General features: G+C 39.1%; 1 protein-coding gene across 5 annotated transcripts; it reads right to left on the minus strand.

Annotated features, from left to right (window-relative positions):
- Nucleotides 1-1,047: 1,047 nt before the first annotated feature.
- Nucleotides 1,048-99,951, minus strand: ANKRD28 (ankyrin repeat domain 28). 5 transcript variants are annotated; one of them, XM_039321224.1, is made up of 24 exons: nt 99,624-99,951; nt 65,774-65,857; nt 62,428-62,506; nt 58,783-58,853; nt 57,436-57,636; nt 55,763-55,850; nt 52,918-53,060; nt 51,836-52,048; nt 50,633-50,711; nt 49,691-49,805; nt 48,815-48,897; nt 23,630-23,693; nt 23,158-23,226; nt 13,584-13,724; nt 12,324-12,435; nt 11,364-11,390; nt 10,748-10,822; nt 10,403-10,604; nt 9,024-9,111; nt 6,835-6,952; nt 5,021-5,240; nt 4,238-4,325; nt 4,062-4,145; nt 1,048-2,905 (listed from the first exon to the last, which is right to left on the minus strand). In XM_039321224.1, exons 1-24 carry the CDS (start codon nt 99,648-99,650, stop codon nt 2,725-2,727), a joined length of 2,652 nt encoding a protein of 883 aa, XP_039177158.1. In that variant the 5' UTR covers nt 99,651-99,951; the 3' UTR covers nt 1,048-2,724. The 5 variants fall into 5 exon arrangements, with proteins under 5 accessions (XP_039177158.1, XP_039177157.1, XP_039177156.1 ...); XM_039321223.1 differs by lacking the exon at nt 99,624-99,951 and adding an exon at nt 66,798-68,435 and having other exon boundaries at nt 52,918-53,030; XM_039321222.1 differs by lacking the exon at nt 99,624-99,951 and adding an exon at nt 66,798-68,233.
- Between the last annotated feature and the right edge of the window lie 44,228 nt (nt 99,952-144,179).

Raw genomic sequence — 144,179 nt, forward strand, 5'->3', positions numbered from 1 at the left:
AAATTAATATTAAGATATATTAAAAGTGCTATAGGGATGATAGTCAGGAAATATTGTGCACTGCGACCAGAAAGTAGGAACAGAAATAAGGTCTAAAAATTGCAACTATAGGTAGTTCTCGGTTCATTCTGTTGTTTGGTCAGCTACCATTCAAAATTATGAGACTTTAAAAGAGGAGATGGGATGGCCCCATCGGTTGTTAGCTCTGATGATGAGGATGAACTGGAACCAGGGTCATCAGATAGGACAGTGGTGGCGAACCTATAGCACGGGTGCCAGAGATGGCACTCAGAGCCCTCTCTGTGGGCACGCGTGCCGTTGCCCCAGTCCTAGGCCTTCAGCTGGGTTTTATAAAACCTTTTCCCTTTAGGCCTCCACTGCCATGTACAAAAAAAAAAAAAGTTCAATCAGTCAGTCAATTTCAACTTCTCGTGGAAAAAAAAAATCTTGCAAAGTTGGAATTGATTGATTGAACTTTTTAGTCCCACCCAGTCTGCTGTTACCACTGCAGCCACACCCACCCAATGGGCCACACCCACCCAATGGGCCACATCCACCCGGCACCCGACGATGCATAAGTGGGTTTTGGGTTGCAGTTCGAGCACTCGGTCTCTAAAAGGTTCGCCATCACTGAGATAGGGGTTACCATGGATTCCCAGGAGCACTCAGAGAACCCAGTGGCTAAGAATCTCAGATCGTCAAGCATCAGGGGAAGCGACCCACCAGATGAATAGCCACTCACAGAAGCAAAAGAAACAGAGACACAGCTGCTGCCAGTTAGTGCTCTAGAGTGGCAAAAGGCTGCCTCCAATGAAGAACAGCTGCTACACCTACCCAATCCACGGACATGAAGAGAGAAATAAAGGGAAGCACAGAGGCAGCTACTTGCGAGGAAGCAATCTCGTCCCTCCTAATGAGAAACACTGTATTTGGAATTATTTAACCAGGTGTGTGGGATGGCATTGGAGACAGCCATTCACTTTATCAGCATATAACATCTTCAGCTCTGCGATTCCAGTACCCAGCTCTCCTGGAGTTTGGATTTGTCTTGTCAGTTCTGCAGTTCTTGGGACTTCAACTTAAGACTGCTCACTGCTGGACTGTCTAGTGGAACTTGTTATAAGGTGTATGTATCTTTTGAAATTTGTAGAACAACCTATTGGCTTTGTTCCATTGCTCGTCTGAGTTTTACATCTGTTGTTTTGGGATTAACTTATTGAACTTCTTGCATTTGGAGACCATCTACTAGTTTGGGGTTTTGTAACTTGAGGTTTTTTGGGGAAATTACTTTAGCAAGGTAGTTGTTTAATAAACATACTCTGCTCGCACCTATTGCCATTTGCATGTCTTGGGTCAGAAGAGGAGACTTATGACTGGTCCTCAAAATTGTATTTGTTGCAATGTTCCCATATGATTACAATTTAGATGCTTGGTAACTGCTCATGATTATGATGGTCACAGCATCATATTGTCATATGATTGCTATTTGCAACCTTCAGTGCTGGCTTTCAACAAGCAAAGTCAATGGGGAAGCTGTCAAGAGGGCGCAAATGGCAATCACATGTCATCATATTCATAACTGGGTGGGATTCACTTAATGATTTACAACTGGAACTGCTATCATAAGTTGCCACTATCTTGTGATGTTGTATTTTACCCACAGAGTTCTTGGTCCCAATTACCACTGAAAACTGAGGACTACCTACAGTATATTTAGGTTTACTTCACTATACAGTGGTGCTTAAAAGTTTGTTTCAGTATTTCTGCACAATGGCCTAAAATGTGCTATGTTCTTGGTACAAGTCACAGATAAAGATAAACATCTCCCAAAATACTACACATTTTGCTCTTGATGTGATCTTAGTTGAATTCTTAGAGAATTCAATGTTGTTGAATTGCCTTCATTTGTACATGATCTGGATGATGATGAACTGGTCAAATCCAAAATCTTTGTAAACAATTTGGTCACGCTTTCCAGCAACTGTTTTTTAGAGATCCACTGAAATCTGTTTTGTTTCAGCCCTGGCACACCTCCATATTCCTGAGTTATGAAGATCAGATTTTGATAGTGAATATACCCAGAATTCTGTTCTTTAAATAAGGCAGGATCTCTCACACTCAAACTTATCATTTCATTATTTAAAAGAGTTTTAATTTCCCATTCAAATGATAATCATAGATTATTCCATAATTTTGCCACAGAAAATATGTAACTTTGGATTATTTTCCAACCTACATATTTGTGTGCTATATAACTTTGGGTCAAATTTATGCAGAGATACTGAATATTCAAAAGGATTTACAAACCTTTAAGTACAATTGTAAGAAAAGATTTGCTGATGGAAAGATCTATAACAGTTTCAAGTGGAGGCTGGGCAGCTACCTTCTGAGCAAAGTCTAACCAGTTTCTTTTAATTTCACAACTCTATGTAAGACTACTAGATCTGGCCAGCAACAATGACCATTAGATGGTAGCAAAGAATCAGAACTGCCTGTGTCTCTTTGCTGTCATCCACAGGTTGTCAGACTTTCGCTACACGGATTTGTTAATTCTACTTCAAGGAACAATATGCTTATACAAAGCTTTACATTTTTAGCTATAAATCCAATTCGATTATTAAAAAATAGAGAATATTGTTTGCTTGAATTTCTGGGCTGACCTAGGTACTTTTTATTTAAAATGTTTGATTCTAATGCTGTTTTTTTACAGTAATATATTATTGGCTAACAGTAATAATAAAAATTAGCTTTTGTCTTACCAACTGTATTTGTTTGCCCATTTTCTGCAGCCATCATTAAAGGTGTCTTCCCAGAAGAATCTACAGAGTTTACTTGTGCATTATGGCTAAGCAAAAGCTGTAAACACTCTACGTGATCTGTAAAGGCTGCTGCATGGAGAGGTGTTCTAAGAAGGAAAAGAAACATGATCTTAGAACCAAGAATCAATGTAACTCTAATACAGCCATGATTTTATATAGAAGGAGAACCTATATTAATAAATCTTTAAAAATATCTAAAAAGTTTAATTTGAATTTGGAAGAACATAAGGGAAGAACACAAAAAAAATATAAAATGTTGCAACTCATGATGCTGCTCACATCCAGAATAAATATTTATATTATAGCACTCACCAACTCTGGGTAGTTTACAAAATATAATACTAAATTATATATAAAGCCTAGGAACAAACCAAGATTTTAAGATTTTATTTTTTTTTTAATATCAGCAGAGAGGATGCCATTCATATCTCTTTGGGACTGTGACGGAAAAGGCTATGCTGCCTAGATTCCACAAGATGGGAGCAATTAATAAAAGGGACCTAGAATACATCCACTCTGCCTGAATATGGGGGGGGGGAATAAACAATGGGAGAAAGATGTTCCCTCAGGTAACCAGATCCTATGTTATGAAGGATTTTAAAGATAACAACCAGCACATTGAATTGCACCCAGCAGCCAATTAGCAGCTAATTTAGTTCATATAATAGTAATGACACAAGTGCCCATTACTGCTTGTATTGCTGCATTGTGAGCCAATTATAGATTCCAAATAGAGCATGCTGCAGTAGCGCAGTTGTGAGATGACCAAAATGTGAGCGACTATCTGCAGGCCAAAAAAAGAATGCAATCGGTGCATAAGATGTATCTGTACAAAGGCCTCCTAGCCACAATTGATACCTGCTCTTTGAACAGTAGCTATAGTTTCAGGAGGACCCCTAAATGTGCATCAGTCTTCAATGGAGAAGTACAACATCATCCAAGACCAACAATGGAGATATCTCTGTCAGAGGAGGGAGGTGGAGTCACTGTTATGTCAAGATTGAGCCATAGTCTGTTTCTCCCCATCTAGCCTCTAGTCACTAGATAAGTATCTTGACAGTCTCCCTTACTTAGGCTAGGGCAGGGGTAGGAAACCTTGGCTCTTTTATGACTCGTGGACTTCAACTTCAACTCCCAGAATTCCTGAGCCAGCACAGGAATAAAAGAGCCAAGGTTGCCTACCCCTGGACTAGGGTAATTAACATACTTAGTATTTTTCTTGTATAGTATTTCCAACTTTACCTTGCCTTTGCATCTGTAGAATTTACAATTCCTGATCCCAGTATATCAATTAGCATTTCAGCAGCACCCTCGTTATCATTTATCCTATCAAAGAATTTTAAAAGAAATTAATTCCACAACCAAAGTTTGATAAAAGATATAATGAAGTATTTTGGGGTCGTACAGAATTTGCTTACACTGCACAATGTAATGGACTGAAAGAATTTCCTTCCATTTTCTGAAAAACTTCCTGATCCAAAAGAAATTCCACACAATAGTCGTGACCTAAAAGTTTTAAATACCAGAGGGTAAGCACACAATACAATTCATTTTTTATTATTAAGGAATATATATACATATAACTCGCTGCAATATATAACTATCCTGGTATAAAAAACTCCTTTTTTATAACACTGTAATCCCTTAATTTGGGGTAGAGTCTGGGCAACTGAATGGAGCTGAGCACTTATGGCCGGATGCCCTTCCTAACGCCATACAGAGTTCACAACAGATGTTTATTTCTTGTTCCCTAAGAGAGAAGCATCTGCTGCTACCTTGGATTAAATTTGCAACCTTCCGTGTGGGAGGCAAGCAGCTTCATCACTAGGCCACCACACTGCTCATCCATTATTTGGATATGTGTGTGCATATGTATTTCAGATATTCAGCAGCAATAATTATAGGATAAAATCAAAAGTGAGGTTGTACATGTGTAGGTTTTTATATTCCTTTTTACTTCTAGATATTTAAAATCTGCCTAAGCTTCATAATTGGTTGCTTTTTTATAAATTTGCTGATTATATATTCTATGACTAATCACTTTACAATATTTTGAAGAGATTTCATATATACATATCAACATAACAAGCGCCTGGAAACATACAACTGCTTTTGGCAAGAATCTTTTCATTCCTGTAGCATTTTAGGAATTTAATTTATTTTCTTCCACTTTCCCTCCGAAACAATAGTTCTTTTCTTACCATTGTAACATGCCCAATGCAATGATGTATATCCCTGATTGTCTGTCAGAGCAGGTATCATATCCCCAGATGACAATGATTGTAAGAGTGCTCCTAATACCCCAATATGTCCACAAGCAGCAGATAAATGTATAGGTGTACGTCCTCTGCAGTCTCGTAGGGTGGCTTTTGCACCATGATGAAGCAGTGCTTCTACGCATTCCTCATGCCCAGTAACAGCCTGAGAAAAAATTTTAAAAATGTGCATTATGCATATAGGCACTTGTAGATATAAAAAAAATAAAAATGCTGTTCTATCCAACCAGCTTTCAGCTATTTTACTACAGCTACTTTATTAATATAAAAACTAATATGCAATATAGTTGTTTATTAGTTTTTATATCAATAAAGGAGCAAAGCTACCAATAGAAGAGAATATTTATAGCTCAGGGTAGAACTATGGAGTTCTTGGTGCTTTCTGAGCTTGGCTATTTTCATGCAGACCTTTAATTATCTAAGTAGGGTGATGTTACTGCATTAAAGATCTTCTAGTGCATTGAAAATATTACCTAGTTGGCTAACACACACACACACACACACACACACACACACACACACACACACACGCTCAGAGAGTACAACGGAGCAAAGGTAGACAGCTGTGGATATAAAAAGTCAGATGTGATCTTGTGATTAATCTATTTTGTTCCATAGTTTATCTGGCTGACCATGCCTTTAATCAAATACATTCATACACATCTGAGCTAAAACCTAAACAATTATATTCAGGCTGATGTCCTGGATTATACTAAAACATCTACACTAAATTGTAGATGATATATAATCAAATCAAAAGTATAGCTTTGACTTGATTCTCCAACTTTAGAAGTACTTTTGCTTTGGACAAATTTCCTGTCCTGCTATGGACAAAGGTTTAAGATCTTCAGTCCTGACATTCAAGGCATAGAATTGCTTCCTATCAATTGCCCTAGTAATGTACTCTTAAATATTAAGATTCTTGTCTAATTATTGTTTGCTAAGAGTATCATTTTAATAAATGTCCATTCTGTTTTCTGATAAATATATTTTCTTGTATTGCTTTAGTTCTTTTCCCCAGCCTAGGATACCACACAGAATTTAATATAAGAAAATAAAGAAGTTTTGGGCAATATCCTTATGTTATAAATTATCAGTTCCATAAATGGTGAGATTCTGAAATAAAAAATAAAACATATTTAGCAATTTATTCTATCTCACAGATGCAAGCAGTGTTAAGAACAATTTTCTGTATGTTTGTCAATGCCTACTATTGAATTCCAGCTCTTGGTAGTCTATTTTCCCTTCTTATCAGTAGCTCCCTAGAAACTAAGTTGCCCATTACAGCACTTTAATCCCTTATGGCTGATGGCAAAGAGAATCTGAAATAAGAGAAAATATATTCTGCCAGACTAATTGTGATGAAAATATGAAGTTGGATACAGATGGAATATTTCTAAAGAATAAAATAATACATTGAAGATACAGTAGAAAATTGTTTTGAAGAGACACTTCCATGGTAATGTAAATTATACTTTTTAAAGTATAGGAATGAAAAATATAAGATTTATACATTCACTATGAATAATATAGATTAATACAGAACTGGATTTAGACTAAGTTAGTTGCAATACATTTTAGCACAATTAATTGCATTTAGAAGTTATGATTTCAAAGACACCTGCTTAGTCTGGATCCAACATAATATTTCTGTTACCTTAGTTGGAACTGCAGCAATGCTACCTATTGAAGCAAAGAGCAGGGTGGGGGTAGGAGGACACACCTGTTGTCTCTCTTACCCCTCTGTGTAATGCTGTTCTTCCCCATTTATCTTTGGCATCTACATTTGCTCCTTTGTTGAGGAGGGAATAGACACAATCTGTATGCCCGTTAAGAACAGACAACATCAAAGGAGTCCTGAAAGACAAAGACAAAGATGATACAATGTACAGTAACAACGTTCTATTATCATGCTCATAACCTGCCTAAATAGGCAGTGAGAAGTATACAAGGAAACCTGATCCAAGAGTTGTTAAACCTGCAACAGCGAAGTCCTGTACATTTAAATGATACAAATCATTTCCTTCTCAAAAGAACCTTATGCCTTTTACTACTTGGGTGGGAGATCACTGCAGATTATCATGGTTGTTGACCAGGAAAACTCAAAACTATCCCAGAATATATAATATTTTTTTTCATTTTTATATAGTGTTACCAGAAAACTACATAAACATATCCATGAAATCACTAGGAATCAATCTTTTTTTTCCCTCCCTACCCCAAAAAGTAGTATGAAAAGAACTAGTGTACCAAGTCACTATACATTCTGTTCATTTTATTGTTTTACTAATATATGTACTCTCTTTTCATGACACAACCATTGGCCCCAATAGTTTTCAACATTTATGTCTAATTTCCAATCTTTCCTTTTTAGGATAGGCTGTTGAAAAGGTAAATAAACTGTAACCTCAGACGATCTGGAAGAGAGCATCTGGACCCTTTTCAATTGTGATTAAGGCTTGGATAGCATACAGAGAAACTAATGATTACACTTTTGACTTCCTGCAGGAAGCAGGATAGAAGTGCTGCAACTATCCAGTTTTTCTTGGCTCTTTTAATACAGTCAATTGTGTATACATCTGGAACTGACTGAAAGGTTTAAGAATGGGGGGCACAATGCTGCAATAGTTTTTATGCTTTGTACAGTCAGTTCCAATTGGTGTTTGCAGGGAAATAGAGGCTGAGCTTTGGATCTCTGATTTGTGGAATATCATAGGTGTTGATTATTTTGCAGCCTCTTGTTTAAGGTCTAGATGAGATCAACCATCAACAAAGGGTCTTATCATTATGCTGATAATATTCAGCTGTATATCTTGACCCTGGGTCTACTAAGTTATGCTGTTGAGATCGTATCTATCCCGGTGCCTGAAAACGTTTAGAATCTGAATGGGAAGGAACAGATTTAAAGTCATCTGTGACAAAACTCAGTGGCAGTATGTTCCCAATTCCTTTAGTATCATGGATTTGTCATCTTTAGTTCTAAATGGGGTTGCATACACTTTGACAGAACTGGTGTGTAATTTTGGGCTTTTCCTTAACTTGTAGCACCTACTCAATTAGCAGGTGATATCAACCAAATGAGGTAAACTAAACTAATACATCAATTCACAGGAAAGCTAAAACTGCTTTTATCGAGAGTCGCTATGATTACAGAATTTTGCAAATTTGATTATATTGTATAGTAGTTGGAACTTACAGTTTAGTGCAGGAGTGTCAAACTCAATTTCACTGAGGGCATCAGCATTGCGGTTGCCATTGGGGGGCCGGGTGGGTATATGGTGAGGGTGGGTGCGGCCTACTGGGCCGCATCCAGCCCCCGGGCCTTGTGTTTGACATATCTGGTTTAGCGAATTAGATAAGTGTCTTGGGTGACCTACTTCCAAACTTTATTTGGCTGTTGTGGACTTAAAATATATGCTACTCCTTACTGTCTTGGCAATGGAGCTGGTGTAATTCCATCAAGGAATTCTTCCTTACTTTGAATAAGGATAGCCATGACCAGAAAGGCCTTTATACAGAATCATCTCTTCCACTAATTGTGGCTTTTCTTGGACTGGAGTCCCTTATCACAGCTATTAGTGCATGAGTCATTTCTGTATCGACCATGGAACATTCTGATGACTTTAAGCCAAACATGCCTTCTCATAATTGTTATAATTTAGGGAGACTCTTACTGAAGCCACCTCAAACTCCCCCACAAAAAGGCAGTATATAATCAGAATAATAATGATATTCTGTAATTTATATTACATTATGTAATAATATATAATATATAACAATTGTTTTATGTATTTGATATAACAATTCATACTAATATATACATTAAAAAGGTTATGATACACTTTATAGTTATATTACATAGTTATCTGCAATGGATAATTCCACTATGCAATTTGCCTCACTTTAGATACAATTATTTGAAACTTACTGTCCATTTCCATCTTGAATGTCCACAGCATTCTGTGGTTCTGCATTTCCAATTAACAACCGCAAGCATTCTGAATGACCATTTGTAGCTGCAAAATACCATCAACAAATAGTAATCATAACCAGTGATTAAGAACAAGTCTGTTTTGAAGAGTTACTTCTACTTGTGTAATTTATCAATTTTATAATAAGTTGAATATCTAAAATATATAGCCATAAAAAACCTTGATTTATCTAAAAAATATTTAAGATGTGATAGCTATCACACTGATATATCAGTTGTTTTATGAAAATCCCGAATTTTCATGCTGAAATTAATGGATCGCCTCAAATCTGAATATATCTGTATCTAATCTACTATATGTAAATATTTTTTAAGTATGTAATTCTTTGAAATGTATTCCTTAATATAGAACTTCCTTATTTAATATGCTCTGGTTGCCAGTGTGCTTCTATGTGTGATTCAAAATATTAGTTACCATCTACAAAGCTAAAATGGTATAGAAATAAGTTATTTGAGCATCTGCTTATTTCCTATGATTTCTGCCAATAGAAATTGATCAAGCTGGTATGTGCCAGGTCCACTTGGTTAAAAAGTGCCATCTACTGGGAGCCAGGGATTATGCCTTCTACAATGATACTGGTGTTCTAGAATGAAGCCCCCTAAGATCCACATGACTCCTACCTTGATGGAGTTCCTGAAGACCTTAAAGATCTGATTGTTCTCCCAGACCCAGGGCTTGGATGAGGTATTTGTGAAAACTTTTGCTGGATGTATATTTTGTACATTTTTTTTGCCAAGCAGACAGATTATCATCTTTTTAATCTATTTTATATTGTGCTTTTATCTTGCTTTTGCTATATTGTAAGCTGCCCAGATTCAAATCAGTGAAATAAAATTAAATAAACCGATTTCTTTTAAATATAGAATTATGTGACTGTAGCATAAATTAGCAGGATTTCCTGTATACAAGAACAGTTTACTCTTATGCATTTTTGAGAGAAAAGTATATTAACAAATGTATTTTATTTTGCACTCAAGACAAAGACAAGAAAAATATTATCATTATTTTAAATATTTTAAAATGTTTAAAGCATTTTAAACTGAAATTCTTGTATAGTGTTGTAAATGTAAACAATACAGTAAGATTTTCTGCATATAGGCTTACAAATACACACGCACACACATACACACACACACATCTACATAAATAAAAAGAAGAAGAAGAAAAGGATGAAAATTATACTAAGACACAAATGCTTAAAACATTTCTATAATGGACCTGCTGGAATGAAAACAGTTTAGAGAAAGGAGGGGCCATAAACATGCTTCTATCTGCAAAATAATCTTCCACTATGATATAAAAACTATGTATTTACCAGCAGCATGTATTGGTGTTCTCTTTATAACATAGTCTTTTACCAAGATAGAGGCTCCCTGATTAATGAGTACATCCACACATTCAACATGTCCCTTAAAAGCTGCAAGATCCAAAGGTGTTCTTCCATTATTGTTCCGGACATCAAGATCCAACAAAGACTGCACTAATACTTCCAAAGCTTGATGATGTCCATGATAGGCCTAAACAAAAAAATAAATAAATAAAGACATATCTTAGATGTTAGCGAAGGAAAATAATTATTGAATTGTAAATATTAAATCAGACAGATACCAGGTAGCTTTACATAATCCTACATTGAATATTGGATAAATTGAGTACTTACAGCTAAATGCAATGGACTAATTGGTGCTCTGTTCTCTGAATCATTCAGCATGTCAGACCCTGATGTTTCCATTAACTAAATAAAAATACAGTTAATAATGCAATCAATTTAACATAAATACCTAATATTCCATCTTAATTAATAGATAAGTAATATCAAGGCTTACTCTGTAAAATACAACTGTCTTTGCTAAAAAAAAAAATCCAAACATTACATGACAAATGTAGATGACTAGATAGGCAAGTGGGTGGATGGAAGACTTGTTGCATGGTGTTTTTAGCTATCTGGGGAATAATAATCTTAGATGCTTTGGATTCTATTGTAAGAAGCTGCTAGTTGGATGTCAGAATACAAAACATAGCACCTTTCTACATCTCTTTATAGCAACAATGTATTTTCCCAGTATTGGAGAAGTACCTTTCCCAGCAACCAGAAAAATTGAAAGCTGTTTCGAAAGGCTGGAGACAATACATATGAATGAATGTGCAGTCTGAAAAACTTTTAATAGAATTATACTTTATATTGTTTAATGAAGTATTTTTGATTTCTCAATTTGATTTCAACACTTCAGAATATTTATAATAAAGATTTCCAGAGCTAAGATTCTTGTACTTACAACATCTAAAGGTGTTTCATTGGCAATCTGTAATGAAATCAATTTTAATACCAGTTAAGTCTAAATGTTAAAAGATAAGTTATTCTAACAATTTAAAATTAAGCAAGATAGTTCTTGCTTAATCAATCATTCACTGAGCAACCATCCAAAGTTACAATGACACTGAATAAATGGTAATTATGAACTGTCCTTGAAGTTAAGAGAAATTCTCAAACCATTTGCTAGAAAGCAAGTGGATCTGTACTGCTTGGATACAACTATAACTGTATTTTTCTTTTTTAAAAGCAAGCAGATTCTAATTTAAAATGTATATGAAAATAGCTATATATACAATATTTATTTATTAAATTTATTTGCTGCTTATCTCATTGTGGAGCTAGTCTAAGTGGCTTCCAACAGTAAAAACAGAAAAAAAGAAGTGTAAACATAACAGTAGCAAAATAATGAAATAATATAATAAACAATGAAAATTGAATAATGAGATTAAAAGGTGGGCAGGTGGAATCAGGGAATGTAGGGGGGAGGTGGGGTTTGCTATTAATCTAGTAGTCACCTCCAGTAGTATTTAGTATGATATTGTCTACTACAGTAATTTCATCAAATCTTTAATATTATGACTATCTTTAAAAAAAACATTCAAACATGATTAAAATTGAGCCTCATGCTATATAACATTCAAATTAAAGTATTACATGATACCATGGAAATAGCACAGAATGACCACAGGCTTGATACGGTATAATAATCTGGAATCCATTTGAACAGATATATAATAAAGATTTCCAAATTTGGCAACTTTCCAAAACTCAATACTAAACTTTTATTTTCTTTATTAATTTAATTATCCATTTTTTTTCTTCTGAATTTTAAAAATAATTTATCAAAATTTACTTCTAAAACGGAGTAATGTCCTTCAATGATTATTTATTTCTAAATATAATTTACATTTATTTCTCCTACCAATTCAAGGCATAAACGATGCCCATAAGCAGCAGCATAATGAACGGCATTGTAACCTTGCTTATCTCGAATCCCTGGGTTTGCATCATTTCGAAGTAAGTATTTCAGGCACCTAAACAAAATAAATAGAATTTTAATATAATTATTCAATGGGAAGGAACAGCCTAACATGAAATAGTCATTTTTGAATCTTCTCCCATGCCCAGATGATGGTATTATGAAATATGGCAAAGACTTATATTGCTGGGGATGCAGATCTAATCCGACCTAGAGTAGTATTTTCTTACAAGTTTTCTAGGTCTGTGAAGTGATTATATACTGAAGCTTATTTTCTTACGTATAATACTATGTCCCTGCATTCTAAAGGATCTAATCTACGTTTCAAGTTTGAAAAATACTTATCTAATCAATCACAATTATCAACAATATTGCAAATAATTTGTTCCTGTAAATGTAATATTCTTTTAATTTAAATAATATGCATGTATTTGTCATCAACAGGAACCAATGTTCTTTGCATATTCAGCAGTCACAATATGGAAATCTAAAAACAAGTAGCCCACAAAAGCTTTTGATGACTTAGTTAATCTACATTAAAAAAAAAAATATTGGAAACAGTAGAATTAAGAACAAACAAATGAGACTTTGCTTCTACCTTGTTTTCTTTACTGGAAAGTTTGAGCAGGATAATTGCATTGGTAAAAAAGCTATACTATATCATTATTATCTGATTATGTAACTATATAATTAATATTTGATTGCCAAACTATGCTGAGAATCATAGAAGCTATTGGTTAGCACAATTTGAGAGGAGAGAAGGTTGAGTAAGATCTGTGTTTCAATTACAATTTTGTATATTATATTTTACAATACAAATCTTAACAAAAAAAATAATCAACATGGAATTTTTTTTCTTAATGTGTCATATACTTTAATAATAGGAATTGGTTTTTCTTTGATAACATATAAATGCTTCATAATCACACAGTTTAAATATGCAGGAGAGTAACATTACTATTACAATAGGCTGCTCTCTTTAAAAGTATTTTTCTTTTAAATATAAAGTAATCTGTCAAAAAACCTGTTTGGAAGAGAAGTATTACTGTACTGCCTTATGCAAATATTAAACATGATGTTAAATATTTATAGCAAAACATATTTCTTTTTAGCCAAAAGAAAGTTCAGATGTGAATCAGGTTTATGTCCAAGTGAGAAGCTATAATAATAAAGTTGTGATTTCAAAAAGAATGTCATACTTACTTTCCATCAGTGTCTGATGCAGCTGCATAATGTATTGGTGTACAACCTCTTTCATCAAGGTCATTTACACTAGCTCCAGAACCCACAAGGGCAAACAGACACTTGTAATTACAATTGGCAGCGGCATAGTGGAGTGGAGTTCTGTAGTATATAGATATACATATATTTTAAAAAGCACAGACATGCGTATAGGGTCATATACTTAAAAAATTACCTCTGAGGCACAACTATCTAATAAACATTCTCTTCCAATTCTTATTTTCTGGATGTTTCTCACATAAAGAGTATTTTAATCAAATACATTTTTACATCATTTAGTCCTATTTAATTCCTACAATGGAATTCTTTATTGAGTGCATTGCAAGAGCCGTGATGTTACAGTGATTAGAATGCAATAGTGCAGGCTAACTCACTGCTCACTTCAGGAGTTCGATTCTGAGCAGCTCAAGGTTGATTCAGCCTTCTATCCTTCCGAGGTCGGTAAAATGGGGACTCAGATTGTTGGGGGATAATATGCTGATTCTGTAAACCACTTAGAGAAGGCTGTAAAGCACTGTGAAGTTGTATATAAGTCTAACTGCTATTACAACAATAAAAAGTTGGAAGGGACCTTGGAGGTCAACTAGTCCAACCTCCTGATCAGACAGGAAATTCTATACCATTTCAGAAAAATAACTATCCAAACTCTTCTTTAAAACTTCCAGTGTTCTGGAGGCAGGTTGTTCCACTGGTTAATTGTTTTAACTGTCAGGAAGTTTCTCCTTAGTTCTAGGTTGCTTCTATCTTTGATTAGATTCCATCCGTTGCTTCTTGTCCTGCCTTCAGGTGCTTTGGAGAATAGCATGATTCCCTCGTCTTTGTGGCAGCCCAAGCTATTGGAACACTGCTATCATGTCACCCTAGACATACACAATTCCAGCAACCGTTCCTTATATGTTTTAGCCTCCAGTCCCCTAATCATCTTTGTTGCTTTTCTCTGCACTCTATTTCTAGAGTCTCAACATGTTTTTTACATTATGGTGACCAAAACTGGATGCAGTACTCCAAGTGTGACCTTACCAAGGCATTGTAAAGAGGTATTAACACTTCATGTGATCTTGATTCTATCCCTCTGTTAATGCAGCCTAGCACTGTGTTAACTTTTTTTGGCAGTTGCAGCACACTGCTGGCTCATAGTTAAATGATTGTCCACTAGGATTCCAAAATCCCTTTTACAATATAAGTAACACCTCTACTATACCTGTGAATTTGGTTTTTCTTGCCTAAATGTAGAACCTTATTTTTTTCACCATTGAATTTCATTTTGTTAGAGGCTTCCTGTGGATCAAGCAGCTACGATGGCTGCTTTTCACAAAGCAGCCCGTTCCTGGGTTGTGTAAAAGCAGCAGGAGTTTTACAATCAGCTGTCCTGTGGCTTGAATCTCTTCCCTGGGAGAAAGGGAAGAGAAGAGCTGCTCAGGTAGAGGTAAGAGCTCCCCTGGATCCCCATAATTTCAGGGATCGGAGGGTAGAGCTCCCTCGGAGCCTGAGCCAACTCCGCATTCCAGGACGTCTTTGTCCCGAAGTTCTGGGATGAAGCAAGGCGTTGCTCCCACATCTGCTTTTTTTGGAGGCTTGTGAGTATTCAAATGCAGACGGAGCAGACCAGGAGAAAGTGGATTTAAGATTTATTGTGACTAGCATCTTCCCCCTCTTTTTTTGTTTACTTTCCCTTTTGAAGAAAGGGAAAGTGAAAGGCAAAATGGCGATTGTGTCTTTCTTGTTTGATCTGCATTTCAAAGTTAAAATCCGGATATAGACTAATGCTTCAAATATAGAAGTAAGAATTTGTCTTTTTATTTCTTGTTTTTTCTTTTTTCTCTGTAATCTTTTTTCTTTTTTAAGGAATATTTAAAAGAACTGTGATTTTTTCTTTTCCTTTTTTTATTTTTTTAAACAAGAATCTTTCTTCTTAGAACTTAATGAAAATGGCTTCAAAACGTTTGCCTCCTCCTCCTAAAGCTACTATCTCTTCCCCAATGACCCAGCCTGTCTCCCAGAAACCAAAATCACCTCCACCCTCTCCTCCTCCTGCAATTTCTCTTAAAGATTTACAAGAAGCTTTTAAAAAAGCATGCTTTGGATATTAAGGAGGAAGTAAAAGATCTTATAATTGCAGAGAGGGCAGTTACAGAAGAACTATTGGAGGCTAAAAATAAGCAAATAAGGGAGGACATACTTTTTGCCTTTCAGGGCCTTGCTCTGCACATAGAAAGGATTGACGACAGGATCGAGGAGATTAATGAAAATGCAATAAGAATGGAATCCAGGATGGAGGAGGTGGAGAATAAGATAGAAATCACACAGGATGAACAAATCATGTCACAATATAGAGAGATGGAGTATGCATTGCGTATCAGGGGGCTGAGAGAGAATCCTCAGGAGGACTTAAAGATGCTTATTGTGAAAGATATCGCTCTTAATCTGGGCTGGAGGCCTGAAATAATCGGGAATGAGATAGAAAAATTTTTTAGAGTCAACTCACGGGTTGCTAGACAGAGAAACTTACCAAGAGATGTGGTCATCTACTTTTCTAGAAGATTTACTCGTAATGAAATTATACAGGCTTTTTACAAACAAAAGTTTCAAATTGCAGACCAAGATGTGATAATTTTAAAAGAAATACCTCCCAAAATTTTAAGAGGCAGAAAAGACTTTGCTCTTCTGTCTGATGAGTTAAAGCATCGTCAAATCCAGTTTAGATGGGAGATTCCAAGAAGAATAATAGTGAATTATGAGGGGATACGTCATAGATTAACTACAGTTCTGAAGGCAAGAGATTTTTATCATTTTATTTTAAAGGCAAGATCGTCTTCACCCCCACAAACAAGGATAATGGAAGAGCCTGTTATGGCAGGAGCCTCATCAATGATGGTTATGGAACAAGCTGTACAGAATTTTGAGATAAAAGAACAAAGGATGACACGAGCTGCCCATAAACGTAAAGAAAAAGAGCAGCAGCAGAAGAGTGGAGATAAAGTTGAAGGCATGGTTATTACAGAGCCTGTGGGAGGGGCAAGACCCAAAAGATCTTCGACAGTGGATCTGCAGGCCATGCTCCAGAGGCTCCAGGCCAGTGGAGATGGCCAGGCTCCTGACCTGGAATGTTAATGGCTTAAATGTGCCACAGAAACAAAGAAAGGTTTTCCACTCCCTGGAGATTGAATGAGAATTTGTTTACTCGGGAAGAGTTTGTACAAAAATGTAAAGAGCATTTAAAGGACTTTTTTGCTATAAACATGAATAAGGGAACATCGATGTCCATGGTTTGGGATTCCAGTAAGGCATATATGAGGGGAATTTTGATTCAATTGAATAAGGTTTTTAGGGAAAAAGGATTAAAAAGACGTAGAGAAATAGAAGAAGAGATTAAATTAAAAGAACAAGAGTTTGTTCTTAATCCAACTGACAATAATTTAAAGGTATCTATAAAGATGCTTAAGGAACAATTTAATATGTTGATGGCAGATCAGGTGGCTACTAATTTGTCGTATATGAGACATAATACTTTCTGTAACGCGAATAAGCCTGGGAGATGGTTGGCTTATCAGTTACAAAAGAAACAGAAAGCTAGAATTATAGAGAAAGTAAAATATAAAGGTACTGAGGTTTTTCAGCAAAATTTGATCCAAAAGAGTTTTTTAGATTTTTATACAAAATTATATTCAAGTGATAACATAAAGGGTGTGGATATAGACAAATACTTACAATCTGTGCATTTTCCTAAACTCTCAGAGGAACAACAAAATGGGATGAATAGATTAATTACTGTGGAGGAAATTGGTTTAGCTATTAAGCAGTTAAAGGTTGGAAAATCTCCGGGAACAGATGGATTGACTTCGAGGTATTATAAGACTTTATCTGAAGAAATGATGGAGCCTCTAAAGGAACTTTTTAATAGTATTATGTTGGGTACACAAGTGCCTCCTTCTTGGAAAAGAGCTTTTATATCACTGATTCCAAAGGAAGATCAGGATCTTACAGAGCCTAAGAATTATAGGCCAATTTCATTATTAAATGTTGATTATAAGATTTTTACAAAAATTTTGGCAAACAGACTAATGCAGGTTATGAAGGACTTGATTCATAATGACCAAGCAGGATTTATAACAGGGCGATATATGAAATACAATGTTAGACAAATTATAAATTTAATTGAATACTTGGATAAGAATAATCAGATTCCTGTGGCTTTTATCTTTTTGGATGCTGAAAAAGCCTTTGATCAATTAGATTGGAAATTTCTATTTTCATTGGTAGAGAAAATGAATTTTGGGGATAATTTTTTACATGCACTTAAAGCTATATATCAGCAACAATCCGCACAAATCGTTGTAAATGGGGGATTGACTGAGAATTTTAATATTGAAAAAGGGACAAGACAAGGATGCCCATTATCCCCATTGTTATTTGTTTTAACGTTGGAAATTTTATTGATTCAGATTCGAGAATCAAAAGTAGTTAAGGGCGTAAAGATAAGGAAGAATGAGTATAAATTGCGGGCTTTTGCGGATGATTTGGTCTTAATTTTGGAACAATCGAATCAAGCGATTGATTGTTTATTAGAACTTATAACACAGTATGGGAATGTCTCTGGTTTTAAAGTCAATAATTATAAGACTAAGATATTATCTAAGAATATGTTAGTTAAGGATAGGGAAAGTTTGGTCAAAGCCACAGGTTTTCAGATGGTAAAAAAGGTTAAATATTTGGGAGTATATTTAACCGCTTCAAATGGAAAATTGTATAAGAATAATTATGAACCATTATGGGGAAAAGTACAAAAGGACTTAAAAGACTGGAAAAAACTGCAATTGTCATTGTTGGGGAGAATTTCAGCTGTAAAAATGAATGTTCTACCAAAGTTTCTTTTTTTGTTTCAGATGATACCTATTTAAAAAAAAGAGGCAAATTTGGATGAATGGCAAAGGGGTATCAACAATTTTATATGGGCCGGAAAGAAACCAAGGGTTAAGTTTAAGATTTTACAGGATGCTCAAGAAAGAGGAGGACTTAAGGCACCCAACTTGAAATTATATTATGATGCAGCCGCTTTAACTTGGTTAAGCGATTGGCTCAACTTCACAAATAAGGATATTCTGTTTTTGGAAGGTTGGGACTTAATATATGGTTGGCATGCATACCTGATTTTCAATAAGAAAATTGATCGAATTTTTAAATTACATATTTTGAGGAATGCCTTACTTCGTGTTTGGAAAAAGTATTATTTTAGATTGAATTATAAAATACCTATCTGGGGGATTCCCAGACATGCAATTGAGGGAATTTCTCCCCTTATGCTGCGTTCATGGGTTTGATAGGGATGAGAGATGGGCAAGTGTAGAGAGGAAGTAGGGTAGTGAGAGGAGAAGGGGAGGGGAAGAGAGTAGGATGGGAGGTGAGAAAGAGGAGGGAAGTAGGGAATGTTTTAAGAGAGGGTGGACGCGGCCTGGGAGGAGTGCGCAGGTCGTAATAATGTTTATTGTATACTTTTTTTTATAATGTTTATATGGAAAAAATAAAAAACTTTCATTAAAAAAAAAGAATTTCATTTTGTTAGATAGCGCCCAATGTTCAAGTCTGTCAAGATCCTTCTGTATCTTAAGCCTATCTTCTGGAGTGTTGGCTATTTCTGCCAGCTTGGTGTCGTCTGCAAATTTGATGAGTTCCCCATCTATTCCCTCATTCAAATCATTGATGAAGATGTTGAAGGGCACTAGGACCAGAACAGAGCCTTGGGGCACCTTACTACACACTTCCCTCCCTGTAGATGCAGTTCCATTGAGGACCACACGTTGAGTACAGCCAGTCAGCCAGCTACGAATCCATCTGGTGGTGATGCTGTCTAACCCACATTTTTCTATCTTATCAAGTAATAGGTTGTGGTCTGCTTTATCAAATACCTTACTGAAGTCCAAGTAAATTATATCCACAGCATTCCTCTGGCCAACTAATTTTGTCACCTAGTCAAAGAATGCAGTAAGATTTGTCTGGCATGATCTGTTTTTTGACAAACCCATGTTGGCATTTGGTAATGACTTTGTTTGCCTCTAGGTGTTCGCTGATTTGTTGCTTGATCATCTCTTCCAAGATCTTCCCACGTATTGAGGTTAGGATGATACGTCTGTAGTTTCCTGGATCCATTTTTTTCCCTTTTTTGAAGACGGGAACAAACCAGCTCTTTTCCAATCCATTGGTAGTTCCCCAGTACTCCAGGATCTTTGAAAGATATAACTCAGTGGTTCTGAGATCACATCTGCCAGTTCCTTCAGAACCTTGGGTATAATCCATCTGGTCCTTGTGATTTGAACTCATCTAATTTGGACAGGTGCTCCCTTACGATTTTCTTGCCTATTTTAACTTGTGTTTCTAATCTGTTTTTTATGGCACTGTTTTTCATAGGTTGGACTGTTTTTTCTCTTTGTGTAAATACGGATACAAAAAACAAGTCGAGTAGTTCTGCTTTCTCCCTGTTGCTTGTCACCTTCTTGGTACTTTCTCCTACTAATGGACAAATCATTTCCTTAACTTTTTTCTTGTTTTTTACATGTTGAAAGAAGCTTTTTTTGTTGTTGTTATTTTTGACTTTTGTTGCAAGCCTTAGTTCATTTTGAGCCTTAGTTTTCCTCACTTCATCTTTGCAGGCTCGGGCTATTTACTGATATTCTGCCTTAGATATATACTCCTCTTTCCACTTTTTATACTTGTCCTTTTTGTCTTTCAATTTATCACAGAGTTCTTTATGCAGCCATGTTGGTTTCTTTTGAGAGCTATTATTTTTCTTCTTTGTTGCTATTACATACATATCATTTATATACACAGCTTAAATACTGTGACAATGTACTTTTCATGGATCTATATAGAGGACATAGCCAGTACGGAGTACAAAGATTTCATTTACTTTCACAATGAGCTGAATTTTTGTGATCATTACTGATATACTTTACTTCGGAATCTAATGCCATAAAGTATAATTCAATTAGAAGAATTTTTAATGTAAAAAAGGATACCTCACCTGGGCTGCAGAGGGTGTAATCAAGTTTGATCAAACAAAAGTTTAAATTACATCCTCATCAGCAAGTATACATATCAATATTTTTTTCATAAATATTGTTCTCAACCTCTCCTCTAAGTCCTTTATTAACAGCCTCAGTGAATATAGACCAGTGGCACTCACCCCTATTATCATGAAGTGTTTTGAAAAACTGGTCTGCAGGTACATTGTGTCCTGCCTCCCATACACACTTGATGTCACCAGTTTGCATACAGAGCAAAAAGATCCACCGAGGATGCCATAGCTATCATTCTCCAAATTGGTCTGACTCATCTGGAGCAGCGGGGGACCTATGTAAGCATGTTCTTTGTAGATTTTAAATCTGTATTTAACATAATTCTTCCATACATACTGGTGTCTAAACTTGTCAATCTCAGACTTTCACATTCAATCTGCCTTTGGATTATGAGCTTCCTGTCTGGCTGCTCTCAGAGGGTTAGATTAGGCAACTATATCTCTTCAGCCCTTATTAATACGGATTCCCCATAGGGCTGTGTGTTGAGTCTCCAACTTTAAACCCCCTACACTTATGACTGCACCCCCACTCATCCCAGCAATATTATTGTTAAATCTGCAGATGATACAACAGTGGCGGGGCTTATCTTCAAGGGGGATGAATCTGCCTATCAGGATGAGGTGGAGCAGTTGCTCTTGTAGTGCAGAGACAATTTGGTTCTCAACACAACTAAGACCAAGGAGCTTATAGACAATTACAGGAGGAATAGATTAGATGTTCAGCCCCTGATCATCAGCGGAGACTGTGTGGAATGGGTGGCAAGCTTTAGGTTTCTGGGTGTTACCATAAAGGAGGACCTGACCTGGAGAGCTCATGTTATAGCATTGGTTAAGAAGGCCCAGCAGAGATTATATTTCTCAAGACTTCTGAGGAAACAACAAGTGAATGAAAAACTGCTGGTGATCTTCTACCATTGCTCCATAGAGAGCATTCTAACCTATTGCATTTGTGTGTTTGTTGCACAATAGAAGATAGGAAAGAACTCCAGAGGGTCATTACCATCGCCCAGAGGATTATTAGCTGCCCTTTACTCTCCCCCACCCCTGGACAAACTGTATAGTTTCCGTTGTCTTAGGAAAGCTCATAATATTCTTAAAGACTCATCTCATCCCATTCTTTTTTTGAACAATTACCATCTGGCAGATGGTATGAGCTAATAAAAACAAAGACAAATAGGCTGAAAAATAGTTTTTATCCCAGAGCCGTAACCATATTAAAAACCAATGCATAGTGCAACATTAAAGTGCAATATTAGGGGCAGTGCAATGATGAATAGAATGTGAAGGATGTGTGTATATAATGTATGTTCTTATTTGTGGCTTTTACTTGTCTATAGTGTGCACTGTGGACAGCACTTAATTTCGTTATGAGTTACACAAAGACAATAAAGATATTCTATTTTATTCTGTTCTATTCTATTCTATATAGTATCATTTGTTTGAACAATTATGACAATATGATATTATTCTAAATTTTCAAAATTACTAAGTTATTAAGCATCAATTAATATTGTTTTGGTGTTTCCCATTATATTTGGATATTTACACTGCTCTGGAAGTACACTAGCTGTCAGTTGGCTTCTGGTTATTATTCAAAATATTAGTTTTTGCTTTTAAGTCCTACAAACTTGGGTTCTAGTTATCTGTAAGATTGCTTTTTCCCATAGTTGTTTGCCTGTCCAACTGATCAAACAGAATAAACTCCCCTCAGGTCCCATTTATTTAAGAATGCCATTTGACAGAACTTAGAAAATGCTTTTTAAAAAAATTGCTATTCTGATGCTTTAGAGCAGGGGTGTCAAACTGCCAGCCCGTGAGCTGGATGCATCATAGCAAAATGTGCCCACCTCATTGCCGGCAATGGCAAAAAAGTCACAATATGTCACGTGACATTCTGAGTTTGACATCCCTTCTTTAGAGGGTTTTTTGTATGTAAATATGGTCAGCTCTTTTCTCTTGGATTTCAGGGAAACAGACCTGGCTTTTCTATTTAGCCAAGGAAAAAGCATGAATATTGGAATGCGCTGGCAGACATATATTTTCTGTATTCTTTATGGATCCTATTATGATAATTATGATTTTAATAGGTCTATTTTTGTTGAGATGTTCTAAAGTCAGAGCTGTTAGGAATGAAGAAATACAAATATAATTAGTTAGTTTGTTAGTTAGTAGTAAAGTGACACCATTTTTGGCTTGTGTTGCAACTACATTCCTGTTTGGACAATAATCTGATCACCTTCATAGCTTAAACCATATAGCCATGGACAGCTAGTAATGGGGACCCACAAGATTATAAACTTTTAATATTATTATGTGCATTTATATACATTAGACAATTCCTCTTCACTCAATGTAGCCTAGACAAACCAAAAGGTTGAACATGCCTGGTTTAAACATAAACAGCCTCCAATTTATACCACCATATGCAAATTTATATAGAGCTATCCTTGTAGCATTCTTTCTTACCTTCCAAATTTGTCTTTTTTATTAAAATCCGCACCTGTGTTGAGCAGCAGATTAAGGCACTCCAAATTTCTGAAAATTAAGAGAGTTAATATCTGATTATATTTTTTAAAAGAGGATATGACCTTTGACTCTCAGACTTTAATTACTGAAATCTTTTTTTTATAAAATAGCACTATAAATTCTCTAATATTTTAAATTTCTTATGCATAATTACTTCTCCATGTGTTTATGCCAATAATGTTAAGAAGGTTATTTTTTTTTCTTTTCACCCAATTATGTCCAATTCTCAGAAGCTATCTAAAGCATCCCTACAGTTTCCTTGGCAAGGTTTTTCAGAAGTGGCTTGCCATTGCCTCCTTCTTAGAAATGAGAGAAACTGACTAGCCCAAGATATATAAATCCTCTAGTAGAACGTAATGTTTTGAGGATACTTCCAAAATTTAAAACTTTCTTAAACTACAAAAATACAAACCCTCCAGCTGCAGCTGCATGAAGGCAAGTCCTGCCAAAGTCATCTGAAGTATCTATTTCAAAGCCTATGAAAGAAGGATTTTGTGAAACTACTGATAAAATTCATCAACTTTATCAATTCGAAACAACATGCCATTAATACATCTTTTTAATGCTGTAACTGATTATTTATAGAAATATAGTATATCAATAGGATGCTTATTTCATATGGTTTTCATCTTAGTTTTGAGAAATCAATAATTTTATCTTTTACAATAGAATACTACATTATGGTCTAAAGTAATGTAGAAGAGATTATGAACATACAGTTCTGACTTTCATCTTCTTAGCAAAAGCCAGAAGATATTTTTTTTGTTTTTAAACTGAAATAGAAACATGATAAAAGACAAACTTGGAGAAAATAAAATCAGTAGTATATATATTTTACTTACATTGGAAATAATTCCCTTTTATCTCTTTCATATACCACTGAACTAATCAAAAATAAAATAATTATCTTTCCAACCTATTCTATTCAAAGTCTTGTACTTTATGAAATCAGGAAAGGTTCACGTTAATTTTTAGTGCAAGTCTCAATATGAAATTTCATTAAAGAGATATAAGATTTAAAACTTTATAAGAATTCTGAAGAATAAATGCTTACATCATACATTCACTACAATTAAAGGTGTAAATAGTTCAAACATTAAATGAAGAAAGTGTATCTGAATCTAATTTTAGTTCTAGGAATGAAAATAAAAATAATGCACAATAATACAGAAGGCAGGAGAATAGCAAATACTTTTTACTGTCTAAAAATGATACTTCAAACTAGAGCATTTTTTTCCTATACCACTGTCAAAAACTTGGTAGAAAGCAAATGGGAGTCTTACCTAGGCCACTCTATTCATCTCCAATTAATTAAATTAATAATACCGTAAATAAACTTACAATATTTGTTAAGTATCTATTAACACTCTTATTCCCTCTTCCCAACAAAAAAATAAAAATAAAAAGCTAACAATATTTATTTTATCTATAGTAGTTTTACTATGAAATTAAAACTATAATTATTTCTCTTACCTAGAAAAAAATAATTAAATTTAGTATAAACACTATCCATCAGTTTAATTGTGGATGGCATGCATAGTCATGAAAAGTAAGTACAACCCACTGAAATTTTTGACTTTCTCAGTAAATTTCAAAAAATAGATATTTGATCTTCATTTCAACAATATTGATAGATGAAGATATTATTACAATATCATGCACCATTTATATTTTGTAATTAATATATATATATATATATATATATATATATATATATATATATATATCTATATATAGAATTAGAAAATCAAGGAGTATACGAAATCCCATGCACCACTTGTCCCACCACATACATCGGACAAACCAACAGAAGAATAAGTGCACGCATTGAAGAACATAAGAACTCAGTCAAAAAAGAGGAACCAACATCTTCCCTGGTCCAACACCTTAAAGCCACAGGACACGAAATTGACTTTAAAAATACCAGAACCATTGCCAAAAGTGAACATTTTAATAACAGAATAACCAGAGAAGCCATCGAGATAGAAAAACGCCCACACAGCATGAACAAGCGAGATGATACCTCCCGCCTACCAGCCATTTGGAAACCCGCCCTTATTGACAAACGACTCACTAACACAAAAAAGGATACCAGACCCACACTCACAAAAACCACACAGGATGTCACCACCACACATCCACGCAAAAAGCAAAACCAAAGCCACACCGATGATGAGGCACGACCACAAACCAGAAACCGGACCACAGCTACATCATTAGCCACTTTAAACCCCTCCAATCCATACATGAAGCAAACTGACACCCTCCATGAAGATGAGGCACGACCACGAACGCGAAGCCAAAAAATAAGCAAGGCAGCCAAATCTCAAACCCCTCTGCAACTCAAGACTAAACCTGAGCACAACCAAACAGAAACACTCCCAGCCAATCAGAGCACAGCCAAGCCCCTAACCAATCAGAACACACTCCACCCAATCAGAACACAGCCAAGCTCCCACCCAATCAGTTCATACCCCCACTGGCAGTTAAAAGGAAGAAACAGCTAAGACCACACATTGCTGCTCGAAGCATGAAGCTGAAAACACCAGTCTGAAGATGACGAATGGGACTTCGTCGAAACGTCGCCAGACACTTCCAATTTTACGCGGGAGAACACCCAAACCCAAAGCAACCTACATAACAAAATACCGCGAAAACCTCAGATATATATATAGATATAATATGTTTTCTGAGGTTTTTCGGGGTATTTGTATATAGAGTCTTGGTTGTTCGGGTTTTCTAACCCGCGCTAAAAATTGGAAGTGTCTGGCAACGTTCGACGAAGTCACATTCGTCATCTTGCAGGCTGGTGATTTTTAGCTTCTTGCTTTGAGCAAGCAATGTGTGGCTTTTAGCTGTTTCTCTTTTAACTGCCAGTGAGGGATGAAACTGATTGGATTGGAGCTGGCTGTGTTCTGATGGGCGAGGTGTGTTCGAATGGTTAGGGGCTTTGGCTGCTGCTCTGATGGCGGGAGTGTCTGTTTGGTTGCGCTCAGGTAGTCTGAGTTGCAGAGGGGTTTAAGATTTGGGTTAGGGAGTGTTGTCAATCAGGGCGGGTTTCCAAATGGCTGGTAGGCGGGAGGTATCATCTCGCTTGTTCATGCTGTGTGGGCGTTTTTCTATCTCGCTGGCTTCTCTGATTATTCTGTTATTAAAATGTTCACTTTTGGCAATGGTTCTGGTATTTTTAAAGTCAATTTCGTGTCCTGTGGCTTTAAGGTGTTGGACCAGGGGAGATGTTGGTTCCTCTTTTTTGACTGAGTTCTTATGTTCTTCAATGCGTGCACTTATTCTTCTGTTGGTTTGTCCGATGTATGTGGTGGGACAAGTGGTGCATGGGATTTCGTATACTCCTTGATTTTCTAATTCAATTTTATCTTTGGGGTTTCTAAGGATGGGGGATATTTTTCTGTTTGTGCAGAATGCTGTTTTGATGTTGTGTTTATGAAGGATCTTACTGATTCTGTCTGTGGTGCCTTTTATGTATGGGAGGAGGGCTTTGCCGTTTTCTTGTTTTTTGTCTTGGATTTTGGTGGGGGTTTCTTTTTGGATTAGGTTGTAATCTTATTTCTATGGAATCCATTGGATGTTAGTACATTGGTGAGAGTGTGTAGTTCGGGTTTTAGGTGTTGTTCGTCAGCTAAGCGTTTTGTTCTGGAGATGAGTGTCTTGGCTACAGAGTTGATCTGTGCTGGGTGGTGGTGTGAGAGAGCGTGCAGATAGCGGTTTGTGTGTGTTTTCTTCTGGTAGATGGTGTGTCCTAGGGAGCCATTGGATTTCTTGTAGACTAAGACATCCAGGAAGGGAAGTTGGTTGTTAGCTTCTGTTTCCATGGTGAACTGTATTTTGGGGTGTAGGCTGTTGAGGTGTGTGAGGAAGTTGTCCAGTTTTTCTTTCCCATGTGGCCAGATTATGAAGGTGTCATCTACGTATCTGAGCCAGAGTTTGGGTTTGTGATCCGATTTTTCTAGCGCTTGGGTTTCAAAGTGTTCCATATAGAGGTTTGCAATGACAGGTGAGAGGGGTGATCCCATGGGTGCTCCTTCTGTTGTTTGTATTTTTGTCCGTTATAGATGAAAGTATGTGTTGGAAGGCAGTGGCTGGTCAGATCTAAGATGTGTTTGGGGGGGTATATTTGTTTTGAATAGCTGTCAAGGCTCTTTGATAGGCACTTGGGTGAAGAGGGATATGACATCGAAGCTCACTAGTAGGTCGCTGGGCTGTAAGCTTTGTTTCTTTATGATCTCTATTAAACTGGATGAGTTATTTACGTGTGAGGTGATGGATTCGCATAGGGCTGTAGTTGTTTGGCGAGAAATTTGGCTAGGTTGTTGTAGAGGTGAGCCTATGGAGCTGACTATAGGTCTGAGTGGGGTTCCTTCTTTGTGTATCTTGGGGAGACCATAGAGTTTGGGGCATCTGGATGATTTCTCTCTAGGAATGATTCTTTGCTGGATCTCTTCGCTAATGGGGGAGGCTTTTATTTTGGATCTGGTGGTTTTTTCCAGGTAGGTGGTGGGATCTGTATTTAGGGGTTTGTATGTGGAGTCTTGGAGTAGGTTGGTTAATTTGGTTTGGTAGTCAGATGTGTTCATAACCACCGTGGCGTTGCCCTTGTCTGCTGGTAGGATTATTATGCTGGTGTCTTCTTTCAGGTTACGTAGTGCTGTCTGTTCCTCTTTGGGTAAGTTGCTTTTGGGTGGCTTGCTGGTGCAGAGGATGTTGGTGATTTTGAGTCTGATTTTGTTAGCGTCATCGGGGTTGATTTTGGTCAGGCTGGTTTCAACTTCACATATAATGGTTTCAGTGGGGATGTGTTTGGGAGCGACTGCAAAGTTGAATCCTTTGGAAAGGACATTGGTTTCGGCTTTGGTGAGGATCCTATCTGAGATGTTATGCACTGTTTGTTTCATGTGTGGCTGTGAGGGAGGAGGGGTTTGTTTCTGGCGTTCTTGTAGTCTTCGGAGTTTGTTGGTGTGTGTATCTGTCTTGAGGGTGGTCTGTGTTTCGGCTCTCCAGACGGCGAGTTGTTTGGATTTGTCCCAAAGTGCGGGGTGGATCTTGTTGCTGAGTTTGAGGTGGAGTGTGAGGAGATCTTTGTTAATTCGGTCTAGGAGGAATCTTTTTGTGTGAAGTTCATTTCTGATTAGGGCCAATTCTGTTCTTTTCAGGATCCGTTTGGTGGCTGCAGAGTTGGAGTGGAATTTCAGTTGGAAACATGTGGGGATTAGATTTTGATCTCGGCAGTTACGTAGGAATGCGAGGTCACATAAAATGGAAGCTCTTTGGACTTCAAGTTTTTCATAGGTCCTGGTCAGATGGTGGATTTCCTCCCCGTAGAGGTTCGATATTTGTTTTCTGAGGTTTTCGCGGGTATTTGTATATAGGTCTTTGGTTGTTCGGGTTTTCTCCCGCGTAAAATTGGAAGTGTCTTGGCAACGTTTCGACGAAGTCACATTCGTCATCTTCAGGCTGGTGTTTTTAGCTTCTTGCTTTGAGCAGCAATGTGTGGTTTTAGCTGTTTCTTCCTTTTAACTGCCAGTGAGGGTATGAACTGATTGGATGGGAGCTTGGCTGTGTTCTGATTGGGTGGAGGTGTGTTCTGAATGGTTAGGGGCTTGGCTGTGCTCTGATTGGCTGGGGGAGTGTTCTGTTTGGTTGTGCTCAGGTTAATCTGAGTTGCAGAGGGGTTTAAGATTTTGGGGTTAGGGAGTCGTTTGTCAATAAGGGCAGGTTTCCAAATGGCTGGTAGGCGGGAGGTATCATCTCGCTTGTTCATGCTGTGTGGGCGTTTTTCTATCTCGATGGCTTCTCTGATTATTCTGTTATTAAAATGTTCACTTTTGGCAATGGTTCTGGTATTTTTAAAGTCAATTTCGTGTCCTGTGGCTTTAAGGTGTTGGACCAGGGAAGATGTTGGTTCCTCTTTTTTGACTGAGTTCTTATGTTCTTCAATGCGTGCACTTATTCTTCTGTTGGTTTGTCCGATGTATGTGGTGGGACAAGTGGTGCATGGGATTTCGTATACTCCTTGATTTTCTAATTCAATTTTATCTTTGGGGTTTCTAAGGATGGTGGATATTTTTCTGTTTGTGCAGAATGCTGTTTTGATGTTGTGTTTATGGAGGATCTTACTGATTCTGTCTGTGGTGCCTTTTATGTATGGGAGGAGGGCTTTGCCGTTTTCTTGTTCTTCGATGTCATATCCCTCTTCACCCAAGTGCCTATCAAAGAAGCCTTGACAGCTATTCAAAACAAATATAACCCCCCCAAACACATCTTAGATCTGACCAACCACTGCCTATCCAACACATACTTCATCTATAACGGACAAAAAATACAAACAAACAGAAGGAGCACCCATGGGATCACCCCTCTCACCTGTCATTGCCAACCTCTACATGGAACACTTTGAAACCCAAGCTCTAGAAAAATCGGATCACAAACCCAAACTCTGGCTCAGATATGTAGACGACACCTTCATAATCTGGCCACATGGGAAAGAAAAACTGGACAACTTCCTCACACACCTCAACAGCCTACACCCCAAAATACAGTTCACCATGGAAACAGAAGCTAACAACCAACTTCCCTTCCTGGATGTCTTAGTCTACAAGAAATCCAATGGCTCCCTAGGACACACCATCTACCAGAAGAAAACACACACAAACCGCTATCTGCACGCTCTCTCACACCACCACCCAGCACAGATCAACTCTGTAGCCAAGACACTCATCTCCAGAACAAAACGCTTAGCTGACGAACAACACCTAAAACCCGAACTACACACTCTCACCAATGTACTAACATCCAATGGATTCCATAGAAATAAGATTACAAACCTAATCCAAAAAGAAACCCCCACTAAAATCCAAGACAAAGAACAAGAAAACGGCAAAGCCCTCCTCCCATACATAAAAGGCACCACAGACAGAATCAGTAAGATCCTCCATAAACACAACATCAAAACAGCATTCTGCACAAACAGAAAAATATCCACCATCCTTAGAAACCCCAAAGATAAAATTGAATTAGAAAATCAAGGAGTATACGAAATCCCATGCACCACTTGTCCCACCACATACATCGGACAAACCAACAGAAGAATAAGTGCACGCATTGAAGAACATAAGAACTCAGTCAAAAAAGAGGAACCAACATCTTCCCTGGTCCAACACCTTAAAGCCACAGGACACGAAATTGACTTTAAAAATACCAGAACCATTGCCAAAAGTGAACATTTTAATAACAGAATAATCAGAGAAGCCATCGAGATAGAAAAACGCCCACACAGCATGAACAAGCGAGATGATACCTCCCGCCTACCAGCCATTTGGAAACCTGCCCTTATTGACAAACGACTCCCTAACCCCAAAATCTTAAACCCCTCTGCAACTCAGACTAACCTGAGCACAACCAAACAGAACACTCCCCCAGCCAATCAGAGCACAGCCAAGCCCCTAACCATTCAGAACACACCTCCACCCAATCAGAACACAGCCAAGCTCCCATCCAATCAGTTCATACCCTCACTGGCAGTTAAAAGGAAGAAACAGCTAAAACCACACATTGCTGCTCAAAGCAAGAAGCTAAAATCACCAGCCTGAAGATGACGAATGTGACTTCGTCGAAACGTTGCCAAGACACTTCCAATTTTATGCGGGAGAAAACCCGAACAACCAAAGACCTATATACAAATACCCGCGAAAACCTCAGAAAACAAATATCGAACCTCTACGGGGAGGAAATCCACCATCTGACCAGGACCTATGAAAAACTTGAAGTCCAAAGAGCTTCCATTTTATGTGACCTCGCATTCCTACGTAACTGCCGAGATCAAAATCTAATCCCCACATGTTTCCAACTGAAATTCCACTCCAACTCTGCAGCCACCAAAGGATCCTGAAAAGAACAGAATTGGCCCTAATCAGAAATGAACTTCACACAAAAAGATTCCTCCTAGACCGAATTAACAAAGATCTCCTCACACTCCACCTCAAACTCAGCAACAAGATCCACCCCGCACTTTGGGACAAATCCAAACAACTCGCCGTCTGGAGAGCCGAAACACAGACCACCCTCAAGACAGATACACACACCAACAAACTCCGAAGACTACAAGAACGCCAGAAACAAACCCCTCCTCCCTCACAGCCACACATGAAACAAACAGTGCATAACATCTCAGATAGGATCCTCACCAAAGCCGAAACCAATGTCCTTTCCAAAGGATTCAACTTTGCAGTCGCTCCCAAACACATCCCCACTGAAACCATTATATGTGAAGTTGAAACCAGCCTGACCAAAATCAACCCCGATGACGCTAACAAAATCAGACTCAAAATCACCAACATCCTCTGCACCAGCAAGCCACCCAAAAGCAACTTACCCAAAGAGGAACAGACAGCACTACGTAACCTGAAAGAAGACACCAGCATAATAATCCTACCAGCAGACAAGGGCAACGCCACGGTGGTTATGAACACATCTGACTACCAAACCAAATTAACCAACCTACTCCAAGACTCCACATACAAACCCCTAAATACAGATCCCACCACCTACCTGGAAAAAACCACCAGAACCAAGATAAAAGCCTCCCCCATTAGCGAAGAGATCCAGCAAAGAATCATTCCCAGAGAGAAATCATCCAGATGCCCTAAACTCTATGGTCTCCCCAAGATACACAAAGAAGGAACCCCACTCAGACCTATAGTCAGCTCCATAGGCTCACCTCTACAAAACCTAGCCAAATTTCTCGCCAAACAACTACAGCCCTATGCAGAATCCATCACCTCACACGTAAAAAACTCATTCCAGTTTATAGAGATCATAAAGAAACAAAGCTTACAGCCCAGCGACCTACTAGTGAGCTTCGATGTCATATCCCTCTTCACCCAAGTGCCTATCAAAGAAGCCTTGACAGCTATTCAAAACAAATATAACCCCCCCAAACACATCTTAGATCTGACCAACCACTGCCTATCCAACACATACTTCATCTATAATGGACAAAAATACAAACAAACAGAAGGAGCACCCATGGGATCACCCCTCTCACCTGTCATTGCCAACCTCTACATGGAACACTTTGAAACCCAAGCTCTAGAAAAATCGGATCACAAACCCAAACTCTGGCTCAGATACGTAGACGACACCTTCATAATCTGGCCACATGGGAAAGAAAAACTGGACAACTTCCTCACACACCTCAACAGCCTACACCCCAAAATACAGTTCACCATGGAAACAGAAGCTAACAACCAACTTCCCTTCCTGGATGTCTTAGTCTACAAGAAATCCAATGGCTCCCTAGGACACACCATCTACCAGAAGAAAACACACACAAAACCGCTATCTGCACGCTCTCTCACACCACCACCCAGCACAGATCAACTCTGTAGCCAAGACACTCATCTCCAGAACAAAACGCTTAGCTGACGAACAACACCTAAAACCCGAATACACACTCTCACCAATGTACTAACATCCAATGGATTCCATAGAAATAAGATTACAAACCTAATCCAAAAAGAAACCCCCACTAAAATCCAAGACAAAGAACAAGAAAACGGCAAAGCCCTCCTCCCATACATAAAAGGCACCACAGACAGAATCAGTAAGATCCTCCATAAACACAACATCAAAACAGCATTCTGCACAAACAGAAAAATATCCACCATCCTTAGAAACCCCAAAGATAAAATTGAATTAGAAAATCAAGGAGTATACGAAATCCCATGCACCACTTGTCCCACCACATACATCGGACAAACCAACAGAAGAATAAGTGCACGCATTGAAGAACATAAGAACTCAGTCAAAAAAGAGGAACCAACATCTTCCCTGGTCCAACACCTTAAAGCCACAGGACACGAAATTGACTTTAAAAATACCAGAACCATTGCCAAAAGTGAACATTTTAATAACAGAATAATCAGAGAAGCCATCGAGATAGAAAAACGCCCACACAGCATGAACAAGCGAGATGATACCTCCCGCCTACCAGCCATTTGGAAACCTGCCCTTATTGACAAACGACTCCCTAACCCCAAAATCTTAAACCCCTCTGCAACTCAGACTAACCTGAGCACAACCAAACAGAACACTCCCCCAGCCAATCAGAGCACAGCCAAGCCCCTAACCATTCAGAACACACCTCCACCCAATCAGAACACAGCCAAGCTCCCATCCAATCAGTTCATACCCTCACTGGCAGTTAAAAGGAAGAAACAGCTAAGACCACACATTGCTGCTCAAAGCACGAAGCTGAAAACACCAGCCTGAAGATGACGAATGGGACTTCGTCGAAACGTCGCCAAGACACTTCCAATTTTACGCGGGAGAAAACCAGAACAACCAAAGACCTACATATATATATATATATATATATATATATATATATATATATATATATATATATATATATATATATATTTACCTTGAATGTGCACCCTGTCAGCTCAAATTGTTAGGCAGTTGTTATAACCTCTAAGCCCAACCCCCTGTGGCTTAGAGGTTATAACAACTGCCTAACATGCAGATAAGCCCAGGTTCGAATCTCAGAAGAGTAAGTCTGGCTGAAGAGAGTTAAAGGAACTCGAAATAGCTATACCAGTTCTCTTTATTCTTTGTTAGCAACCTAAATATATATATATATGAATATATGAATATATATATATATATGAATATACGAATATATATATATATATATATATATATATATATATATATATATATATATATGAATATATGAATATTAAAAACAAAACATATACATATGAATATATGAATATTAAAAACAAAACGGTGATTCCTGGGTAAACTCATGTTAAACAATAAAATATATGAACACCAGGAAGTTACAAACTATAAAAAGTTTTAATAGAATAAAACCAGAATAAAACCAAGCCTTTCGCTGGCTTCTGCCAGCATCATCAGGGTAGCGTCCAGTCAATGGGAGAAGCTATTTATAAATGTGGTGCTCTTTGCGCCCGGCTTCTTGACCTCGTCATGGGTCCCAGCCAATCCACCTGCGTTTTGATCGTAGTTTCTGTATTGCAAGCTGTAATTTCCTCACTTTCCCTGCTTGTGCCGATACCGCAGCTCTTCCTACCTTCTTTGTATGACTGTAAGTCAGGGGGACTCTTTAATTCTACGTAGTTAAATGTGCACTGTCTGTGTTTATGTTGTTTATTCTCCTCATCTTCCCTCTTAGTACTCCCTATTTCCATTCTCCTCCCCCTGTTTCTCTGTTTATGATCCTTCTTCACAACTACATCCTCATTGTTCGTCTCCGTAGCCCAGGATTTCATTGTGTTTGTATCATCCTGTTTCCCGATCCTTCATATCACTTGCACGCCGTGTTGCTGATAACTATTGCAAGCTAGCATTCCTGCATAATTGTATCAAGGAAAATCTCCCACCCAGGTCGTTGAGGAGGAAACTCGTTGTTGACTCTGCTGAGTGTCGTCAGGCACTCCAGCGGTTCCAACATCGAACCATGCGAGCACTCCTAAACTATCTACATAGATGTATTGATGGCTTGATGAGGAACATTCAGAATCATCAAGAATGTTGCCAGAGGATACTCGTGAGTCGGCATTTCTTCATGCTAGACCAACATATCCACTCTATGGCTAGGATTACAAGCCAACGAGCGACGGAGAAATTTCAATGGCTACAATCCCTCAGAAAGACTGGTGTATAATCTGTCCAATAAGACATTGACTCAGCCCCAACTTGCCCTCCTACAACGAGATGCGGGATATAATCTCAGGGATGCCCATCCCTTGGACTTCGTTGCGGCTCTAGAACTGGCCATACACTGCATTGGAGTAGGAGAGGAGACCAGAAACGCCATCAGATAACAGGTCACAGGTCTGGTTATGAATCATAGGGACCACCAAACCTTATCTAAGAAAGAAGTAGAGGCTTTAAATCAGCTCAAAAAGGATGACATCATCCTTATAATGCCAGCAGATAAGGGGAGGGCCACTGTCATTATGGACAAGGCGCAATACATTGGTAAAGCATTGTGCCTGCTCAACGATACTACAGCCTATAGAGTGGTAGACGGTGACCCCATGACGGCCCTTAAAAACCATGCTAATAAATTACTTAACAACCTCAAATGTAGCAAGAGGCTTGATGATGTCACTCTTAAAAAGCTGCGCCCTAGTGACACCACAATGGCCAGATTCTATGGCCTTCCTAAGGTCCACAAGGAGGGTGTCCCCCTTCACCCTATTGTGGCATTTAGGGACACTCCGACCTCAGCCCTTGCCAAATGGCTGAGTAATCGCATCAGTCATCTGGTTGAAGGTGGTTCTACTACCGTGAAATCTGCTGAGGAATTCCTTGACAGGATCAGGTCTTTGAGGATAGAGGATGATGAAGTGATGGTATCTTTTGATGTCGTCTCCCTCTTCACCTCTATCCCACAAGATCTGGCCATCAAGACAATAAAAGACCTTCCTGAGAAAAAGGGTTCAGGTCATCAGCAGGACCACCTTCAGCCTCAGGACCTTATAAATCTATTAGAAGTATGTCTAAAAACATACTTCACATTCCGGGGAACTACCTTTGAGCAGGTTAAGGGCACTCTCATGGGGTCACTGATCTCCAGCATCATAGCGGAGGCAGTGTTGCAGCAATTGGAGCACGTAGCAATGACCCAGTGTTATCCTAAATTCTAGGCTCGCTACGTGGATGATACATTTGTCATCATCAAGAGGAGCCAAAAAGCTGGCTTTGTGGGCATACTTAACTCTGTGTGCGTGGATTTGCAGTTTACGGAAGAAGAAGAGCACCAGGGTGAGTTGGCATTTCTTGATGTCCTGGTCCATTGCCAACCTAATGGAACCCTGAGGACCAGGGTCTACCGCAAGTCCACGCACACAGATAGAATTCTGCACTATGACAGCAACCATCCAGTGGCCCACAAGGCCAGCTGCATTAGAACACTTTTCAAGAGAGTAGGCTCCCACTGCAACACTGCTAAGGCTAGGATGGAAGAAAAGAAGCACCTTTTTAAGGTGTGCAGGCACAATGGTTACCCCATGAAGTTCATCAGGCGCCATGGACTACCATCCAGACCCCCCCTCCCCATCAGGTCTCAAATAGAAGAACATACATCACAGAGACTTCGCATTATTCTCCCTTACATTAGCAACGTCTGAGAAGCCACGGCTAGGCTACTGGCACCCTATGACGTGAGGGTGGCATATAACCCCAACCAGACGTTGCGATCTAAGGTGATGAGATTGAAAGACCCACTCCCCACCATAGAAAAGTCCAATGTCATTTACAGGATCAACTGTGAAAGTTGCTCTGCCAATTATGTGGGGGAGACCTCCAAACGTGTCAAAACTAGAATTCACGAGCATAAGTTGGCGGTAAGGAGAGGCGACCAATATTCCCAAATCGGAGCACATATGCTAGAATCTGGGCATAGGTTTGATTTTAATAACGTGCAGGTGATGGCCAGTGACAACACGAAGGGGGGCCGGCTCCTTAAAGAAGCGTGGCTCTCCAACGAAGAATCCATCAACCGACATGTGGACCTATGCCCAGCACATGTAACATTAAGAGCATGGGCAATGCGTGACCGTCCCTCCAGAGGAAAACAATGTAACATTACGTGCCTTCAGCAAAGAGGATTGACGGAGGAAATGAGCCTTGGAAATGCCCGGATAGGGAATAATCAGCAGCTGAGTAACTCTCCATCTGCTGAAACATATGCCCATCTCCCATGGGCACAGGAGTGTATTGACAACCAAAAGCCAACTGCCGATGAATCGAGGGTCTCCCCAGGAACAGCGAGGAGTTTGACAAAGAAGCGATCTTGTACAGACCCCGGACTATTAAACAATCATGATTGGAATGTCACGTGTAACTCCACCGGCGATCCTGCAACTAACTCCACTCATGACATTTCCCTATTGAGCTGCTCTCGCCTTGGGAATGCAGGAGAACTACGGGGAGATGGGGAGGCTGTTTGTTATAATCTTAGAGCCTCCACACACTCCCACAGACATTTGAGAGGAACGACCCCTCACAGGAATGAACAAGGAGATGCAAGTCATGATCGCAAGGGCCCCACCTCTCTCCCTTTAAGGAGGATTGCACACCCCCAAGTAATGAGTGAATGTATAAACAACAGTGAGGGGACAGCCCCCTCGGGAGAAGGGGTTAACAATCAACTTGTGGGTGCCACGAATTCCAGAGAGGATGTTAAAATCACCCCCGTTGAAGAGAAAATGGAAAGGGGAGTTAACAAAGTGATATGAAGGATCGGGAAATAGGATGATACAAACACAATGAAATCCTGGGCTACGGAGACGAACAATGAGGATATAGTTGTGAAGGAGGATCATAAAGAGAGAAACGGGGAGGAGAATGGAAATAGGGAGTATAAGAGGGAGGATGAGGAGAATAAACAACATAAACACAGGCAGTGCACATTTAACTGCGTAGAATTAAAGAGTCCCCCCGACTTACAGTCATACAAAGAAGGGAGGAAGAGCTGCGGTATCGGCACAAGCAAGGAAAGTGAGGAAATTACATCTTGCAATACAGAAACTATGATCAAAACGCAGGTGGATTGGCTGGGACCCATGATGAGGTCAAGAAGCCGGGCGCAAAGAGCACCACATTTATAAATAGCTTCTCCCGTCGACTGGATGCTACCCTGATGATGCTGGCAGAAGCCAGCGAAAGGCTTGGTTTTATTCTATTAAAACTTTTTATAGTTTTGTAACTTCCTGGTGTTCGTATATTTTATTGTTTATTGTATGTGTGTGTGTATGTGTGTGTGTGTGTGTATACACACACACACACACACACACACACACACACACACACACACATATATATATATATATGGAAAATATACAGGTAGTCCTCGACTTACAACTGAGTCCAAAATTTCCATTAAGTAAGGCAGTTTTTAAATGAATTTTGCCTTATATTATGACCTTTCTTGCCACAGTTAAATGAATAATATCAAGGTTATTAAGTGAATGTGACTTCTGCATTGACTTTGCTTGTTATAAGGCTGAAAAAGATGATCACATGATCCTGGGGCACTACCATCATCATAAATACATGCTAGTTACCAAGCATCCAAATTTTGATCTGTAACCATGGGGATGCTGCAATGGTTGTAAGTGTAAAAAACAGTTATGTCACTTTCAGAGCCATTGTAACTTCAAATGATTGTTAAGTCAAACAGTACATTTCTACATATATCATTATCAAATATTCTACATATATCATTATTCAAATATCTAAAATTAGAATCAGGCACACTAAATCAAGTTCAAATAATTAGAACATTGCCAGAGAGGATATGAGAGAAATGTGTTTTGTTTAAACTTCAAACATTTTCTTTTATTTGTTCTTTGTTGTTGAAGTTATCACCATATTTAGATTGAAATAGCTCTTTAAGAGCTTCAGAAAGAAGATTATAGATGCCCAGAAGTCTGAAAAGGAATTCTAAAATATTGACAAATCTTTTAATCATCATTCTACTACTTAGCTTATCCTAAAGGGAAAATTACAAATAATTGGCTATATGCCCAGGCCAGCCATCCCTGCAAGTGTAGCCCAAAGCAGAATGCAAGATGCTGAATAACATCACATGACTCACAGGTAGTTCTCATAAGTACTAATATCAAAGTACATGAGGCTATCATTAGAAGAAGCTACACAAGTTAGATACATGTCAGGTGTGTAAGAAAGGGAGCTCTTTGCTTTCTGGGGAAAAGAATTGAGCAAGACTAATATTTGTAATAGTAGTAAAGTTGGAAGGGACCTTGGAGGTCATCTAGTCCAACCCCCTGCTCAGGCAGGAAATCCTACACCATTTCGGACAAATGGCTGTCCAGTCTCCTCTTAAAAACTTCCAGTGTTGGAGCATTTACTGCTTCTGGAGGCAGGCTGTTCCACTGATTAATTGTTCTCACTGTCAGGAAGTTTCTCCTTAGTTCTAGGTTGCTTCTCTCTTTGATTAGTTTCCACCTGTTGCTTCTTGTCCTGCCTTCAGGTGCTTTGGAAAATAGCTTAATTCCCTCTTCTTTATGAGATATTGGAATACTGCTATCATGTCCCCCCTTGTCCTTCTCTTCCTTAAACTAGACATACCCAATTCTAGCAACCGTTCCTTATATGTTTTAGCCTCCAGTCCCCTAATCATCTTTGTTGCTCTTCTCTGTACTCTTTCTACATCGTGGTGACCAAAACTGGATGCAGTATTCCAAGTGTGGCCTTATCAAGACATTGAAGAGTGATATTAATACTTCCCGTGATCTTGATTCTATCCCTCTGTCAATGCAGCCTAGCACTGTGGCCTTTTTGGCAGCTGCAGCACACTGCTGGCTCATATTTAGGTGATTGTGTACTAGGACTCCGAGGTCCCTCTCACAGTTACTACTTTTGAGCATGGTGCCACCTATGCTGTACTTGTGCATTTGGTTTTTCTTGCCTAAATGTAGAACCTTGCTTTTTTCACCATTGAATTTCATTTTGTTAGTTAGTGCCCAGTGTTCAAGTCTGTCCAGATCCTTCTGTATCTGAAGCCTGTCTTCTGGAGTGTTGGCTATTCCTGCCAGCTTGGTGTCGTCTGCAAATTTGATGAGTTTCCCATCTATCCCTTCATCCAAATCGTTGATGAAGATGTTGAAGAGTACTGGGCCCATAACAGAGCCCTGGGGCACCCCACTACACACTTCCCTCCATATAGATGTAATTCCATTGAGGACCACTCGCTGAGTACGGCCGGTCAGCCAGCTACGGATCCATCTGGTGGTGATTCTGTCTACCCCACATTTTTCTATCTTATCAAGTAATAGGTTGTGATCAACTTTATCAAATGCCTTACTGAAGTCCAAGTAAATTATGTCCACAGCATTCTCTGATCCACTAATTTTGTCACTTGGTCAAAGAATGCAATAAGATTTGTCTGGCATGATCTATTTTTGACAAACCCATGTTGGCTTTTAGTAATGACTTTGTTTGCCTCTATGTGTTCGTTGATTCGTTGTTTGATTATCTTTTCCAGGATCTTCCCAGGTATTGAGGTCAGGCTGATAGGTCTGTAATTTCCTGGATCCATTTTTTTTTCCTTTTTTGAGGATGGGAACTACATCAGCTCTTTTCCAGTTCTCTGGTAGTTCCCCTGTGTTCCAGGATCTTTGAAAAATATAGTTCAGTGGTTCCGATATTACATCTGCCAGTTCCTTGAGAACTCTGGGGTGTAATCCATCTGGTCCTGGTGATTTGAACTCCTCTAGGCTTGACAGGTGCTCACTTACCATTTTCTTGCCTATCTTAACTTGTGTTTCTATTTTGTTTTTTATGGCACTATTTTTGATAGGTTGGTCTGTTTTTTCCCTTTGTGTAAAGACAGATGCAAAAAACGAGTTAAATAGTCCTGCTTTCTCCCTGTTGCTTGTCACCTTCTTACCACTTCCACCCACTAATGGACCAATCATTTCCTTCACTTTTTTCTTGTTTTTTACATGTTGAAAGAAGCTTTTTTTGTTATTTTTGACTTTGGTCGCAAGCCTTAGTTCATTTTGAGCCTTGGCTTTCTTCACTTCATTTTTGAAGGCTCGGGCTATTTGCTGATATTCTGACTTAGTTATGTTCCCCTCTTTCCATTTTCTATACTTGTCCTTTTTATCTTTCAATTTGTCAGAGAGTTCTTTATGCAGCTATGCTGGTTTCTTTCGAGAGCTGTTGTTTTTCCTCTTTGTTGGTATTGTGCTAAACTGTGCTTTTATTATCTCATTTTTCAAAATTTACCAAGCTTCTTGAGTTGTTTTCTCCTTGAGGATTCTCATCCATGGAATCTTTCCCAAGCCCTCTCTAAGTTTATTGAAATTTGCTCTCTTGAAGTCCAAGACTCTAGTTTGACTGTGTTCTATTGCTTGTGCTTCTATAATGTTGAATTCTAATATTGCATGATCACTTCCTCCCAGGGTTCCTATGGCTTCAACACCTTCTATCATTTCATCTCTGTTAGTGAGAATTAGATCCAACATGGCTAATCCCCTAGTTCCCTTCTCTACTTTTTGGGAGACAAAGTTGTCTGCTAGGTTTGCCAGGAACCTGTTTGATCTTCCACTTGGTGCGGAGTTTGTCTCCCAGTTGATGTTAGGGTAGTTAAAGTCCCCCATTACTATTGTGATGTGCTACCTACATACCTTAGTTAGCTGACTAGCAAAAAGTTCATCTATTTCCTCTGTTTGGTTGGGTGGTCTGTAGTATACACCTATGGCAATGTTATTTCCCCCCCCCCTTTTATATTGACCCAAATGCATTCAAGACAGTTTTTATCATTGTTGTGCTCTATTTCTGTACAGATGTAGTTATTTCTTATGGAGAGAGCAACTCCACCTCCTCTTTTATTTGGTCTGTTTCTTTTAAATAATTTAAATCCCTCTAGCTGTGTGTTCCATGTGTGGGTTTCATCCCACCATGTTTCCATAATGGCAACAATATTGTATCTGCCCTCATTAACCTGAATTTCTAGTTCACCCTGTTTGCTATTCATACTCTGTGCATTGGTGTATAAACATTTGAGTCTTTTGTGCGTGGCCCTGTGTTTCCTTTCTACATAACCTGTGTGGTGCCTGAGTTCCCCTATTGTCTTACCACCTATTTGGTTAGTGCAGTTTGTGTGGCACTCGCTATTAGAGGCTTCATTTTGCTTGATAGCAAGGTTGGTATTCTTGTCCACACACACATCTATGCTACATGCACTGATAGCCCTATAATTTTTAAATTGCCAGGGACAGGGTTGTTCCGTATCAATTAACTCCCTGTCCCCGCTGTTTAGTTTAAATTTCCCTCCAGAAAATCTGTGAATTTATAGCCGAGTAACTCAGTCCCTTTTTTTTGATGGATGCAAACCATCTCTTTTGTACATCTTTTGATTGGACCAGCTACTGACATTGTGACTAATATATCCAAAGCCTTCCCCTTTACACCACTCCTTTAGCCACATATTGAATTGTGCTATGCACTGGCCTTTTCCATTTTGCTCCTTATACACTGGTAAAACCTCTGAGAAAGTAAGCCTACAGCCTATTCTGCTAAGTTCCTTCCCCAAGCTCTGGAAATCGTTCTGCACAGAGAGTACATCTTTTTGGGACAGATCGTTGCTCATGAACATCTGAACATCATGGTCATTGCAGGATTTCATGAGCAATGCGCTCTGGACAGGCAAGATAATGATAAAAGCAGTGTTTGGAAAAGCAAATATGGTATTTCATCAGAAGAACCTGACACCAGCCTTAAAGTCTGGTGATGGAAATCTTATGATTTGGGGCTGCTTTCCTGCATTAGAGTGTGGGAGCTCACCATTACAGAATCCTCTATAAATTCCTTATTGTACCAGAAGCTGCTTGAGGATAATCAGGAGACTGAAGTTTAATCTAAAGTGGGCCTTGTTACATCACCATTATCTTAAATATTCCAGTAAATTCACCCGGAATTCCTTAAAAAAGAAATAAATGGTTCTGGAATGGCTAAGTCAAAGCCTGGATCTAAATCCCATTCAGATGCTATGGATGATTTGAAACACATTATGCTTTCAAGAAACTCCTCAAACATTGCCCAACCAAAAAACTTCTGCATGAAAGAGTGAGAAAAGAATCCTCCCAGTTAATCTCAGAATTTGGGAGACAGATATAAGAAATGCCTACTTAAGACTTTTTGATTGCAAAGCCATTTTTTTCATAGGTCTTTTTGTTCAATTACAGGTAGTCCTTGAGTTACAAACATAATGGAGCCTGCCCATTCCATTCATAACTCAAGGGCTGATAGGAGTGAATCTCATACATTGAATGCAATCACTCTCTGCTTTCGCCCACGCATTCACTAATCAAATGCATGGCTCATTAATTGCACATGAGGTATCTCACGGTAGGGAAGGCCATGGAGGCTTAGTGATAGAACAGGCCACCTGCTTCAGACTACTCAAGGTCCCCCCTGACCAATGAGATACTTCATGCTCCCCACAATTGCTTCCCCCCCATCCTGTCGCACTGGGTCACTTACCTTGCAAAGATCTAGGGAGCTGCTCCTCTTCAAGCTATCTCCTTTCTAGCCTCTTTGTCGCGGCGCTGAAAAGCTTCCACTTTCGGCGCCCAAGTGTTTGCAGACACTTTGAAGCAGTGAAATCTCTGCCTCAAAATGTCTGCTCAGCTTGCAAACACTTTGGGCGCCAAAACTGGAAGCTTCTCAGTGCTGTAATCTTGCATGACTTCAGCCATGAGATTACAGCGCTGAGAACCTTCCAGTCTCCAGTTTCCTCTTCCTTCAGAGCAGTGGTTCTCAACCTTTTTAATGCCGTGACCCCAATCGGTCGTAAGTCAAGGACTACCCAACTGGTCATAAGTTAAGGACTACCAAACCGGTCGTAAGTCAAGGACTTTCCCTGCCCAGGAGCGCCGCACATGTGTGGTGCTGCCCCCTGCACTAGCCAAGGCGTAGCTGGCAAGCAGCAGAGATGGCGCAGGCCGACCACCAGATGGCCAGATGAGCCACCAGCTGGCCCAGCCCAAGGGAGGTAAGGCACCCACCAGGCCCCATGTGCGCCAGCAACCCTCCCTGCACCCGCCGGCCTCCCACCCCTGGCCCTCTTTTACTTACATTTTTAGTAGTTGCTCAGCAGGGAGGGGTAGAAACTTCCAGACAGCTCGCCTTCGCTGCAGACAACTTGCAGCACCGTTTGCAGAATGGGACTTTTGGCGGGCTCAGCAGGGCAGAGATAGCCTGGACAATTCCTATTAGCTTTTGAAAGCCAATAGAATTAGACTCTATTCAAGAGAGTCTATTCTATTGGCTTTCAAAAGCCAATAGAATAAAAGTAAGTAGCACAGCTAAGGAAAAGGGGGAAAAATGGCAGACTGCGTTGTTTGGTGACCCCGTGAAATGGTTGTTCAACCCCAAATGGGGTCCTGACCCACAGGTTGAGAACCGCTGCTCCAGAGGAAAAGCCTTTGCTGCCAAAAACGGAGGTTCACATTGATGCATGCTTCACTCCGGGACTCCGTTTTCAACAGCAAAGGTTTTTCCCTCAAGCCCTTTGCCAATGAAAATAGAGCTCCTGGAGGGAGTGTGCATCATGGAGGCCAGGGGCAACACGTGCATCATTCTGGTGCTACCTTTTCGGCAGAAAAGGCTTTTCCTCAAGGCCTTTGCAGTCGAAAACATGTGATATGCACATCACTCCCAGTCTCCGTTTTCGCCAATGAAGACTTCCTGAAGGCCTCTGCCGCTGAGAACAGAGCCCTAGGTGGAAGTGCGTGTTGTCCCTGGTCTCCTTTTCACCAGCAGAGGCCTTTCCTGAAGGCTTTGCAAATGGAGCGAAGACTTCAATGTTTTAGGCCTTCCCTCCATTTGCAAAGCCTTTTGCCGCAGATCTCATCCAGGCCTCCCATTTGCAAAGAACAGTGGCCTAAAGTGCCATGAGATCACACAAGATCAGTAGCATGATATCTTACGCTAGTGATCTCACTTGATCTTGCGGTACTTTAGGCCTCCATTCCTTGTGAATGCACCGAAGGCTTGAAGCAGCAAAACAAACTAAGAAAGTGAAGGCTCTATAGATCTTCACAAGGTGAGTATCCACTGGCCTAGTGCCTATGGAGACCTGATGGGGAGGGGGGAAGAAATAGCCAGGCTTAATGTTGCAGTGCCTCTGTGGCCGTTTGTAAGGATGAACGACTGCTGTGGCACTGCAACATTCGTAATTTTGGGACTTGTTCATAACCACTAGAGGGCACTTATAATGTAACTTCGAACATTGACTAAGGGAACATTTGTAATTCGGGGATTACCTGTACATCATATATACTGTCTGTTGATAAAAATGCCTATGTATACATATGTTAAAAAAGGAAAAAACTGTACACAAGGTGTGCTTTCTCTGTCATGACTGTATGGTTTAAGGTAGTGTAAAGCTGCAAATTATTTGAGAATATCTCTTTCCTTCTTCTGATTGAAGGGTGAAGGGCTTTCCTTGAGGGGCTTTAATCAGGCTGTCTCCTGCCGTTGCCTCACCTTCCCAGCAGTCTTATCACAGCAAAAGCATAGCAAGACAGCTGACCTCTGCCTTCAGTTTGAGTATACATATACTATGTCTAACAAGAAACCTGACCTCTGAATTCCTGTCACTTCCAGAGGCAAAGTCAACTGAGCCACTTTCACATTCCGTTCCCAATTCTGAATTGGAATTTAAGTACATGCCTGTGAATTTCTGCTCAATGGCTGCACTGACTGTCTGGCAAGTAAAAAGGCAAACCAAACCTTTGACCTTTCCTATAGGTCAAGCTGCTGAACTGAAACCTTGTTTATGCACTACACAGAATGCTCCTCTAGGTTTAGGACACAGCAGGAATTCTCTAGTTCCTGCACTGCATTTTAGATATACAACAAAAGATTAGAGACATGTTTCTGTCTCTGGTAGAGTACAGTAGAAATCTGTACCAGCAAATATATGGCCAGCAAGACCAAGCAGATTTATCAGCTTTTATTTTAGACACTTTTTCCAAATATCAGGATTGCAAAACAGAAATGAACAATGTTTTGTAATCCAGATTGAAAGGCACTTTTGTTATTTTTTGAAATAAATGAAATTTTAACTTTGGGATTTGATTATTATAATTGTTTATTATTATAGAAGTACTGTGTATTATGGTAATTCTGGAAAAAAAGATTAATGTTTTTTTATATTTGTATCTGTACCAAATAAAATGCTTTCTAAATTTCCTACCCCCTTTATCAGACTTATCAGACGTACACTGATCAGGAGGCAACAGTGAGAATGTTCTTTGGCATGACAGATTGGTTCAGGATCAGTAAGGGAGCTAGACAGGGATGTATTTTATCACTATTTTTGTTCAATCTGTATGCTGAAGTGATCATGCAGAATTTAGACCTGGAAGATTGGAGGAAGAACCACAAATAATTTGAGGTATGCAGATGACACAATGCTATTGACTGAAAATAAAAAGATCTGGAAAAAATGAAGATCTGGAAAATCAAGGATGAAAGTGAAGAGGTAGGACTGGGTATTAACTTTAGGAAAACAAAGATAATGATGACAGCTGCAGCTGGATATGAGTTGCTTAAAATCAGCAGGGAGGAAGTTGAATTAGTTCAAAAATTTACTTTCCTTGGATCAAAAATTGTTCAAGATAACAGTTCTATAAGGAAACTATTTTAATGCTGAATTTAATAACAGCAGCAAGACTATTGGTGGGTCAGTATTGGAAAAAAGATTCTCTGCCTTCTTTGGAAGAATGGGTGTTCAAGGTTTCTAACTTAGCAGAAATGGCTAAAATTTCTGCTTACTTAAAGGACAATTCACAAAAGAGATATGTTTCTGTATGGAGAAAATGGATAGAATATATTCAGAAGAAGTATGGAACAACAAAGTTTCATTTATTTATGAATAATGAATTTTTATTAAATTATGAATTCAAGTTTGCAGAGAGTTAAGGGTTATTAGGATTCCGGTTATTGTATAAGTAGTAAATTTAAGTTGACTATGTTTAGTTTTCTTTTTTTTTCTTTTCTTCTTCTTTTTTTTGTAATCCTGTACTGAGCTCTGGGAAGTTGGGGGGAAAAGGGGGTGGGGGGAGGGGGGACGGGGGAGTATGGGTAGTATGTTCAATAGTTCTGATTTTGGTGATAGAGAATTGCTTGGGCATTTTCCCTCAGACCGCATCCGACTGAGAAGAAGAGGAGAGGGATAAGTAAGTAGAAAGATGGAGGAGAGAGGGAGGGGAGGAAGGAAGGGGGAAGTGAAGAGATGAGAGGGGGATGCAGTATGGGGGGAAATGGGTGAGCAATGTCGGAATTTGTGTGTGGTATTTTAACTTCTTATGTATCTGAATTTTTTTTCTTATGATTGTAATGAAAATAAAATAAAATTGGAAAAAAAAAGATAACAGTTCTACATCTGAAATTAAACACAGGATAACCTTAGGCCACACCGCAATGGTTGAAATGAATAAGATGGAAAAGCAGAGATATTGATATAAATATAAAAAGCAGGCTAGTTAGAGCAAGTCTTCCCTGTGATGAGGTATGGGTATGAGAGTTGGGCACTAAGAATGTCTGACCGAAGAATAATCGACACCTTTAAACTATGGTGCTGGTGTAAATTATTGATACCATGGACAGCCAGAACAACTAATAGAGAAATGCTGAATCATATAAAACCAGAAACATCACTAGAAGTTAAAATCACAAGACTGCTTCTAATTTATTTTGGCTACATCATGCATGCAAATTCATTTGAGAAGTCAGTAATGCTAGAATGGTTAGCAGATCAAACAATGATGTGGAATTAGAGTAATAATACAGAGCAGGTAACAAATTTTATAAATAAATGCATATGAAAGCTAACAACTATTTGATTAAAACAAAGGTTTATGAATAGAGAATTAAATTTTCTATAATCAAATCACTAAACCAGCTTAAAACCAAGCTATAAAAATTAAAGACATTTCTGGGTATAATCTATGTTACTAAATTAAAAAGTTATCTTTTTTTAGTTATAAATTTATATCCCATTTTTCATTGTTTATATTATAATAATTCAGAATATTCACATGATTAAAAAATAAAGAACACCAAAACATTAGTTTTGATCACTAATACAATGGGGATTTTTTAAAATATATTTTTATATCTGCTGTTTGCTTTATTATTGCATGCCATCAGAATTGCTTTTGGCGAGATGGGTGGTTATACAAATGTGATTAATAAATAAAACAAATAAACACTGACCAAAGATAGCATATCATGCTGTAGTGCAGACTACCTGCCCTTTAAATCAAAAGTCAAATTTGATCCTTAAGGGCCAATAAATGGGAAAAGAAAGGATTCTGGGAGTTTCTGATAGGAAGAGTTTTAGACGTATTTTCTGAGGGATTTAGTTGAAGTCCTGTATAAGACAGTTACAGGTTGGAAGTTATTTAGCCATAATTAGAATTGTGTTATTTTGTATTTAAACTGTGTGTGGTGTTAATGGAAACTTATTTTTAATGAAGCTGGGGTTGTTTTTTTTGTTTCAATCCTAGCAGTGACCTTTTTATTTGTCTCAGCTTGGCTAAGTTACTGACTCACTGATTTTTTTATTTTGTTTTCCTCTCTTCATTCATTCAGACCAAGAGTGCAGCAAAGTCTTAAGTCCTCTCCTGGTTCCCCAAAAGGCTGGTGTGGAAGGGAAAACCAGTTAGTTTATAGCGAAGTGATGGCAGCAAGGAGACTAATTTGCTAGTTACTGTTCACTCACAGGACAGGCAGGGTTGACCCTGAATTCCCTTCTTAGACACGCATTTATTTAACTGTTTTTTTTTAAAAAAAAGCACTATCTGAAAACTGTAATTTTTAAATCAAGTTATTGATTTTTCCGTGTGGATTAGAGATAAGGCCATAGCTTTCAATAATTATCAGTGCCTAGTTCTGCTATAGAAACCTTTTATAGTGCATTTGCTTTGATAATATCAAATTCTTTTCTTCAATATGCAAGCAGCTCAAAGGAGAAGAGTTAAAATTAATTTAAATAGCCTACCTGATGAAAGCAGCTTTCTGCAACAGTCTGAAAATCCACTTAATGCTGCCAAATGGAGAGGAAACATTCCATGTATTCCCTGCCTAAGATACACCACAATCAGACATCACAGTCTTATTACAATACATATAGTGCAGGATGTCATGCCAAATTCCATTTCATGGACATTAATTTCATAGAGTTAAAATGTCCTAATACATTGAGATTTGACTGTTGAATTAAATTATAAATTTTACTGCCAGAACTATAAATTTATAAATATTGTTTTGTAAATTTTGGAGGGATATATTAGATTGCATATCAACAGATGAATTTAAAGAATTATGAACTCTATTTGTCATAGAATATTTAAACCAGTAAATTCTCTGGAAAATGCCGTGTAAGCTGTCATTAATGTTTTCTATTGCAAAGAATCATATTTCAAAGATATCGGTTGGGTATTTTGTATTCTTTCAAGCACCACTTTACCCAGGTAATTTCCTAGCTTTTATGCAGGATACTATATTACATTTGAATGAGAGTCTTCTGCTCCAAAAAGCACTTTATAACCTTTGCTACTATATTATTACTGAGGCACTAAAATGCCTTAAGGAGTTATCACCTATTGCTCAAAACTTTCTGAATCAACATGCATTTTAGGTATCTGCAAAACTCATGTTCTGTTTCCTTTCTGGATTATGATGAACTATCCTAATCATGCCGATGAACTATCCTAATCATGCCGTTGAAACTGTCATGCTTCCCCAAGCTAAAATGATCTAGAAGAGATTCATTCTGATAAAATTCATGGAAAATTCCATTTCTGAATCCATGACTTTTGCATACCCACACATATACCACATTTATACATAATTAAAAAATTTAAATGCTCCTTACTTTGCTGTATCAGCACCGCTTGTAATCAGTGTGTTAATGAGCAGTTCATGGCCAGATCTGGCTGCTATGTGTAATGGTGTATTTCCATTTTTATCTTCACAGTCTATTTCTGCTCCTGGATATTAAATTAATATAAAGTGTAGTCATGTGAGTATATTAAATGGTTAAACAAATAAATTCATATTTAAAAACATCTTATTGGGGAATTTCAAATGGTGAAGCTGAGATTAAATTCTATGGAAAGTACAATTATATAACTAATACTATTTTTCCTGTACAAAGAAAAAAGAAAAAACAAAGAATATACACAATGACACCTACTGTTGATTTGTTATACAATTTGGATAACAAGACCCACATATATTTTGCAGCGTGATAATATTTTAATATTTTTTGTAAGTAAAAATAGTTTTATGATTTAAATAACACCAAAGTACACATGCATTTTATTCTTGTGATTATAGAGTGATGTTAGTTAATTTCGCAGTCCCAAATATTATTTTTTTGTGAAAATAACACTATCAGCAAATTTGTACCACAAATTAAAGACTGAAATGAGAAGACAAAAGTTTACACCACCCAGAGAAGTCTTCACTCTATATGGAATTTCTTCATTAAAAAATCACTATTTATAAAACTAAAAATAATAACATTACATTTTAGAGTTAGGAGTCAGGATGTAAATTTAAGCTAAGCTATAAACAATATCAAATAAAAACTATAATAGAATTTGGAACTGCTTAAGCACTGAAGGATAATGGAATTTCAGACATCTGAACAAGAGAAACAATATCCTACAGATTCTGTAGTCTGAAATCTGTATTTAAAATATTCAGATTCATATAATTACTAATTTAAGCATATAAGAAGATAAAAATTAATACATATGATTATTCCAAATAATAGTCAAACAATATAAGTAATACTGCTTTTTTATTTTACCATTGTGGATGATGGTTTGTGATCTTGAAAATCTTCCATGAATAGCTGTCATATGTAATGGTGTTTTTCCATCTTTACTCTAGGGGAAAAAGAAGTCAAACCCATGACTATCAAGACCATTTACAAGATTAAATATAGAATTTGCTGCTTGTTGTTCTTTCCTATTTATATTCCTTTTTATATAAAAACTCTACTGGTGATTACAAATAAAAAAAAGCTATAGATTTTTCAAGATGATCACTTTTTATTCTTAGTAATAACCAAATAACCATTACATCTGACAAATTTTTTTTAGTCCCTTGGTATCTAGCTAATGATAGTAGGTAAGTTAAATACAAAGCATACACAAAATTTTTACGTGAAAGTATATGAGTGTTTATGCTTATTCACCTGCACTTTTGGCTTTAATTATAAGACTGTAAATAGTGTAGTAAAGGGGCATCTAAAACTTTATCCAATTATTAAATACATAAAATAACACCTTATTCTTATAAAGATATTTTGGAAATGCCAATCTTAATATATAAGGATGTTTCTATTTTTTCAAAACTTTTATTATATAATCTTCAATCAAAATTAGCTAAGATAAATTTGAGGAAACATTTTCACTTGTCTATTGCTGATCTATCATTATAAATTGTATTTTTGTGTCTTTTTATAATATTTAATTTAGTAAACTGTAAACATCATAAATTATTATCATATAGTTAATAATGTTAATTATATTGATTCATATACATAGTTTCAGGATTGTGGACCAATTTTTTTTTCCTGTGTCTCTTTCTAATGAAAGAAAATTTAAGTTTGATGATTTTGCATCACATAAAATTTCACTTATTCAGATATTAATGAACACTTTTTAAAGTGTTCAAAGTTGCCTATTATTATTTATCAATATACTAAATATATATTCAAAATGAAATTTATATATATAGATTAAGGATAGGTTGTAAGTCACCTTTTTCAGAATCATAATTTTGAACCATTGCTAAATAAATGGTCATAAGTTAAAGCCTCCTGTAATTAATAGATGAATATAATCCTTAGATATTCCCTAAATATTCGCACAATAAAATATATTTCTTGGGTATTAAAAATGAATATTTTACTTTCTATGACTTTTAGGAATGATATCTACATTAATATATAAAGATATTCAAAATATTATTACAGCATTTAAAATTCACCTTTCAGTCATTTTACCTTCGCATTTACATCTGCACCATTACCAACCAAAACCTCTAAACATAATGCTCCATGAGTTGATGTAGCAGCAAAATGTAAAGGTGTAAATCCCTTCTTATTCATTTGATTTACATTAGCACCACGGTCTATTAGTTCATTTACTACAATATCTTGTCCATTGAAGCAAGCAATATGAAGAGGTGTATTGCCGTATGCATTTGCTTCATTGATCTGTTAAAGAATAATAACAATTACGTAAATTTCATTAAAGCTATCTGTCCATCCGTCCATCCATCTATATCAAATATTTTTATTCCATCACAGCAGATCTCATACTCAAAGAGTTTTAGGAACCACTGTGCGTCATTGAAAAAAAAAACAGAATTTGAATATAAATAGTCAAAATTACAGAAGACAATTTAATCCCTTCTAATAGATTCCCATAAATAACAAAGCCTACTTCCTGTCATTGTAGACTAGACTGGGGTAGGCTTATAATATCTCTGAATAAAATATATTTTCGGTATGTTCATTTGAAGAAATAAGGCAAGGTGCACAATAAGACATTCCTCCATATTGTGTTGAATCTCAGCAATATTTAAAATAGTAAGCAACTGAGAGTTCATATAAAAGCAGCAAAAGTCAGAAAAAACAATATTTTCAAAATTGATATATTTTTTAAATCTGTCTTTTGGCATTTTTTCCGTTGTCTTGTTTGTTTTAGATTTGTGAGATGATGAGCAAAGTTGGTTGTTTTTTTCAATATTTGAATGGTGTTTAATTGTGTCTGTTGTGTAAATTATCTTTATTACTTTTATACATTTGTCATGAAAATACTTATGGCTTATACTGAAGACTACAGTTTTAGAGAATAATGATTTTTACACACTTTCTGACAGAATTAGACTGTCACAATACTGCTTGAAATACAAGTTAATAAAACAAACTACAATCTATTAAGTGACATTTAAAAAAGAAAACTGAAATGTTAGCAAGTTTACTCTTATTTGAAGTATGAGTTATTTATAAAGATGTTATATTATGGCAATGTTCCTATTAAATTAAATGAAATAATGTGATTTAGAATTATTTCTACTTACATCAACGCCAAGATCAAGAAGGTACTTGACTACATTAATCATATCAGCAGATGCTGCAGCATGTAATGGTGTATATGATTTCTTGTCTTTACACGTCACTTCTGCTCCATGAGCTACAAGCAGTTTTACCACATCAATATAACCTCAACAAATAAAATAAAATAAAATTCATTCATTCAATGTGACTACCCATCTCAAATTTTTAACAAGAGTTCAAAACACCACAAAATATGTAACAACACAAACAAAGCATACATGTAATCAGCATCTGAGGTAAAAAGAAACCTATTGTCATAAATCAGTAGATTCATTATACAGGTTCTGTCAGCAAGCTCAATGACAAAACCATCTTTAATGCTTTATAAAAGGCCAGCTTGAGGGGGCAAATGATTTAAAGAATAGGTGCCCTGAAAGAAAAGGTTCTGTTCCTGGATTCCACCAGATGGCATTCCCTAATACTAGAACTCAGTTCATGCCTTTACTGCTGGACCTAATGGAATAAGTAAATGTAATTGGAGAGATGGTCCATCAAATAACTCAGTCCCATGTCATGAAAAGCTTTATAGGTTTACTACAGATAATCCTTGATTTAAGACTACAACTGAAAACTACTACAAATTTCTGTTGCTAAGTGAAACATTTGTTAAGCAAATTTTGTCTCATTTTATGACTTTTCTTGTCTCAGATGTTAACTGACTCACTGCAGTTGTTAAGTTAGGAACATGATTGTTAAGTGAATCTAGCTTTCCCTATTGGCAGAAGGTTACAAAGATGGTCACTTGACCCTGGGACTCTGCAACCATTATAAAGCAGTCAATTGCTAAGCATCTGAATTTTGATCATGTGACCATGGGGATGCTGCAATAGTCTTAAGTCTGAAAAACAGTCCTAACTCACTTTTTTCAGTGCCGTTGTAATTTCAAACGGTCATTGTAGGTTGAGGACTACCTGTACCATACTTTGAAATATGCCCATACTAATAGGCGATAAAGTTTGCAGAGTAAAAGATCATAGCCTGACCAAGGAGCATCCACATCTAAATATACTGCTGCATTCTATATCAGTTGCAGTTTCTGGATGTTCTAAAGCAGGGCTTTTCAACCAGTGATATGCATACCCCTAATGGTACATTGGCACCTGGCAGGTGGTACCTGGCTGGAGGGTTAAACAGCACTATACAAAAAAGTGTAAAAAAAGTGTAAAAGTGGATGAGGTGAAATGGCAGCAGCTCTGCATAGGCTTGTGGGAAAGTCAGCTGGAACTGCACATTGCCTGGATCCTACTGAGAGTCCAGGATCAAAGCACGCAGCTCCAGCTGATTGGCGGCGGCCTTAGGGGTAGCAGGCAACCTCACACAGTCTTCAGGTGGAGATTCAGCAATGTGCAATGCATTGCCTAGGTCCTGCTGAGAGCCAGGATCAGCGCATGCAGCTCCAGCTGATTGGGGGTGGCAGGTGGCCTCACCCAGTCTTCAGGCAAAGATTCAGCTGGAGCTGCATGAGGCGTTGCCTGCCTGGGTCCTGTGGAAAGCCCAGGATCAGCGCACACAGCTCCAGCTGATTGGGGATGGCAGGCAGCCTCATCCAGTCTTCAGGCAGAGATTCAGCTGGAGCTGCACGAAGCGTTGCCTGCCTGTGTCCTGCGAAGAGCCCAGGATCAACGCATGGAGCTCCAGCTGATTTGGGGGGGGGGCAGGCAGCCTCATGCAGTCTTCAGGCAAAGATTCAGCATTGCCTGGTCCTGCTGAGGGGGAGAGAAGAGAGGATATAAAGAGGGGTGAAAGAAGAGAGGATATTAAAGGGGGTGAGAGAAGAGAGGATATAAAGGGGGGTGGGGGAAGAGATGATATAAAAGAGGGTGAGAGAATAGAGGATATTAAAGGGTGAGAGAATAGAGGATATTAAAGGGGATGAGAAAAGAGATGATATTAAAGGGGGTGAGAGAAAAGATGATATTAAAGGGGGTGAGAGAAGAGAGGATATTAAAGGGATTAGGGTTAGGGTTTTTTCCGTTTTTTTTTTTTTGTTGTTGTTGTTCATCAAGTTTTTGACACTTTGCTAGGCGACTGGTGGTACTTGAATATTTCCATATTCTAAAAGTGGTACAATCGGTGAAAAGATTAAAAAGCTCTGTTCTAAAGGACAACCCCATGTAAAGGGGACTGGTGCAATCCTTTCAGGAGGTAACCAGGCATGTGTGGTCATGAGCTTAGCCCTCTGTCCAGGAATAGCTGTAAATGGTACATAATACAACATTGTGTAAAGGTTCCAATGGCTTCATCTGCCACCTGTTCCTTGAATAGGGTTGTGAGTCCAAGAGGATTCTAAACTGAATACTAGTTCTGCTTGGAGTAGTGCAATCCCATTAGTCCCCAGGAATATGGGGATCTGTTCAAGCTTTTGAAAAGATTCAATTTCTACACTAATTGATCAGTTTTAATACTTGGATATAGATATTTTTTTTAAGTTGCTACAGTTCTGATATTATAATTGCCAGAGAACATATAAAATGCCTTTTCTTTCTAGTACTTACAAGTTATTTTTAAATATTTAAGCAATTGTAACTCTGTCAGAGCAGATACTTAAAGTTTTTTAAATTCAGAGCGAGAACTCTTGCTTATAATAACATGTGATTGTCTGTTGGTAACAGAATATCATTATTTTAAATTAGGTCATCCTTACAATACTGGTAGAGCAATAAATTTTCATCTGTACCAAGAAGGAAATATACAGGAATATGCCCCCAAATATCCATTCAAACCTCATGCAAACTATGCAGGAAGAAAATAGCATGTAAATGCCTACTTTAAAGGAAGTCAAGGGGAAAAAAAAGTTAATTTACATACCCATATAGGCTGCCCAGTGGATAGCCCGTCTATCTTTCTTATCAAAGGCATTGATATTGGCACCTCTAGATAATAATAAATTGACCATCTAGAATGAAGATAGTTATATTTCTTAATATACAGAAGTATTTGTGTGAAGTCCAATCTTCAATGCTTGGGTAACATTTTTAAACAATAACATTTTATTTATAACAAATAAAAATGTTACCGCTGGTATAATATTTAATCTCATTTAAAATTTATATTTATAATGAGGGTATCAGTCTCCAAGGTAAGCCGGATTAGGGAACAGGATTTTGAATTATGTCTGCCCCATTTTATTCCAAACAAAATCAAGTCAATGTTATCCTAAATATCTTTCTCAACCCTTCTTCCTTAGTCCTTATCAGACTAATTTGGTGTATATTTAATCTTTTTTGCACTACCTCTTCAAGGTTATCTCCATATTTCTCTACAGAAGCCAAAGCTCTTGCTAAGCTTTAATAGACAGATAAACTCATTTTAGATTTTATTGACATATTAGTTTTACTAAGAGCAATACAGTTTATCTTTGAAATCCTGAAGAAAGTCATAAACCTTAGGGAACAAGCAAAAGTTTCCAATCTAATGCTACATCTTATATGAAGGATAGGCCCAAGAATCAAACCACAAGAAAAATGTAATTGTGTCCGTAGAGTTTGTTAACCAGTTTCAAGTATAGGTAGTCCTCATTTAAAAACACCACATGGATCTTCAAACTTAAATCATTAAACAACACTGTCTTAAGTTTAAAAAATGTGACTGTGGGGTTTAGCACCAGCAGCTGCAACAGTCCCAGTTGCCATTAACAAGCTCCACAGTTTGTTAAGTGAGGGTCTCATGACTGCAACTTCCAACTTCTTACAGGATTCTCCATTAACTTTGCTTGTGGGAGGCCAGCAGGGAAAGTCTCAAATCACAATTATGTTATCACAGGATATAATGATGGCTGCAAGTATGAGATCCATTTACAACCAGCACCTGCTCAGTATATCATATGTTTGAATGGTTGCTGAACAAGTGATCATTAAATTTAAACCACTATGATGGAATGCATAGTTCACCTTGAGGAAAAGAGAAAGATGTTACCTAGCAAACCATCAGACAAGAGAGGCAGAAGAAGCCTGCAACTGTTTAGTGGCCAAAGAAAGAAACTTAGAAAGGTCCCCCCTAATGGATCCATCACTTAAAAGGGCAGGGAGAACATCTATATTTTCAGATTTGAAGGATTCTGTTAATGTAGTCTTATAATAAAGTAAATTTAGCTCATCTAGTCATGTTTCCTGTCTGGTTTTTCCAGGAAGGCCAACATCACCTGTAGTAAGAAAACAATAAGGCCTGGGTGCCTATAAAGCAGGACACTATTGAATCTTTGCTTGTCTGGAACTGGGTAGTATCTTGCATGAAATTTGTTTGGTAATTCTATATTTAATTCCTTGTGTTTCACAATGCAATAACATCAACTGAGTAAAAATTATAAAATAATGGCTTGATTAGAGCACCATTTTAACATGCTAGCCCTATGATGATTTCCTATCATATTTGAAATTTCAAGTATGTTCTGTGGTTTCCTTTATATGTAGCAGTAAAATCAGATAAATTAACACCTGCTTGCAGTTAGGGGATTTGGGGAACTGAAAATAAGTCATTTGTACCTGAACTTGTCCACTCAAAGCTGCATAATGTAATGCTGTTCTACCAGCCCGATCTGATACATTTACATTACTGAGTAATGGCACCAAAGCTTCTGCACACTTGACAGCTTTCTTTGTAGCTGCTATGTGTAATGGTGTTTGCCAGTTTTTGTCACGAGCATTGACATCAGCTGAATGCTTCAACAACACCTGAACGGCATCCTAAAAAATAACACACCATTATATAATATAATTACTAATGATCATCCCACTCTTAACATTTCCTTAAACCAAAAACCAAGACATCATTGAAATCTACCCTGATTCAAGGGAGAGTTAAGCAGAAAAGGTCAATAAAAAATTTAAAAATAATTTGTGACTGATTTCTAATCCTGTTACCTTTGATAAATTTTATCTTTTAGAATAATGCTAGCAAAAACTGTAGTTTTGGTGGACCTTTAAGAAGAGAAGAAGAAAAATCCATATAAATGTAGTTGTAAAATAATTATGGTATTTAAGTACATGGATGAATGTTTTCACATAGGCAACTGTCAGATTTATTTGCTTATCACATCCTACATTTTGGCAAGCTCGCCCAGAACTACACATGCTCCCCCTCCACAACATGCTTTTGACAGTAGCTACTAGTTATTTTCACAGCAAAACAAATGCTTTAATTGTTACTATATTTTTTGGAAGCAGTCCTATCTGCCTTTTGGTTGTAGCAAATATTAGGTAAGTTAGAACATGTATTAATGTCAGCTAAAATGACACTCTAAGTCTTATCATGCTGTAGTGCTGATAAATACCATCTGTCTCCCCAATTCTTAGAGTTTCTATTCATGAATCATAGCAAAATGACTTTTTATTAGATAATAACGAAGAACAGAAGCCCTTTTGAAATTCATAATTCCTATTAAATTATATCCACTATTATACTTGTTATATCTATAATTAGTAATAGATAACCCCATAGGAAAGTGATATTCCAAATGTAATACACATATATATTTGAGGGGACTTAGTTGTCTACATTCTTTGTTAAATCCGATTAATATTTATTTTAAAAAAGCTATTTTGACAGATTAACGTAGCACTGGTATAGACTGTCTTCACTGCCTCATCCTTATCCTCATCTTCTTATTCCAATCATCCTTTAGAATCAATCATTCCTATGATGGTATAATATCAAATAAAAATTTTTACCAGCTTCATAACAGGAAGATGTTACATATCAGCTCTATATAGCTTGCAAATGTGCCAATGCATGAGTAATACCAATCCTTCTCCAAGTGCTATAAATTAAAGATTACAATAAAAAAATATTTTGAAATAAAATATATTTAAATGTTAAAAAACCTTGCATACCTCACTACGTGTTGCAACAGCTCTGTGTAAAGGAGATAACCATTTGCTATCTTTGGCATTAACTCTAGCTCCTGCAAATAGATGCACAGAAATTTTTAAAAAGCAATATTAATCTCATACAAACAATTTTTAAAAGAAATAATAAAAGTATTAAGTGCTGCTAATTAGTAATAGTATACTTTAATCAAGTTTTTTGCAAACTGCAGTTTATGTTTCTCCTTTAGAAAATTTAATTTAGTTTAATTTTCCAAATCATTCAATGAGAAAATGAATGGCACAAGGTTTACATATGATATGATTATTAACATATTAAGCTCCCTGACTAATATGTAGATTCTCTAACTCAGTGGTTCTCAACCTGTGGGTCGGGACCCCATTTGGGGTCGAACGACCATTTCACAGGGGTTGCCAAACAACGCAGTCCGCCATTTTTCCCCCTTTTCCTTGGCTGTGCTACTCCCTTTTATTCTATTGGCTTTTGAAAGCCAATAGAATAGACTCTCTTGAATAGAGTCTAATTCTATTGCTTTCAAAAGCCAATAGGAATTGTCCATCTGTCTCTGTCCTGCTGAGCCTGCCAAAAGTCCCATTCTGCAAACGGTGCTGCACCAGTTGAGTAGTCCTCGACTTACGACCGGTTGGGGGTCGCAGCATTAAAAAGGTTGAGAACCACTGCTCTAACTAATTAATAATTTTCAACTTTTGTAATATAATTATCTGTTTAAAATGATATAGTAGGTGCATCCTGCTAACTTACAGTATTATCTTTCAGGAAACCACAACTGAAGTTCCAAAACAAAAATAAGAATTAATACAGATTAGAATTCAAAATTGTAATCCTATGTATCTTATCTAGAAATAAGCTCCACTGAACACAGTGAAACTAGTTTCCAAGTAACATTTATAGGATTACACTGCAAGAAATGGAAGATGCGGAGCTTCCAATAAACTACATCCTTAGAATAAAAGAGAGCTTTTAGAAGAATAGTAAGTTATCCAAATTTATTTCTATCCCATTAAAATATTTTGTTAATAGGAATAGTAGCAAAAGAAATATTAATTCTCAGGTTTCTATTTAAAAATCATATTAATATGGTTATAGTTAATCTTATTTTAAAATGGCTGAGTATGGTATAAATTATATTTATTCACTATTATGATCCGGACGGTAGCTTGTTTGTTAAAGTACGAGATTATTGTACCTACCCTTATTCCATCCTAAATCCCCCATCCCCTTCCCTCCCCATACCTGTATTGTTCCTACTTTTTCCTCATTTATATAAACTTAATAAAATATTTAAAATAATAATAATAATCTTAAGAACTACAAAGGACTGTTAGTTAATTTTAGACATAAAATTCTCAAGGCATGTTTTGAAAAGCGTTAAAAAGACTACTTGGATTAAAATAAATAAAAAATAAAATGAATGCATGCATTACTATTAGGAAAACATTAAAACATGGGATAGGTGGATAAAATGGCATATTTTCAAATCAATCAATCAATCAATGTATCTTTAGAAAAAATAAGCAAACCTATTTCCTTATTAGACTCTGCTTCTTTTCAAAATTGCAATGCTACATAACATTTAATATATGCTTTGCTTATCATTTATTTAATCTCCTTATACAGATAATTCCTGAGTTACGAGGGTTCACTTAACGCTCTTTCAAAGTTACGTGAGCGCCTCCTAGTGCTTACAAGCAAGTCCCGAAGTTACGAATATTGCAGCATCACCCTTAGAAGCAACCGCAGTAGCTCTGCAATATTCACCCTGGTTATTCCCTCCCTTCCCACCCTGGGTCTCCCTAGGCACCAGACCTTTAATACTCACCCTGCGAAGATCGAGATCTTTCGCTTTCTTGGCTGTTCCAGGCCTTTGGTACGTTCACAGAGATTCAAGGCCTAAAGTAACGCAAGATCAGTGGGGTGAGATCTCAAGCTACTGATCTCATATGATCTCATGGTACTTTAGGCCTCTGTTCTCTACAACAAAGAATGGAACCGAAGCAGGGGGACACTTCCGTGTTCTTCTGGAGGCTGGATCGGGGTTCTGGAGGCCTTTTCCAGGCCTCTGCGGCCTGGATCTGAGGCTGGGGAGCGCTTCTGCGCCCACCCCCGTGGCCCAATCCAGGCTCCAGAGGTATTTTTCAGGCCCGATCGGGCTGCAGGGGGCTGAGGAAGCGTTCCCCAGCCTCAAATCCAGCAGCAGTGGCCTGGAAAAGACCTCCAGAGCCTGGATTGGGCCATGTGAGGGCACAGAAGCGTCCCCTGGCCTCAGATCTGGGCGGTAGCAGGAACCACGGCAGTGAGAAGAATATTCCCAGGTGAGTCTGGCATGGCAGAAAGGAAGGGGGAAGCATGCGGTATCTTAGTGGGTTGGGGAGGCCTTGGGGGCCTATTCCATTACTAGGCTCTTCCCCGCCCTGATACCTCATGTTTGCTGAATGAGCTGCGTGCGTTTTAACAAGCAAGGGAATGATCTTGTTCAAGGTACAAAATTCACTCTACAAGTTTTTGAGTTACAAGTGGAATGGCCAGGCTGCATTACACTCGTAACTCAAGGACTACATGTATTGATCTACTAGAACTAATGATACACAACATGACTCACTGAGCTATACAGATAGACCTTTACTTAGAGCCACAATTGAGCCCAGAATTTTGGTTGTAACTCATGGTCATTAAATGAGCTGGCTACTAATGGGGGAAGAGACCCTTGTGCTGCTGGGCTTAAGTGGCTGTGGCTTTCTGGCTGCGGTGGGGCTGGGAGAAAGCAAGATTTCCCAGGAATGGTGGGATAGGAGGCTCATGAAATGATGTGTCTAGCTAGCCAAGGGTTTCTGGCCTGTCACAGACATCCATGTACTTAATCAGCTTCCTGGCCTAAGGGGTTGAGGAGGAGTTGTGCTCCCATGATTATAAAGGTGGGTGCACAGTCAAGCACCCAAATTTTGATTAGAGGGCTATGGGGTCATGCAATGGTTGGAACCTCAGGCAGGGGTCATGGGTCCCTTCATTTAGCACCATCATAATTTTGATCACTGAATTGATTGTAAGTCAAGAACTTCTACTTCCTCTTTTGGCATGCTAATAATCACTGAAAACAACTGAACTTGCTAGATTTTCCATTCTAGAAAGTTTGGCATATTCTAACAATATCCCAAATTCCTCCAATCAAAAACAGTTTAGTAACCTTACATTTTCATATAACAAAGGGAAATATTGGAATTCCAATGTGACAATTAGCCATATAGATCTTCCTAACACTTATTTCTAACCATTGTTTTTAATGTTAATTCATAATATCTGATATTTTTTCCTCTGTAAAATTCATAGTAACTCTAATTTTTCTGAATGTTATTTTTTGTTGCTTGCTTTAAAATAAACTTTTTAATTAAAACTTGGATTCTCTGTGATTTTTTTTTTGAATCACAGAAATAATATAATAGCCAGAAATATAGTATCATAGTGGCAGTTACAACTCTTTAGAAATGGATGTCCACAAAGTTGACCTTTTGTTGATATTAAAATAGTTAATATATAAAGGAGATTACTTTCTTACTACATTTGCAAGGATTTGTAAAAAAGGTTTTCTGTATGAAGAATTTGCCCAAAATATCTATAAACAAAAAACTTCATACCAGATAAAATAAGCAGCTCAATAATTTCTGCATCTCCAAAATATGCAGCAGCATGTAAAGGGGTCCGCTTTTCATTATCCTTTATTAAGAGGAGAAAAATATTAATCATTAGCAACTAATTCATGAAATATTTACAATTTAAAATTCTGGCATAAAATATTTGCTTTCAGATTTTTTTTAATTTAAGCAATATATTAAAACTGAAAATATAAAATAAAGCAATAAAATCCATATAAGCCAAAATTATACAGGAGAAAATATATTTTAAAATTCATACAGATGTATATATAAATACATTTCTAATCTTTAAGACATAAAATTTCCTTTATTTAAATGGGATGTTTTAATCAGACTTAAAAGTTCTCGTTAAACAATTTGTTAAAAAAATGAGTATTATTTAAATAAATTATATTGTCAAATTTTACTTGCTATTAAGTAGATGAATCATAACTTTAAAAATCTAAATAAGTATCCTCACTCTAAAAATAAAATAAATAAAGCACTGATTGGATAAACAAGATTATTACTATAATTTAAAAGGTGGTAATGGCAGCAATAATTATATTAGTAATCTTCTAAATATCTTCAGTGATTAATTGAACTGAAACTTATTCTGATTCTAATTTAAAGTATTTATTTATTTTATTTTTATTTAAAATATTTTTATGGCTCCCTATCTTAAATAATTCTGCGTGGCTCATAATAGCAAAATATAATCATAAAACAACAAATAAAATAATCAACACAAACAAGGCATGATTCAGATGAGTACAACCTCTTCCAATGTCAAATATGACAAAAGGCACTCTGCCTTTCTAGGATTGAGTCAAAATCACTGACTCCCCATCCAGTATCTTGCAGCATCCAAGCATTTTGACAGAATCATCGGTCCAAACAGGGATAGAGCCATACAGCCGTGTATCATCAACAGATTGATGACATCGTACAGTTTGCCATCAGATAACCTAATCCAACGGTTTCATGTAATTTGAAGAGAGGAGAGGAGAGGAGAGGAGCACTACATGAGCCTTGGGTTCTATTCTCCTTACCCATCAGCATCAACTGTATCTGACTACAAAGAAAAAATAGAATCACCACAAAATGGTGTCTCCCACTCACAATTCCAGTCCAGAAGGAGACCAGGATTAATGATATTGAAACCCAGTAGAGACATAACAGTTGCACCATCCCTGGGCCCTCCAAAGATTATCAGCAGATGCAACCAATACAGCTTCAATGCCATTTTATTTTTATATATTTATTTGTACCCCTTTATTATTTTTTACAAATAACCCAAGGTAGCAAACATATCCAACACACCTTCCTCCTCCTATTTTTCCCACAACACTATGAGGTGGGTTGGACTGACAGAGGCACAGGCCCAAAATCAACCAGCTGTCAACCAGCTAAGGCGGGACTTGAACTCATGGTCTCCTGCTATATTCTAGTCTGAGCCCACGCTAAAAAGAGTCCAGACAATCCACTTCATCCAAGGCCCTCTCTAAAGCTGCATACCAATATAGGAAATTTAAATATTACATAAAAATTGTTTAACATGGCTAGGTACACTGACATCTTTTGAAAACAAGCACACCACTGCCTTCAAGGCAGGCAGTACCACCGCCTTCCACAAAGAGGCAGTAACTACTGCTTAGTCCCATCCCCATGCCACCCTCAGGCCTTAATCAACTAGGAAGGGCAAAGGTCCAGAATACATTTCGCAAAGCTCATAGCCATGAGGACCCTGCCCATTTACTCAGGTCAACTGATTTAAACTCCTCCCTGATAACAGGACTCAGACTTGTTTCAGTTACTTCCAAAGGGTCTGTCTAGCCAGAATTCAACTCTGACAAATCAAGTGACTATATCTGACAGATGCTAAGAATATCCCTTAAAGTGGCCCTGCAGGAGCTCCCTGGTCACCTGAAACAGGGCTTCTGTTCTCCACCCTTACCACAAGGTTATGTTCTCATATAGGCTCCTACCTATGCTCCTTTGACTTCATTCTTGATTTTCCTCCAGAGTGCTCCAGGTGCCTATTTTATTGCTTCATACCAACAAAATATTTAATGACATATACATCAACAAAACGAATGTTTCCTACGTTTATTCAGGAAATTCAATTTGCCAAATGATTTTTTTTTCTAGCAAGTGAACAGATTAGGAATAGACTATCATGAAAAAATTTATCTATGTGGTCACTAAGAGTTTATATGATGTTACATAATCAAGTATCACAAAGAAATCGTTAAACTGACATTACTATTTCTGATTAGTACATAAAATATATTTCTCATAGTGTGCCAGACTAATGAAGAGAATCTCAATTATGCTTTTTTACATCTCAATAAACTCAGAATTTACTTTTAATCAGAAATGTAAAGTTACAGATATTATATATCATTTCCAAACAGATATACAGAGAAAATGTAGCTGCATATATGTAAAAATGATATTGCTGTTCATACTAACTATAACACATCCTTCCAGACCCTATTTTTACATAGCCTATGGCATAAAGAGTGGCAAAAATCCAAAACAGTCTAATAAGTATATGCTCTAACTGTCTACAGGGACAGAGGATGGAAGAAGAAATGGAGTACGCTGGAAGAGGGTTAAGTTATATTATGTGAACAATGGGCACCGTTCCGAAGCCCAATAAACTCCCAAGTGCTACAAAAATATTTTAGGTTTCTCCAAAAAATTTTAGAAATGACAAAAAAACCTGCTAAATCAGTAATTTTAATTGAACAACTTTGTTATAAAAACATTTATTTATTTTGGGGTTTTGGGGCCCTATGTAATGTTTGATATTAATGGAATATTTATGATAAAACATTGAAAGAACTATGCTTCATTTTATTGGAATTTTTTCTTGTCCTAACCTTCAGGAAAACCAATAACTTACTCATACTAGTAATAAAGTGATTAGGAAGCTTTGGTATTCATGATATACCGAACAGTATTAAAAAGCTTCTTGCATTCATGAAAGAAAATTAACTCCAATTCTACTAAATTGCCAAATAATGTATTCAGAAATTATTTGACAGTGGAGTATCAACCTGGAGAATAAACACAAATAAATTCTATGACTAAATACAGTGTCAAAATGACATTTGTCATAGCAATTTTGTTTCTTGCAATTTGTCAGTGATAGTTGAATCTTTAAAAATACATTTTAAAACTATGAGAGTCTTGTTTAACATTACTAAAAAATAGCTAAAATCTATAAAGGAAAGTAGTAACAGCATTATCTTGACTTGCATGAATTGAATTTACTAAGATTACCGGTAAATCGTATTCTAAAAAGGAGAAAGCATTATAAAGAGAAAACAAATCTGCTTACCTGAAAGTTGACATCTTCTTTTTTAAATATTAGTGCACGAACTTCATCAGGATCTCCATTAAATATAGCTTGGACAAGTGGTGGCTGAAACAACAGCAATATATTTTAATTTTAAGGTGGGTAGTGTTCAAATATAATTATATATTAAACCATGAATAACAAAAACATTTAGAAAATTATAAAAAGCATCATTACAAAATGTTCTGCTTCAACAACTGTACTATTTTCGAAACAAAACAAAAATGTATTCTATTATGGAATATATTACATATTGTGACAGAAAGAAAGTTATACATCCTTACCACATTACTTTAAAAATGCAATAATACATTCACTTACAACAGAAAATACAGGAAAGTATATGTAGTTATTGTGATAAGCAAGGAAGTGCAGAATATCTAAATTATCTGATGATAATAATTTCATTTTTTAAAAAATATCTACTGCATGTTTTATCACTACAAAACTTGCCAATAGAAAAAAAAGTTTATGTAGTTATTGCGAAAAGCAAAGAAGTACAAAATATCTAAATTATCTGTTGACAATCATTACATGTTTCTAAGAATATCCACTGTACATGTTTTATCATCCTTAGAAAATTTAGGAAAACACTGCACATATGCCATAGTATAATGAATCAATCTAAATCTTAATAGAACATTAGCTTCTATTGCAAGATTAAATAGTTTAAAACCACACGATCTATGTATACATATTTAAGAACATAGCACACCATGAGTTCTTAAAAAAGAATTCTCAGCCAATTAGAATCCATTAAACTAGCAGATGCTAACCATTAACTATTTCCCCTTTTTATTTCTAAAGAAAATGGCCACAATCCTCCTTAGAATATGAGAAAATAGTTTTCCATAAAATAGTAATTAGTAAGTATATATTGAATTTTTATTAATTTCTATTTTGACAGATGAATTATCAATTATATTATATATGCAAAAGTATTTATATCAAGTCAAGTAATTTGAACCAAAATTATAATAAGGCACATACAAGAGAAGTCCCTTACCATGCCATACTCTGAAGCTGAAGGATGTAGAGATATGTTTTCCTGAGGCAGTTTGGAAATAAATGTGGGAGAATCATCTTCCACCTCCTCCAAAACAACAATACACACTCGACTCATTTGATCAATTAAAAAAACAGCAACTTAAATTTGCAATTGCCTTGTTGCAGTGATACACAGATAGAACATAAAGTTCTTTTCTTCTAACCTAAGTTACAAAAACTACTCCTGTATTTTCAAATTTTTAATTCATACAACCAATACGTTTACTAGTTGCCAATTCAGTTAACAATGTATTTTCTAACAAAGTTTTCAAGAAATATTTTATAAATAAAAAATCTGTTCCTACTGATCATTCAGAATTGATCTTAGTTCAAACAATATTAAAATATAAATTACAACAGTGCATATATTCTATATCTTATATCAAATACATTGCTTTTGTTTAATTTCTACATAGGTTTTTTCTTAACAGTATGCTCGTTGTTATAGACAACATAACACCATTCTGTACAGAAAAAGACAATTGCTCTGGCAGAGATAATCACAGCTCTCCCCAGTCCAACAAGGTCAATCTCCAGTTAATAGTAGTCAGATTTCTACCAGAAAAGGCACACATGACTAATCAAGTGCTTCCATTCATAATTCATTTTAATTAATAAAATGTTAGTCTTCATATCTAAAACTCACAAGTAAAAATTATTTTTCTGTAGTTATTCAAAACCAGATCTTTAAGGTTAATATTTCTTCATTTAAAAATTCCTGAAATGTACTTCTAGGTCGCAATGCCTTTACACGTAACAATTCAGACAATAAAGGACAATAAAATGCAATAATGATAATACTCTTTGTTCAACCCAGATTCCCTAATATACAGTAACAAAGAATGCTTCACTCTATCAGGCAGAAAGCAATGCAGTATATTTGTTGTCAACCATCAGCCCACTGCTCTAGCTGCTCCAAAAAGGCATAAAAACAGCAAGTACAAGCACTTTAGGAAAATACTAAAGCATAAGCACTTGAATTATTGCTTTAGACTTTTCACGCAGAAGTAGTTCATCACTCCAATGCTTCTTTTCATCATTGTATGAATAAAGTTCTTCTTATAGCGTCATTCAGAGCAAAGTAAGATGAAAAAAGAGTGGGGGCAGTAAGGGGAAAAAAATCAGATCCTACATATAATTAACTTCTTCATTCAAAGATCTATGTCGATGCCACCTTGGAGGTTGCTTCAGGTTACATGCTCAATCCAAAGACTACTATTAGTTTGTGATTTTTGATGCAGTAGATGTTATTGCAGATATAGTGCCTTAAAAACATAATTACAAAAGACACTAATAGAAGTAAAGTTGCACCCATAGCAGTATTCCAATCAAGCGATCATCTAAATAGCAGGCTGCAGAACCGCAGTATGAAATGCCTAGTAATGCTCACATGTTACACTTACCAAAGAACTGAGCTACTGCTCTGGATGCAACTTCCTGTGCAGAGAGAAGAAAGAGCTTTTGGGCAGTTCTCACAGAGTATCCATGCCAGTTGTGTATGACTAATTCAGTTCTAACATAAAAATGCTGTTGATACTTTTAACATTTTCCACTAAAAACCACAAAAAGCCTAGCGTACTGGCACAGCTAAGTAACAATATAGAGAAACAAACAATTCCAAACCCTTAACTACTTTCATCTGTTACTCTATTTTTAGAGCAGTCTCTGTTAACCCACTATGAGCATGAAATGTTTCTGACAGATACAGTTATAAAATCAACATTAAAAATTTTTCTAAAGAGGCAATCCATTCCTACTTACTAGACAAAAACTGTAGATAAGCCACAACTTTAGTATTCTTATAAACCCTAGCAAAAACTGTATTCATATAGAGAAAAATAATCCATTACACTGAATTTACATTTTTTTAGTTCTAATATGCTCAATGGCACCATTGATCTGTAAGAATATCATTCAGAACAGAATATACTGTATGCCCAAAGCACTAGAAACTTAATAATTATAAAACATATTGATGCTTATTAAGTAATTCTAGTAATAGATTTCTATCCTTAACTGAGAGACAACATAGAAGCCAACATTGGAAGTAATGATCTTGGTCACATTGCATTCCCTTTCCACTGAAACTAAAAAATTCCTATTACTTTCAAAATAGAGTTATCTGCTACAATCCTGACCAGTAATCTTGCTATAGCCTAGAATTTCAGATTTTAATCATTTAAAACTAATACCTTATACCCCAAAATATCCCTTAAAAATTGTTGGATAAAAAACATTTGAGATTGGGTTGAAATGTTCATAAATCAAAATAAAAGAAAGAAAACAGCAAAACAAAAAAGAAATTCCATGTATAATTGGAATTTCTTGAGCTATACAGGAAACATTCTGAGAGATGACATTTGGACTTAACTTTCTGCATATCCATAAAACTCAATAAGTGACTTCAACCCAATCACTATGTCTACATCTCAGAATTTTTGTGAGAATAAAATAGGGAAGAAACGTTTAAGCATGCTATTTTAAAATCTTCAATTGCACAAGAAAATTAATAAACAAAAAAAAGAAATGAATTATGAAAAATGGCTAAATAGAATTCTCAATACAATTCATCTTCAATTGTTCAATATAATTCAAGCTTACATGTCCCTCCTCAGCAAATGTCATGATCTGATTTACATGCTTTTAATCCCTGCATGCCACCTGGATTCACCTGTGTTAGATGAGTGGCCATGGCCACTCATCTAACACAGGTGAATCCAGGTGGCATGCAGGGATTAAAAGCATGTAAATCAGATCATGACATTTGCTGAGGAGGGACATGTAAGCTTGAATTATATTGAACAATTGAAGATGAATTGTATTGAGAATTCTATTTAGCCATTTTTCATAATTCATTTCTTTTTTTGTTTATTAATTTTCTTGTGCAATTGAAGATTTAAATAAATAAATATAAATAAATATAAATAAATAAATATATATATATATAAATAAATTTATATAAATAAATAAATATCACTGGTAAACAGGAACATTTCTCCCTTTTTTAAATATGTGGATGGCTTAGGCATTCTGGACATTAAACATATTTACAAACCACTAAGTGCTTACTTTAATCATTTTCAATTATGGTACAAGTTCTACTAAATACTGATTTAATATTTAAAGTACAAAATATTTCTAAAAAGATACACTACACACATGCACACATTGGGGTTTTAATTCTAAGATTTAGTTAAGGACTAGACTATTTTGGCAACAGAAAGTCATACATACTTTAACTAAAAATAAGTTATAAAATAAAAATAAATTTCAGCAGTTAATAAAACCTGAAACATAAAAGCATCTGCTAGAATTTGTATATTAATTCATTCTTATTTAATGAATTAATGTAACTATTATCTGCATTCTAATATCATTGTTTAAAAGGTTTGTAGAAGAATTAGTAAAGCATAATGTCTAAAAATTTAAGCAGGTATTCTAATTGCCTATTAATTGTATTTTATATACTTATGCCACATGAAAGATAGCACACAGTGTTTTATTTTAAGAAAGACTTCGTTCATTTATTCATTCATATAATTCAATTAAGCATAACAATCATTTATTTATTTATTTATGAGACTTATATACCGCTTTAAGTGCAAGCACTCTCTAAGCGGTGTACACCAGTAAGCAATGTATATATATATATATATATATATATATATATATATATATATATATATATATATGTATATATATATTTATTTACATTGCCCCCAACAATCTGGGTCCTCATTTTACCTACCCCGGAAGGATGGAAGGCTGAGTCAACCTTGAGCCGGTGAGATTTGAACCGCTGACCTGCTGAACACAGTCAGCTCTTATTTTACCTAAATCTGAGATTTCCCCCCCCCCTTGGATTCCTTTACCAGCATTCAAAATTATCTTGTTTTAGGTCTTATTTTCATATGCATTTTGAGAAAGATCTCCCCTAAATCCTTTGATATTTAGCAATTTATATATCTATTCATATACATATACAAGCCATATACATAGGCTTCATTATTTATGGCCGTATTATTTGTGTTATGTTTTCATGGTTGATAAATAAAGACCTGATATGCAGTAAAGGTTTTCAGAATAACAGAGTTGGAAGGGACCTTGGAGGTCTTCTAGTCCAACCCTGTTTATACATGAAACCCTGTACCATTTCAGACAAATAGTTGTCCAATCTTTTCTTAAAAACCTCCAGAGACAATTTCTGGAGACAAATCATTCTACTGATTAATTATCAGGAAATTGCTCCTTATTTCTAGGTTAGTTCTCTCCTTGATTAGTTTCTATCCCCTGCTTCTTATCCTGTCTTCAGTGCTTTTGCTCTTCCATACTGGAATTTGCAAATTCCATCTCCCCCAATTTGCCCTTGATTGCTGGGAGAGAAGGAAGCTGGAGGTTTGCAAGCTCCATCTGATTCACGCTGCTATACTGCCTGATCTCCATTGAGTAATTGAGTACCATATTTTCCGGCGTATAAGGTGACCCGGCGTATAAGACGACCCCCGACTTCGGTGCCGAGTCACATTTCTAGAAACTCGTCTTATACGTCAGAAGCTACCGTTATTTCCGGCGTATAAGACAACTCGGCATATAAGACGACCCCCGACTTCGGTGCTGATTTCAACGCTTTCGAAAGTCGTCTTATACGCCGGAAAGTACGATATATGCAGGGACCCAGTGGGATAGGTGAGCACTGAAGAACCATGTGCTCCATTATAAGAGCGAATGATTTCAGGAGTGTTGCAGCAGTTATAATTTTGACAGCAAAGTTTAAGTTTAATAATACTTATTTGAAAAAAAGTCTCTTAGTTTTCAATAGTATTTTATTTCTCAATATTACATTTAGAGAGTAAAGTTAATTACAAATTACTGATATACAATTGTTTGCTGATATACAATTGTTTGCTAATCTACTGCATTTTCTACTTTAATTTATTAACAAGAAGCTTTTTTACAGTTTGACCCTCAGTTTACAGTTCAGGAGACTAAAAATTTCCAGAATTTAATTTGTATTCATCAGTTCTTTCCTGTCTAGCTGAGGAAAAAATAAACCTCTAAAATGTCTCCAACTTAAATACATACATTTTTAGCAGATTACTCTAACTTGGTGGTAGGGAAAGAAAAACAGGGAAATTTCTTTATGGTTAAAATACGTTGCTAGGGTTGCAAAATGTTTTCCTACCAGCTACGGCCACTTGAAAAAAAATTTCCCACCCCCAAATCCCATCAATATAGCAGGAGGGCTACTTAGAAGTTATTACCATTACCTTACAGTATATTTCAGAAATACTCGCTACTTTCCACTGAAACTATTTGGAAAAAGTGGAAAATAATATTATTCTGAACTTTAGAAGGATGGAGAAAGCATAGTCATTACAACAATTTAAAATGTTCAATATATTAACACATTAATTTCAGCCTTTTTAAAAAGTAATATCATATATTAACAAATGAGCTAATAGTGTAAAACATTTATAGCTTAGAACACATCTATGTAACAAAATAGTATTAGCATACAATATGCTACTATATCACACTATAACCTGTGTGTGTTTACTTAAAATAAAGCCACTGTTTTCAGTAAGACTACTGTTAAGAATATAATAATCTTTCTTACATATACCTATCTGGGAATAACTTCGGAATAGTTACAGTTTAAATAATTTGATTGTGTATTGTGTTATGAAAATTATGGAAAATTTCCTCTTTCTTGACTAAAGAGGGAGGAAAGGCTATATTATTTGTACATTTTCTATTTCTTGCTGTTCTGCTGGAAACGCCTGATGAATATTCTTACTCAAGTTCCTGATAATTAATATCCTTTTTTTAACATAAGGAGCGTTGGCTTACTTGAACGCCTCTTCTCAGCATGATGATGAAGAATCCATCAATGGGTTATTTCAGTCCTCCTGCCCAATCAGACTAAGTTGTCAAGTTGTCACGCCCCTGGTTGACTGGAACCTCCCAGTTTCATCAACGGTGTAGCCAATGACAACATATCAATGTGATGACTCTCAAAGCAGATACAAGTAAAAACAACAAGCCCCTGACATAGATATAACTGACCTCTAGCAGGGAGGGCATGGATTCATCATCATCATGCTGAGAAGAGGTGTTCAGGTAAGCCAACGCTCCTTCTCCAGCATAATGACTGAAGAATCCACCAATGGGATGTGCCAAAGCTCCTGGAGTCTCTATGGGTGGGAGTCAGTTGGGGCCTGTGATCCTGATGTAGTCACTATCTGTTGTAAAATATGCCTACCAAAGGCAGCCTCAGCCGAGGCAAATTTGTCTAAACAGTAATGTCTAATGAAAGGGGAAGGCGAGGACCATGTCCCTGCCCTGCAAATATCCTCAATGGATGCTTGAGTTGCCCACGCCGCCGATGTGGCAGCACTGCAGGTAGAGTGAGCCGTCACATAACTAGGAACAGGCAGGGCAAGTGATACATACGCACTTGCAATGCAAGCCCTGATCCACCTACCTATGGTGGAGGCTGACACCTTTTGGCCCATGGAAGAAGGCTGAAAGCATACAAACAAGAGTTTCAGACTTACGGAAGGCCGCCATGCACTTGATATAACAGCGCAAGGCTCTCCGTACGTCCAGTGAGTGCCACTGCCATTCCAAGTCATGCGATAACCTGTGATCTATGGAACACTGTGTTTATTTTTGGAATAAATGAGGGATCTAACCTAAGAACCACCCTGTCCTTGTGAAACATGCACAGGTCCTTCCTGATCGATAAAGCGGCCAGTTCCGATATGCGTCTGGCAGAGGTAATGGCTATCAGGAAGGAGATCTTAAGAGACTGGTACCACAAAGAACATGTTCTAAGTGATTCAAAGGAAGATGAGGTTAGTGCTTGCAGAACCCGGGGTAAGTCCCAAGAGGGATATCGATGAACCACAGAGGGTCTACTATTGGTGACTCCCTTAAGAAAGGAACAGATCGTGGGGTGCTGGGACAAAGACTCTGAAGAGTCCCAGGAAAGCACTGTGGAAAGAGCCACTAGCTGTCTACAGATAGTGTTGGGCAACAACCCCTTGTTGACGCCCTCCAACAGGTAGTCTAATACCTTAGGAATGGTTACCTGTGACAGACTCACGTGATCCTTGTCACACCAGCGACAGAAGCTCCTCCACGTATGGTCGTAAATACGATTAGTCGTCGGTCTCCTGGCAGCCTGGATCATATCAATCACCCCTGATGAATATGACTCTCGAGTCAGGGTGTGGCGTTCAAGTGCCAGGTGGTCAACTGAAGCCATTGGGGGTCTGGATGCTGAAAATCCCCCTGCATCAGCCCTATGCGACTGTCTGGGATCCTCCACGGGGCTGAGACAGAGAGGCTCACCAGGTCTGCGAACCATGGTCTTCTGGAGCAATCAAGATTAATTCCGCCTGTTCCTCCAGGATCTTCCTGACAACTGCTGGAAGCAGAGGCAGTGAGGGGAAGGCGTACAAGAGGCCTCGCGGCCACTGGCTGCGTAGGTCATCCGCCCCCTCTGCTCCCCAAGAGGGGAACCGAGAAAGGAATCTGGGCAGCTGGGTGTTCTCTGGCGAGGCGAACAGGTCCACGATCAGATGACCAAACCTGTCCGAGATCTCCCTGAAGACATCCGGGTGTAACTTCCACTCCGAATGGTCCACTATTGACCTGCTGAGGAAGTCTGCCTGCCGATTCGCCTCTCCCGAGATGTGCTCGGCCCTGATGGAATACAGGTTGCTCTCTGCCCAGGAGCCCAATGCTCGAGCCTCGGTCATGAGTGACCTGGACCGGGTGCCCCCTTGTCGATTCACGTGAGCTTTTGCAGCCACGTTGTCTGTCAGGACCAGCATATGTTGCCCTTTGAGCACTGCGTGAAAATGCTTGAGAGCAAGGTGGATCGCTCTGAGCTCCAACCAATTTATGCTGTGCCTCAGGTCTGTCTGTGACCACTGACCCTGAGCCATCTGGGTTTGGAGGTGTGCTCCCCAACCGAAGAGACTTGCGTCCATGGTCACACTGATGCGACGGGGCTCTTTGAAGAGAGTCCCCTTGTAAATGGCCGAGGATGTCCACCAACCGAGAGACACACCTGACGAGGGATGCGTACCAACTGGTTGGAGGTACTAGTGTGTTGTCTCTGGTACAGGAGCAGAAACCACTGGAGGGTCCGAGAATGTAGTCGGGCCCATGGCACTATTGCTATGCAGGATATCAACTTGCCCAGGAGCTGAGAAAGGAGAGCCAATGACACAGCCCTGCTCCTACGTACTCTGAGTGCCAGGTCTCTGATACTCCTGTGCCGCTCCGACAGATACACGTGACAAGAGTCCGTGTTTATTACCGTGCCCAAGTGTAACAGGCGGATCAAGGGATTTGTCTGGCTCTTTTTGAAATTTATCAAGAATCCGTGGTTCTGTAGAGACCTGATCGTGAGGGCCAAATCTGACTGGGCGGTTGAGACTGATTGTGACTGGATCAATATGTTATCCAGGTAACACTGGACGCGCACAGGGACCAACCTTAAATAAGCTGCCAGCACCGCCAGGATCTTGGTGAAGACCCTGGAGGCGGAGGAGAGGCCGAATGGGAGAGCCCTGTACTGGAAGTGGCGGTTGAGATAACAAAACCGCCGATACCTGCGATGTTCCGGGAGGATAGGAATGTGCAGGTATGCCTCTTTTAGATCTATTGATGTCAAGAGATCTCCTCACCTGATACTGCTCAAAATGGAATGTCACGTTTGCATCTTGAACCTCCGGTATTGTAGGTGGAGGTTCAGCCCCTTGAGGTCAAGGATTGCTTTCCATCCCCCTGAAGATTTGGGGACTACGAATAGGATAGAGTAATACCCCAATCCCTCCTGGTTCAGGGGGACCTCCTCTATGGCCTTGGTGCTCAGTAGATGTCGAATGGTGTCCTCCATAAGCCCTCTTTTTACCGGTTTCTCATGGCAGGACAAGAGACAAAATGAACTCCAATGACAGGCCTTCTCTTATGGTGCGCAGAACCCAAGAGTCTGTGGTCGTGATTTCCCATTGGTGGATGAAAAGAGTAAGTCTGCTGCCAATGGGAGGAGTCCCCCGAGTCACTTGGCGCGACGGACGAGATGACCCTCTCTGCCACGAAAGGAAGGCTTGTTCTGGGTCTGGTACCGGGACCTGTCCCTATAGTTAGTTCTATCAAAGGAGCGTTCTGTCTTAGGAGCTGGGGGCCGGTAGGATTGTCCCGTCTCTACCATAGCTCCAGTCCAAAAGGACTGATGGTGACCTTAGGGGAGGAAGCGCCTGTTAGTTCTCCTAAACAAATGAGAAATAACTTTCTGTTTTTGCTTATTTTCAATGAGATATGGAGTTAATGCCTCCCCAAATAATCTGCCGCCTTTGAAGGGGGCTGTGGCCGCTCGCCACTTGTGTTTGCTCTCGACCCTCCAATTTTTATGCCAGGGTAGCCTCCGAGCGACTACACTGAAAGCCATTGCCCTGGTTGAGTGTTTGGCTGAGTATAGGGCAGTGGTTCTCAACCTTTTTAATGCCACGACCCCCAACCGGTCGTAAGTCGAGGACTACCCAACCAATCGTAAGTCGGGGACTACCCAACCGGTCGTAAGTCAAGGACTTTCCCTGCCCGGGAGCACCGCACATGCGTGGTGCTGCCTCCTGCGCCAGCCGAGGCGTAGCTGGCAAGCGGCAGACACGGTGCAGGCCGACCACCGGATGGGCCACCAGCTGGCCCAGCCCAACCCTCCCTGCGCCCGCCGGCCTCCCACCTCCCACCCCTGGCCCTCTTTTACTTACATTTTTAGTAGTTGCTCAGCAGGGAGGGGTGGAAACTTTCAGACAGCTCGCCTTTGCTGCAGACAACTTGCAGCACCGTTTGCAGACTGGGACTTTTGGTGCACTCAGCAGGGCAGAGACAGCCTGGACAATTCCTATTGGCTTTTGAAAGCCAATAGAATTAGACTCTATTCAAGAGAGTCTATTCTATTGGCTTTCAAAAGCCAATAGAATAAAAGGGAGTAGCACAGCTAAGGAAAAGGGGAAAAAAATGGCGGACTGCATTGTTTGGCGACCCCGTGAAATGGTCGTTCGACCCCAAATGGGGTCCCGACCCACAGGTTGAGAACCACTGGTATAGGGAGACATCAGCCATATACTCAGATGTCACTATGAGTTTGGTCAGATCCTGATGGATCCTGACCTCCTCCAGGGGAAATCTGTCCTGTAACTGCTGAAGCCAGGTAATGGAGATTCTGGTGAAGAATGAGGTGGAAATTGGCGCCTTCGCTGCCCATGTAGATGCCCCATTCGTCCATGGGGGGTCGGAGGCTTGTGCACATTCTGATAAGAGACGCGTGGATGAATCAATTAGTCATGCAGCAATCACAACAAATGTTATGATTGGTCGACCTGGACCCATTATGCGGTCCAGAAGTCGAGCGCAGGCGTTAACTGCAATTTTGTTAAAAATCCTTCCACTTCTTAGTCTTTTTTTCCTACAATGAGGGAAAAAAATTATTAACATTATAAATGTTTACTCCCATTGATTTATGTACGCCCTGATGATGTTGGCAGAAGCCAACGAAAGCTAGGTTTCACCCAGTTCTCCTCTGAATCATTCAGATGTTCATTGAAAACTTCAGACGGGCCTGTACATGTGTTTTCTTGAGCAGGAGGATCTTGCAGGCGCTGCTGGATTTCAGTCCTTCACAGCGTAGTGTATTACTGATTGTTTTCTTGGTGATTATAGTCCCAGCTGCCTTGAGATCATTGACAAGATCCTCCTGTGTAGTTTTGGCCTGATTCCTCATCATTCTCATGATCATTGAAACTCTACGAGGTGAGATCTTGCATGGAGCTCCAGCCCGAGGGAGATTGACAATTATTTTGTGTTTCTTCCATTTGCAAATAATTGCACCAACTGTTGTCACCTTCTCACCAAGCTGCTTGGCGATAGTCTTGTAGCCCATTCCAGCCTTGTGTAAGTCTACAATCTTGTCCTTGACATCCTTGGCAGCTCTTTCGTCTTGGCCATGGTGGAGAGTTTGGAATCTGATTGATTGCTTCTGTGGATAGGTGTTTTTTATACAGGTAACAAGCTGAGATTAAGAGCACTCTCTTTAAGACAATGCTCCTAATTTCAGCTCATAACCTGTATAAAAGACATCTGGGAGCCAGATATCTTTTTGATTGATAAGAAATCAAATACTTATTTCATTCATTAAAATGCATATCAATTTATAACTTTTTTGAAATGCATTTTTCTGGATTTCTTTGTCAATGGGGAAAGGTACAAAATCAGCAGGGGATCAATAATTTTTTTCCCTCACTGTAGGAAAAAAAGACTAAGAAGTGGAAGGATTTTTAACAAAATTGCAGTGATCATTTATGAATTTCAACTCTGAAACATTTTTGTATGTCTAATGCATTACATCAACAGTAAAACATTTACTAAAATTTGAAGTTTACATGTACTAGGTTATAAGGAAATAAATATATTATTAATCATACCTAGTATAGGTTATCCTACTACAGGTAGCCCTTGACTTACTACAGTTCATTTAGTGATCATTCGAAGTTACAACCACATTAAAAAAAGTGACTTATGACCATTTTTCACACTTATGACTGTTGCAGCATCCCCATGAACCTGTGATCAAAATTAAGACCTTTGGCAACTGACTCATATTTATGATAGTTGCAGTGTCTGGCTGGGGTCCTGTGATCTTCTTTTGCAACTTTCTGACAAGTAAAATCAATGGGGAAGCCAGATTCACTGAACAACCATGTTACTAACTTGATAACTCCAGTGACTCAGTTAACAATTGTGGCAAGAAAGGACATTAAATAGGACAAAATTCACTTAACAACTGCTTGCTTAGTAACAGAAATTTTGGGCTCAATTCTGGTTGTAAATAAAGGACTACCTGTACTAGAATACAAGTAGTCCTCAACTAACAACTATTCATTTAAATGACCATTCAACGTTACAATGGCACTGAAAAAAGTGACTTGTGACCATTTTTCACACTTAAGACCATCCCCATTCAGCATTCACATGGTCACGTGATCAAAGTTTGTACACTTGGTAACTGGTTCATATTTATTACATACCCAAGGGTCATGTGATCACCTTTTCTGCTCTTTTGACAGGAAAAGTCAATTGGAAGCCAAATTCACTTTACAACTATGTTAGTAACTTAATAATTGCAGTGATTCACTTAACAACTTACTTAACAACTGCAGAGGCAACTGCCAGATAGGTGAACTAGACATCCAGTTATGAGGCCACTTCCATACCACCCAATAAAAATATAGTTTCTATAGATAAACTTTTAAAAATTCCAACTTCTGCCTATTATTCATTATCACTACACCTGAACAATGTGACTTTATGGAACCACAAGGATTAAATTTAGTGATTATATATGAAGTAAAGGTATAGATATTAAAAGAAACTAGTTCTTATTACTAGTGCTTATTTTTATACTCAACTTTGCATGGACATAATGGAATCTAAAACAGGCTGCAACATGCCAGCAACCAGGCCACTCAAACAAACAAAGTCCCATCTGTGGGATGCAAGCAGCAGGCAAAACCACACCCCCTCCAGTCCAAGGAAAAAATTTTCTCCACGGAAACCAGTTCCTGGTATCCAAAAGGTTGGGGGCTACTGATTTAAAAGATTATTAAGAAACACCATGTTTCAAGAGCAGAGAAGAACGAAAAGAAAAAAAGGGGCGTTGTCTTACCTGAACGCCTTTTCTCAGTACAGAGATGGAGAATCATCCACCAATGGGTTTTCTCTGTCTGCCTGCTCTTGAGACCAAGTAGCCAAACTTGACACGCCCCCTCTTGCTAGAAGATCCAGTCTTAATGAAGGCGAAGTGACTGAAAGTGGACGAGGTGTTGGCTCTCAAACCCTTAAATGCAGCCTAACTGACCTAAAGGGGTGGGTGTGGATTCTCCATCTCCATACTGAGAAAAGGCATTCAGGTAAGACAACGCCCCTTCTCCAGTACAGGAGATAGAGAATCCACCAATGGGACATACCAAAGCCTCACTGTCCCAATGGGTGGGAAACAGATAAGGCCGCAATAGTGTCCCCAGAGACCACTTGCTGGAGGACCCTCCGACCAAAGGAGACATCCGCTGAAGCGAAGTGGTTGATCCTGTAATGGCATACAAATGGGGAGGGGGAGGACCATGTCGCAGCCCTGCAAATTTCCTTGATGGATGCCTGAGTGGCCCATGCCGCGGAGGTCGCAGCACTGCAAGTGGAATGGGCAGTAAGATGACTTGGAGCCGGCAGGGAAGAGGCCTGGTACGCCTCCACAATACAGGTCCTGATCCACCTGCCAATAGTACTAGCAGAAACCTTCTGTCCCAGAGAAGCCAGACGGAAAGAAACAAATAGGGCCACAGACCTACGAAAAGGCTCCGTACGTTTCATATAACGCCGCAGTGCCCTGCGGACGTCCAGTGTGTGCCACTGCTGCTCCAAGTCATGGGAAGGATTGGGGCAAAAATTTGGTAAGATGACTTCCTGTGCGCTATGGAAAAGCAAATTTACTTTAGGCACAAATGCAGAGTCCAGGCAAAGGACCACCCGATTGCTGTGAAAGATTCAAAGGTCATTCCTGACTGATAGAGCAGCTAGCTCAGAGATACATCTGGCTGACGTGATGGCGACTAAGAACACAACCTTAAGAGATAGATTCCGTAACGGAATAGTCATTATGGGCTCAAAGGGTGGTTTTGTTAGAGTATGAAGGACGCGAGGCAATTCCCAAGATGGGTACCTATGTACCACCGGAGGTCTGGTGTTGCATGCACCCTTGATAAAGGCGCGAATCCTGGGGTGGTGAGTTAAGGGAACTGAATCCACACAAGTGAGTAATGTTGACAGAGCTGCCACCTGTCTATGAATAGTCACAGGTGCCAGGCCTCTGTCCAGACCGTCTAGCAGATAATCTACGATCTGAGGGATGGTCAATTTGTAGATATCTAGTTGTCGCCTTCTACACCAATGGCAAAAATTTTTCCAAGTAGAATCATAAATGCGATTGGTTGCAGGGCGACAAGAGGCTTGAATCATGGTGATTGCATGGGGAAAAAACAATTCTTGTGTCATGATGCTGTGCTCAAGAGCCAGACGGTTAAGTGCAACCATTGAGGGTCCGGGTATTGGAGGTTCCCCTGGTGCAAGGATACGTGATGTGGAGGAATCTTCCACAGAGGAGACCGGGAAAGATTCACTAAGTCGGCAAACCACAGCCTCTGTGGCCAGTACGGGGCCACGAGGATCACTTCCGCCTGCTCCTGCAGTAGTTTGCGGATGGTTGCCGATATAAGTGGGAGTGGAGGGAATGCATAGAGGAGACCTCGTGGCCACGGGTTCCGCAAAGCGTCCGTCCCTTCCGCCCCTGGAAGGAAGTAGTGGTAGTAGTAGTACCTGAGGAGTTGGGCATTGGTTGACAACACAAACAGGTCGAGGATCAGCTGGCCGAACCTGTGGGAGATCTCGGAAAACAGATCCGGATGCAATCCCCACTCCGAGGGATCCACCGTAGCTCGACTCAAGAAGTTTGCCTGTTGGTTCTCGACCCCCAAGATGTGTTCGGCCCTGAGAGAGGCCAGGTTGGACTCTGCCCAGGAACCCAGGAGTCGTGCCTCGGACATGAGGGACCTGGTGCCCCCCGACGATTGACGTGTGCCTTGGATGTCATGTTGTCCGTAAGGATCAGAACATGATGACCCCTGATCCAGTGTCTGAATTGGCGAAGAGCTAGGTGTATGGCCCTGAGCTCCAGCCAATTGATGTTGTGTCTTAAGTCTGCGTGGGACCAACGGCCCTGCGCAAACTGAGACTATAGATCGGCTCCCCAACCGAACAGACTGGCGTCTGTCGTGATTGTGATGTGGTCCGGTTCCTTGAAGGGTGATCCTTTGGTCACTGCCTGTGAGAACCACCAGCGTAGCGACCTGCAAATGTGAACCGGAACCCTGACCTGATGGTTGGATGCGCTGGCATTCACCTGCTGAAATGGTAGGAGGAACCACTGGAGGTCCCGCAAGTGGAGTCTGGCCCAAGGAACTATAGCAGGAGACCATCTTCCCCAACAGTTGGGAGAGTAAGACCAATGGAACTGTGTGTTCCCTGTATGGCGAGCCAGGTCCCTGATGCTGACTACTCGCTCCTGAGAGAGATAGACCATGCAGTTTATGGTGTCTATGACGGCTCCCAGGTGCAGAAGCCTGGATGAGGGAACTGTCTGGCTTTTTTTAAAGATGACTGAGAAGCCATGTTGTTGAAGGACCTGAATGGTGTGTTTCAGGTCCGTCTGAGCTGAAAGAATGACGCTTGGATCAGGATGTCGTCCAAGTAACACTGGATGTGTATTGGTATTTTCCTCAACTGGGCGGCTAGCACAGCCAGGATCTTGGTGAACACCCTGGGTGCCAAAGAAAGGCCGAAAGGAAGGGCTTTGTACTGGAAATGCCTGCCCCTGTAACAGAACCTTAGGACCGCCGGTGAGCTGGATGGATAGGGATGTGGAGATACGCTTCCGGGAGGTCTACTAACACCAGGAAGTCTCCGTGTCTGATGCCCCCCAGGATGGACTGGAGTGATTGCATCTTGAACTTTTTGTAAGTGATGTAATGGTTTAGGTGTTTGAGGTCTAGAATCACTCTCAACCCCTTGAGGCTTTGGGGACCACAAAGAGGATGGAATAGAACCCCCCTCCCCTGTGGTCCGGTGGTACCGGTTCTATGGCCTGAATCTCTAGAAGATGTTGGATAGCCTCCTGCATAAGTCCCTGTTTGAGTGGATTCCTGGAAACGGAACAGACAATGAATCGGTCTGGGGGCTTGGCTAGAAACTCCAGGGACAGACCAAACTGGATGGTTTGTAAGACCCAGTTGTCTGTGGAAGTAAATTCCCACTGGTGGAAGAAGTGGGCTAGCCTTCCCCCGATGGGAAGGACCGTATAGGAGTCACTTGGACTTCCTGTATGGGCGTCTTGCCACTTAGACCAGCTCTGCTGTCTGGGCCGAAAACCTGGTCTGTCATAAGGGCAGTCATACGGTCTTTCCTATCTGGGAGTGTATGAGTGGGGGAGCTGGGTAACTGTTGTACCGGCTGCCAGCCGAAAGGACTGCCTACAAAAGTAAGGAGCAGGACGCTTTTCAGTCTTTTTGTTCAAGTGAGCCATGACCTTGTGCTTGTCCTTGTTTTCCATAAGGTGTGGAGCCAGGGCCTCCTCATATAAGTTATTGCCCAGATAAGGAGCAGTCGCTAGACGCCATTTGGCCTTGGCGTCAGCCTGCCAGTGTTTCAGCCATAGCATCCTCCTGGCTGTGATACTGGACCTAGTAGCAAAGTTGGCTGACTGAAGCGTTGCATCCGCCATGTACTCAGTGGCCGCCACCATTTTGCTTAGGTCTTGATGGGTCCGAATGTCCTCAGCAGGGACTCTGGCCTGAAGTTGTTGTAACCATAGAAGGGTAGTTTGGACAAAAAAGGACACACAAGTGGCCGTTTTAATTGCCCACGCTGCTGATTGATGGGTCTTCCGGAAAGTCTGTTCCCATTTTTTGTCGTCCGCTTTAAGTGCCTCCGACAAATCCCCAGCGACCGCAGTCTGGGATATCAGGATACCAAGCTTCGTTTATCTTGGAACCTCCAGTGCATCAGTGAGGTCTGTGGAGGTGCTAAAGATCTTTTTATCAGTCCCGCTTACAGAAGAGAATGAGGAAGGGGAGGCCCATTGTTTCTTGATCCCTTTAAGGAAAATAGAGGGACACGGAACGTGATGTTGGGTTGCCACCGTTTCAAAAAAAAATCGGAACCCGATGTTGCCTGTGGCTGAGGAACTGATCAGATCCTATGTTTGCAGTTGATGTGGCCTTGTGCAGCAGTGAAAGAAAAAGGGCCGGATTGAATAAGCCTCCCGAAGGGGAGGGCTCAGGGGGAAGTTCCTCCTCCTCTGACATATTAAAGTCCGGCTGTTCCTCACCTTGAGAGGAAGAGTAACCGCTCATGGAGGAATGCGTGAGAGACGTGGGCTCCTGAAGTATAGGGAGCTCCGTAGGAAGAACATAAGGTGGCATGGCCGATGTGGAAGCCCCCTGATCAGGAGTATGGAAGGAGCGCTGCGCTAGAGCTCGGCCCACGACCTTGGATAGCAAGGCCTCAAAGCGGGCGTCAGAGAAAATGTCTCCGATGTCTGATCCTCTGAGTCCTGCAGCCATGGGAGTAAATGTGGCCTCTGGGGCTGGGCCGGGAGCTGTTGTTGTGTGTTGAACCAATGTGGAGGGTGAACCTAGTGTGACCGGCGTCCCTGAGAGGGGCCACACGCCCTGAGCTGAAGTTGAGGGACCTAAGGGAAGGTCAAATTCAGACGCCCCCAATTGATCCACCTCTAATCTGGCCCGACTCTGCACTCTGGAGAACTCCTTCTCCAGAGCCTGGTGCCTATGGCTGGCTTGCTTTTCCGCCAACTTGGAAGACTTCTTGAGTGTGTTCTTAGCCTTAGATTTGGACTTACCTGCCGCCTCCTGGGTAGGGGATTTGTGGCAGCCGTAAATGGTGGATGGTGAGGCAGTGCTCCTGAGTTGAGCCATCGTTGAGTCCTCCATCCTGGTTGAGCAGTCTCAAAAAAAATTGAGACAAAGCTCTGGCAGGCAAGTGGTTGGCGGAAGCGAAATTGGAACAAGTAACAAGACTGTTCCCCTGACCACCTGATCAGAAAAAAAAAATCTATCTGGGCTTAGGTCACGGCAATTGAGTGAAATGCCGAAGGCACATTTGGGGCCACTCTCTAGGCTCCGCCCGGAGACTTTAGGTGGCCACTCAAGGTGCACCAGAAAAGGCAAAAACTCCCAATGAAGGGTACAGAGGGCCTGAGACAAGGCCTGGCAAGAAAGGATCAAGTTCAAAATGGCGGCTGATCAATGTTATAAATTGTAGATATTGATTGTGGAGGTAGGATGCTCTATCCTCTAAGGTTTGATCTACGGCCAACAAAAACCTTCACTGGTACAGCGATGAGGCCTGCAGGTAGCCACTGGGGCAGGGCTCAATGTGGCCTAGTTATAGGACCGCATGGTGTGGTTCAAAAGGCGGCCGCAGTAGCTTTGTGAAAGGTGCTATTAATCTAACAGGCTGTGGTGGGTCTGAAAGATCTTGGCCCCCAAAGCACATGAGGCCAATTCCAAAATTCAGGAAAGGCCCCAAACGATTGCAAAAAGCAGAGGAACCTGCTCCTGTACTTCGTTCCCTGGGCGACGGCCTCAAAATGGCGGCCGCGATCTACTCTCCGTTGCAAATGACTCCGGAGGCTTTGAGACGAAGGTTGCTGGTGCTGGGGCCAGACTGTAAGGCAGCGCTAAACACTGCGCCGAAATTTAAATCAACAGACAGCCTCCGAACCAGAAGCAACAAATACAACTTCATTGCCTCCGACGGCAACCAAAATGGCGCCTGTGGGTGCTCCCGGCTATCGGAGGTGATTTGGAGGCCCCAAATTCAGGGGAAAAAGAATCTCAATCCTGCAGCACGAGATTCTGTTGTTGGACAAAGAAACGGGGGGGAGAAGAATGGATTTCCAGGGCAAGCCTGCCCTGGGAGAAAACAGGAAAGGAAAGCTGCAGGAGTCTTCCCCCCCCCCCACCTCCCACTCCTCAAGCAGTAATTCTAAGGTAACACTGATCCCAGTGATAAAATAAAAATTTGAGGGGAAATGCCAAATTAGGATTTACAAAGTAAGGGAGGATTTCAATTAATTTAAAGGAAAAAGGAGAATTCACCAATAGATTTCTAACCTGCTATCTGTTGAGAGCCAAACCTGATACGTCTTCAAGAGCTGAGACCAAGTTAAGACTGGATCTCCTAGCAAGACGGGACGTGTCAAGTTTGGCTACTTGGTCTCAAGAGCAGGCAGACAGAGAAAACCCATAGGTGGATTCTCCATCTCCTGTACTGAAGAATCTGAGTGTTTGTAGTAACAATGTTTAAGTTTAGTCCTGTAAATCAGTAAAATACAGAAAAGAAATAAAATTTCTTGTCCTTATTCATTATATACAATATTAGTATAAGTAGGTACTGGTTTTGGCTCTAGAAAACAATGATGCAGGACAGTTTACTTTTGCATTTCAGTTTTAAGAAGAAATTGAAAGTATAAAATTCAAACACTTGGATCCCTACCCTATTTACACCCTACTCTAACTTAACTGATTTTTATTAGTATTTACATCTGTATGTGATCAGGTTTTTTTTTTTTTTTTACCATTTGTAACTTGAAAGATTTAATATTTGCAAAACTGAAACTCAAAGTTATTTTACAAGATACCTGGATTTATTTATTTTTTGCATAGGTGATCCTCGACTTATAACCACAATTTAGCCTAAAATTTCTGTTGCAAAACAAGACAATTTAAAAAAACAGATAAATAAGAACGTTATTTTAATCTTTTGAGGAAATACACACATGTATATATACTGGATGCATGTATCTGGGAAGTAGAAGGAGAAGTGCTTATGTTTGTATATACATCATACACACAATTTAAACATACTTGCACAAATATAAATTTAAGACCTACATCAAAGTATTGCAACACCAAAACAGAAATCTTTTAAGTTGTAACCACATAAGTCCTAATGGTATATTTCTTTTGATTACTATAAAGCACAAGGGAAAGGCATATAAAAGTCATTTTAAAATGAGGTCTGAATTTGTTGTGATGAAGCTAATACACAGTATAAAAAGTAGACTACTGCCCCCTGTAGTACAACATCAGAATATCATCCAGTGTGCTACTGTATTCCAATAATTATATTTCTGCATGCAAGTAAATTGTTGGAATATATTTGAGCCATATAAATATATTTCATACATTTTACATATTATTAAACTAGAGGGAAGTAGGGTTGGACAGACTGAAATTGTGCTGATAATTCTAGAGTTTTTATACATTATCAAAATAGAATTACTTTCCCCGGCTATTTATAAAAGCCTGGTTTAAAGTGATAATTTCTCAAATTATGTTGAATGACACAAGAAACTGTAAATCAGACGTTTGAAATTCAAAGCTGTTAGTTCATGAATGAATTTAAAACTCTACAAATAGCAAAAATCAGAAAATTCACTTTTTAAAAAAGTGCCAATGTATTTGAGAACTTTCTCAATTAATTTAGTCAGCAATAAAAAATTATTCTGAAGAGAAAATTTAACTATTAAGGGGCAGAAGCATATGACTGAAAATCCTTGATAAAAGACAAAAATAATTAAATCTCTTTCAGTGCCAATACCATCTCATCATTTAGATTAATGATAGAGCATTTGTTTAACAAGAATGCTGAAAATTACATTCTGGATGCAACATGTTTGAAACCTGAATCAATATTCAAGTATTGCCTAAACAGAAGATCTGAATATAAATCAAGCTTACACAGTACCCCTTGATTCTCTAAAAATTAATGAATCACATTTTTAAAAATTTATTATAATTTTGATAATTTATTTGATTGTTTAACTATTACGGTAAGAGTATTCAGCCCTTTACAAGGATATCATTCATGTAAATTCTTCAGTGTCTCTGTACCTTCTGGACAAAAGTCCCTTTGATCCAGCTGTACTGAAGAATTTCCTCTGAAGGATTTCAGACAGATCTGGCTGAAATACTACACTTTTTGTCTTCAAAAAATGTCGCCAATTTCTACTATATTTCTGACTCTGCATGGTCTGGCCACATCAATGACTCGGTTTATTAAAAAGGAAGTGTTCTTCATTAGAATTTTAGTCCACCTAGAATTTACTTCTTACTCCAGTTTCTTATCTTATTGATCCTACCCACCATCCCTTTGTAATATAAGGTTGACACATCTAATTTTACTTTGGCAGCTGTATTACTCCAAGCTACTTCAGGCAGCGCTCTCTTGTGTGCATAACTTTCCAAGCAGGTGCTGATGGCTAATGATATATTTAATAAGGACCTTAATTATTTTTTATTTATTTTAAACAAAATTTGTAAAGTTGCCCAGGCAATGTGACTCTGGGCAGCAAACAAAATAAAAAACAAACAATAAACTAATCCTTACCAACATATAACTATAAACAACAAAGTGTGTGAAATGCAAAACATTAAAATATTTATCAAATTTATATGGCCGCTTATTTCACACAAAGTGTCTCTGAATGGTGTACAACATTTAAAAAGAACATACTATATAAACCAGTGGCCCCCACCTTTGCGGCACCAGGGACCAGTTCCATGGAGAGAAGTTTTTTCACAGACCAGAGGGGGCATGGTTTCATGTGCTGCCTGCATTCCATGGATGGGGCTTCGCTTGTTTGTGCAGCCCAGTTTCTAGCATGCCGCAGACAGGTGCTGGTCCACAGACCAAGGTTTGGGGACCCCGATATATACTATATAAAAGTAATCATTAAAAATGGTCATTATTAAAAATATTAATTAAACACAATGATAGAGCTATTTTAGAATAGCCTTGATCTCCTGGGACTCTGAAGCCTGATGACAAAGCTAGGTCTTCAGAAACTTACCGAACATTAACAGGGATGGAGCCAACCTCATTTGGGGAGGCAGGGGGGAGGCAATGGAAAGAATGTTCCATAAGGTGGGTGCCACAGCAGAGAAAGCCTGCCTCCTGGGACTTGCAAGTAAAAGGCTCTTGCAGACAGGACCCAAAGCATGCCATCTGCCAGGTGTAATGGGACAGGTAGATGTAACTGGGGAGACGAGGTTCTTCAAATAGCCCAGTCCAATGCCATGTACTTTGAATTGGTCCCAAACTGAAATCAATGCAGCTTATGTGCTGTTCTAGAAACAGACATAACTCCTTGTGCCACTGCATTCTTCATGATGCTTACAGATAGTCTTTCAAGACCAACATCATGTAGAGTGGATTGCAATAATCCAATCAGGACTCAACTAGAACATGAGTAACTGTGAGCAAAACATTCCAATATAGGAATGGATACAATTGGTGCACAACACAAACTTATACAATAGCCCTTCTAGCAATGACTGCCACCTGTTCCTTGAATAATAATCATGAGTCCAAGAAGAGTCCCGGATTGCATACCAGCTATTTCTGGAGCAAAGCAACTTCATCCAGCATCAGAGATGATGTAGTCCTAGAGCCAGGGTGTCAAATTGGCAGCCCACAGAGCAGATGCGTCATGTGCAGGCCATGCCCATCCTGGCTCCGCAAAGGCAAAAAATGTGATACCATACATCATGTGACATGATCAAGTTTGACACCCATATCCTAGAGGCATACGGTCCCAAAACCAAAGCCATCCAACTTTGCCAAGGTTCAACTGAAGATTACTGTTCCTGATATAGAACGTTACAGCCTCCAGGCACCAGCATAAGACATTCAGAGTATAGTATTTGCCATGGACAGAAATACACAGTGGGTATCCTCAGGATGCTGATGATATCTTATCCTACAGTGATGGATGAGCATCAAACTCTGCAGCACCTTACATAATAGGGGCTGAGGATAAGAACTATTCTCCCCAGTCAGCACCAGCTGGAATCAACCCTAAGGAAGGAGGCAAACCAGCACATCCCTGTTCCTCTGAGCTGATCCAGAAAGATATCATGGTTGATGGTACCAAAGACCTCAAAGAAATAGGGCAAGGATAGATAGGTAAACCCCATCCCTGTTTGATACTGATTCATTTTTAATTCCAGTTTAATAAGGATTCATACAAATTACCACTAATAATGGAAAGCAAGAATGACCTTGGAAGACAGGAAAAAGAAACTGCGCACAGAATGATTACACAAAAGTGGAAGAAGCCTACAACTGATTAATAGAGAGAGAAAGAGATTTAGAAAGGATTCACCCTTCCTGGTCAGGTGGATAAAAAAAAAGACAGCAAAAGATCTGTACTTTCAAACTCGCAAAATTCTGTTGATGTAATAAATGGAATCTGTTCATCTTATCATACTTCCTTTGTGATCTACTTGGGACACTGACCATATTACATCAGAGACTTACCGATAGGTAGAATGTAACAAGAAGAAAAGTTGAACAGCCAAAAATCTAGGAGTCAGAGGGGCAAATCTGAAAGTTACAAAGTCCTGATAAAAAGAGGCAACAGGAAAGGAAGCAGCAACCGAGATGAGGAAGCATTTTTTTTTTGTTCTTCCAACAGTAGAATGAATAAAAGTTCTAACCATTTCTCTCATATGGAGTAAATATTCGGAAGAAGAGAAGAATCAAGAATCCTGCTAGGAAAAAATAAGTTGAAAAAAATGAAAACATACTTTGCAAGAACAGAAATTAGATATTTGTCACCAAGATATTTGTTTTACACTATTGTAACATCACTCAGTCATTAAATGAGGCAGTCGGTAAATGAGGACTAACTTAAAAGTCTCCCCAAAACTACTAAAGTCAGATATAAAAACCTAACCAAATGTCCAAGTTTCAGTTTTTGTGTCAGTTGAGTCTATAAGGTTATTGGTGATTCAATAAAAGCGACTGACATAAAGACAGCAAAGACAACAATTGAAGAATCTAAAAGAACAAAGAACTGAAGAGCCTATATGCCCATTTTCCTCAATCTGGATTCAGGGGCAAAATCTGAAAAAAAAAAAATTCAACTACCATTCATTTGATCTGAAACAAAACTTTCTGGACAATTAGGCACACTTTTTTATTAAAGTTCTCAATCACATGGTGATTTCTGTTCATTGAGAGGAGAGCAGAGAGTAAAGAGGATGAACTAGTCCAATCTCTATAAAACATTGTGAATTTGTGAACTATAAAACTTTATGAACTCTTGGACAAACTGGATGAAAAAAGGATAAGTACCGTATTTTCCGGTGTATAAGATGACTTTCTAAACTCTGAAAATCTTCTCAAAAGTCAGGGGTCGTCTTATATGCAGGAATATATGGGTAGCTGTTCTCTGAATTTAAACCAATCTGCCACCTAGTGGCCAGCCCTATTTTTTTTTTTTTTACAGAAATAAGTACTAACAGGACAAAGCTTTCTAGCAGCAAAGGAGCTCCTATTGTGCTCATCTATAAACAGAAATTCAATATTGTACTGTATTTTCTGGCGTATAAGATGACTTTCTAAACCCTGAAAATCTTCTCAAAAGTTGGCGGTCATCTTATACGCCCAGTCGCCTTATACGCCGGAATATACGGTACAAAAAAATAGAACGAGGGGCACATAACTAAGGCAGAATACCAAGAAACAACAGCCTGAGCCTGCAAAGATGAAGTTAGAAAAGCTAAGGCTCAGAATGAACCTTGCAACAAATGTCAAAAATAATAAGTTTCAATAAATAAAAAAACAAAAAAGTGAAAGAAATCATCAGTCCACTAATAGGAGATGATGGCAAGGAAGTCACTAGCAGTAGGGAGAAAACAGAACTGCTTAATTCATTCTTTGCATCTGTCTTTATACAAAAAGATAATATAACCCACTTACCAAAAACAGAACCATAAAATACAGGCTAGGAATGCAAATTAAAATAAGCAAAAGTAACATAAAAGAACACCTGTCAGCTCTAGACACATTCAAATTAACAGATCTTGATGGATTACAACCCAAAGTTCTGAGGGAGCTGGCAGACGTGATCTCTGAACCATATTTTTCAAAGTTCTTAGAGCATCAGGGAACTACCTGAGGATTGGTAAAGAGCTGATGTGGTTCCCATCTTCAAAAAAAGGGGGGGGAAACAGATTCAGGAAATTACAAACCAATTAGCTTGACATCAATACTTGGGATGATCTCGGAAAAGATATCAAACAAATATGTGAACACCTAGAAATAAAGTTATAACCAGAAGCCAACACAGCTTTGTCAAAAACAGATGCCAAACTAATCTTGTTTCATTCTTTGACAAAGTGACTAAATTAATGGATCAGTGAAATGCTGTGGACATAATATACTTAAGATTTCTGTAAGGCATTTGACAAATTAGACCACTACCTACTTTTTGGTAAGCTAGAAAAATATGAGATAAATAATATAATCAGCAGATAGGATTTGTAATTGGTTGACAAACTGCACACAACATGTGGTCCTCATGGAGAGAAGTAAGCAGTGGGATACACCCCAAGGTTCCATTTTAAACCTAATACTCTTCAATATCTTCATAAATGATTAAGGTGAGGGATTAGAAGGCAAACTCATCAAATTTACAGATGACATTAAGCTGGCAGGAATAGCCAACACTCCAAAAAATAAGCTCAAGATCCAGATGGATCTCAACAGACTTGAAAACTAGGCCCTATCTAACAAAATGAAATTCAATATGAATAAAAGTAAGGCTTTACACTTAAGCAAAAAAAACCAATTGCACTGGTACAGACTAGGTTAAACATGGCTCAATACCAGTAACTGTGAGAGGGAGCTTGCAGTCCTAGTGGACAATCCCTTATATATAAGCCAGCAATGTGCAGCAGCAGCTAAAATAGCATATACAATCCTACGCTGCATTAATAGAGGGATAGAATCAAGATCATATGAAGTATTAGTACCACTTTAAAAAGCCTTGGTAAGACCACACTTGGAATACTGCATTCAGTTTTGATCACCACAATATAAAAAAGATGTGAGACACAAGAAAGAGTGCAGAGAAGAGCAGCAAAGATGATTAGGAGGCTGGAGGCTAAAAGTTATGAAGAACGGTTGCAGGAATTGGGTATATCTATTCCAGTTAAAAGAAGAACTAGGGGCAACATGATAGCAATGTTCCAATATTTCAGGTGCTTCTGGGGTCAGCCTATTTTCCAAAGCACCAGAAGGCAAGACAAGAAACAATGGATGGAAATTAATCAAGAGAAGCAACTAAGAACTCAGGAGAAATTTCCTATCAGTGAGAACCAGAACTTGCCTTCAGAAGTTATGGGAGCCCCATCACTGGAGGCTTTTAAGAAGAGACTGGATAGCCACTTGTCTAAAGTATTATAAGGTCTCCCTGCTTGAGCAGGAGGTTGAACTAGAAGACCTCCAAGGTACCTTTCCAACTCTGTTATTCTATGTTCTGTGTTCATTTATTCCTTTTCCAGGCATAAATCCATAAAGTTTATGAAATTAAAATTCAATTAATGTTTAAATCAGTTAAGAATAATAGTATTGCTGCAAAACTATGGCTTTGATACCCCAACATTTATCAAATAGGAATTTGGCATTATGATCTACCTACCTTACTGTAGACATTTTGCAGCAAGAAAAACAATATTAAGAGCCATAATATTAAAGCATGAAAAACAAACAGGATAGAAATTAGGTTCCCCCTAAAATGCTAGGCTTTCTCCAGATACTGCTTCCATAGTCTCAAGAATAAAAAAAAAATCAACTGCTAATATTATACTATCATAAAAATGTCCAAACATAATACAGACAAATAAAGTTTATTTAGTATGCCACAAATTAAATTACCAAAGTTCATGATAGCAAGTTCAATTCGAAGGTAATGATACCCCTCCAAAACTCCTTGCTATTAGAGTAGAAAAAAACATTAAATTCTACCCTTTCCTGCATCCACTTCTGAGAAAGCATGTTATTTTTAATATCAACAATGTTGTTGGTGCCCAGCCAGGAGACTAAGTAAAGTAAATTTTAAAAAATAAAAATTTTAAAAAATGAAATATCAGTTTGAACTTATGTTTTGCAGTCAGCATTTTAAATCAACATTCCAGTTCAAACATAACAGGAAATTGATTTAATATACCAGAAATATGGACATGAAAAAGTACATGTCTCAATTCTTTGCCTATTAAATATCTACAATTTTTTTTAAATTATGAAATCTAAAACTTGTTACTTAAGGCTGTATTATAAGTTTATGGTAATTATTTTGCATACACATCATAGACAAAACATCTTATTATCTATATTCTACATCATTATTATTAATATAATTGTAAGATTGCTATGCTGCTGCATTCTAACCAGTTTTACAGTAGTGTATAACATAAAAAGATTAAAACTAAAGGAAGTGATTCTAACATATGCCATAATGGCACAGTCCAACAGGGATAAATAATCTTAAAACCCCTCAAATATTCCACAACTAGGCTTTCCTCACTCTATGGAAATTAATCTGGCTGATGGTGGTCCATATAGAGGTGATCAAGTTATTTCATAGGAGCAAGCCATCACTGAGAAACCCTGATTATGGAATTATACAGATGAAACTGCTTAGGTATCAAGCTTCTCAGCTAGCTTCTGTCCTTAATCTTATAGATTGGGCAGACTCAATATGGAGCAGGTAATCTTGGAGATAATCAAGCCCATGCAGCACATTAAAGACAACCAGCATCTGAATTGCATCCAGAAGCTGATTGGAGCTATGGAGCTCTTCCAACAGAAGTGTTAAATTGGCAAATCTAGATGTGTGCATCACTATCTAGGCTATTGCAAATTGAGCCAACTTAAGCAAGAACATCTCCATTACATCAATTTGCAATGTATTGAAAAAGACTTCCTCCCCTCCCTCCACACCTTATGTTGATAAATTATTTCTTCTAGGGGCTTTATGTAGCAATTTAATAATAAGGTGAAAATAACAATGGAAAAAGGATTAAGTCCTAGGCTACCTCATAACATGGCTTGACCTTTCCTACCCATTATTGGAACTGATTTCTCAGGAAGAAAAAAATTACTGGAAAAAGGCATTCAACCATTACAAAACATTGTTTTAATCTTTTTATTGTATGTTATAATGTATAATCCCTTTCAAACAATCATCATTTGATCTTAAATGTTTATGGAGACATTTTGTCCCAAAAGATGCTTCATCAAAGGCATTGGACTTTCTTGTTTTTTTCCTTGAAAATGTTTCATTTCTCATCCAAGAGCTTATTCAGTTCTGACAGAATGGTGGGAATTGTAGGATTTATATTCTTTGCAGTCATTTGGTCATTACCACTCTAAAGGTTAGTAGTTAGATCTCTGAGATCATTGAGGTCACTTGGGGGATTAGATGTACCCTCAGAGTCATCTGAATCAGAGTGCACATGGGGGTGGAACACTTTTAGGACTGCTAAAAGGATTGTGTTGTAAACCAGACATAGATGGTGTTATATCCCTCTTCCCTTCATTGAGAAGGATGTTCAATTTTAACATATATGGCCTCTTTTACCGCTCTTTCAAATCACTGGTCCTCTCTGTCTAGAACACTGGTTCTCAACCTTCCTAATGTCGCGACCCTTTAATACTGTTCCTCATGTTGTGGTGACTCCCAACCATAAAATTATTTTCGTTGCTACTTCATAACTGTAATTTTGCTACTGTTTTGAATCGTATTGTAAATATCTGATATGCAGGGTGTATTTTCATTGCTACAAATTGAACATAATTAAAGTATAGTGATTAATCACAAAAACAATATAGCAATGCTCGCTGGAGAAGCTTATTCTTCCTTGCTCAAAAATGTTGGGAGGGAGGGAAGGGGAAGGAAGGAAGGAAGATTGAAGGGGAAAGGAAGGAGATGGAGAAGGAAGGAGATTGAAGGGGGAAGGAAGGAAGGAGAGAGATTGAAGGGGAAGGGAGGGAGATGGAGATAGAAGGAAGGAAGATTGAAGGGGAAAGGAAGGAGATGGAGAAGGAAGGAGATTGAAGGAGGAAGGAAGGAAGGAAGGAAGGAAGGAAGGAAGGAAGGAAGGAAGGAAGGGAAGGAAGATTGAAGGGGAAAGGAAGGAGATGGAGAAGGAAGGAGATTGAAGGGGAAGGAAGGAAGGAAGGAAAGACGGAAGGAAGGAAGGAAGGAAGGAGAGAGAGAGATTGAAGGGGAAGAGAGGGAGATGGAAGGAAGGAAAGAAGATTGAAGGGGAAAGGAAGGAGATGGAGAAGGAAGGAGATTGAAGGGGAAAGGAAGGAAGGAAGATTGAAGGGGAAAGGAAGGAGATGGAGAAGGAAGGAGATTGAAGGGGGAAGGAAGGAAGGAGAGAGAGAGAGAGAGAGAGAGAGAGAGATTGAAAGGGAAGGGATGGGGATGGAGATGGAGATGGAAGGAAGGAAGGAAGATTGAAGGGGAAAGGAAGGAGATGGAGAAGGAAGGAGATATGATGGAAAAAAGGAAGGAAGGAAGGAAGGAAGGAAGGAAGGAAGGAAGGAAGGAAGGAAGGAAGGAAGGAAGGAAGGAAGGAAGGATGGATGGATCTTTGGAGAGTCATGTTTTTCCAGATGGTGATGAACTGCAATTCTCAGCATTCCCCACTCTTCCACAGTACTTTTTGGGGCTTCTGGGGATGGTAGTCCAGTAAGGTCTGGAGACACACACAGATGCCCTAGCAATGAAAATTGGCTGGGTAATTGCTACGGTTTTACTTGGAGGCATTCTGCAGTTCCTGAAAAATCACTTTAACCAATTTCCTCTGGTTCAGCAAAGGCAACAAATAATAAAACAAGCAACAGGTACCGGTAATAAAATGGGCCAAATTGTCCTTTCCAGTGCAGATGAAAAGGGAAGGGAAGGGAAAGGGAAATCGCGTCTGCCTTTGACCAAGAGGAGGAGAAACAGTAGGAAAAGCGCGGCGTTTCGGCCTGGGCACACAGCCTTGCCCGCAGGTGCTGCCAAGGATGCACAAGCAGCTCCGCACAATTGCCCGGGGAGGGTGGGAGGCACTGGCGGAGAGCCTGGAGGAGAGCCAAGCGGCGGCACCTCCGGGGCCTCGGAAGCCGTGCTGAGGATCCACGTGCCTCAGAGCCGCCAGCCGCCCTCTCGTACCCACCAACCTGGAGCCCCCCATTCTCATCCCGGCACCTCTTGCCCTCTCCCAGCTGCCTCCCTGGAACCTGCCCGCCCCTCCAGCCTCCTGAACGCCATTGCAGCAGCGGGGTCGCGGGAGCCCCTTTCCACACAACACAGCCTTTCACCACCATGACCCTTCCCCGACTCGTCACACGCGAGAGGAGTGCGGTCAGAGCGCCAGCTCCTGCTTGGAAGGTGCCGCTTCTCCCGGCCCGGCCGGCTGGCCTCCCACGCACATGTGGGCATCGCTGCCGCCTCGCCCTCTTGTCCGCTGCCTGGCCTCTTCCGAGGCCCGGAGCCCAGCAAGCTGGGAAGGAGCCACTTCTGCCCACCAGCCCCAGGGCCGCGCCAAGTGCTAGAGGGCCGAGATGGCCTCCAACGGCAAGGGAGGCAGGCCGGGCGGTGTGGGGGAGGCTCTGGCATGGCGCAGAGGGTGGCCAGGGGTGAAGTGCGGCCAGGCAACCAGGAGGCGTGGGGACCGGCTCGGTGCCATAGCTCAGCTCAGCTGGCAGCGATGGAGCAGCCCGTTGGCAGTGCCAGCAGTGGCCCAGACCCGGCTTGGCCACCCACGTAGCTGAGCCGGCCCAGGGCAGCGTCGGGGGCATGCGCGATGGCACTGCGGTGGCAAGAGCAGGCGCTGTTGGAGGAGAAGGGTGCTCTGGAGGCGGAGGAGCCGGCGGAGGAGGGGAGGAGGGCGGCGGTGGCCAGATAGAGGAGCAGTGTCTCAGTTCCTAAGACCATCGGAAATATGTGTTTTCCGATGGTTTTAGGCAACCCCTGTGAAAGCGTTGTTCAGCCCCCAAAAGGGTCATGACCCACAGGTTGAGAACCGCTGGTCTAGAATGTGGACTCTGCAGTCTTCAAAAGAGTGACCTTTGTCTCCAAATGCAGATGGATTGTTGAATCTTGTCCTGATAGGTTTGTTCTATGTTGTGCATACATACATTTTAACAATAGCGTGCTAAATTGCATTTCTGTTAAGCTGTCAAGTGACAATAGCAAAATCAAGTACCAAAATACCTGGGCAAGAGTAATTAACCAAAGAACCTGTTCAGTCACATTTGCCCACACCTACAAATAGACTGCCCACAAACACAGCAAAAGGCAAGCCAACAGACCACTAGAAAGGATAATTAAAAATAATTAAGGATTTTTGACAGAAACACACACTAGAACTAGCATGTGCAAAACAATTTAAAGACTTTGGTAAAAGAAAGTGAAAATACTTACATGAGACAGCAAGCAAATATTTAAAAGGGCTCAAGCATATGTGATATCAAAGAGGTAAAATCAGAAGGCTGAATCAATCCAGAATAATCCATTTTTACTATGGACAGATATCAGTATTACTCCAGAATAAATGTAACATATGCAATCTTTCAAGACCAGAAAAGGAAGTAGCAAAGCATATGAAAAAGTATAGCTAGAATAAATGAGGAGTTCTGATATGCAGCAAACTTATCTAGATTAAAAATATAACAAAACCCTAAATATGTATACCAATTAAGGAGAATATTTGTAGCTCGGGGTTGAAATGAGGGGTCCTTGGTGCTCTCTGAGCTAATAAGCAAGCTCAGGGAGCACCAAGAATCCCTAAATATGTCCATTAAGAAAAGCAAGTCAATGTTTTCATTAACAAAAATATTTAAAAGAAAAAAATTAAAAGCTTCATTAATGTGTTTAGGAACATTACCTTTTTAAAAGTTAAGTAAAAGAAATCTTGATCTCTCTCCTGTCTACTCTTAGACAAGAAGATAATGATATCGATGCTGCAAATAAGGTATTGGGTTATAAGCTCTGACAAACAGAATAACAATATAGAGACTCACTTTAGCACAGTGTTTCTCAACCTTGGCAACTTGGCAGCGTTGCTAGCTAGAGAATTCTGGGAGTTGAAGTCCACACATCGTAAAGTTGCCAAGGTTGAGAAACACTGCGCTTAGCACAAGATCTGGCAAATATGAGTTCAAATTCTTGCTTCGTTATTAACTTCATATTGGCATTGGCAATTCATTAAATCTCATGAAAACCTTAAATATCTCAGATCTTATGCCAATATACCTACTGTACAGCAGCAATACCTTAAAATGCGAGAACAGAATTAAGGACCTATGTCAAAGTGGAAGCTCCATTTTAAACAGATCAGGCTGAAAGACAGATGCACCTCAATGTGCTATTTGAGCCTCAGAGGAAAAGCGTGGAAAAGACAAAACGATGCTTGTAGCAATCTCCTTCACTAATATTCAGCAACAGCAAAAGCTTCCAATGGAGGGATGCCCAAGAACACCTGGCTGAACTCTGAGGGATAAAGGAGGCTATTACACTTTAGTCGGATCCACTTCTCTGTTTTTTGCCGACATACATAGAAGTAGTCGCTTTGGACATAACTACGGAGGGCAAAAGGTCATCGCTTTATGTCCAGTTTGCGCAGCCCCATGCTACATAAACAATGTACACATTCAAGGTCCCAACGAGACACATGACTGGAAAAGGGGGTGTGTGTGAGCGCGAGATTGTTCTGGCCTTGAAGGAATGAGAATAGGCGGGACCGGGGAGGAGAAGGGGAAGCGACTCGCTGCCACCTGTTAGGCCCAGGCAGGGGTAACCTGGGAAAGGAGGTGGGGCCTCGAGGGACTGGGGGAGGGGAAGGGTGGGCGAGGAAAGAAAGAAAGGGGGTGTGGATTCAATAGCCCGCCACTCCTCGCCGTTTCCCTGGCAGGCGGGCGCGCTTCCCAGCACCTCCGCTGGCACGCACGCCATCACTCGGAAGACAAACGCCTTTTCGTTCGCGGTCCTCCCTCCCCCTCCTCCTCTCCCACGCGCTCCGTCACTAAGCCTGAAGCCGTTCAGCGCAGCAGGGACACCACAATCCCACCCACCACCAGCGTTCCCAATGCCGCCATAGTGCCTCCTTTTTCCTAACCCAGCCTGTCACCTTCTCCCAGGAGGTGAAACAGGCGGCCAGGCTCATTCCCTCAGAAAGACTAAGGGAAGCGGAGCAAGGCAACGCCGTTGGCCCTCCGCCCCGGGAACATCTACCTGCTCGCGCAGCTCGAGGAGAACCATAGTGAGGCGAGGTGAGGCTTCCCCGCCTGCGGTATCCTTGTCCTTCGCCGTTTCAGCCACCGCTCCGGCTCCTCACTTCCGCCAACGATTCCTTCCCCAGCAGCCCCGCCTCCTCCCCTGTCTGGCCGCGCAGCCCGTGAAGCAGGTCCCGCCCACTGCTCCACCTCCTTCGCGTCCTCTAGGCTGGCGCTGGTGCAGGTTCTGCCAAGCGGGCGGAAGCACCGGGAGGGGCGAAGGTGCCAGAGGATAACCTTTCGCCCCAACACTTATCCAACGATCTTTAAGCGATCCCCAGGTTCTTTCCACTCAGGGACAGAAACGGAATTAATCCGTCCTCCCTCCCCTTTTTATCGATGCCGCTTCTACAACGTCCGTCACTCTCCAAACCTGATTGGACAGCTCGGGGTGACGAAACTATACATGCTCGCCCACAGACGTATATAAATAAAAGAAAAAGCAACAGTGATTGGATGAGGGAGAGGCGGTCAGATGGGAGGTCTAATATGATTGGTGGGAATAAGATGAGCGAGGGAAGAATTAGGAAAGCGAATGCTGTTACTCGAAAGAGAGGGCGGCTTTTAGGAATTGGGAGTTAGACGTTAGTGTTAAGGAGGAGGCGTGTTAAAATCATCTTGGAATGGGGCAGTATTTTGTTTGCAACTTTTCCCAAATTGGGGTTTTCTCTGGGGAAGTTGGACAGTAGTTTTCATCGTCTGCTGTCCGAGTACTGATCGTATGTCGGGCAACGAAATCCCTCACATCAGGATAATGCCAGCTAAATTAAATAATGCCTCTTTAACCCATTTTAGAAAAGTAGCTGTCCTGTATGTACACCCCTAACTCATAGAGTAGGAAGCAAAATACTGCTTCTCTTCTGGACTTAATTCAAAAGTACACCTATTCTGGGGGCCTATACTTTATAACTGGTTACCAATTAGAATGAGGTGTTCAGACATGCTAAATCATGATTGTTTAACAATAGATTCACGAGTAAATCATAACTGGATCATATAACTCATCAAAACATAATATAATCGATGTTCCTGAGAGAATCTGTCTATTATCTAAATTGCAATAAGCCAGAAACAGGTCTGGGATTGATTACTTAGTTTTAAAATCTCCAAGTTAGCAATAGCAGATAAAGTTGTTGTTTTTTTAAAAAAAAAAATCTAGCCAGCCTTGTTCTAAATTCTTGTTCATCAGCTAAGTCTTTTATGGCCTATTAAATTTGCATTAATGATTTTAATACAAGAATGATACAAGGAAACAGAAATAATTTTAAAAGTGCTTTTATATTTGTCTTATTATTTTTTTGTTTATTGAACATAACACTTTAATACTTATTTAATGATTTTCAGTTTCTGATCTATGATTATACTAAAGACCTATTTAGAGATATCATTGCAAAAAGTGATTGAGAGAGTAAATATGTAACGCCTATCTAAAAAAAAGAAAAAATAAATATCCAAATGTCCAATACAGCAAGTCCCTAGGTTAAGAACATCCTGGTTTAAGGACAATCCATCCTTAAGAATAGGGTCAGTTATACCATAATTCGAATTAAATGCACAATGATTCAGCTAAATACACAATGGTTCAAGTTTATCATAACAATCCTACTTATTGTATAATACTCTTCCGGCTGACATACAAATTCAATTTAAGAATAGATCTTGAAATGTAACTTTTTTCATTAAGCTGGGATCAATATGTGAAGCATATCAGTTTCTGATTCGTAGTCTGAGTGCCAACCACATTTGAGCTCTGCTGCTAATTTCCGATTGCTGAAAAATGCCAAAGATTTTTTTTAAAAAAAAATGTTTCTCAGTGTCTATATACAACATTCATTTTAAAAGAATATCAAAAAAGGGACTAATTTTGTAAAGAAATGTTTGAAACTTATTTAGGAAATCAGTCTCTAAAAGTCAGAGAAACTTCTGTATAATAAGACATATCTGGTTAAACTAACTTTATTTGTCTTTCCTGGATTTTCAACTAGATAATACCAGTGCTTTTTTTCTTTAAAAAAAAAAAAAGGTGCCGGAACTCACACACGTCATACAACCTGCCTTGCCTATCCTACAAGGTTCCATCCAAAAAAGGTGCCGGGACTCTGTTCTGGGCGTTCTATGAGAAAAAAAGCCCTGGATAATACTATATGATAATATCTGACATTGATGTTATAGCTTCCTGTAAATTAGTCTGTGGATATCACTTTATCTGCTTTGTTTCTATCTCTGGCAACAATATATTGGTACAGCTTCCTATCAGATTTCCCATTTTGAATCTAAAGGATATAACTACACTCTGCTGATCATTGCTTGATTCTCTATCCAAATGCAAGAAAAGGAGCAATACACAACCTGAGGCTCTCATTATTCAGATCAAGGAGACAAATACCTTTTAGATCTTTCATGCTAAATTCCATTGACAAGTTAGGCAATAAATGTAATCAATATAGTTGCAGTAAGACTTTGGAATACAGTATACTTTTTTTCATATGATCTGCCCTCTTCTATTTAAGCTAGCTTGCTGAAAAATACTGTTCCAGTCCCAACATTAAATTAATGATTCAGTTGGCAGACTGCTTAGTTTCAATACAGAAAATGGGAATAGGCATTGTTTTGTATTTCACCCTAGACAGTAAAATATTGCAGCTCAAGCCACAATCTATGTCAATCAGACATTAACTTAAATTCTATTATCTAAGGAAGTTACTTTCTGCATTTCCAAGAATGCTCTGGAATAGCTGTGTGAAATCACAAAAACTGTGTTCATTCCAGAGTTCTGAGAGGAACCCAACGCAGATGTTAACACTCTGGCGAGGTGATTTGGAAGGGGCAAAACAGATTATGTTCCTTCACAGAATTGAATCTTGGGGTAAATAGAATTCCTAGTTGTGTGTAGGATTCTTCCTATATTCAGTTATGCAATCAGTTGCGAGGTGAAATTGGTTGAAAAGTTGGAAGCTTCCCCAACCTTTATTCACCTTATCCATTGGAAATATTAAATTATATAATTTTCAACTTTGCAGCTAATGAGAAATTCTGATAGTGCTTAGGAGGTTTAAGTTTGGCCTGCACTTATCAATTTAGTAATTTTTAAATTATTTTTAAAGGAATTTACTAAAAAAATGAAGGCTAAGAACCTAAATAATTTATAATGTGTCACTATGAAAGGAAGTGATAATTCTACTTAATACATAAACAGTGAACAACAAAAGTAAACTTAAATCATATCTACATAACAACTTAATACAGTAGTGGGCAGATTTCTTTCTTGCCAAAATTTAAACTAGCTTTTTTCTTTGTACTTTTCTTTTACTTTTTAGTTATTTCTGTTATATTAGTCTCTGAACATGCTTGTTGTAGCACAAGAGAGAAGTATTAAAGAGATTGTTACTCCACTGAAAATCAGCTATAGTATATTGCTGTGATTTGTTGTTTAATTTAAATTTATTTATTTATTTTAAAAGTTGTGAGTCTCCTGAATTTGTTTTGGTATAAATGAATGAATAAATATATATCACAATCAATGCAATTCATTATTTTTCTTATATGTCAAATTAATGTAAAACAGCAATCTTTGTGAATCCCATTGAGTTTGATTTCCAGATACCTTTGCTAGAGTTTGTTTCAAGATAGTATAGAATTGCATCTTTGTATATTGTGGAATAGTACATTTAAATAGTATTTAAGGTTTCATCTAAATCTCAAAAATATTAAAAGTTTCTATGTAACAGTGCAGTCATTAGCTAGGAAATGAGAATGATATATTAGAGCATTATTTGAATCTTCAGTCCAATTTAAGAGCAAAATTCATGGTTGTACAAAAAGCTTATTTAAAATCAATATCACTTTTAAAAACGTTTATTGCATAATAGTGTATTCATACTGCAACTCTACAGCTTCATTGTTCAAAAATCTGCTTTATATATGGAAATCATGCCAAAGCTGGAACAATTTCTAATGGATATCTTCATGTGTGCAGTTTTCTGGAAAGTAAAAAAAAAATACAGTTATTGCTTTGTATTTCAAGCTCTATTGGTTTGCTTTTGTTTCATTTGACCAACATAACTTCTGATAATAAGAACTTTAAATGAATTTTGTAGTCTAATGAAATTTGTATGCCATAAGAGTTATAAAAGAGCTACCATTTATTATTATGGTTTGTTGCATAGTCAGCCAGATCTTCAGACTGGATTTGGCATTTTTGTCTACCTATCGAGTCCTTTCCAAGGACCTGGAAAAGCACTGCTGTATAGTTTGTACAGTATGCTATCTTCTCCTTTCATCTTCGTCAGAGCACACAAGTCTCACATTAAGGTAGTGCCTTACTGGAGATGATGATGAGGATGATGGTGATGATGATGACGATGATTAAATTTATTTGCCACCCGATCTTGCACTTTAAAATGACTTTGAGCAGTTATTTCCTGCAAATGTAGCTGTGGATAAAACAAGGAATTTGAATTTAATTTTGATATTGAGAACATTTTCCCCCAAACCAAGTTCTGGAAGATAAGGATACAAGTCTTCTGTGAATTACTAATCCTAAAAGATATAAAATATAATGTCTGATATGAGATACATCTCTGGAGGCAGAGGATGAATATTCAGTTGGGGATCACTATTAATTTGTATTTGTATTAAGAAGAGATACTGGCCTCTATAATTATGATCAACAGCTTCCAGCTTTCCTAATCCTAGATGACGCATGCTAGTTTGTAATCATATCGTTTTACATGGGCAGCCATCACTGCCAGTCCATGAAGTGCTAGCTGATCTCAAGAGCAGTAATAGCAATAGCACTTAGACTTATATACAGCTTTACAGCCCTCTCTAAGTAGGTTTACAGAGGCAGCATATTGCCCCCAACAATCTGGATTTTCATTTTATTGACCTTGGAAGGATGGAAGGCTGAATCAATCTTGAACCAGTGAGAATCAAACTGCCAAATACTGTCAACCGGCAGTCAGCAGAAATAGCCTACAATACTGCATTCTAATCACTGTACCAACATTGTCATTGATTTAGAGCTGCAATCAGATCTATCAGATCTACCTAGAAACATCTTTTTGAAACATTCTGCATATTGATTGTTTCCAACCAGCCAAACACCTGAGATGTATAATGATTCCAAAATTATTTAGGCTTTATTGTTGGCCAGATTTAATGCCTCCCCATCTTGCACAACTGTTGTTAAAAAGATATATCCAAATATCCCTTTTGAATGGAGACTGTGTCCATGAGGAGTGTCAAAAGAGAAGTGTCCATCTGGTGGAGGATATGATAAAATACTTTATTTTTTCTTGCTCCGTCTTCATAGATGCTTGCCAGGAATTATTATCATAATTCTTTAAAATCCTGGCTGTTCTGATTTACTTTATCTTAAGTTGTTACTGTATGTTCATTCTGATTTCATTTTGTTGATCATAGCTAAGCACTGCTGTACAGTTTATACAATACATTATAGTAACTCTTCCCATTTTTCTTAAATATTTTTCACATTTTATGTGTTTCTTTTTTTACCTTAATTGTAATTTTGATTTTATTTGTTAATTTATGGCCAAATAAAGATTGATTGAGGAGACACTGACTTGGTTTACACATTATGCTGAGATATGGATTAGTTTATTAGGGTTTCTTATGTAAGTCATAGTTGGACTAGCATAAGATCATGAAATATGGTTTTCAAATTGCCCTCAATAAATCAAAGCCAAATTTATCACAATATGGCTTAACTCATTTTTGAATCCAATCCAAGATAAAATTCACATATTAACTTAATTTTCTGCATGCTATGAAATACAATCAATGTTGTTTTTACTTTTTAAACATAAAATAACTACAGTCAAAAGAATGGTGTGTCATCTTAAGCAGTGGTAGCCTAACTTTAGTAATGAAGTCAGTTGGTTTGTAAATTGTTTTTCCATGAACATAATTTCATCTGTTCACAAAAGCATGATTAAAAATAACCAAACTATAAAAATAAAGAATTATTTAATATTGTCCTAAATATTTAAAATAACTAAATATATTTCCTTATTTTATTATGATTCATTGCTTAAGGTGACTCATTCTGGCTGTCACTACACCATGGCCCAGGAATCAAATTGTTCCACTACATTTGTTTTATTTTTATCCTACCCTTATTATTTTTATATAATTTAAGGTGGTGAACATACCCAATATTCCTTCCTCCTTTTCCTTTCCCCATAACAACAACTTTGTGAGGTTGAGCTGAGAGAGTGTGACTGGCCTGATGTCACCAGCCTTCTTTCATGCCTCAGGCTGGACTGAAATTTACACTCTCTTGATTTCTAGCCTGATGTCTTAACCAGTAGACCAAACTATTCAGCTTTAGCGCTTATATAAGCAGAGAGGCAGAATATGAATGTAATAATTAGACTAAAAAAATAGTTTAGGACAAAGTCTCATAATATGGCATCTGGAGAATTCTGGGCTCCAGGAACCATAAACTCGAATTACGGAGAGAGTCATATTTCATTCATCATTCATTAATCTATCAATCTAATAGATTACTGTAATATAACAGATCAGTAGTTGATAGCCTTTGGTCTACAAGTGCTGCAGGTGTTGTAATATAATCTCATGCATTTCTTATATAGTAAATTTGATCTTACATTATTTACAAAGTCATTTGCTTCATAGATATCTCAGTTTAGGAGAACCATTTATGCAACAAGTGTAATATGTTCATTCAATATGTGAATTAACTTAATAAATTAATAGCTGTATTTCAATACTCTTCGTTACACAAATATATCTTAACAGATGTGTGAAATAAATATTCTCATTATATGATAGCCTACAATATGACAATATCATGTTCTACATAAAAAAAAATACAGCATTAGGAGTTAGTGTCATGGGCAACATCAATCCTATAGAATATTTGCGTATTTCTTTATGATTTTAGTCTGAAGAATAATGCTACTCTCAACACTGGAAATATTTCAAATACAGGTTCACACATGATCAGTTAAATGTACTGTAAAGTTGGCCAGGATAATACATTTTCCAAACATATTACAAAAATCGCAGATACTGAGTTGCTAGTGTTGTTTATGATTCTGGAATACTGTATAAAGCAGACTCTCTAACAGATAACAGGACGACTGGTTTCCACATCTTTCCTCAGAAGATCTTTTTCTTTGCACCAAGAATTTATATTATTTGCTTTCTGAGGTTTTTTTTCTGTCCCATCCAGCCTTCATCTTAGCCTTTTTTTCATCCTTACACACACTTCAGCTATGCTGTTCTACTTTTATCTCTGCTTCAGGCTCAGTTGGCACTACTGAGTAACAAGCTTGCTGTATATAAAGGAACTTTCCATTTGGACAATATCATCCACTATTTTCTCAAAGACGATTATTCTTCTCTGGATAGATTAAAAATGCCTTTCATTCATGTTTCAGTGTGGAAACATTATTGGTTCTTTTTGTGTTAAACTCCCTTAACACATTTATTGAGCCTTCCCTAAATACCAGGAAGACAACTAGATGTGCTGTTTATATATTATTTTGTGTGGATAATAAATTTCATTATATCTTCTACTGAAAGTGGATGCTGGTTTTTAATTACCATTATTTTTATTTTAGATTGAAATTGACTTTTTATAATGCATTAAGAGGATGCTGCTTTGAAAAGCTTACTGAAATCCTAGTTACATAAGGTTCATCATTTAGCCAAATTGATATCCAGTTACATCTGGAGTCATTTGCTTGTCAATATCTCTGGCTATTCCTTTCTCTCTATAACATCCTCTTCTCTTAAACATTATTTTATCACACTAGAGTACATCTTGGCATTTTATGGCCCCCGCACACTTCTAGTCATTCAGCTATCCCTGTCTGGCCCATGGCATTGGCAGCAGGATAGGGGGATGGGATGGGTGGCATTGGCAGGAGTGGAATGGTGTTGGCAGAGAGCAGGGTAATGGAGACAGGGCAACAATGGTCTTTCACTACAGTCCCAGTTTCTCGTGTAGCCCCTTGGGAATTGCCCAATCCTACACTAGACAATATCCACAGAAATTGGGAACTGTAAAAAACAGTTTTCCTAAATCTACTGTCCTTGAAATGGTTTGAATTATAACTCTCATTAACTCACTCTCTGAGAATCTGAAGCAAATATTAGCAGGAAAGACTGTTTCTTGCAGTAGTAGGATATGTATAATTTGATTAATCTGTATGTATGATTTGTAAATAAAATCAATACTACAAATCCTATATTCTATCATTTAGAAGAAAGTAATGCCACGTCCTATACACACCTATTTGGATGTACATAAGCTATAAATAATGAAGCTGAAATATCTGAGTATAAGGTGACCAACTTTTTTACAATGAAAAGGAGAACACAAATAAATTGAAGAAAAAATATCGTAAACAAAAGAAACATTTTATTCTTGCAACAATAATACAGAATACACTATAATATGATAAATGAATAATAAAAAACATTTGTAACAATAACATTTTATATTGTAATAATGCTTACATGCCACGCCCCCGCCTGAAGCCACCCCGCCAGCACTGCTGCCCCGCCGTTTAGAGTGGGCCCTGTGGCTCCCAAAGCTCCAGCTGTGCTGGCTCCTGCCCTTGGGGGCAGCCCGCTGTCGACACATCCCACCTGCAGCCACCCCACCAGCACCACCACCCACCCTGCACAACCCCATGTAGAGCAGGCCCTGCGGCTCCCACAGCTTGGAGGGCAGCCAGCCACCGCCGCCCCTCATACCCCCGCCTGCAGCAGCCCCGCCACCCCTGCCTCTTGTCCCCACAGCCATTATTGCCCTAGCAGGGCCGAAGATCAAGAGAAAGTTACCGTGGTGTCGCAGCTCCAGTCTCCTCCAGGTATCTTTTTTTTATTTAAAAGTTTTATAAATTTATTACAATATAAACCCCCCACCCCTTCCCCCCTCCCCCACTTCCCAGAGCTGATTACAGGATAAAAAATAAAATAAATAAACATAATCTAACTAACATAAACCAACTATACTATCAATCAAAACCATAACACACTTTAACTCCTTCTTAAAACAAGTATTAACAAATTAAGTCAAAAATAATAATATAATTAAAACTAATAATAATTATCTAAAATCTACTCAAAAGTAAGATAATACTTTTCAATTTCATATTTCTTCTGAATGTAATCAATCCATCTTCTCCAAACCATAATATAATTTTCTTGTGAATGATCCTTCAAGTAGGCGGAGATTTTCCTGCTAAATTAGACACTTTAAGTATCCATTCTTCCAAAGAAGGCAATAAGTTTTTCTTCCAATATTGCCCCACCAATAATCTTGTGGCTATTATAAGGTTCAACATCAAATTAATTTCTTTAACATCAAAATCTCCAATAATACCCAACAAAAATAATTGCAGCGTAAACTTTATCTTTCTCTTAAAAATCCTTTGGATATTCCACCAAATCTTAATCCAAAAAGCTTTAATATCTCTACAAGTCCATCAAATATGAAAATAGTTGCATCTAAATTTCCACATCTCCAACATTTGGGCTGTAAATTCAGATACATGCGAGACAACTTTTGGGGATCCAAATGCCATCTATAAAACATTTTGTAAAAATTTTCTCTTAAATTTTGCGCTTGAGTAAATTTTACATTTCTAACCCAAATTGTCTCCCATGTATCCAATAAAATCGGCTCTTGAATATTTTGCACCCGTTTGATCATACAGTCTTTAACTAATTCTGCTTCAGAATCCAATTTTATTAAAACATTATAATTTCTTTTTATATGAGCTCGACTTTGATCCTTAATCTGTTTTACCAAATTCACATCCTCTAAAGTAATACCAACCTTTTGATCTTTTGATTCAGGTATCTTCTGGACTAACTAGGAGATGGTGTAGTTGGGTAGCAGGGAGGGGTGCAAAGTTCCTGCCAATTCGCCTTCACTGCAGACAACTTACATGTGCAAAGTTTGCTGGCCGGGTGTTTTGGTGTGCTCAGCAGCAATTCCTATTGGCTTTCAAAAGCCAATAGGAGTAGCACAGTTCATGCAAAAGTTGAAAAAAAACCATCAAAAAAAGGTGCCGGAACGCCATTCTGAGTGTTCTATGAGAAAAAAAAAGCCCTGCAGATTAGTCTTCAAATATCAAAAAGGAGAACATGTAGGAGGACACTTTTTGAGGGAGGACAGAACTCACAAAAGGAGGACTGTCCTCCCTAAAGGAGGACGGTTGGTCACCTTAGTACAGGTAGATCTTGTTACAAATGCAATCGGACCTGCCCATTATAGTCACAAGGGACTATAGTGACAGTCATTAAGCAAAGAACCCATACTATCACTTTGCTTACTGGCCCCAATGTTGTCATTAAGTGTCATTAAGTGGAACATGGGGTGGCTCCAATGCTGTCATTAAGTGGAACATGGGGTGCTTCAAGGGTAGGGAAGGCCTGGGAGGCCTAGAGCAGGCCCAGGGTAACCTGTTGCAGGCCTTCCAAGAATTCCCTCACTTCCTGAGGTACCCTATGCCCTACTTCCTGTCCCTTGCTTCCCCACCACCATCCCTGCAGGTCTATTATTTATTTATTTATTTATTTATTTACAAATATTTATATGCCGCCCAATCCCAAAGGACTCAGGGCGGCGTACAAAGTTAAAAACAGTCATAAAACAATAAAATAATCCAGTCATACCACGAGTCCGATCATATCCCGGCCCCCCGGAGACATCAGCCCCAGGCCTGCTGGAACAGGAGAGTTTTAACGGCTTTCTTAAAGGCCGGCAGGGTGGGAGTAGTTCGAACCTCGGGGGGAAGTTGATTCCACCAGGTCGGAGCCACCACAGAAAAGGCCCTTCCCCGAGGGCCCGCCGGTCGACATTGTCTGGCCGACGGGACCTGAAGGAGGCCTAATCTATGGGACCTCACCGGTCTCTGGGAGCTGTGCGGCAGAATGCGGTCCTGTAAGTAACCTGGCCCTATGCCATGAAGGGCTTTGAAGGTGATAACCAACACCTTGAATTGCGTCCGGAGACCCACAGGAAGCCAGTGCAGCTTGCGGAGGATAGGTGACACGTGGGCGTACCTTGGCGCGCCCACAATCGCTCTCGCGGCTGCGTTCTGAACCAACTGCAGCCTCCGAACGCCCTTCAAGGGTAGCCCCATGTAGAGCGCGTTACAGTAATCCAGTCTTGAGGTGACAAGGGCATGAGTGACTGTGAGTAAAGCCTCCCGGTCCAAATAAGGCCGCAACTGGTGCACTAGGCGAACCTGTGCAAAGGTCCCCCTGGCCACAGCCGATAGATGTTGTTCCAAATTTAGCTGTGAGTCCAGGAGGACACCCAAGTTGTGTGCCTGCACTGAGGGAGGTAAATTTGCCCCCCCCAGGACTAAAGATGGACCATCCAGTTGGCCTTTGGGAGGCAAGACCCAGAGCCACTCAGTCTTGTCAGGGTTGAGTCTAAGCCTGTTCACCCCCATCCAGACCCTCACATCTTCCAGGCACCGCACATCACGTCGACTGCTTCACTGAAAGGACACGGGGTGGAGATATACAATTGGGTATCATCCGCATACTGATGATACCTCACCCCGTGTCGCCAAATGATCTCACCCAGCAGTTTCATGTAGATGTTAAAAAGGAGGGGGGACAGGACCGAGCCCTGAGGCACCCCATAATCGAGGCACCTAGGGGTCGATCTCTGTCTGCCCGCCAACACCGACTGCGACCCGTCAGAGAAGTAGGAGGAGAACCACTGCAATACGGTGCCGCCCACCCCCACCTCTCCGAGACGACGCAGAAGGATACCATGGTCGATGGTATCGAAAGCCGCTGAGAGGTCAAGAAGCACCAGGATAGAGGAATAACCCGTATTCCAGGCTCGCCAGAGGTCATCGGTCAGTGCGACCAAAGCAGTCTCAGTGCTGTAGCCGGGCCTGAAACCAGATTGAAAAGGGTCCAGATAATTGGTTTCCTCCAAGGATCGCAAGAGTTGAGACGCCACCACCTTCTCTACAACCTTCCCCACAAAGGGAGGTTGGAGACGGGCCGAAAGTTCTTCAAAACAGCTGGGTCCAGGGAAGGCTTCTTGAGGAGGGGCCTCACCACCGCTTCCTTTAAAGATTGCGGGAAAGACCCCTCCATCAAGGAGGCATTAATTATCGCCTGGAGCCAGCCTCGTGTCACCTCCCTACTGGCAGAAACCAGCCAGGAGGGGCATGGGTCCAATAAACAGGTGGCGGTATTCATTGCCCTCACGGCCTTGTCCACTTCATCAGGGGTCACAGGCTCAAACTCGCTCCAGATAACATGACTAAGACCAGCCCCTGGCAACTCGGCTGGCACTGCCCAGTCGGAGTCCAGGTCTCTCTGAATCTGAGCGATTTTGTCCGACAGAAACTGAACAAACTCCTCAGCTCTCCCCTGCAAGGGTTCCTCCGCCTCCTCCACTTTAAGAAGGGAGCGGGTCACCCTAAACAAGGCGGCCGGGCGAGATTCTGCGGACGCAATAAGTGCGGAAAAGTGAACATGCTTTGCCGCCCTTATCGCCACTAAATAAGTCCTAAGATAGGCTCTTAATAGTGATCGGTCAGATTCAGAGTTACTGGCCCTCCAACGTCGCTCTAGACATCTCTTGTGGCGCTTCATCTCCCGGAGCTCCTCAGTAAACCAAGGGGCCCTCCGGGGACCACCACCACAGAGAGGTCACAAAGGCGCAATTCGATCCAGGGCCCCAGACACCGCCTCATTCCAGGCCGCAACCAGGGACCCGAACGAGTTGTGGACAAGGGAGTCAGGTATTTCCCCAAGCTTCTCCTGGAACCGATCTGGGTCCATTAGGCGCCTGGGGCGGAACCACCTAGTCGGCTCCCTCTCCCTGCGATGGGGGAGTGATGCTCTGAAGTCCAGCCTCAATAGGAAATGATCTGTCCATGACAAGGGCGAGATCTCTATTCCCCTTAATTCCAGATCATGTCTCCATTGCCCCGAGAGAAACACAAGGTCGAGTGTGTGACCACCCCTATGAGTTGGATCCTGAATTACCTGGGTCAGGTCCATGGTTGCCATGGAAGCCATGAACTCCTGTGCCGCCTCTGAGCGATCACCGAGTGATGGCAGATTAAAGTCCCCCAGTACTATAAGTCTGGGGAACTCCACCGCCAACCCGGCTACTGACTCCAGCAACGCAGGCAGGGCTGTTGCAACGCAGCTGGGAGGTAAGTACGTCAGCAGCAAGCCCAACTGAACCCGTGAATCCAACTTCAATAGGAGGGACTCACACCCAACAATCTCCGGGGCAGGAATCCCACGAGGGCTCAAGGACATCCGAGCGATGACTGCCACTCCCCCACACCTGCCCTGATGTCGAGGCTGATGAAGCACCACAAACCCGTCTACAGCTTCCTTCCCACCCACCCAGGGAATCTCAGGCCAGCCATAGCATGCATAAATTGGCTACTACTTGCAAGCCTACAGCTTCCTTCCCACCCAGCCACTGAAAGGAGCTCAGACTTTCTGTAGCTGTTGTGGCATGTGTGAAGCAGCTGCAGTTTGCAAGGTTTCAGTTTTCTTCCCACCTAGATACTCATGAAAGCTCAGGCTGACTGCAGATGCTTTGCTCACAGTACAACTGACCTGAGCTCGGCTGGATGGCTTGATGGGAAGAAAGCTAGAGGCATGCAGGTTGCTGCTGTAGGTAGCCTGGATGAATGAGTGGCTGCAGGGATGTGGTGGAGCGGAATGGATGGGGAATATAGGTTGGGGGGACACTGCAGTCTGCCTGCAGCTAGTTGTAAGGGTGAATGAATACAGGGGTGCTTCATCAGCCATAACTTTGAAACCAAATTATAAGCAGCTTTGGGGGAGGGGTATGTTGAACTTTGAACAGATGCTAAGTGACTAGTTCTAAGTTGAGAAATACCTGCATTTAGAAATAAGTGTCCCAAAACATTATAACATAAATAGGAGCTATTTATTAGAATACCACATTTTCCTAATGTGCTCTTAAATATACAGACATAAAGGCACATCACTAATATTGTCTTTCTAAATAAATGGTTCTATCTTAAGATGCTAAAAATTTCTAGGAAAGGATGGTCATATTTTAGAAATATAAAATCTAGAATAAATATTTTTTTAAAGCTAGTGCTGTAGTGGCTGATTTGAATATGATGACTCTCAATAAAAGTGAATATAGGGAGTTCAAGATTGATGCTTTGGTGCTTTCTGAGCTTGGTAGTTTGAAAATGTGTTACCCAATTAAGTAACATCATCAGTATAAGTTTGTCAGTGTTGGTGGTGGTAGTCTTAGAGATTCTTTGGTTGGGTTTTTTATTGTTGGCTTGTTTGGCAGTTCCTTGATTGGGATATTGTTTACTTGTTTGTTTGATGTTAATCTTAGACAATGCTTTTTTTTGTTAAAAAAAAAAAAAGTGCCAGAACTCACACATGTCATACAATCTGCCTTGCCTACCCTACAAAGTTCCATCCAAAAAAGGTGCCAGAACTCTGTTCTGGGCGTTCTATGACAAAAAAAGCCCTGATCTTAGAATTAATCTATGCTCATCTGGATGTTGATTGCTGGTAGGGAGGAGTTTTGGAGGAAACCCCACTCCTTACTAGCACTGATGATGTTATTAGTTTGGGTAATGAAACTTCTGCAAGAAAACAACCAAGCTCAGAGAACACCAAGGATCCCTTCCAGTAAATATACAGTATGCCCTTCTCTTGCTAACTATTTTCAAATATTGCCTATTAGTGGATTTAAGAAAGTTAGAAACCTTTGGAATGGCATGATTAGAAACACTGGGAAAAGGAATGCTCTTAATCCCCAATATAAGAATATGAAAATTTATTTTTATAACTTCTAAGAACTTAAAGAGCACAAAGTAAAGTTTTGGCTACAGAAAGCTCTAAGGGTTAAAAAAAGTTAGAGTTTTAGACTTTGAACAGACTTTGAAACTGTTTAAGAAAATGTATGCTCGTGGAAAAGAACAATTGTTTTTGATTTTGGAGTCATAAGACAAACAATTTATAATGTTTACAGATATCTTTGAAGAACTGCACAAAAGGTTGTTATCATGAAATGGAAGCTATGTTGTGTCTTCTGTTACCAAATGAAGATATTACACAAAAAGATATGCAGCAAAGTTTACTTGAGAAGAACATGAATGCTTTGTTATAGTTAAGAGATGAGATGTGGAATGTTGAGTTTTATATATGTTAATTAATGTAAACATCTTACAAGCTCCTCATGAATCTTTTGCTGGTAACTGGATTGAAGATGTTACTTATTTTGTTTGCCTATTGTTAAGAAATGGGTTATGAATGAAGAATTTTATATTTATTAGCTAAGAAAAGGTGTAAAGACAGGAAATTGTTTATACTGTCATGAAGAGGGTAAGGAATTCTTTTTGGCATTTTTTCTCATAGTTTCTATAAACTTTTGTTTCATTCAACCCTTTAATAAAATTATTTTTAAAAAGGAAATATTCATAGAAGGGAGAGCATTTATAAAGCAAAAGATCTATACAATACATGACTTATGTCACAGATTTCAGAATTTAGAGTAGTGGTTAAATCATTATTTTGGAAATATCCCAAGAGCCTTTGCAGCAAGAAACTACTCTCAAGGTTTCATTACATCACATAGTCCCCTTCTTATTGACAGATAGATGGTACGGAGTAGCTTGACTATGATACCAGTTTGGGAAGTATGTTTGAAACTTTAAGCCAGAGAGCTTATTTATGCCTCAGTAGTCACATGACCACAGAAGCGTTTTGGACAATGTGGCTCCCTTGGCTAAGAAACACAGTTGGCACCATTCCCTAAAGTCAGACATGACTGGTAAAGAGAAACGTTTACCTTTTTTAAAAAAATTTGAGGTGGAGACACAATCCCAGCATGCATACTTAAATCTTTGAGAGATTACAATTGCATTCAGATCAGGCTAACAACACCCACCTCGACAAATAATATAGTCACTATTAGTATCTCTGTCTTGTCCAGATTGAATTTTAATTTGTTAGCCATAATTTTTTTCATTAACATTCATTATGTATTCAGAAATTCTTCTACCTTACCTGGATTCGGTGAAAAAAGGAAAACATTGAATGTCCTAAGAATATTGATTATCTCATTCATCTTTTTCATATGGAAGCTGAACAGTGTGAGAGAGTGAATGAATCTTTGTGGAGTGACACAGCATGAATACCATGGGGTTGAGCAGAAATCTCCCAGAATTACCTTTTGTTACTGTACACTAGGCATGTTTCTTCTCAGTGCCTGGGAAAGAGGAGGGCTAACTGAGGAACATTTCAAATTCAGAACATTTGTGCATTCATCCTGCCCAAGCCTGCATTTAACCATAGTTAAGTAGCAGAAGAACTTTTGATGGAAAGTGTGCAATGGCTGCACAACCTAAGAGTGATCTAGAAAGTTGGTGACAATTAAAAAGAGTGTTGCTGATTTAGTAAAGAGTAATGCTGGCTGGTAAATATAAATTGAACTGTGCAGCGTTTTATTGCTGAAGGCTTGTTGACAGCTCCAAAGATGATTGCTGAAACATTATGGAAAAATTCCTTGAAAGCTCTTTGAAGAGCCATGGAAGAGGATGCAATACAAGACCTAGTCTAATCTGTGCAGATGATTCCTCTAGGATAAAAGATGACAGAAAATAAGTTATTCTGCCTGCCAGAATCAAGAGAGGAAACTTGTGGCAGTTTCCATCCATTCCATACCCTGTCTTCAAGTGCTTTGGAGAATAGGTTGACCCCTCTTCGTTGTGGCAGCCCCTTAGATATTGGAACATCAGTATATCACCCTAGTCTTTCTTTTCATTAAACAAGACATACCTAATTCCTGGAACTGTTCTTTGTATGTTTTATTCTCCAGTCCCCGAATCATCTTTGTTGCTCTTCTCTGTAATCTTTCTAGAGTTTCAACATCTTTTTTATATCATAGTAACCAAAACTGGATGCAATATGCCAAGTGTGGTCTTACTAAGGCATTATAAAGAGATATTAACACTTCACATGGCTTTGATTCTATCCCTCTATTAATGCAGCCTAGAATTGTGTTGGCTATTTAAATGATTGTCCATTAGAACTCCAAGATCCCTCTTACAGTTACTACTGTTGAGCCAGTTACCAACTATTCTATACCTGTGCATTTGTTTTTTCTTGCCTAAATGTAAAACCTTACATTTCTCTACATTGAATTTCATTTTGTTAGATTGGCCCAGTATTCAAGTCTGTCAAGATCCTTCCGTTTCTTGAGCCTGATCTTCTGGAGTATTGGCTATTCCTGCCAGCTTGGTATCGTCTGCAAATTTTATGAGTTTCCCTTTTATAAGTCATCGATGAAGATATTGAAGAGTACTGGGCCTAAGACAGAGCCTTGGGATAACCCACTGCATACTTCCCTCCATGTAGATGCAGTTCCATTAAGGACGACATGTTGAATGTGGTTATTCAGCCAGTTACAATTCAAGAACATCATATCTGAAATTAATATTAGTAATAGTAGTAAAGTTGGAAGGGACCTTGGAGGTCATCTAGTCCAACCCCCTGCTCGGGCAGGAAACCCTACACCATTTCGGACAAATGGCTGTCCAGTCTCTTCTTAAAAACTTCCAGTGTTGGAGCATTTACTGCTTCTGGAGGCACGCTGTTCCACTGATTAATTGTTCTAACTGTCAGGAAGTTTCTCCTTAGTTCTAGGTTGCTTCTCTCCTTGATTAGTTTCCACCCGTTGCTTCTTGTCCTGCCTTCAGGTGCTTGGAAAATAGCTTAATTCCCTCTTCTTTATGGCAGCCCCTGAGATATTGGAATACTGCTATCATGTCCCCCCTTGTCCTTCTCTTCGTTAAACTAGACATACCCAATTCTCGCAACCGTTCCTTATATGTTTTAGCCTCCAGTCCCCTAATCATCTTTGTTGCTCTTCTCTGTACTCTTTCTAGAGTCTCAACATCTTTTTTACATCGTGGTGACCAAAACTGGATGCAGTATTCCAAGTGTGGCCTTACCAAGGCATTGTAGAGTGGTATTAATACTTCACGTGATCTTGATTCTATCCCTCTGTTAATGCAGCCTAGCACTGTGTTGGCCTTTTTGGCAGCTGCAGCACACTGCTGGCTCATATTTAAGTGATTGTCTACTAGGACTCCGAGGTCCCTCTCACAGTTACTACTATTGAGCATGGTGCCACCTATGCTGTACTTGTGCATTTGGTTTTTCTTGCCTAAATGTAGAACCTTGCTTTTTTCACCATTGAATTTCATTTTGTTAGTTAGTGCCCAGTGTTCAAGTCTGTCCAGATCCTTCTGTATCTGAAGCCTGTCTTCTGGAGTGTTGGCTATTCCTGCCAGCTTGGTGTCGTCTGCAAATTTGATGAGTTCCCCATCTATCCCTTCATCCAAATCGTTGATGAAGATGTTGAAGAGTACTGGGCCCAGAACAGAGCCCTGGGGCACCCCACTACACACTTCCCTCCATATAGATGCAGTTCCATTGAGGACCACTCGCTGAGTACGGCCGGTCAGCCAGCTACGGATCCATCTGGTGGTGGTTCTGTCTACCCCACATTTTTCTATCTTGTCAAGTAGTAGGTTGTGATCTACTTTATCAAATGCCTTACTGAAGTCCAAGTAAATTATGTCCACAGCATTCCTCTGATCCACTAATTTTGTCACTTGGTCAAAGAATGCAATAAGATTTGTCTGGCATGATCTATTTTTGACAAACCCATGTTGGCTTTTAGTAATGACTTTGTTTGCCTCTAGGTGTTCGTTGATTCGTTGTTTGATTATCTTTTCCAGGATCTTCCCAGGTATTGAGGTCAGGCTGATAGGTCTGTAATTTCCTGGATCCATTTTTTTTCCTTTTTTGAGGATGGGAACTACATCAGCTCTTTTCCAGTCCTCTGGTAGTTCCCCTGTGTTCCAGGATCTTTGAAAAATATAGTTCAGTGGCTCCGATATCACATCTGCCAGTTCCTTGAGAACTCTGGGGTGTAATCCGTCTGGTCCTGGCGATTTGAACTCATCTAGGCTGGACAGGTGCTCACTAACGATTTTCTTGCCTATCTTAACTTGTGTTTCTGTTTTGTTTTTTGTGGCACTATTTTTGATAGGTTGGTCTGTTTTTTCCCTTTGTGTAAAGGCAGATGCAAAAAATGAGTTAAATAGTTCTGCTTTCTCCCTGTTGCTTGTCACCTTCTTGCCACTTCCACCCACTAATGGACCAATCATTTCCTTCACTTTTTTCTTGTTTTTTAAAGACTTGTTTATTGAAGACTCCTAAGCAATATTTCTCATTATATTAAGTATTAGGACAGTGTATTGCTTCATTCTGAAGACAAAACATGCTCTGAAAGGTAGCCAGATAATCCCAGCAAAAGATAAGTTACTTTAAAATGTTGCTGATGAGTCCTTCATAAATCCAACTATGTAAGCACTCTTTTATTTTCAAATTTGAAGCATTGTAGTGTTTTATTAAATATTTTTCTATTTGGTTGAAATTCCTTGATATAATCTGGCGAAAGCATGTGGGACTTAGAACTGCCTACTGAATGTGGTGAGCCTGACTCGGTATCCAATTGATAACCTTCTGGTGAACCCAACATTTCATATATTAGAATTTCCATAAACAGAATCACCTGGAAGAGTTTTTCTGCCTCTTCTTAAAAATTGTCCAGCTGAGATTGTTTTTATGGCATTATTTATTCTGAGGATTTTAGTGGTTTTCAATAAAATCAATTAAAAACCAATTTCTTGTGATCTTCTAGTTAATATATTTTATCCCCGGCCATGTCCAGTCTCAAAATTATATTTAAAAATTTGTGTGTTGTCTCTAATTTCCAAAAGAACATTAAGCCATTACAGTTTTCTCAGTAGTTATCAAAACTATCATCTTTGTAGGAGAAGATGATAGAGGGAGTTTTTGGGATGCCATCAGACAAACAAAATACAAGCCTAATGAAACAATTGAAAATCACTTCTTTCTAGCTTCTGCAGTCACAATGAAAGTAGCAGTTTAATGGCAATTGAAATATAAATAGGTAGAACTGCAAATTATCAATTGCTGGTTATTGACCTGGAGATAAAAAAAGATGAGTTCCACATTGAGCAGAAGTCAAAATTGAAGTGGGAGAAAGCCTGAAAATCCTAACCTGCTTATGAGTTTGACCTGACCCTTTCTGTATTATTATACTATCATATTATCAACCAAAGTATTTGGTCACCCCGAACAAATGTTCATTATCCTGCTATAGTCTGGTCTTCTGAGAAAAACAAAATAAACAAAATATAGTTGCACAAAATAATATTTCTATACAAAAATCAAGAAGCAATTATGAAAATGAGGACTGGAAAAGCAAACAAATGATGGGCTGTTGACCAAGATTGCAGTAGTTAAGATTCATGCTTCAAATGGTGTGAACTTAATTATGCTTGAAAAAATGATGTAACTTTAACTACTTAATCCATTGAATGAATTTTGCTGCTGCCAATCAATGGACAGGAACTATTGGATGCATTAATATTTTGCTAATCCTTGCAGGATGCATTGCTGCTGGAAATGTAAGGTGTAGGAATCAGTTCTAGAGGATATTTTAAGCTTAGATTATCATATTCTGTTATTTTTAAGAAAAATCAAATTCTAAATCTAGGTGAGTGTAGGCAGTTATTTTCAGGATGTTGCATACTTACAAAAAGAATGTATTTATGCAGTTTTATATCTGTTTCCATGGAAGCTTCTAATTTTCTGAACAATTGTTCTGAAATATGGAATCTGCTTCTACAACTTTAGCAACTAAAGGTGGAGACAGAAGCAATCCACATTTGAAAAATGTTACACTTTCCCTTTTCAATCTCAATACATTTAGAACTAATATATATTCAATAGCACTCTTAAGCAAAAGTAATTGCCTACTGTATTGTAATGCTGAAGTAATTTTTGATTAAAAAGAAATATTCCTAGAAGGTAAAGAAAATAATAATAAAAAATGTTCTGGGCATTATGGCTGTCCCCCAGATTCTTTTATTCTGCCTCATCTTGGTGGGAGGTATGCATATACATCAAGAATATATATTAGCGGGATCATTCAAGGCATGAGCTTATTTTAGCTACCTAGCTGAAGCAGGAAGATACCTATTTGGACAGCAGCAATACAGAAAGATATTTAAAGTGGGCAATCATTCAGTGACAACAGCAAAAGCATTTCATACTGCATGGAAATTGTAAACCACTCCTGTGTTTTACACAGAAAATCAGATAAGTAGACAGTATAAAATGATTAACAGAATAGTGTCAGATGATGGCCCCCTCGGGGACCTTCAGTGTGCTACTGAGGAAAATCAGAGAATATTTTTGTGCAGTAATGGTGCTTATGACACATCTAGATTAATGCCTTTGGAACAGTTAGTTGCTAGTGTTTCTAAAATATGCAAAAAAACAAAACAAAAACAGTCCTAAGCTGCAGAGACAGAATTACTGTGGGGAAAATGAGCACATGGAAAAAGCTCAACACAAGGGAAAATGAAATAAATTAACTATATTCTTGGCATCTTTGGCATTAGTGAATTGAAATGGATTGAAGTCAGCCACTTTCAGTCAGAAAATCATACTGTTTACTACTCATGATATGAAAAATAAAGAAGGAATATTACTGAATTCATAATCAGAAAGGTGATAGTAAAGATAGCACTTAGCTCAAAATTGGAAACAGTAAGAAGGAAAATAGGAATGAAGTAGGCAAACAACAATATATTTATGCTAATTAAATGATTGCTAACACAGTCCCAAAACAACCAAAACAATATCTATATGTATGGACATCACTATACGGAACACAAAGAAATCAAATTATTTACAATAATAGTACCTCTTACAGAACTACTCAAAACAGGGAAAGGAGCAGGGAAGCCACGACTGAGCCAACCGCTAGCATGGACAATGAGCTGTCAAACAGCTTTTGAGAATTTAAAGAGACTATTTACTGCTGAACCGGTTCTAAAGCACCCCTGCCCAGGGGAACTCTTTGTGATTCAAGCTGATGCCAGTGATGTGGCGATTGGAGCTGTGTTACTGCAAAAGAACAAAAATGGGATCCTGCAACCTTGCGCCTATGCCTCAAATTGCCCAGCAAGAAATTGGGACCAAAATTCTTGGGGCCTTTCCCCATAGTAAGGATCATCAACCCGGTCACAGTAGAACTAAAACTCCCTAGACTTTTAGGGAAAATTCACCCAGTTTTCCATTGCAGCTTATTAAAGCCTTATCGGGGCTCCACTTTAAGACTTCCTCTGAAGAAGGTGCCTGGGCCCCTCATAGTCGCGGGACAGACCCACGATGAAGTAAAATGTATTCTTGTTTCTAGAATTTTTAAAGGGAAATTGCAGTACCTAATCCAATGAAAGGGATACCCGTTGTCTGAAGCCACCTGGGTGAAATCCAGTGAAGTGAAAGCTGACAGATTGGTCAATAGGTTTCATATGAAACACCCAAACAAACCGAAAGATAACCCTTAACATATGCTTTTGTTTACTTTACAGGATCTGTCCTTCTTGTAAGGGGGGCTGGATGTCAACACTGCAAATATTGTATATTCTTGCTTTTGACAATATGTAGAATTGTCTGGTAATTATGGGGTTAATACAGAGCAGAAGGGGGGTGGGGGGGTAAAGCCCGGGAAAGAAAGAGGAAGAAAACATTTGACCTTCACACTAATTGGATAATGTGAAATATGACTAATTTAGGGAGGGAACATGCTGATAATTTAACTGCTCAGAGGAAGAGAACTTAGATCTAGCATCCCTCCGTTGTGCCTGTGCCGACATTTTGTAACAATAAAAGACTTTTAGGAAAATAAATGCCTGGAAGTTCTTTGAAATGTTTCATTAGCCGGAAGCACAACATAAGGAAGGAGAGAAGCTCATAACCGAAAATTTATGGCAAGTGTGGATTGTGGAACAGATCACAAACAGCTCATGTGCAAGTTGCAAGTTAATGTAAAGTGGAAGAAGAAACCAACCAGTTTCCATTTCATAATTTTGAACATTTATCAACATTTTCAAAGAAAGCATCAGGATTCATCTTGAAATCCCAAAACTCATTGTTAGGGAACCAGAGGACTGGGTAATAAAATCAAAGAACTTGTTAAGGACAAATATGAAAACTGACAAAAACCAAGAAATAGAAGAAAGCAAAGAATGAGACAACAGATAGTGGAAATGGTCAAGAAGAGAAAAGAAACCAAAGCCAAGAAAGACAGAGATCTCAGGAAGGAATTTAATTAAAAGTTTCAGGGAGCTGTCAGAAAAAACAAGCAGTAGTACAATGACTAATGTAAAACTACTGAAAATGAAAACACATGGGGGAACAATAAAATTTTTCCAAAGGATCTTCAAATTCAGAAGTTTTCAATCCCAAAATGGTATATTAAAGGATGTCAATGGACAGTTAGTAACTGATTCAAAGAAGATATAACAGGTGCCAGCATCCAAATATTTTAGAATAGACGTTCTCAAACTTTTTTAATTCATGGTGTCCTTAATGCTGCAAAGATACGATATCACAAATGGATACTACACAATCCAGCTTCATAAACGGATGTTGCCAGACTCTGAAATAGCCTGCTGGGCCCCTATGAGTTTTTCTATGGTGTCCCAAGGATCCTCTGAGGCATACTTTGAGAATCACAGCTTTACAAAATATTTCTTATTTACAAGAGCCTCTAGTATTAGAAGATGAAGTTTGATCAGCATTCCTGTTATTGCCAAATTGTAAAACTTTGCTTACTTTCAGACAGTAGTAAAATGAAATTTAGGCTTATCCAATGCTGATTAAAATTTTCCATGGAAAACGAAATGTTCAAACTGATGTTCAAACTGATTTTAGAAATAGCAAGAGATAAGAAATGAGAAGGAAGGACTCACTAGAGAAGAGCTTGATGCTGGGAAAGATTGAGGGCAATAGAAGAACGGAACAACAAAGAATGAAGTGGCTGGATGGAGTCACTGGTGCAGTAGACGTGAGCTTAAATGGACTCCAGAAGATGATAGATGATAGGAAGACCTGGAGGAACGTTGTCCATGGGGTCACGATGGATCGGACACAACTTCGCAACTAACAACAACAAGAAGAATAAACATTATTCCTAATGCACAGTTAATTGAGAAAACCAAATAATATAAAAAAGTCAGTATGTGCTTCACTGACTATAGAAAGCCCTGTAATTATGATAACTATCTCAACCTGTGGAATGTCTTTAAATAAATGGGAAGCTGATGGTCTTCATGGGTAGCATATACCCAGTACAAAATGCCACAGTATATGGCAAAATGTACTAGCTCCAAGTTAGCAAATGAATGAGAGCAGAAGCAAGGTGGATTGACCCAATTGCATTGACAATGAATACAGCACTGAGAGAACTGAAGGGCCAAACTGAGGACAAACCATCCTACAGAAAATATTTCTGTTCACTAAGAGTTGACACCAAAACTGATGGTACAGTATTTAATCAGATGGTCTATAAGGAAATTGTTGTCCACCCATTTCTTAAGTTGTCTTATCTAATAGTAACTTCTAAAATTCAGTGTTTTTATTTGTTTTGCTCAGGATACATGTTCCTTCAAAGTGAGGATTGTTGTGAGCATCTCCTATTTTCAGAGCATTAAAAATGTATTTGGGGGTGTATATTTTGCACCTCCAAATACCACAATTATCTAGATAGCACATTCACTGATATTGTGAGGCTGTGGGCATGCTGAGTACTATTTGTATAGTTTGTAACATGGCAATATGGTTATTTTTTCCCCCTCAAATTCTTTAACATGAAATTGCCTTCTGCCCAAACTTCTGTTTATGACAAAATGATAGGTCAGCAATAGAGTATATGTTTTGTACACAGATGGTCCCATATTCAATCTATCATATCTGCAATTAAAATTATCAAGAAACAGATGATGTGATCAGTTCTCTCCTGATGGAATTATGTTTATTTAATTTCCAGTTCCTAGTACACACCATGTTATTGTTGGTTTTGTTTCTATTTCTACTTCTCTCTCTTTTTTTCTTGAAGTTTTAATCCTATTTAAGCTTCCTAGAGCTATTTTAGGATTGAAACAGCATCTAAGAATAGATCAAGAAATATATCTATAAGACATTAAAAATGAGATCTTAAGAGACTCAAACCAATCAGACCAATCAAAACTAAAAATAGTTCTTGACTTATAATCACACTTGGTCTGGAATCTCGGTTGTTGAGCAAAGTGGTTTATAAGTGAGATATCATGTAACCAATTTGCTCAACAACCGAGATTCCAGCATTCCTGGTTAGGATTGTTAAGCAATCTTGTGAACATTAAGCAGTTGGAGCTCCAGGTAAGGAGCATTGGGAAGTGGGGGAGGCTCTGGGAGGAGTGGTGCAGACTACACATGAGTTGGCAAAATGCTGCAACCCAGCAAGAATTATTGTCTACCTGGCCCATCAGTACAAGTAAAGTGTTCCACTTACTTTCTCCATTTTAGTCCAGCTCTTGAAAGGTACGCTCAGCTATGGTATGTGAGGCATGGCCTTCTCATGGAGGCCACCTATTACCACTCTTCAAGGGGGCCCTATTCTCACACTCCTTCAGAAGCCTTCTTTTCCAAATCACTCAATTTGGAGAGGGAGGCTTTCGAAGGACAAGAGCAAGATACCATTTTTGCAATCTTCTAATGTCTCCTTCATATTGCATGATTTGGAGAAGGAAGCTTCTGAAGAATGAAGCCCACTTGGAGAATGGCATGGGGCAGTCTTAATAAGAAGGCTGTGTCAGCAGCTGGAGAAGAATAGCAAAGGTAAGTAGGGTGCTTTGCACCCTATTTTCTTGGCTCTGGGCAGCTTTGCAGGCTGGATGGGCAGCAGGTGGGCAGTGAGACTTCTTGGGCCATGGCCATTTTCTTTGCATTGGTAAGTCAAGATGGTGGGCAGCTGAGATCAGAGGGATGATAGGTGGGGGGGGGAAGTTGCAGTACCTTTGAAGTCATAAGTGCGGGCATCCTGTTAAAGACCCAAATTTTTATCATGTGACCAGGGGATGTGGCAATAGCTGTAACTTCAAGCATGTGTAGTAAGTAACTTCAAGCATGGATTGTAAGTCTCTTTGTTCAGTTTGAATGGTCACTTGAACAAATGGTCATAAGTCAAGGGCTATCTGTATTAGACATGCAAACGATCTAACCTGCTATAAAGTTTCCTAGTTTCATTAGAGTATTCTTCTTCCCAGGACAGTATTGCAACTTTTATATGTAGACCGCATAAAAGAAAACAAGAGATATTGGCATATTATCCCTAAGAACGTGAGAGAAAGTGCACTAAAGAATGGTCATTGAGACTCACTATACAATAACTGGAATACCTTAAAACTTACTATGGTCAATGTTGCAGTTCTGAATTACCGGAGCTCTACCAAAGTGCTTCTTAATGTTTTAAGGCTTTTTCTCTTTATAAAAATCAGTCAGATTTATCCCCAGCAGGTTTTTTTTTTTTTTTTTTTTTTGTAGTCCACAGCTTTCAGTCAGCAGGGGAGAGAAAGTGGGCAAAACATGTTGCTTTCAATTTTAATAACAGATGAATGCTGGATGAATGCTCATTATTTCAGTGTGGAATAAACTTTTCACCTTTTTCTAGCAGCACTTTTGTGCCTTTAAATAGTCAACAATTGTTAAAAAGTTACCTTTTATCCTGTTCTTCCACTCAAGGCTTTCCTCTCGGTCACTGCATCTCTGCAGGGGAAGACAATCAACCCCCTGCATGCTTGCAAAACTTGCCAAACAGTATGCATTTCTAATTCTGAGATTTAGCCCTATGCCTTTGAGGCAGAACTATGGATAAATAGGAAGGAATTAAGAATACATTTGAAACAATCAGCTTCAAATGGTACAAAATCCCCCTTTCCCCTAAGCTATAAATTGGAATTGTGTTTTATAGCAAGAAATCAGGGGACAATGTGGTTTTTTGCCTTGGAATATTTCCCTGCCACATGGTGAGCCAGACATAATGACATAAGGATAGCCCTGTCCCATTTCTTGTGATCAAAAAACTCATTCTGCTTGTAATAAGTAGCACTCTTCTGGCTGTAATACATATATGTATTTACAGCTTTTGAAGCTATACAATTACAAATATTAAAAGAGTAACTGTTAGCTGAATTCATTTTTTAGGCAGTGATAAAATAGAGACTGCTGCTAAATATACTTTCAATTGGAAACTATGAGAAATCATGGTTTTACTTGATGTCACAGCTCTTTTCATTTCCATAGACCCAGAATTAGCCAAAAAACTACAATAACATTACTCCACAAAGCACACCACCTAATTAAATACACAAAGATTGAAACACCCATAATCATATATCTTACTGACCTCTGCTTAACTGCATACTTTCAATTCAACAGACAAACTTATCAACAAATCAAAGGTACATTCACAGGATCATTACTTTCAAGAGTCATAGTGGAGGTCATCATGCAATGTTTGGAATCGATAGCAGTCCCACATACATAATCCATGTATGTAGATGACACCTTTACCATAGTAAAAAAGGACCAATTAGCAAACACCCACAAACCATCAACAACATCTTCAAAGGAATTCAATTCATAAGGGAAGAAGAAAGCAGCATGCTATGTTTCCTCGATATCTTTATCAGCAGAGACTACTACTAGAACACAAATGTACCAAAAAGCCACCCATGCTAACAAAGTGCTCCAATACCAAAGTAATAACCCAACCTCTCCCACAAGAAAAGCTGTGTGCAACCCTGAAAACCAGTAAAAGCAAATGGATCATCTATACATCTTCAAACAAAATGGATATCTATGCAATTTAATAAAAAAGTGCCTGATTATTCAACCTAATATAGCAAGCAACTCAACTAACCCAAGCTGTAAAAAGGATCACTGTATTACATCAAAAACATTACAGAAACCATCAACAGATTATTATAACCACATAACATCAACATAGTACACAAACCAACTAAAGCCCTCCAAAACATCTTAAATAAACCAAAAGACCGATCAGCCCCAGAAAAAAAAGGAGTTATCTACAACATACAGTGTAAAATCTACAGAAGCCATATGAAGGACATATTGCAAAATATTAGCAGAAAACATCCATGAACATTAACTAGTAGTCAGAAGACATGATGAAAACTCTTTAATTTCATAATTTCACATATGGTCAGATCACATAATAATAATAATAACAACAACAACAACAACAACAAACAAACAAACAGTGCACCAGAAAAATGGAAGATTAGATTAGAAAATAAGATCAGCAAATTAAGATCACATGCAAGCAAGCTAGAACAGATGAAAGAAAAGAAGCTGAAGAACAAGAAGACCAAAGAATACCTAATCAAGAAATACCACTTAGAAACAAGGAAGATCAAGGAAGCACTGGAAATAATAAAGCAACAAATAACAGCTATAGCCAGGAAAATCAGTAGATATGAAGCTCGAATTGCAAACTATAGGCAGAACCTCCAATTTCAATCCAATCAGAAACGTTTCTACCAATCCATCAATGGAGAAACTGCAAGGAATCAGTCAGTACCTGACAAGGAAGAAACAGTGCAATTCTGGAAGCAGATATGGGATAACCCAAAGAAATACAACAAGGATGCAGCTTAGTTAAAAGAGGTGGATACAAATAAAACAGAAGTTGAAATGAAAGAACTAGTAATAACAACAAAAATGGTAGAAAAAAGAGCAAAGAAAATCAAAAATTGGTCAGCACCAGGTGAAGATGAACTACATGGGTTTTGATTGAAACATCTAACTGTTTTACACCCACTCATTGCCAAGCAGTTCAAAAATATACTACAAGGAGGAGAAACTGAAAAGTGGCTAACAACTGGGAAAACCTACCTAATAATGAAAAATCCAGCAAAAGAGGCAACACCAGGCAACTACAGGCCAATTACCTGCTTACCTGTGGTGGTCTCCCATGGAGAATGAGACACGCACGCAGGTATCTCGGGATGGGAGCCCAGAGCTGACTCCAACACCCTATTTTATTGTTACTATAGTTTTTACATCACACAGCGTAATCAAAAGACGTATATAGGGGTGGTTACAATGTATCACATAACAGACACTCTCCAGATGCAAGGCTATGCAGGTGGGTAATGATTCATGCATCCTGCTTCCCTTGTTCTTATCAGACCCTGTCCAAACGGCTGATGAATGTATTCCGTGTCTAGAGCAGTCTGTTTGTTATCTCAAGGACTTTGTGGGAGCATGTCTATGGGCATATTTGTGCAATTAATCCCACATCTCCTCGTTTTGTTTTTTTTAATGTTACTCACTTCCAGTTCCAGAAGGGATCTTGATTCACTGATTAAGGCGTCCTTCCTAGTGGAGGGCGTAACATTTTTGCACATTTGCAGGAGGGAGGGAATACATTGAATGCAACAACATAGCAATACAGTTAATATCAAACTGGTTACTATAATAGAAATCAAAGATCGTAGCCAGGATCCATCCGGTAGCCAGGACCAAAGGGCACCCCAGATATCCACGGTGCCTGATCCATCGCTGCGTAAGGGATTATTTTGGATCATAAATTCCATTTTCCTTGCTGTAGCAGAAATATTAGGTTGAAAATCATGTATATACATACAACAATGAGAATGAATTAAAGCATATATACCGCCTTTTGCTGCTAAAATAATATCTAAAGCATACCGATTTTGCAAAACTACTTCCCTTATTTCCCCCATTTCTTGATTAATCATTTTAATGCTGTTGATTGTTTCATTAAACATATGAACAGTCCAATTGTTAAGCAAATGAAGGTCCCTATAGTTCATGGCAACTCCTAGATTGGGTAGTATTCCTCTGCTGATTTGAGTCTCTAAACTACCACCCAATGTTAGGGGTGGATCCGAGGAGCCAGTATCACGTTTGTTCTGCAGGCGTCCATCAGGGAGATGAGGCAAGGCATATACAGCAGGGGTCAAAAGGCCCTGTGTACAGGTGCCTTTCCAATCCTTAGGCACCTGGCGATAGGTTCTACGGCCACATAGTAGCCACATATCGGGTAACTCATAATAACCCTGGTGAGACTCATTAGCAAATGTTATTATGGATTCCATGTCAAGGCAAGCCATGTAGGTACTGACGTTTGTCCATTGATTGCTTCGATAAGTGTCATTTATCTTAGTAAGGTTGCTTTTGATGGATTTGCATTTCTTTGCTGAATTCCATATAATAACTTGTTGACAATTACTATAATTTCCCAAATAAGTAGCAGTACGGAATAGTCCTGTGCTATAAAAACAAAATCTGGCAGGTTCCATTATACGAGCGCCCACAGCATATGTCATATTCAATGTCTCTGTAGTTATGTTCCACAGCTGCTTCCATCCTGTTTCATTGAACGGGATGGCATGGAAAATAAGGCCACCACGACTGTCACCAGGAATTTGCATGCAAATCCAACAGTTCGTGACGTTAAGTGTAAGAGCTGTGCGCCTGGCATCCCGTACAAAAGCATTAAAAGCCCACAGTCCCTGATCCTCATATGCCTGGCTGAGGTGGTGTACGTTGAGCCATATAAGGACGAACACAATGAGCTGGAGTCCAAATGATCTCGCCATGGTCGTCTATTGCAGTGTAGCCTCGACCCCAGGTAATGAGGGAGGCAGGCCCTTTCCAGGTGGGATCAAGCAAACGTCGATAGTATACCTGGGGCGTGAAGAATCTGTGGGAGAAGCAGAAAAATGCCTGCTTGCGGCAGTTGAACCAGGGGTGCCAGAAACATTCAAAAAGTTTAAGGTAAAAAGTACAAGATTAATGGGTGAAGGAGGCATTATTAGTCTTCCAGGGTTAACTTCGCATTAAATTGAGAGAGTAAGTCTCTGCCCCATAAATTTGTGTGAAGAGGGAGGATGACAGGTTTAAATTTAGCAGAAATGCCTTTTGTGATTCGTTGTGCAGTAAGCCAATTTTTACTGGAGCTTGCTTGTTGAAGTCCTCCCACTCCCCTGACTGCCGGTGAGGATTCGAGGGGCCAGTTAGAGGGCCATTCAGCTGTTCTTATGACTGAGACATCCGCACCAGAGTCTACAAGACCAGAGAAGAGAATGCCATTGATTAAAAAAGGCATCACCAGTTTTTGGGGAGTAATTTGCTTTGTTAGTGCCAATAAATCAGAGGAAGAATTCCCAGAGTGAGGTGCATATGCAGCCTCTGGAATGGATGGTGCTGCACGTGGTAATAAAACCAAGCGTGCCACCGTATCCCCCCGGTTCATTGTGACAGGGAGATTGGTATAAAATTGGACTTTTAGGGTATCTCTATACGTGGGATCTATCATACCTGGAAGCACAAACACTCCTTGTTCCCGAGCAACAGGTGTGGGAAGGATCATTCCCTCCGTTTCCGGAGGCAAGGGTCCAGAATAAAGGGTTTCAGCAACTGTAAGTAGGTTAGGAAAAGTAACAGAAAGATCAGAAGCCAATTTTAAATCAATGCCAGAAAAATATTGCGAAGCAGAAGGAGTAAGGTCTGAAAAGGATGCAGCCTTTGGAGAGGGGTTAGCTGCAGACCCCTCTGTTAGTTTCCCCGATTGGACTGAGAGGAATGGCACTGATTGGCCCAATAAAAACCCTTTTTACATTTTGGGCACACAGTTTTGGGCTTGGCTCCGGGGATGGCAGTGGGTCGAGCCGCACTGCCTCCTGGGGCTCTGCATTGCTTTTTAAAATGACCAGGTTTTCCACAATTGAAGCAAGTGCCTTGGGGTTGATTCCCCTTTTGGATTGTGGCTGCAAGAGTGTCCATTTGAAAAGCATTGGTTCCCACAATGCGGCAGGCTTTAAGAAAGTCCGCTAGGGTTGCCATGGGACTGGAAACAAGTGGTTTAAGAATGGACTGGCAGTCCGCATTTGCATGTTCATAAGCCAATTTTATGAGGATTTCATTTGCTGCATCTCTGTTTGAAATTTGACGCTCAATGGCAACTTGCAGGCGATTCACAAAGTCTGCATAGGATTCAGTTGCAGTTTGGCGAATGGCAGAAAAAGATTGAATCGGGGTGCCAGACTCATCAACACGAGCCATGGCAGAAAGAACACAAGTATTAATGATCGGAAATGCAAAGGGGGTGAAAGTTTGAGCCTGAGCATTAAGGGTAGCAAAATTGCCTTCTCCGAAGAGTTGTTCTGCTGTCCATTGTGAACCTGGGTGATTAGCTCTGTTTTGTGCCTCTCTCTTATATTCAGATTCAAAAACTACGTATTACGTTCCATTAAGAAGCATGCGGAACAGATCTTTCCAATCTTGAGACAACATTCGATATGCACTAGCAACTGAGTGTATCAGTCCTCTAGTATAGGGACTGGTTATGCCATAATCTTTTGTAGCCTTTTTCAATTCTCGGATCATAGCCAGGGGAAGTGCTTCCCAATCAACCACTATGCCTGCTGTGGTCTGTTGATAAGTAACAGGGAACAACTCTGTCTCGAATAGTTCAGAAACGCTCAAATCACCATTGTTCAAAGCCTTTTGAAAAGCGCCACAGATGATTCCAGGCCGGGAGACAGGCGGCAACTTGGCAGGAACAGGAGAGGCTGTTTGTTGTTTATCAGGATCCATAGAATTTGCAGGGGCAGAAGGAGGGTTAAAATGGGCTCCAGGTGGCAAGGGAGTGGCCAACATAACAGACGGACTTTTATACGGTGGAGGGTCTAATAAAGGCTGATGAGGCGAGTCAGCATGGGTTTGAATCAGGGTATAGGCAATTTTCCAAAGGCACAAAATCTCTGGGGGGACTCTCGGAGACTGATGGAGGACGGCGCCGATTTTCCTCCATGTATCTACTTTTAAAGATCCAGATTCCGGATAGGATGAGCAGTTAGCCCATACATAAGCAAGCAATTTAACAGCCTCAGATTTAGAAAGGTGACGGGTTAATTTCTGTTCCTGATCAGTAAGATATTTTTTCCTGCCAAGTAGCCTCAGCTCTTCCACGTGCTGCTTTTGAGCGTGAGACATTCCACCCCCCATACTTATGAAGAGGAGTCAGTTGCCAGCAACTTCGTCGGGTGCACCAAGCCTATTCCAGGCGATAAGTAAAGGGTCGGCAGGGACGTATCCCTCAGTGGATCACATTGGGGTCACCAGATGTGGTGGTCTCCCATGGAGAATGAGACACGCATGCAGGTATCTCAGGATGGGAGCCCAGAGCTGACTCCAACACCCTATTTTATTGTTACTATAGTTTTTACATCACACAGCGTAATCAAAAGACGTATATAGGGGTGGTTACAATGTATCACATAACAGACACTCTCCAGATGCAAGGCTATGCAGGTGGATAATGATTCATGCATCCTGCTTCCCTTGTTCTTATCAGACCCTGTACAAATGGCTGATGAATGTATTCCGTGTCTAGAGCAGTCCGTTTGTTATCTCAAGGACTTTGTGGGAGCATGTCTATGGGCATATTTGTGCAATTAATCTCACACTTACCAACAACTTTCAAATTACTAACTGGTGTGGTAGCTGATGAAGTACAACAGCATCTAGTTGAAAACAATCTCTTTCCACCTGAGCAGAAAGGAAACCGCCCCAATAGCAGAGGAACAAAAGATCAACTTCTAATAGACAAAATGATCTTGGAAAACTGCAAGAAAAGGAAGACCAACCTGAATGTGGTATGGATTGACTACAAAAAGGCATTTGACTCTCTGCCACATGACTGGATAATCAAGTGCCTAGAAATAACAGGAGTCAGTAGAAACATCAGAAAATTTGTGCAAAGATCGATGGCACAATGGAGGACACAGTTGCAGATCAATGGTGAGAGACTGGGAGAGGTTAATATCAAGAGAGGAATATTTCAAGGAGATTCATTATCACCATTACTATTTGTTATTGCACTGTTTATTTATTTATTTATTTATAAAATTTATAAACTGCCCCACTCCCGCAGGACTCCGGGCGGCTAACAATAAAAACACTATATAACATGACAAAACAAACAATACAATAACAGTCATCCAGGGGTCGGATTTTATAAACCCCAGGCCTGCTGGAAAAGCCAGGTCTTGAGCAGCTTGTGGAAAACCAACAGGGTGGGAGCGGTCCTAATCTCCGGGGGGAGCTGGTTCCAAGACGTGGGCGCCATCACAGAGAAAGCCCTCCCCCGTGGCCCTGCCAAATGGCACTGCTTGGCCGACGAGACCTGAAGGAGGCCCAGCCTGTGGGATCTAACCGGACGAAGGGAACTATGAGGTAGTAGGCGGTCTCGTAGGTAGCCTGGCCCTGAGCTACTTATACTGAATAATTCAGGACATGGCTATCAAACATCAAAAACATCTGCCAGACTATCCCATCTCCTTTACATGGATGATCTGAAGCTGTATGGAAAAACATCATCTGAAATAGAATCGCTGCTCAACACTGTCCGTATATATAGCCAAGATATTATAATGGAGTTTGGCTTGGACAAATGTGCCACACTTGCTATCAAACAAGGAAAAATAGTGAAAACTGAAGGAATCAAGATGCCCCATGAAAATAACATTAAGAGTTTGGATGAGGAAGATTACTACAAATACTTGGGTATCCTTCAAACTGACAACATCAAGCACACTGAAGTCAAGAAAAAGGTTAGAGGTGAATACATCAAGAGAGTGAAGAAGATCTTAAAATCCAAACTCAATGGAGGAAATACAAAAAAGGCAATTAACACCTGGGTAATTCCAGTCATTAGGTACACAGCTGGAATAGTGGACTGGACTCAAGCAGAACTAAAAGCAATGGATAGGAAGACCAGAAAAATAATGACAATGAATCACGCCCTTCATCCACACAGTGACATTGACAGACTTTATCTACCAAGCCAAATAGGGGGCGTGGAATGCTACAAGTACATCAGATGGTTGAAGAAGAAAAAAATGGCTTTGGAAGAATATCTGAAAAACAATGATGAAAATGCACTGAAGTTAGTATATCAGGAAGGCTTACTGACAGCAACAAACAGTAAGTGCCGCCTATGCAAAGAAGCTGAAGAAACAGTGGACCACCTGGTAAGCTGTCACAAGAAGATTGCACAGACTGACTACAAGCAGCAGCATGACAAAGTAGTGGTGCATTGGAAGATCTGCAAAAAATATCATTTGCCTGTAAGCAAAAACTGGTGGGATCATAAAGTAGAGAAAGTCATCGAAAATGATAAAATTAAACTGCTCTGGGACTTCAGAATTCAAATAGACAAGCACCTGTAACATAACACCCCAGACTTAACAATTGTCGATAAGAAAGACAAAAAAGTCTGGATAGTGGACATGGCAATGCCTGGAGACAGCAGAATAGACGAGAAAGAACTGGAGAAGATAACAAAATACAAAGACCTACAAATAGAAATAGAAAGACTGTGGCAAAAGCAAGTAAGGGTAGTACCAATAGTAATAGGCTCCTTGGGTGCAATCCCAAAACAACTGGAGCACCACTTGAACACCATTGGCATTGACAAATTCGCTATTAGTCAATTGCAAAAGGCGGCCTTATAGGAACTGCTTCCATCCTGCGACGATATCTGTAATACCATCAAACATCTACATCTGCCTATCCCAGGTCCTGGGTAAGGACTCGATAGGTAGACAAAATGCCAAATCCAGTCTGAACATCTGGCTGACTGTGCGATGATCCATAATAATAAAGTTGGAAGGGACCTTGGAGGTCATCAAGTCCAACCCCCTGCTCAAGCAGGAAACCCTACACTAGTGGTTCTCAACCTTTTTAATGCCGCGATCCCCAACTGGTCGTAAGTCGAGGACTACTCAATCAGCCGTAAGTCAAGGACTACTCACCTGGTGCAGCACCGTTTGCAGAATGGGACTTTTGGCGGGCTCAGCAGGGCCCAGACAGCCTGGACAATTCCTATTAGCTTTTGAAAGCCAATAGAATTAGACTCTATTCAAGAGAGAATAAAAGGCAGTAGCACAGCTAAGGAAAAGGGGGGGAATGGCAGACTGCATTGTTTGGCGACCCCCGTGAAATGGTCGTTCGACCCCAAATGGGGTCCTGACCCATAGGTTGAGAACCACTGCCCTACACCATTTCGGACAAATGGCTGTCCAGTCCCTTCTTAAAAACTTCCAGTGTTGGAGCATTCACCGCTTCTGGAGGCAGGTTATTCCACTGGTTAATTGTTCTAACTGTCAGGAAGTTTCTCCTTAGTTCTAACTTGCTTCTCTCCTTGATTGGTTTCCATATGGACAGAACACTAGTTTCTAGAAAAGCATGACCATCTTAGACCATAAATAGTAGAGATTTCCTGGAAGCCTGCTACTCTGACAAATCAGCCAATAATAAACATATAGATATAAACAATATCTACATACTGTGCAAAAGATAACATCAACAAGGCCAATAGGTGGGGGCGGGGGAAGACCCAAACAACTCCCCACTAGCAATTAACACCCAGATGAATATACATTAACACCAAGATTAACATCAGTTGAACAAACAAGAAGTGAATAATACGCCAATCAAAGAACTTCCAAATAAGCGAACAGTAAATAGCCCAACCAAAAAAATTCAAAAACCCACCAAGACCACTCCCACCAACACTGACAGGGCAAACTATAAGAATATAAATTGAGAGCAAACCAAACTTATTACCAGCACTGATGAAGTTACACGTTGGTAATGAAAAGTCTGCAAGAAAGCAACCAAGCTTAGGGAGCACCAACGACTCCTCATTTTAGCCCCGAGCTACAAATATTCTTCTTTATCTATTATTTACTTTCAATTAATTGTATTAAAGGATCAGGCTGTAAACCCCATTGATTTCATTTAAGAATGCCCATCTAATCAGTTTCTCGACCTAATTTTTTCACTGTTTCCAGATTTTATAGATATGGTGAATGAATTTAAACTGCTTAGATTAATGCACTCCATATAATCAAGTTTATAACTGAAATAGATAAGTTGCCAGCTTGGCGTTTGCTGCTTGTTAACTATAGGAATCATGATTACTGATTGTTGTAATACAGTCACATAAGGTTTTGAAACTGAAAAAATATAGCAAGTCATAAAAGAGGGAATCCTTACCATTACTGTACTCACATTCTTTAGGCACAATGCCACCCACTATATATCACTTACATATTTAAAATCACATGATAGCCTCATTAAAGCAATATTAAAAACGAATCAATCATAAGAGTGTTCTAATCAAGTTGCACCCTCTGCTGATATTGCTAAAATTAATTGTGTGTTGCTCAGAGTTGTTCTGAAGCTCTGAGGTGGCCTTATAAATAGACATAAATGAGAAAATAAAACATTTTTGTTTCTATTTGCACATTCAGCTCTAAAAGCTGCTATGTTTTGATATATTTTAATCTCAGTTCAGGGAAAGAGAAATAGTTAACTTTAAGGCATCTTTGTTAGACTAGATCCCCATATAGACTGAGTTCCCATCTTGCACTGAAATATGGTTTAGGTTAACCATAGTCTATTGAGCACTTCTAAAGAATAAATCATAATTTATAAACAGTCAGTACTGTATGTTCATACATTCTGCAAATGAAAAGCAAGCAAGCCATATTATTTAGTTATTTATTTTCTCTATTCCTTTATCTCTGAGATCAGCCCAGAATGGTTTATAAGAGAACTATACAATCAATTTGAAATAAAACCATCACAATATAACTAACAATGCTTTAGAAAAGGATTTAAAATTCCTTGAAAAAGAAAAGCAGAATAACAAGCAACCTTAGATGGTCCAGTCTAGCATAGATATTTACTTGTTTTCTAAACAACTAAACATAGGATTAAGGGCCAGCCAATCATCTTTCAGGGAAGAGTTCTACAGTTTGAGTTTGCCATTCAGAAGATTCCCAATTCTGGTCACCATACATTAGGCTAAACTCATTGTAGGACATCCATAACTGAACTTAGAGAATAGGTTGGACATAGAATAGGTATTAGAGGAGGTGATTTTTTTTAGCACCTTTATCCTTAGTAAGATGGTGAACCCATTCAGAGAAATTATTTTCATCCTGCAAAATGATATTAGAATAATTATTTCTTAATACAAGGAAGAGTTCCTTGGAGTGATTGGATGCACAAGATTCAACTTTAATTCCTAGCTTGTCTAGTTTAAAAATATGCAAAACATCTGGAAAAGGCCCATACTGAATCTTTCAAGAGCTGGAGTTGGTCAGTTTGGGAATAAATAAAATATTCTAAATCAGTGACTCGATTTACATAATGGACTAAGACATAACCAAACAACCTGGTTCTTTTAGTACAATGTGTGCCTCAACCACCAAAATAAATATAACTACATATTTTATAAGCACAGGAAAGATCCCTTTGAAGTAAGTAGAAAGGGTAGCCCTGTTTTATAGTTGTACTTTTTAGCATTTGGAGACACAGTCTCATAGGTAATTTCTTAATTTAGATATTATAGAAAACTTTTAAAACGTGACATTTAAACATAATCAGCAGTTTTAGAGTTCACGCTGAAGAGTGTTGCTTCTCGGTCAAGTCTGAGCAGTAGTTATTGTTGAATAGTGCATGATATTTGGTTTGGAACACATTTTTGGCACGATCCCACTTATCTTAAAAGAAATGATACTGAAATCAAGGGCTTACTTTTATTCAGGGCCATGACTACAACTATTATCTAACCACGATGAAAATAAGAAAACAAAAACTGAGGGATAATTTTCAACATTCTCTAGGTATCTTTTCTTCAGTATTATCCACCCAGCCACAAATATTCTGAGATTCTCATTGAATGGAATGCAGGCCACAGGAACTGCTTTCTTGTTCCTACCATCACAATGGTCTTGTCTAATTGTAAGCCACATTGTCTCTTTATCTACTTAATCTATTGATTTGAAATTTACTGTGCCAGTAGTTATTATAATTATTTGAAGTTATAATTATTTGAAAGAAAAAGAGAAAATGTGAATGCAGACATCTTCATGATATAAACATTTATTTGCGGCAAAAGCTCAAGAAAGAAAAAAATGCAATAGCCATTTAAAATATAGTTGCAAACTTCAGAAACACCTTACTATTATTTTCTTGAAGCTAGGAAAAGGATCTGCTATGTTTGATAGATCTGAAGCAAATTGAAAACTTAGTAGAAAGGGGGTATATCCGCACTTATTCCTGTTCTATCTTAAAGTTGGCTTCACTCTAGGAAACTCCTGTCAATCGGAAATTAAGAGTACAGGTACTAAAGTTCTTATTTAGCAAGCACAATTGGGACTGGCAGCTTAGTTTATAAGCAAAGCAAATGCTATGTCAAACTGCATTTGTGATTATGATTTTATTTCAGCTTTCCTGTACTTTATAGACCTCTGAATGTTCTAAATGAACGGATTGCTTGCAAACTTACTTATTCGTTATCATTATAATTGTAAATGGTCACAGTATGAGGCAGTCTCTAAACAAGCTATCTATAGTTTGCAAAACATATATGTGTGTATATATATATATATATGTAGGTCTTTGGTAGGTCTTTGAAACATACATACATGTATGTACATATATGTATGTACATATATACATATACATATACATATGTATGCATAAATACATACATACCTATCTCTATCTCTATCCCTATCTCTATCTCTATCTCTACATCTATACAGTGCTTTTTTTATAAGAAACAAGGTGCCGGAACTCACATCTTGTTAATCTTTTATTTTAAAAATTATATATTCAGTTCTTAGCAGGACCGGTGGTTGAGAAGTAATTTTTTTAATTTTTAAATTTGGGGTCACATTTTTATATTAAAAAAATTAAAAAGATTTTCAATTCACCAACAATTTTTAAAATAAGATATTATTTACCTTTTGCACGTAGTCAATCACTGTACATACACCCACACATGTCAGTTGTGTAATGAAACATAACGGTCGCTGCCCACAATAAGCACTCAACGCGCAACCACACAACAAATCGCAATCTGAACAGTGCTGCCGACCTGCTATGCTCGACAGGAAGATTCAAGTCCATGTGGACCAAACATCACATTTTCAAAAGTTACTTGGAACTTGAAAAAACTTGGAAAAATCCGTCAAAAAAAAGTGCCGGAACTCTGTTCAGGTGTGTTCTATGACAAAAAAGGCACGGTACCTATCTATATCTTTATCTGTATCTTCTCTCTCTCTCTCTCTCTCTCTCTCTCTCTCTGTGTGTGTGTGTGTGTGTGAATGAGGTGGGTTACCAAAAAAACATGCATTTAAAATCTGTAGAAACGGTATCTGAAAAAGTAAGATGCTATGAGCTATGATTAGCAAAGAACAAAAATAGTGTTTTCAGATCAGTTCAAAATAATAGGGTAAAAAAATAGAAATAAGCTGCTAAGTAAAAATGACAAAAGGCAAATGAATTATAAGGAAATTGTTAGTTTTACATAGATTCTTGCATTGAGCATGTCCTACTTAGTATCTTAAATAGGCTTGTTCAGAAAATCCTCTATTGAAGAAACATCAAACTCATGACGTCATGTGACATCGCGCAATGTATCGAGACTGTTTTGCCATTACCGGCAATGGGGTGGGCGCGGCTTCTGTGTGATACATCCGGCCTGTGGGCCGGCAGTTCGACACCCTTGCTCTATTGTAAGTCAAGCATTTATAAAAATTTCCCAATATATAATAATAATAATAAAGTTGGAAGGGACCTTGGAGGTCATCTAGTCCAACCCTTTGCTCAGGCAAGAAACCCTATACCAGTGATGACAAACTTTTTAGACACTGAGTACCCAAAAACCCTCTTGCCCGCTCCACTCCACCCTGTTCCGCCCCATCAACCCCACCCCCATTCTGCCCCCCCACCCCACCCACCCGCAGGGCCACCTACAGCTTCCACGGCCTACCACAGCAGATCAACCAAGCTGTCCTGCAGCACCATGGCAGCCATGACCTCCGCCGTGCCCTGCAGCATCATCTGCGCACAATGGGGCGTGAGGGCTGAGTCTTGTCCCTGCTGCCGAGCTGCCATATCCTTGGCTGCACTGCTCTACGTGGGCCATGCCCAGGGACAACTCTCCTCCAGGGGGACCTGCTGCTGAGAAGGGCCCGTGGGGGAAGGCAGGGCTGGGCGATGGCTCGCATGCCCACAGAAAGTGCTCTGCGTGCCACCCCTCTCTGTGGGCACGCAAGCCACCACTGCCCTATACCATTTCAGACATATATATATATATATGAAGTTTTTCAGACAGACTGGTCTGATTGATTACACCTTGACATTTTTTAACTGCTATACTGCAGTTCCCCTTTATGGATTACTGCCTTGTTGTGGCAAAGGGGCTTGCATAACTCAATGAAGCTATAAGCTATGCCGTGCAGGGCCACCCAAGACGGACAGATCATAGCAGAGAGTTCAGAAAAAATGTGATCCACTGGAGAAGGAAATGGCAAACCACTCCAGTATCTTTGCCATGAAAATCCCAAGGACAGTACTAAAAGGCAAAAAGATATGACGCTGGAAGATGAGCCCCTCAGGTCAGAAGGTGTCCAATATGCCACTGGGGAAGAGCGGAGGGCTAGTACTAGTAGCGCCAGAAAGAATGAAGCGACTGGGCCAAAGCCGAAAGGACGCTCAGCTGTGGATATATCTGGTGGTGAAAGGAAAGTCCGATGCTGTAAAGATTTTTTCTCCATAGGAACCTGGAATGTAAGATCCATGAATCAAGGCAAGCTAGACGTAGTCAAAAAAGAGATGACAAGACTGAACATCGACATCTTAGGAATCAGCGAACTAAAATGGACAGGAATGGGTGAATTTAACTCAGATGACCATCAGGTATACTACTGTGGGCAAGAATCCCTCAGAAGAAATGGAGTAGCCTTCATAGTCAATAAAAGAATAGGAAAAGCAATACTGGAATACAATCCTCAAAATGACAGAATGATCTCTATTCGAATCCAAGGCAAACCATTCAATATCACAGTAGTCCAAATCTATGCCCCAACCATTGGTGCTGAAGAGGATGAAATTGACCGGTTCTATGAAGCCCTACAGCACCTTATAGAATTAACACCAAAAAAATGATGTCCTTATCATCATGGGGGATTGGAATGCTAAGGTAGGAAGCCAAAAGATAACTGGAATAACAGGCAAGTTTGGCCTTGGAGTACAAAATGAAGCAGGGCACAGGCTGATAGAATTTTATCAAGAGAATACGATGGTCATAACAAACACTCTTTCCCAACAACCCAAGAGATGGCTCTACACATGGACATCACCAGACGGTCAACATAGAAATCAGATTGACTATGTGCTCTGTAGCCAAAGATGGAGAAGCTCTATACAGTCAGTAAAAACAAGACCAGGAGCTGACTGTGGCTCAGATCATGAGCTTCTCGTTGCAAAATTTAGGCTTAAATTGAAAAAAGTAGGGAAAAGCACTAGGCCACTCAGGTATGAACTAAATCATATTCCTGATGAATATACAGTAGAGGTGAAAAATAGATTTAAGGAACTGGATCTGATAGACAGAGTGCCTGAAGAACTATGGATGGAAGTTCGCAACATTGTACAAGAGGTAGCAACTAAAACCATCCCAAAGAAAAAGAAATGCAAGAAAGCAAAATGGCTGTCTCAGGAAGCTTTGCAAATAGCTTAGGAAAGAAGGGAAGCGAAAGGCAAAGGAGAAAGAGAAAGATACACCCAATTGAATGCAGAATTCCAGAGAGTAGCTAGAAGAGATAAGAATGCCTTCTTAAATGAACAGTGCAAAGAAATAGAAAAAAACAACAGAATAGGGAGGACCAGAGATCTCTTCAAGAAAATTGGAGATATGAAGGGAACATTTCATGCAAATATGGGCATGATAAAGGACCAAAATGGCAGAGACCTAACAGAGGCAGAAGAGATTAAGAAGAGATGGCAAAACTACACAGAAGAACTATACAAGAATGAGCTTAACATCCCAGATAACCACAATGAGATGGTCACTGACCTCGAATCAGACATCCTAGAATGTGAAGTGAAATGGGCCTTAGAAAATCTGAGCAACAACAAAGCTAGTGGAGGTGACAGTATTCCAGCTGAGCTAGTCAAAATCTTAAAAGACGATGCAGTAAAAGTGCTACACTCAATTTGCCAGCAAATTTGGAAAACTCAACAGTGGCCACAGGATTGGAAAAGGTCAGTTTACATTCCAATTCCAAAGAAAGGCAATGCCAAAGAATGTTCAAACTATCGCACCATTACACTCATTTCACATGCTAGTAAAGTTATGCTTAAATCCTACAAGCTAGACTCCAGCAGTATGTGGATCGAGAACTACCAGAAGTACAGGCAGGATTTCGAAGAGGCAGAGGAACTAGAGATCAAATTGCCAACATAACGCTGGATCATGGAGAAAGCTAGGGAGTTCCAGAAAAACATCTACTTCTGCTTCATTGACTATGCAAAAGCCTTTGATTGTGTGGATCACAACAAATTGTGGCAAGTTCTTAAAGAGATGGGAGTATCAGACCATCTCATTTGTCTCTTGAGAAACCTATATGCGGGTCAAGAAGCAACAGTGAGAACTGGACACGGAACCACTGATTGGTTCAAAATTGGAAAAGGAGTCCGGCAAGGCTGTATACTGTCGCCCTGCCTATTTAACTTATATACAGAGCACATCATGAGAAAGGCAGGGCTAGATGAATCAAAAGTTGGAATTAAGATTGCCAGGAGAAATATCAACAACCTAAGATATGCAGATGATACCACTCTAATGGCAGAAAGTGAAGAGGAACTAAAGAGCCTCTTGATGCTGGTGAAGAAGGAGAATGGAAAAGTTGGCTTGAAACTCAACATTAAGAAAACCAAAATCATGGCATCCAGCCCTCTCAATTCCTGGCAAATAGATGGGGAAGAAATGGAGGTAGTGACATATTTTATTTTTCTGGGCTCCAAGATCACCTCAGATGGGGACTGCAGCCAAGAAATTAAAAGACGCTTGCTCCTGGGGAGGAAAGCTATGGCAAATCTAGACAGCATACTAAAAAGCAGAAACATCACCCTGCCAACAAAAGTGCGTATAGTCCAGGCCATGGTTTTCCCAGTTGCAATGTATGGCTGTGAAAGTTGGACCATAAGAAAGGCTGAGCGCCAAAGAATTGAGGCCTTTGAACTATGGTGCTGGAGAAGACTCTTGCGAGTCCCTTGGACTGCAAGGCGTTCAAACCGGTCAGTCCTAGAAGAGATCAACCCCGACTGCTCTTTAGAAGGCAGATCCTGAAGTTGAAACTCAAATACTTTGGCCACGTAATGAGAAGGAAGGACTCACTGGAGAAGGGCCTAATGCTGGGAAAAATTGAGGGCAGTAGAAGAAGGAGATGACAGAGAATGAGATGGCTGGATGGAGTCACTGAAGCAGTAGGTGAGAACTTAAATGGACTCCAGAAGATGGTAGAGGACAGGAAGACCTGGAGGAACATTGTCCATGGGGTCGCGATGGGTCGGACACGACTTCGCAATTAACAACAACAAT

Source organism: Crotalus tigris, unplaced genomic scaffold (assembly GCF_016545835.1).
Source record: "Crotalus tigris isolate CLP2741 ecotype Arizona unplaced genomic scaffold, ASM1654583v1 scf7180000023722.550826, whole genome shotgun sequence".
Classification (NCBI taxonomy): Eukaryota; Metazoa; Chordata; class Lepidosauria; order Squamata; family Viperidae; genus Crotalus; species Crotalus tigris.

Bases quoted from the DNA above. Each gene is read 5' to 3' on its own strand.
- ANKRD28 (XM_039321222.1), bottom strand. From the start codon at position 66,914: ATGAGTCGAGTGTGTATTGTTGTTTTGGAGGAGGTGGAAGATGATTCT. The intron at 5,241-6,834 runs GTAAGAGAGACA...ATTTTTTCTCAG, and splicing joins GAACAGCATTACACAGAGGG to GCTGTTACTGGGCATGAGGA. The intron at 2,906-4,061 runs GTAAAGTTGGAA...TTTCCTTCTTAG, and splicing joins TCTACAGATGCAAAGGCAAG to AACACCTCTCCATGCAGCAG.